Source organism: Thalia democratica, chromosome 1 (assembly GCF_965202585.1).
Source record: "Thalia democratica chromosome 1, ktThaDemo2.hap1.1, whole genome shotgun sequence".
NCBI lineage: Eukaryota > Metazoa > Chordata > Thaliacea > Salpida > Salpidae > Thalia > Thalia democratica.
This window is the reverse complement of record NC_139165.1, coordinates 5,869,821-6,013,999: the sequence shown is the minus strand read 5'-3', so window position 1 is coordinate 6,013,999 and position 144,179 is coordinate 5,869,821. Positions and strand designations below refer to the sequence as shown.

Sequence of the window (144,179 nt, the reverse complement as noted above, 5' to 3'; positions counted from 1 at the left end):
ACTAACCTGAAACAGAGTTGAAAACTTACACAACCTCTGCCTAAAGAGTATTTACGTTAAAAAAATCTAATTATTTTGGCATAATTTTGTTAAAAATAATTGTGTTGTGTTTGATATAAAAATCATGTGACCTTGTAGTTTCATTTATTTATTTAATAACTTGTCAAGAAAAGTTTTCGAAACCTTATTTTTTGTGTAACTTACAACTTTTGTTACCAAACAAGTTATGTTACTAAACAAGTAGGTTACTAGTATGCGATTGAAATAATTTTTTTTTACAAGCAATGGTGCTTTCAAAATTTAATAAGTTAAATTTTTGCACTTGAACTTAAACAAGCTGTGCCGAAAACAGCTTCAAATAGTTTATTGTTTTCTTTTTGTTTTGATGAAAATTATTTATCAAATGTATGCTATTATGTTATACAGCTGAAACATTTTAAATGAGTTTCAAACATGTTACGTCAACACAAACTTTACAATGCAGTAATGATTTTGTTTTCTAAAAATAAAATTTGAGTATTGTATTTAAGCTGTTTTGCTTAGAAAGTTTTATGTGTACAAGATCACTTTGCAAAACTGATTATTTATAACCTTAAAATTGTCAAACTTGCTTAAAACATTGTGATATATAAATTGTGAGAATTGTGATGCCTTAAATTATAACGTATTTTTAGTTTAAAAACACTATAGCACAAGAAAAGTATTACTAGTTTTCTAAGTATAAGTAAACTTATGCTACAATTTATCTCGCATTCATTTATTTACTATATGTTAACAAACTATCTGTTTTTCCTTTCCGTTTATTTTTCATCAAAATATGCTCATATAATGTTTTGCTAAAAGTGTTTGTTTTACAATTAAAACAATAATATATCTGTTTTTATTAAAAAAGATAAAACTTTAAGTTTAATTATTTGCATTGAAAAACAAAAACATTTTTTGTAAAACTACTATTTTATGTTGCATTATACGTTTATATTGCAATAGTATTCTGATGGTTATAAAAAAGTCATGTTCAATATTTTACAAACCAGCTGTGTTAGCAACAGCTTACAAATTTAAGATTTTTATGAGTAATATTATGCAATGATTTGTTGTTATTTAAATAGAGCAATAAGTAGTTATGCAATATATTAATATGTTGCCTCACTAAACGAATATAAGTACAAATTTTAATGCTACTTCTATAAACAAAAAACTTAAAATAAAACTGTCTAAACATTTTAACGCTACTCGGTATGGGTATTTTTATTTTTGTTTGTCTATCGTTTAGAGGGGTATGAGTCAAATATGCACGAATAAACACTTTTTCACGAATGATCACATTTAACGAAAGGACACTTTTGCACGAAATGTCACTATTGTACGAAAACGTTTTTGCACGAAGACGCTTTTGCACGAAAACATTTTTGCACGAAGACGTTTTTGCACGAAGAAACTTTTGCACGAGGGGTTACTTTTCACAAATATTTTTTAAGTTACTGATTAGTTCGAATTCTAATAAATAATTCTCAAAAATAGTTAAAACTAAACAACAAGAAAAAGTTGTGTTTGCAACAACCTACAAATAAATAGAAAGATTTGTAAAGGAACTGATATCATATATTAGCTGAATAAGTTAATTTGAATAAAATGTTTAAAATACTTTAACCAGAGTTTTAGTTGTTATGTCACTAACTACTTCAGAGTACAACAATGTTACAACGTAAGTAGTCAAATTGTTTTAATTTATAAAAGTTGTTTCTATGTGATTAATGTAATTTTTGTTGTACTATAATGTGAACTAATTAAGCTTATAATTGATTAAGTTTTAATTAAGTATAGCATTGTCTTTGTTAATGATTACATAGTTACATTAATATGTAAGGTATTTTTATAAACAAAAAAAAAATCAATACTTCAAAATAATGAAAGTTTATTCTTTTCAAAACTCTAAAAGTTAATTAAATTTATTTTAATTTATAATAATTATTAAAACTTTAAATTTCTTTTTGAACAATACAAAAAGGTAATTAGCATATCACACAAAGCAAAATAAAAATAAAACGCTGAAATAAATTTGATTACCTAAACATTCAAATATGTTTCAAATTAGTTAAGGGCTTAGTCTAAATTTGCTAAAAAATTAAAACATTTAAGTTTTAAAGTAATAGTTTAAAAATAGTTAAAAAGAAAAACATTTTTATTCTCGTTTTGTAAATAGTGACTAATTAAGCTTTAAGTAAAAGTTATAGTGAACTGGAATTGTTAACGTGAATAGGCAATTATAAACAAGCATTGAGTGTTTTTGACAAAAATTAATGTTTTTCTGTAAACCTTAAAAACTCACTTAGCTTTAAAAATGTCAACAACCTTTTTTCAATTATAAAGTGAAAGTTTTAAAAAAATTTGAAAAGTAATTTTTTTCTTTAAAGCTCCAATGTTTTAAAACTGAAGATGGTTCAAAAAATGTAAAATATTTGAAAGATAATTTGTTAGTTTAATCAATTGCAAAACATTAACTGATTTGAAATTTTAACAAAAACTTCTATAACTATAAAATAACTAATAATTCTAATTATATTAACCTACATAGCTGTTCTACACTTTATTTTATAGGAAATACGTACGTAGGTCCTATATATATCTACAACCCATTTTTATTTTGCAAAAAACAAAATACTTTTTGAAATATGATAAATAGAGTAAACATAGTTATTTTTGTTAGTTTTATAATACTTTCATTTGTGTGTTTTGTTTTTTGCTTTATTTTGAACTTGTTTTGAAGCTGATGAGTGCATAAGCACGAAACTCAAGTCCTTCAAGTTTTACACCTTGAAATAAACATTTTTTATGTATATACATATATATATATCTGAAAAATATTTTATATTTAAACTTTTACCTCTTATTTTTATTGAAACATTATTTTATAAATTTGATTTTAAACTAAGTAATAAAGTATTTTATAAATTTTTATAAATACAGAATGAGTCTTTTATAAGTTATTTTGTTTTTATTCTACTTCTTAACCATAGAAAAAAACCTTAAACTAAAAAAAAATACTAGTTGGTATAAACTAGTTGTGTTTTTTTAACAACTTATAAATATAATTTTAGAAATACTCATAAGACAATTGTTTTTCAAATAAACTATAATCTATGAAGCACTTTAAATTTCTTTCTAGCCCTAATATTTATTAGTTACCTCATTAGTTAATACAAAAAAAAAATTATTTTAATTCAACTTCTTTGAGCTGTAGTGATTTATTTATTTTTAGGGTATAATTATATGAATTTTTTTTTTACATAGATTTGTCTCATTTATAACTTAAACAATTGTACGTGACTATGCGTTATTAATATAAATTATTATCCTACTTAAAAAGTTTATTAAGCAACTAACAAACATATAATTAGCGATTTTTAAGCGATACATTTTGTCTTAAAACTACTCGTACATATGGATTAAAAATGAACACATGTAGGTAGTCTGTCTTTATTAGATTAGAATCAGATTAGAATACCTGTTGTGTAAACCAGTTGTGTTTACACCAACTTAAAAATTAGTTGACAAGCTATTCCAGACGAATTAGTACGTACTTGAGTATTTAAATAGTAACAATTTTATTTAATTAGTGTTTTTAGGTGCTACGTCACTGACTTGTTCACAGTTGATAAATTGTAAAAAAGTGTGAGTTGTTGTTAGTTTTAATTAAACAACCATAAATAGAATTTTTTTTATAAACTTCAAGTTATACTTTCAATTGTACGGTTAGTATAACGATATGTTAAAAACTAATATATAAATCGTAAAGCAACAGTTATTAACGAAAATTTTTAGCTAAAAATACTTCAAAATATCTAGACAATTTAAACTTTTTAAAGAACTTCTTTATATGACATGACACTAAACTATTTAAAGCTGATTAACAAAATTTGTTAACATTAATTAATTTAAAAAGCTCTAAGTGAATAATTACCAGTTGCATTTGCAATAAATTAAAATAGTTAAAAACATTTTAAATTCGACTACTACAGATTTATATACTTAAAACATTTTTTAACAAGCATTTTTTATATATTATGTTACTAATTTGTTAACAGTATATTAACAAAAATTGTAAACAAAAAAGGCTGGTAAGCTTAAAATAAAATACTATAACTAAGCATTTTATTTAAAAAAATTTTAAACTTTTTTTTCATGTAGTTATCTTGTCTCAATATTAAATTTTCAACTAACACATTTAAGAAGGTAAACGCTGTTTTATTTTTTACCCGTTCGGTTGGAAAAATGATATTCTAAAAACTATTGTTTAAAATATAGAAAAAATCATACACACAAATATTAAGTGAAGTTATAATTTTGCACAATTAAAAAACAAATTTCAATTTTATTAGTGCAGTACTATAAAAAAATATATTACTGCGGCCCGCGGGCCAATTGCGGCCCGCGAGCATGTTATTTTTTTGAATGGAATGCGGCCCGCGAAAGAAAATTTTGTGGCCGGCGAGCATGTAAATGTGGCCCGCTGAGCAAAATTATATTTCTAGTTAATTTTTTTCGGTAATTTGACTTAATTTGATTAGTTTAATTTTAAGTTTCCTATAACATTTTTCAATAATTTCAAGTAATTACTGCTTTAGTTTAAAAATGTGAAAAAGACAGATTAGCGTTCTAACAGGATATGTTTCTCAGTTTCATAATTACTTCTTTTTTACAACAGTAAGTAATTATCTGGAAAAAGAGTGTCAAGAGTGCTTGGATTTAATAAGTTGGTTATATAATACCTACTTATTTAATAAACTAAATGCAAATATTTTCCATTTCGTACAAAATTAATGCACAGTAACTAACTAAAGTGTCATTTCTTTATAGCTTAGATATTCTTTTTCAATATTTTTTATACATCAGTTTCTTTTATATTTTTTTTGTTTGTAAATGTTATATTTTAGTGTGATTACATTTAAAATAACATAGTAATAAGAAATAAGGTTCATTTGATTTTTGTTTTGACACATTTTAATTTTTTACAAGTTTTCTATGCACACCAACTTAAAAAAATGCTTATATTTTAAACCACTTTTTATTTTATACTTTAGTTAGTTTAAGTTAAGTTTAGTTTATTTATACATGTCATATCTAAATTTGTACAGACACATTTAAAACAATATATATGACATAAGTTAATATAGTTTTTGTTTTGTATACATTCCATTTTTCAAACATTGTTTATTTCAAGCTAAGTTAATTTTTATGCATTGCATATCAATACACACAATTGCTGTTTTTTCGAGCTACCTATTTATTAAAAACTAGATATATGGATGTTAAATTTATAAAGTTTGTACATTGTTAATCAAAATAGTTAAATTCAAGCAAATAAACAACTAAACATTGCCACACACTCAGACTATCGCTATTTGAAGACTTCAAATCTCAGGCCAACTAAGCCATTTTTTTAGTTTTTGGCTAGAATTTCTTTTTGTATACAAAAATATCAGGAATGTTTTTGTTGACTCAGGCTGGCTTTTTTGCTTGAAAGAGTGGCAAATTAAACTTATGATGTATGTTTTGCTGAATCCACAGTGTTAGCTTGAGTTTTAACATATGTTAAATTTTAAGTCTTGCAGCTGATATGATTCAAAATATTATTTATATTATTGTGTACATTAAAGAACGAACAATCAGTGTTGCCAAAAAAGTTGAATCCCGGAAAAGCTTTAAATTTGTGAATTTACGGTTAAAAATTCTAGAAAAAAACTTGAATTTGAGAATTTTTTAAAAAACCTGGAATTTCAAACAATTTTTACATTTAAAGTAATGAAATTTCGATTTGACTCAAAAAAAATTACCAAATAAATGTTTTTTTATTAAAAAATATATTATAACAGTATTTTTTAATATCGATAAATGTTTTAAGACATTTTTTTAAACTTTAATTAAACTTTATACTAAAAATAAAAGAAGGAATTGTACTTCCAAAAACTCTGTATTGGTACATTGCACCTTTACTTGAAAAATTTCACCGATTGTTGTGCTTCGCGTTGGAACTAAACCAAGAAATACTACTAATATGTCAAAGTTAGTAAAAACATCTCTCATAAAAATTCTCAAATGAGCAATAGTATTTCTATCAGTGCTCTCATGTTAACAGTTTGATTAAAGTTCTTATTTGATTGATGCGACTTTATAACCTTAATGCATTTCCTAAACACGACTTCATGTTGTCATTTAAAAAAAAAACAAAAGTTTTTCATTACCGCCAACATCAATTCTTTATAAAAGTTTTCAATTATAAACGATAGCTCATTTTAGGTAATAAATTTTGCTACTTTATTACTTGCCTCAACAATTTTTTCTGATTATTCTGTAGTTACTGAAAATAATAATGTGCTTTGTCGGAAATGACTTTGGTGATTTTTTTTTATTGTTTCACGCAATAACTCCTAACTAACGCTTTTTTTATTCTTGTAGCTCGTCTTATATTTTACAATTAATATTTTTAAATGCAATATTCTTATTGCAAATAAAGAACTGCTATCATGCTTAATAAAAAAAATTCTACTTAGCTAATGACTTAATAAAATTTTATACTTTTGTTAAACTTGTTTACGAAAATCAATTGTCCATTCCAGCTGACTTATATATTTTTGGCATGTAATTTATTTACTGTTAATAACCTTTGTTATTTCTTTATGTAGTGAACTTTATATTAATTGGATAGCTTCACAAACAGGCTATTTTAAAAGCTTGAAAACTCAGGCGTGTGTGAAGCTTTTATTTCAAACACTTTAAAGAAATCTTCCAATTCTCAGAATAGTTTTTATGACTGTTGTGTAGTTTACTAGCTGTATTTTTTCACCTTTCTTACACTTTTTGTACTTTTTGATAATGTTGATTTTTTAACTAGGTATTTAAGCTTGATTAACAACTATTTATAAGCTTTTACAAATTTTAATAAATTTAAGCTGGTTTGATACATCTCAGACTTTTTTGCTTTTTAGTGGCAACCATTTTAAAGTCTAATTACTAATAAAATATTTTATTAAAGTATTTGAAAATTAATTATGTTAAATCATTTTTTTAGCTTTTTGAAATACAAACAGGTATTAATTTTATTATGTTAACTAATTACTAAATTTCTTAATGAGTGTAAATTATTTAACTCGCAAAAACTTTTTTCGAAGTAAATATTCTTAGAAATATGAAAAAGTGTTGATGATATAACAAATGTATAAAAGTAACCAATAAATTTTCTTTCAAGTTATGTTTTTATAGAGAGTTAGGTTGTAAGTAAAATTAAAAAAGTATTAAGTTTAACTTATTAAGTGCTTATAAAAGTACATATTTTATTAACAATATTATTACGTAATTATTAAAGTATATTAGTCAATGTAAATCATAATCTAATGAATTTTAATCTGAATAGGCATTCTATGTATAGCTAAATGTCATTTTAAATAATAAGGTGAATAAAAGTAAAAATTTTCTCTAGTGTGACTAAAACTAGAACCATAAGATTATTCAAATGTCACTAAAACTAAAACTGCGGCCCGCGAAGACTTTGGAAACTAGAAATTTGGCCCGCGACGACCAACTGCCTGCCGACACCTGATATAGATACACTGATTTAGTGTAAACTAATTTAGTCTTATTTTTAATTAATTTTTGATGGATTTGTCAATGTCTTTGTAAAAGAAGTGATTACTAACGTCGTTATGTTTAAAAACATGTTGTATAGTATTTAACTTTAGTACGGATTAAAATGTAAAAATGTTTTATTTTTCAAACAGTTGTGTAAAAAGCAAGATTTATTAATTCAATTTTATTTAAATAACAGTATTAAAATTAGGATGATTTAAAAAAACCTTTGTTTATTACAATTTGAAACAAGCTAACTACAATGCATACTAATTTCGCACAGTTTAGAAATACTTTGAAAAATTAACTTAGGTAAATTAAATAAAAAACTAGTTTTTATTTTAACGTAAATAAAAGTGTCATATTATTTTTATTGCTAATATAAGAAATTGTTTTAAATCATTTTAATGTACTTATAGAAAGCAAAATAATTTAATTTCTCAAACTAATTACATTCTTACTTTAGAAATGTTATAACTGCCAATATAATTTTATATATAAAAATAGTGGCTGACTATACAACTATTTTAAAGATTTTAAATGAAAAATTAGTATTTGTTTAAAACAAAAAGCTAAATTTGTTGTTTATTGTTACTATCTGATGTAGTCCAGAAAAGCCTGTGGTAGAAACTACCTTTAATTGGGGAAAGTTCCCTTTTTGTGCTAAACGTTTTGATGCTCTTAAGGCTTTTGAAGAACTTACCTTACTCATTAGGTTTAACTTATTAGTTAATAAGTATTTAATAAACGTTATATATACAATATCTTTAATGAAGTGAAGTTAATGTGAAAACAAGAAAGTAGAAATGATGAAGCAGCAAATATATCAATAGAATAAAACTGCGAAAATAAACACAACAAGTAAACATAAAGTTCTACAAATTGAAAAATTCTTAATAATGATCTTAAAGTGTCTAAATGTCTCAATTTTAAATACAAAAATAGGTCTTCTTAAAAATACAGAATCTTAAATTGTGATGTGCTTCTTGCACGGTCTTATGGCTAACTGAGTAAAATGCAATACAATAACACAAAAAACACAATTATCTTATAAAACGTAAATCATAAAAAAGTTTTTAAATTAAACTAATGTCTTAAAGTTTTTAAAATTTATGTGCATTCCGCACCGTCTTATGTTTAACTAAGCGTAAAAACAAAGCAAAAACAAAGAACAACATATTTGAGCTGCGCGATTTTGAGCTAAAGGCTAAAGACGATTTTTTAGTGTTTTTTTTAAATAAGTACACATTTTCGGCTAACTAATAAAACAACAGAATCGAGAATCGACTTCGTTACACTGACTACAAAATAGCAAAATCATTTTTTGTACAAAGCTAAAAAGCTTGTGTTTAATTTATCTACTAATTATGTTAATAAACTACTAATATTCTAGCAGACAAAAAAAGTTTTCATGACATGTTTTAAACTATTAAGTTAAATATGTTTAACATTTAATTAACGTTTATTTTAAACTTGCAAAATATTTATTTTAAAAACGTTAAAGTACTTTTAAAAACTATTTAAAAACCCAAAAGTGTTAAAAAATTAACATAAAGTTAATAAATAGTCAAAAATTTACATTGTTGTTAAATTAATTTTATATATATAAACGAATAAACCGGTATAAAAAAAAAAGCATACATACTTAACTAAATTAATTTTGAGTAATTTTTTTAAGCATTTAATTTTAAAGTATAGAAATTACTTAAATTTTTTTTGAGACTACATTTGTACTTTTCTTTATCTGCTGTAATACCAACACCTTCAGAGTAGTATGAATAAAAATGTTTAATAATTTAAGCTATTTATAATAATATTTTGACTAATATTATTGCTTAGCTTAATATTTTATCAGGTTTTTACATGTTGAGCTACTTATCACTTTATCACGCAAATTTTATGTAAGTTAGAGTAAATTTGAAGTGTAAGTATTGATTTCTTCATTTTATATATTACTTCTAGGTTTGATAAATTTATAACTTTTTTAGTAGTTGTTTTGTGGCTGTAACAATATGTTTATTCTTATCTAACGAGCAAGTTTATTAGTTATGTGTCAACTAGACAAATGAAAACATAAAAACTAAAAATGATCAAGACATTAATTACTGAACACAAACTTTAAAAATAACTATAGTTTTCTCTACGTTTGTTTTATTAATAAGTATGATGTAAACTTTCTATACTATTGTTATAATTTAGCATTTATTTTCTACATCTTATTATTAAATGAAAGATTATAACCATTAGTTAAGTTGCACTTACAACAACTTTAAAAGTTAACATCAGATTATCTTTTAAAGAAAAGTAATAATATAGCCATATAAAGTTTTATATAATATAAGCTATAACAACTATAACGAGCATTTCATATAATATGTAACAAATCTCGTTACAAAGCTTTATCGATAATAAATTGCGATTTTGCCTCTCATTCTTTTAAAAGACAGTTTTTCTCTTTTATTACTAATATGTATTAAATTTAAACTCTCGTTAAGTTAGTTAATTATTAACAAGGATCGTACAAGTGAAAGCTCTAACTAAACACTATTTTATATGAAACTACCTTCGTTTAATCTGTTTAAATCAAGATAAACTTCTAGAAGCAGTTTTAAAAAGTTTTTAATTTATTTAAATGCATTCTTTGTTTACTAAAGGTAGTATGTAGAGTAAAAAAATAAATGTATGCAATAAAATAATTTTCTAATCTTAAACCTCAGCTTTAAAAAACATATTTAATTCTAACTAGTGATGGTCATTACACCAGTAATGAAAGATCTAACTAGAAAAATGAATCTATTTTATTTATATATTGAATTATGAAATTCAAAAATGTATAAGAATTGTGTTAAAACTAATGTTAAATGAATATATATATATATTATTGTTTACTTTTTAGTTAATGCTAAGCTATGGTACATTAGTATATATTGAAAAAACTGGTTAAAAATCGTAAACAAATTTCATTTATATATTAGGACAACAACTTTTTACTTTGCTATAAAATTTAAAAAAAATTGCTGGCTTTTGTTTGAATATGAGTTTTTTTTTCCAAATATATTAGATTTTTTCAATATTTATACTAAATGTATATTCGAAAGAACTTAAATATTATTTATAGAGCTTAAGTGTTTAGTATAAAAATAGATTTTAACTTCAAAGGTAGTTTCTTCAGAATTTTTAAGGTAAGTATAAAATTATAGTAAAAAGTTGACTAACTACTTAAAACATTTTTTCTAATCTAGAGCAAAAAGTAAAACATGCAAACGTGAACAAAAATTACAACCTATCTCATGTATATACATATTAAAATACAATACCTTACCAGTTATCAATAAACTATATATATGATAACAAACAATAATTATTTAAGGGAGAACTAAACGACTTCATAAAAGTCTTAATATTAGAAAAGTAAATAAAACAAATATAGAAAATAATTTCGTAAACTTCAAAAAAAATAGTTACTGTCTATGTTTACTACCTTAACACTTACTAATTTGTTTAAAAAAGGGAAAATTATATCATTTAGTCTTATTTTGGTTAATTGTTTTAAACATTTTAAGTTTAAGATGAATATAAAAATACTGTATTTTTTAGTTTTTACTTATTTTAAGTTAGTAACTTTTTTGATACTTATATTGATTAAACATATAACGAACTACGTAATAAAAGTAGTAAAATTAAAGTCTTATTAAACATTCATGCTAAATGTGAATAAAAATAAAGGACAGACGTAATTAAATAAAAAATGTAGATTTTACTGAAGTTTCTATATGAATTTATTTTGTAAATAATACTTTTACTTATTAAAAGTTAAATGTTGTACGTGTACAATACGTAAAACATACAAAGTAAACAAGTTCAAATTTTTACATTTAAACAGATACTAGAGATGTAAAGAAAGAGCTTAATCTGGTTAAAAACAAATTACAATAGTTAAGTTGTATTTGCAACAACTTTAAGAATTTTTATTGAGTCTCTAAGTTTTGATGTGACTATTTTGAAATATATAACTTGATTATATTAGCCCTTTAATCGTTTTAACAAGCAATTCATATATTACTTCACTATGTTACTTAGTTTACAGTGCATTATCAAGAACTTAAAATGTGTGTAAGTATTTTTTCTCTCTCTTTTTTAGTAAATAATCCTTATATTTATTTTGTAATTTTTATATTGTGGTGTTTTAATAACTGTTTTAATAAATTTCAGTTTGTATTATATTGTTATATCAATTACTTTTATTTTACTAAAGATAATAAAAAGAACTAAAGAAAACTACAGGCAAGAAAAGGATGCAAAACATTGTTATGTAAAAAGCATACATAGCTATAAAGTCAAAAACTTCAACCTCAATTTATAACAAGCAAACAAGTAGTTTATTTTTTTACAAAAAATAAATTTCAAGTTGGAGCTAAACTTAAACTATAGCTAGTACATTTTGCTTTAATAGTTATTTTATCAAAAACAAAATTCGAAAGATTTCGCAAAGTTCTTAAAAAATAACTGTGTTGTATTTAAATTAATAACACATGATTGATTTTTTTGTTCATTTAATTTCATTCTTCAATCGAATTACTACAGAGAATCATGTTCATTCAAAAACTAAACATCTTACTACTTTTGGTGCATATTTCTAAAAGGCAAAACTAATTTTATTAGTTTGTTTTTTAAGTAATTTCCGCTGATGCAGTACAACTTGTTTTAAGTTATTTGTAATAAGCTGTGTTTGCAACAGCCTTTAAAAAATAAAAAAAATATATAGAACAAATTGTCAATGTTGCTCATAAAATATATTTTCACTTTAACAAAAAAAAGGTTTGAAAGAATATTTTATTTGTTATGGTACTAAACTCTTGTTACAAGTAAGTAACAGTAACTTTCAATATACTTCTTATTACATTTTGTCAACGTACATATAAAGATTTAAATATTTTTTGGAGTATTAATAATAAAGATTAAGGAGAAGTAGTTATCTACCAACAAACTTTGAACTCAAACGTTTAAAACTTAAACACCTTTGTATAAAAAATTTTAGTCGAATTATAAAAACATTTAAAATATTTTTAGTTTTCAACTTGTAGAAAAAAAATTGTAATTAAGCTAACTAGTTTTTGGTCGTAAATACCTGATAAACTAATTTTCCTAAACTTTTCTATTTGTTTTAAAACGCAATCTTTCAAATCAAACTTTAGAAACTTAAAATCACTAAATATTTTATAAACATAGCATTTGAAACAAATTATCATTAGACTTATATAAATTATAAACCAAATATTTTCTTTTTACTAGTCTGCAGTAACTCGAATTGAACTACAGTTCAGTTTTACAAAAATTAAATATTTTCAACAGAGATTTTAGTTGATATTTAGATCGTAATATTAGTTGTCACGATATTTTGTTTGAGTAATTGTCGATAGTGCATTATAGTATATTAATTTATTGAAGTTATACCTATTTTAAAACAAGAAATGCTAGTAACAGATTATAAACAATGATATGAATTATCAACCATCTCTAAAAAAGTCTTTGCAATGCCAAGAGTGTATTTTTATTAAAGTACTTTAAGTATTTTAACAATAGTTTCACATGTTACGTCACTAAACAATTTACATTTAAATTTTCATAAAGGCTTACAACATATTGTTCGTACCATTAAATTAAAAATAGTCAATTAGTTAGTTTTAATTTTTACTTTTTTTAAAGCTTTCTATGTTTTTTTTTCTATGTTTACTTTTTGTTAAAAGTACTTTGGTGACAAAAAACTGTTTTCAAATTAAATAGTTAATTTTTATAACAACTTTGATTATTTATTTTATTAACATTCGTATTTTTCAAAAAGACTTCTTAAATAAAAAATAATAATAAGACGAGCTGCTTACAAATAAACACTAAATTGTAATAAACTAAAATATTAAAACTGTAACATTTAAACTAAGTATGGTTTGTTTACAAAGGATATTTCATATATTACGTCACTAATTACTTTACTGTGCGTCGTTTTACAGCAACTAATTGTATATATGAGTAAGTTTCTGAAACGCTTAAAAGGTTTAAGAAAATTCATTATTAGTAATAAGTTCACTTAAGACACTATTGTTAAATAGTGTGACAGTTATTTTACATCATTAATCATGTCATTAAAAACTTAAACCTTTTTATTGAAATTTTAAATTCCTAAATTTTATTAAGTTTACATATATTTAAATTATGTTGAGTAAAAATTTGAACTACTTAAAGCTTGCACTAAAACACATTTACTTTTAGAGCTATTACTTTACCATTTTACATTATTTAACTATTTTATAATTTATTTTATACATCATTAAAAATCGAATGTATAAAGAGGTATACACTTAATTGTATTTAATTAAAAGTACATAATCTCTTTCAACATAACTTAAAAAGTTTGTAATGTAAGTCAGTTGTTCTTCCAACAACTTAAAAATAAGTTAAAAACGTTAGCTAAAACATTAAACAATATAACAAACTTAAATACTTTAAACCAGGGTTTCCCAAAGTGGGCGATATCGCCCCCCTGGGGGCGATTTTAGTAAGTTGGGGGGCCATAATTAGTAAGGGGGCGAAAGAGTGGGCGATAACTTGTAAGGGAGCGAATTTGATCTTTTTATTATTTGATCTTTTAAAATACTTCTTATTTAACCTGGTTTTTATTGTATTTAAGTAGTCTTTTTATAATAAAATTTCATTAAGTTATTTATTCTACAACAGGTTTGCATAATGCCTAATAAATACTAATTACGGTAGACTTTCCCTTGAATTCGCACTGTCGCTATCTCGTAGAGATTCTACTTATATACTATTTTTGGCCTGGTTTAATACGCAACGTGCGCTCTAACTTATATAAAGTAGAAATCCCCAAGATAACGCTTATTTTATAATTGCTTAAATAAACTAAAATGACTTACTTAATATTTACTAAAGGTTTAACAAAACAGTTACTTATACTGAGTTCGAATCTGTGATAATGATTTTATTTACAATGAATTTGCGAAACGAAAAGATGATAAAACACTGCACAACATTACACTAATAAACCAAATTATCAATTCTTTTAAAAGACGACAATCTTGAATAAAAGAAACTAAACACTAAATGTTTAAACCAAAATCAAAAAGTATTCTAAAATCGAACTCAATTTGACAACAAGATTGAAACCATTAAAACTTAAGTGCCGCGAAACGCGGCACTGAGTTCAGTCCGCGCAATGAAGTAGAAACTAAAAAGCTGAACCAGAAACTAAACGAACTGAACTCTAAATTACTCGAGACCGTTCAATTTATATCGCTTAAGAAAAAAGAAGAAAGTAAAAAAGAGACAATTACCGCTCACGCGGTACAGCTTCAAGAAGTAAACAAGTCAGAAAAAACCCCTAATTAGAAACAACTCTAAACCGCTACCAAGCGGTTACAGCACGTTTTACCCAAAAAAAATTGCAAATTTATATTTTCTAAAATTTAACTGAAATAAAGTCTAATACTAACTAATTATTAATAAAACAAAAAATAAATAATATTTAATAGCTTATATAGATCTTTTTTTTTTAATAAATGTTTGTATTATGTTTTAGTGGATTTCATGTTTATGCATAACGTTATTGCATATAACATATTTAAATTTATCACTTTGTAAAAAATTAGCAGTTTGCACTCATTGATTTTGTTCAAAAAACAAACTCAAGCGGTAGTCTACTGTATTTATTAAATGATTTTTGTTTTAAATCTGATAATAGTTTTATTTTGACCTGGTTACTTTTGTAGTATACATTTGTCGTTTTACATTACACTAAAAGTTTATATAGCTTAGTGATTAAAGAATTTGTTTGAAAGAAATTTATTTGACATAATTTTGTTATTACTTGTTTAATCTGTATAAATAAAAAAACCTTGATAACCATTAAAGTTTCTATTTCAATTTTTTTTTTGGTTTTAAAAGAGTATAGATTTGTGGTTTCTGTTTGAAATGACTTTAAACTTTTCATTTAAAAGATTCTTAAACTCAGTTTTATTTTATAACTTGATTTATTATTGTTAAAAAATCTATATATTAAGAAATTTTAAACTATTAATACAAATGTTTTTCGTTTTATCTTATTTTTTAATACATTAGCAATTAGATTGTGTTGTTTATTTTAATAGTTCAACACTAGCTTTTAGTTTTTCACTATTTTCTTCTGGTAAATTATTATAGACTAATAACTAGAGAAAAAATAAATTTAAACAGTATTAAATAAGCCATCAAAAAGACTGCTACATTTACAAAAATAAATTTAACCTATTTAAAAGAATTTTTTAATCGATTATTTTCTGTTCACAGAATTAGCTGTAAAAACTTTGATTTTATATTTTAGATTTAAATTAAGAAAAAAGAAATTGTTAAAATTAAAATTTAGTTTCCTAAAGGTTATTCCAAGTCAAATACTATTTTATGGTATTCTACTACAAAAAATATAGTAAAAAAGTTTAAAATTAAGTTTCTAAACTTTATAACTAACTTGCTTATGATATATCTTGGTATTGAAGTTAATAATTTTACTTGATTAACTGAAGCTGTTGATGAAACCAATTTTCATGTGAGATAATCAACCAGTCGGTCAAACTTCCTCAAACTAGATCAAAAATTATGTTTTAGTATTGATTTTATTATATGTAAAATAAACTGTTCATTCTTTTATAGTTTTTTAATCTCTGGTATAATAGTTTTAAAATACGCCTATCTATAAAATATTTTAAGTAATTTGTGCGGCTTAAATAAGTAACTTAGTATTAACTTCTAAATGTCCGAAATTCGTTATATGAGAGATTATTATAATGTCAGGTTTAAGTTAATATTTCAGATGGGTAACGTACGGTAAAGATTCAGTAAAATTTCGACCGGCTAAGTAACTTGAAAACTACTTGTGTAAAATAAACAAAATTTAGTCTTTTGATACTTAATATTTTGAAATACACTTTCAATTTGGTTTTCAGTTCACAATAGTATTTCCTAGATCACAATAATACTAAATAATTTTATTACAATTTTGCTCAAGCTTTTTAATTTTCATATATGTTATTTTTTTAAATTATGCAGCCCGCAATTACTTTTTTTTAATGAGTTGAAACTAAAAATAAGTTTTTTAGTAAAATGAATTGCTGACTACAAAAGTTGTCCACCATTACCCTAAAAGTTTCATTAGTTTCAAAACAATTCATATCTAAACAGGATTGATTACAGAATTCACAAGCTTTTTAATAATTAAGTATTTTATTATACTTAACTTGGCTTATAAGAAAACAAATGTAACTTATTTTCTCAAGCCCTGTAAACTACTTTGAACACAGCCCAAAAGTGGGTGCATAAAGTACCAGACTAAAATACATTTCGAACACAACTTTTTCGGCTCAAAAGTTTGTACTCAAGAAAAAAACTATTTTGTAAAATCGTGGAGGGCGATTTTTTTTTTAATTTCTGAAAAGGGGGCGATTTAGAAAATGAGTTTGGGAAACCCTGCTTTAAACGATTGATTATTTTCAACGAGCTTTTTTTTTGTATGTTACGTCACTAATTTGTTCATACTGCGTAAAAAACGTTTAAGTAGAAAGAGCTGATTAGCTTAAAAAACAATTACAAGTGTTACTACAAATGAGCGTAAAATTTTATTATTTTTTTAAAATTATTTTGTCTTCTAGAAATAATTTTACAGCTATAATGTTTACGCTTGTGAAAGCATGTTTATATTTATTTTTATATTTACGACATGTGAATGTTTTGAAAACTGTTTTTTAACCAAAAGTATAACATTACTAACCACAAATTTCTTATTTACTTCATATATTACTTGCAAACGCTCTTTTAATGTGCAACTTTTAATTAATTTATTTTAAGAACCTCAACTTGATTTTTTATCTGATTGTGAATGTTGAATGATAAAATTTAATAATCAGCTTTCAATTGTCACGGTAACATAAGCTAATAACAATTTAGTGTGAAAAAGTTCAAACTTTGAGAGTAAAAATTTGTAAAATATAATCTATTTATGTTTTTTAAAAAGTTGTTTTTTGTTAAGTGCCGCTGAAAACACAAGACGGCAATTTGTTATAAGTGACAATTTTTCTCTAAAACTGACCGGTGGACTGTACAAAAATGTATTTTATTGACCATAGTTCTTTAGAATTCTCGTGAGAAAAAAATTAATCAAAACTGTCAAACAATTCTAGATAACAAAATGTCGAGTTTAGTTATAAGATATTAGAATAAGAGCCTTATTGTAAATATGAATCTTAAAAAAAAAAACAATTTTTTTTAAACTGCATAATGAGCTGAAAATTTTTGCTTTGAGGGCTTTTGCAATCTCTATATATAAAGCAAGTGACTTTAGTTTCTATAATATTATATTTTGCAAACTTTTCTAGCTTACAACAAATATTATCTGATTTATAATGTTGTAAATTTTTAAGAAGTAGTTGCTAATACAAAATATTCAAATATAAATTGAAATGTGCAAAAATATAAATGAGACAGCTATTTTGTAAATATCTTAATTTTACTCGGTTCAAATTATTTTCTGATTTATTTTATTAAATCAGTGTCAGTTTTTTTTTTGCCTTTTTCAATTTAATATTCAAAATTTAATGCTATATTTTTTTAAACAGAAATATGTCAGTTATTACTTCAAACCATTTACAATACTTCAACTTAAATCGAATAAAGTATAAGGTAGTTTTTATTTTAATCTAAAAATATTTTTATCACATAACCACACTGCTTTATTTTTGTTGGAAAAGCTGTTTGTGTTTTTGTTAAAAATAAAATTTTATTTTACTTTAGTAGATTTAAATTTGGTTTTTGATTTGAAGTTAATGAATAATAACGTTGTCTTGTCTTGATTTTTTTAGTTATTTATAATATAGTTCTTTCAAAATTGATATAATTTCTATTTGATTTGTACTTAGTTTTTTTAATAAAAAAAGTTAAATTATTTTGACTAAACCAAACATGTATAACTTCAACAATTTTTAATAATTTAATCAACCAATCGAGATTTAATCAGTTAAAATTTTTAACTTTAAGATCTCAATTTAGTTTTTTTTTTTTTTTGGATTATCCAAGTTACACATGGTTGGTTTAGTCAAATAATAAAATGTTAAAAAACAAAAAAATCAAAAAAAAAATTTTGTTATTGCTATTGATGTTTTAGAATATGAATTAAAACAGGTTGTTATAAAACTTAGAAAAATTATTAGTTTCATAAAAAAAAATTAAGTTGACTTTTGTTACAATCAATTTAACATAATCTTTTTAAAGTGTTAAACATAGCTTAAGATATTCGAGCTTTGTGCTTTTAAACAAATTTTTAATATTATTTCTCAAAATATGAATTGTTATACAATTTAAATTATATTCTTTTCATTTTGATTTAAAACTTTTCAAAAATTAAAACTTTTGTAAAATTTACTTTCAATTGAATAGCTTTTTTCAAAATTTTAGTTTCTAAACTTTGGTGCTTGTTAAGATTTGTCTGTATCTAATTTAAATATTAAAAACAGCAAATTAGTTGTTGTTTATTTTTCTATTAATTTGTTTTATAACTTATATTAAGTAACAACTATTTTTCAAATAGTTGTTTTTTTTTTAAGTTTCTCCAAATAATCAAATATTTTTAAGTAAGGTTTTAAAACTGTTTTGTAAATAAGAAAACTTCTTTTAACAATTAAGTACAAATATTACAACTAGTACAATAAACAACTAATAAACTAAGTTATGTTTTATTTTCAAAAAAATGTTCGCATTTTGAATCAAGGTAAAATTAGAAAAGCTTAATTTTTTTTTTTTTTTTTTACTAAGTTTTGTATTTTTATCCTTAAACTAAATATTTGATATTCTTTATATATACTTTTTTTTAGAAAGTTTAAATATTCTTATAAAATAATTTCATTTGTATAAAACCATAACTATCATAAAATTTACAAATTAAACTCATAAACCTATAATAAAAATCATAAAACACTTAATTGTGATAATTATTGTCAAAATTACTTCAAACTAAAAAATATCTGTCTTAATTTCGTAATTTAAAACACTTCAAAATAGAAAAACAATGAAAGTTTTTAATTTACATAACATAAATTTCAGCTCATATTTTTTTGTACAAATATTTACTCAGTGCACTGTAAAGCTTTTTGTGACATCATGTGTTTATTTTTCGTAAATTTTTGTGAAATTATTTGTACTTTCTCACATATTTTCTTGAAGTATGGTTGACTGAAGTAAATCTGCTTGTATCCACTGATACGTGCCTAACTTTAAAAGCAGCTAAAAAGTTGTTAATATTAATAACTCATTATTGAATTTAACTTTATTGTAACATTGATTCTCACGAATAAACAAAAAGAATTTTAAACTATTTTTAATTTCTTATTGGTCGTTTAGCTTTATAAATTTTAATATTGCCAAAAAAAATCTATTTCAGTTTTCAAAGCATTATAAAGCAATTACTGTATCAGTACTAAAAATTCACTAAATTTTATTTTTCTAAACAAATAATATAAGGTGAATATGATTGTATTATGTAAATATCGTTTTTATTGTATATCAATATGTTTTAAATTTTGAAGCAACATCTAGTTGTAAAAACTTACTTTTTATAATTAAATTTCGCTATTTGAACTAATGTTCATGTTGAACAAATTATTTTACTAAATAGTTGAATATAGTTATGTTTCTATCCAAAAGTTGTTTAACTAAAAATAAGCTTTATTTATTCAAAGCTATAATTTAAAATTTTATAACAAATAATGTTTGTTTACAATATTGCATTGTTAAGTGTTTAGTGACGCAAAAAGTAAATTTTTCATCAAATTTCTTTCAAAATACAATTTAAAATAATTTTGTTCGTTACATTTACAGTTCTTTCCAGATGTTTCCATCATTTGTCTATATTATTTTAATCAACATATCGTAAATGTTGCATATTTGTTTATATAAGGGGTGTACTACTGAGTTAACTTGTGTTTAAAAGCTTATTAGTTTTGGCCAGCTACTTTTTTAGGTTATAATGTTTAAACACACTAGTCTTGTTAATTTTGTACTTTTCTTAATTATTAGCTGGCATATTTTTACGTCAGATCAAATTTTTTTAATCTAACAAGCATTCAGATAAATTAGGTAAAAATTTTTTGATTTAAAAACCAAGTTGATAATTAAATTATGTAAGTCAAACATTTTACTACCAATTTCTTTTTATTCTTAGTTTTATAATTAAGTACAGTTTTTCAAATAAGCATTTGTTTTATTGAAAATTAACCTTCAGTTCGAGTTTTAACAAGTTATAAGACTGATTTAGTTTTTTAATACTTTAAGTTTTTCTACTTTAATATTAAATTTTATTTACCAGAAATTAACAAGAAATATTCCAAAAGCTTTTCTTTTATTAATGCTGCTGATAAATTATAAGATAATACTCAAAATTTGAAAATATATATAGCGTTTAATTAATAGTTAGAAAATGTGAATTTGTTTTAGTAATTTTACACCCATTTTTTATTTTATCAGTCATAATTATGTTTGTTCTTCGATTGCTTAAATTATTTTGTTATTCATTAGTACTATTTATACTAATATTAAATTATATATATTTATTATATGTATTTATTTTATATTATTAATATTTATTGGTAAATTGTGTGTTACCATTGTTTGTTTAATATGATTTACTGTAAAATACTATCAACCTTATTTAAAAAATCACAAGTTTTATGAAGAATGAGTGTTAATGTATGCAATAGAGTTTTAATTTTTACACATATAATAAAAAACTAAACTTAAGTTTTTATAAAATACTTAATTCATTTAATTTATTACTAATTAGAAGTGTTCTGTTTTAATCTTAGAAATTAATTCAGTCATTTATTGCAATGTGTAACTTTTTAAGCATTACAAAGACTCATCACACAATATATGTAAAACTAAAAATATTATGAAAAAAAAATTATGTTTGATACACTATTACTAGAACACTTTTATGAAAATCATTGAAGTACTGTACATAACAATAGTTGTACTTATTTTTGAATAAATTTTAATAATAAATACACTTTAATTTTATAAGTTTGGTACAAGTGTAAAATAAAAGTACTGATAAAGCGTAAAGTTAAGAAAATGTTTTTCGCAGCTGCGTTCTAAACTACTTATCGACGTCATTAGTAAAATTTTTTTTAATTTTACTTGGTGGTTAAAAATACAAGTTGATAGAAATTATTGTTAATTAAATTGCTCCACAGTTTTGTTTTTCAAGCAAGTATTTTTAGCACATTTAATTGGTGCCCAAATAATTTATATATAAAAAATATCAGTCTTGATTTGAGTTAAAGTTTATTTCTTAACATTGTATTGTACACACTGAATAAAATTATTGAATTTTTGTTTTAAAGTTGTTTTATTGTATAAAAAAAATAAATTACTCAATTTATTTTTAATTTGTTTTTGTTTTTAAGACTAAGTTTGTATTAACTTCTCAATTTTATTGCAAACGTTTAGTTTTTAAACTTCTTCTGTAGTACTTGAGTTTTAAACTGAAATGATTTATTAGTTTTCACCTTGATATTTGAATAATAATTTATTACAATCCGCTATCATTAATGTTATCAGTTATTTTGCTGAACTATTAAACAACTTATGTTTATAAATATACAATTAAATATACCTTTAACCAAAGTTGTTGAAAACATTGAATTTTGAACACTGGAACAAATCGAATAATTTTTTGTAAGAAACATTAAAAAATTAATACTTTTATTTATTGATTATCATACATGTATTACTAAAATCAAAAATAAATATTTAAATTATTTACAGCTGCACTCAGACGTAATTAATGACGTCACAATTGAAAATTTCATCGAACTATTCTTCTGGAAGAAATAAATTGCAAGTTAGTAAAACTAAGTTGTAGTTAAACTTACTCTGAAAGAAGAATATAAACGATCAATTTTAAGTTAGTTTTAATTGGTCAAAATATAATTTTAATAAACTTTATTCATTATTTGTTCGTTATTTCATCTTTTAACATGGTTGATTTTTTTAAAGTGTTAATTTAATGACTTGAGATTATAAAAGTTTTTAACTTAAATTAGACTCTTATTATTTTAAAAACATATTATACAATTTTTTATTTTAGTTTTTTTTTTGCTTTTGACAACAAACAACTACTTTTTTAACAATAATTGGTCAAAAAATGCGTTTTAGTACTTTTTTATAAAATTTATAATTTGGATAATAACAGAACTTTTTGTTTTTTTACACTTTTTTTGTTTTACCACAGTCTTTATACACTGGGAGTACTTTTATAATATCATTTTTGTGACATATTAACAATAAAATTTTTACTGTTTTTAACATGTGCTTTCAATTAGTTTGTAACTTAAAAGGGTATCCATAATTTAGCACCTTTTACAAGCAACTTTTAATTTTTGCATTTATTATATACATTCTGAATATTTCAAGCAACTTTGATTGTTGCATTTATTTTTGTATTCTGAATTATTTCAAGCAACTTATAATTGTTGCATTTATTATATACACTCTGAATTTTTACAAGCAACTTTTAATTTTTGCATTTATTTTATACATTCTAAATATTTCAAGCAAATTATAATTGTTTCATTATTATTTACACTTCTGAATTATTTCAAGCAACTTACAAATATTGTATTTATTATTTACACTTCTGAATTATTTCAAGCAACTTACAAATATTGTATTTATTATTTATATATGATTTACTTCAAGCAATTTATAATTGTTGCATTTTTAATTTAAACTCATCTTATTTAAAGATTTGTTGTTTGCATTCTGATTTATTTCAATCTACTTTTAATTGTTGCATTTATTGTTACAGTACCACTTATAAGACAAAACATGTTTAACTTAAAACTAGCTTTATTTATTGAAAATTATAATTTTCTACTTTACACAAATAATGTTTGTTTACAATAGTGCATTGTTAAGTGGTTAGTGACGCAACAAGTAAATTTTTCATCAATTTTCTTTCAAAATACAATTTAAAATAATTTTGTACATATCAACTACAGTTTTTTCTAAAAGTGTTCGTCGTTAGTCTAAGTTAGTTTGATCAACATATTTCAAATGTTGTGTTTTTTATATAATTCGTATATCATTGTATAACTTGTAGTACTAATATTGTTTTATATCAGAGGAACATAACTGTTTCAATTTAAGTGTTTAAGTTTATTAGTTTTGACCTTTTTTAAGTTAAGTTGTTAGTATTTTAAGTTGTTAATGTAATGTTTTAAAACTTTAGGTTGTTAATTTTAGATTTTTTAAATTATTAATTAAAATTCTTTAATGTCATCATAAATTTATCTAATCCAACAATTATTCAGATAAGTTAGGTCTAAATTTATTGATCTAAAAATAAAGTTAATAATTAAGTTATACAAGTTATGTCTGTCAAACTTGTATTATAAACTTTTTTTCATTACTTTTTAAACAAGTATAATTATTTAAATAAACGTTTTTTTTAGAAATAAATAACTTTTAGTTCAGTTTTTCAAAATTTATCAGACTAATCTAATTTTAAAATACATAAGTTTTTCACACAAGTATTAGATTTTATAAAACAGAAATTAACAAGAAATCTTTCAAAGTAATCAAAAATTGCGGCTGATAATTTGTGATGTAATACTTTAATTCGTAAAATATATATAATGTTTAATTAGTACTAAAGAAATGTGAATTCAGTTTTAATGCATGTTTTAGTAATTTTATACCTATTTTTTGTTATATCAGTTTATATCAGTTAAAATGAGTTGATATTTGTTGATGTTTAAATTTGATCGAAAACTATATTTGAATAAGATTTTATTCAACTGATAATCTCATTTGATTTAATTCAAACGAGTGAAACAATGTTTTGTTGATAATATTTAGAAATTTAAACTGTTTGTACAACTTTTTTTTTCTAATCATTTACAATTTACTAAAATTTTTTTGTGGACATGTTGTTAAATTTTTTAATTAATTAGTAATCTAAAATCTTTGTTGTTTATTTTGTATATTTAAGCGTTCATCTGTTACAATGTGAAATTATTTTAGTTTAAGATTAATTTATATTATATTAATTTAAATCAAAAAAGGTTCTAAATCTGATAAGTTATAATCAAAATGATTTTTTTAACAATAGATCATCTTTATTGCAAAAATTTAAACTATGTACACTACGATAGTTAAAATTATAAACAAGCATTAGTATAAAAATAACAATAAATATAAAAGTTGTGCGCAGATGTGAAACAAAGCGCTATTAAAAAAATTTATCTATTATCTGTAACAGCTGAGTTCTAAACTGCTCAACTACGTAATCAGTAAAAATTTTATCAAATATTGCTTGGCGGGTGAAAATAAAATTTATTAAATTTATATTATATAATTTCATCAATGTAAGCTGGTATTGAGCATTTATTTTAAGCACATACAATTGGTGCCCTATTAATTAAATAAAACCGAAATGAAGTTAATTTTTGTTACAATTGTTTACATATTAAAGAAAACTGTTAAAAAATATTTGTGTTTTGCAAACAATTGTATTATTGTATTAAAAAAGTAATGAATAAGATTTTATACCCATATTATTTATGGATTTAAAAAAATTATGTTTGTTACGATTTTCCTATTTAATTTTAAACGTTTAATTTGTTAATTTGTTGTGTAATGTTTGTATTTGATATTGATTAAATTTAAAAGTTTTAATCTCATATTTTTGAACAGTCACTTATTACGATAAGCTGCTGTTAAAGTTTTTTATTATTTCACAAAATTATTGAACACTTTGTGACCGAAAATATACAATCAATAATACATTTAAGCAGAGTAGTGGTAAGCATTGCATTTAATGAAATAAAATAAGTTTAGTAATTATTTGTTATAAATGTTAAAATAACTAATACTTTTGTTTATTAAGTATAGTATATGTATAAATAAAAGAAGAAACTAATGATAAATTATTTACAGCTGCACTCAGAAGCAATTAGTGATGTCATAATTGAAAATTCCATCGAATTAATTTTCTGGAAGAAATAAAGTGCACTATTGTAAAATTGTGTTACAAGATAATTTACTCTGATAGATAAATATAAATCTGTTTTAGGCCATTATGTGAAGAAAATTTCATGATAATTAACTTTGGTTTATATCTGTTCATTATGTTTAAGATCTGCCAAGTTATTAGTAATTTTTTATGTATTTTTTAATGCATATAATTTGTGATTACAATAGTTACAGACTGAAAACTGAAACTAGATTTGCATTATTATTGAACAGTAGTTACAAGTTTGTTACATTTAGTTTATTTATAACTTGAAAAAAATAATTTATTTACTACATTAAATACTTTTTTGCTCTTTTCTGAAATCTATTTATAAAATGTATATATATTTGGGTACACATTTTGGTTATAATTGCTAAATTTTTATATTCTTTGTACAACTTCTAATTTATTTTACTGGCATTAAACGCAAATTAAAAGTGAATTTTGTAAAAATGAGCAAGCGCGTTTCACAGCTTTTTTTACTTATTTGGTTTAAAGTGTTTCATTTTACATATAAATGTTTAATTTACTTTACTTTTTACGTACTAAATATTCATCATTTTACATTTTGTAAAAATAATTATTTTGTACTTAATAACAATATAATAAAACGTTTTATTTTATAGGTCAAACTATAGTTTTACTGTTATATAAGTATTCAAAATACTTACTTAGGTTAAAAATACTGTTTTTTATTAATATTTAACCAAAATAAGTATGTGAAACAACCTATATACAGTTTATTTATTTCTTTATTTATTTGTAATAATTAAATTTACAATACATCTTCACGGATGCTTTACATATACTTTACGCAGTTTGTAAAAATTTTTCAAAGCAAGATAGTTCAAATCTTAAAACTGCAGCTCATGTGAGTTGTATGTTAAAAATAAATTATATTTTTCACTTTTCTATCATGTTTAAACAGTTTTTTTTGAGTATGCGATTGGTTTGTTTTTTTGCTGAGTAATTGTATTTATGTTTCTTATTACTTGTAATTTTTTTTTTAAGTTCAAATAAGTTAACAACTCTAGTTTATTCACGAAAAGTTCCTAAGACATTTTGTTTCGTTTTCTGCTGAAAATGTTTCTTTAACTTTATATTTTTTATAATTCAAATGAAATTTTGCCAAGTTTTATTTCGTTTTATCAGGTTTTAAACTTGTATTTTATATCAAATGATTTATTTTTGTTTAAGTATTTTTTTGATTATTTTATATATGACAAAACAATGCTAGAAATAGCTTACAAACAATAAACTTGTTGAAAACTAAAACCACTAAGATGTTTTAGACTTGTAACTTTCATTAAAATAAAATCTATAATTTGAACAATTTTTTATCATTTATAATAAACTTGGGTATAAAACCCGGTTTAATGATATTAATTTTGAATAAAATCAGAAACTAACTTTATGAAATTTTCATCGAAATTAAAAACTTAAATAGTAGCATTTTGCAACATGATAAATTAAACATTACATTATTTTAGTTTACTGGTTTGAAAAAGTCTGTTACATTAACAATTTAAAATATATTTTGAACATACAATTTTCGTGACTAATTTTAACATATACTAAAACATTTATAAGGAACTGAAACATTCTCATTAAACTATTTTGCAACATTTTTTTAATTAAAAGTTAAGTGTTTCAAAATAGAAACTTACGAAGTTTCATTTTCAAAAAATAAACTGGTAATTTTGTTTTTATGTTAACTCAACAAAAATAGTTACAAACAAGTTATAGTACAATTTCACTAGAGCTAAAACTGTTTGTAACTTTTTATTTTGTAGAAGTAAATGCGATTTCAACAAAAATATGATTATTCGCTATGTTAAGAGAAAACTGCATTAAAATATTTTTGTGACGTAATAATTAATACTTCGCTGAATTTACATTTAACAAATACATTTATTTAAGTAAAATATCACACTTGCATTACACATACTGCAAAATGACACGTACCAGATATTTGTAGCAAAATTGGTGCTTTTAATTAAACTTTATAATTTTAAATTTCTACATTTCCTGATAAAAATTACTTGTATTGTTTTTCTTTTTAGATATTTTTATATTACAGATTGTACCTAGAATTTAAATAAGTTCAGTACATGTTTTATTTATTTTCAAATGTTACATTTTGATTTTAACCAATAAAATAAAGTTGTGTTTAATTACCGTTTCTACAATTAGTTTGTTTCTACATTTCACTTAATCTTTATTTGTTAATACTCACAGTTTAAATTTTGAATTCACAACAAAAAAGCATTATGAAAGATCACAGGCAAAACTCATTTGTTGGTTTCAATGTTTTTACTTTTTAGAATCTTAGATAGATAAATAAAAATATTTGACCTAATTTTGATTAAGCTTGCTTTTTTGAAGTTTATTTTATACATTTATCACCTAATGAGAAAATACCTCACTACTTAGTTATCCAAGTAAAGATTAGTTGTTAAAGTAGCTTTTTATACAATTAATTGTAGCAAAAAAACTCAAATATTAAAACTTTTTTAGCAAACTACCAAAAACATTTTTAAGATATTATTTATGTATTTTCGTTACAACGATTAAGAAGTTTTAGTAGTTTTGACTATTATACACTAAAGTTTTATTAGATATTTTTACTTATTTATAATTTAGTTTAATACTACTACTCTTGTAGTTTTAAACTTCTTTCTCTGTTTATGTTTATATTTTTTCTGAAACATAAGTCATTAACATTAAACTTGGCATAAAAATTTTGCAAAAAGCAAATTTTATAAACTAAACTCATTGAAATTTTTGAATTTGTTTATTATACTATACTGTTAAATTACTTTATTTACACTAAAATATGTTGTTTTGCAGGAAAAGGTGAATATAACTTGAAAATCTACAGTTTAAATAACATTACGATAAAATATAATATGTATCTTTTTTATAATTGTTTACAAAGTATTAAAATTTAAAATTAAAACTCTAATTATATGCACAATCAATCAAATTGATAACTAAACAAGGTTGTAACCTTATATTAAAGACTACATACTCAATTTATTTTTTGTTTAAACCCAAAATGTTAGTAAACTAGATTTAATAAATAAAAATGTATCTTCACTAGCTAAAAATGTTTGCAATATTTTATTTTTTATGATACTAAACATGATTGTTTCGTGATAAACCTCTTTTTTACAAACCAATTGCGTTTTGAAGCTTTTTATGACTAAACAGTAAAAGTTTTCAGAAATTTTAATTACAAGAATTCAATTTATTCAAAAATTTACATAAATTCGGAGGCAACTTACAAAAGCACAATGATTTATCTGATTGTAGTACAATTTGTGCTTTAGTAAAATGAAATAAGAACTTTTATATTTTTTCGAAATGTTAGTTAGTTCAAAACATTCGCATTTTGCTTTAACTTGTAATTATATTTGTAATTATATAAATGTACTTATAATTATGCTTACAACTATTCTGTAAACTGTAGACAGTTTAATGTTTTAAATTTGAAAACTAATTTTAGGAGTATAATTTGTTTAAAGTTAACAAAATTTGTGATAAGAATAAATCTGTTTTTACTGTGAATAAGAAATAACTCACCTGGTGTAACTACTTAAACATATACCAATGTAAAAAAAAACCTTTCTGGTCTATTATCTGCTAACTGTTTTTTTAGAGAGTTGTTGTACTATGTACATTATTTATAACTATCAGAGTAAATAAAAAATATAGTTTCAAAAGTAGGAGAACTGAATCGACCAGTTTTTGAACCACTAAACTTGCTTCTTCTAAATTGCCCATAAAAGGCGATATCGCCCTTTTGGAAACTCCTACTTTAAAATAACTGAAAAACAACAATAATTCTGGTAAAATTAAAAATAAATTTAGTACCAATTTTCACAAAACATACTTACTTTGTTCATACTTTATGAACAGCAAAACTTCTCAAGTCAATAAAGTACTTGCGTACAAAAACGATTGATTTGGTTTTCTATTAGCTCTGCTTATTTAAATTCCTAGTTTTTATTTCTAATAAAACTCTTACTTCATATATTTACTTTAGTATTAATTAAAGTTTTAAACCTATTTATCATTTTATTGAAAAGAATAAGTACATAACTAATAAACAGGACCTAGCATTTGCAAAGTATAATAGTGAGTTATTAAAATTATAAATTAAAGTTAAATTATAATGTAATAATATGACAATGATAGTAAGATATATTTTTTATATATAAAATACTAGCTTTGTAATTGTTTTAAATCATGGATTACACACTAATGTTATAATTTTTTTTTATAATTATTTTTATAGTCGTATTCTAACAAATCTATTTATTTCTAACTAAATGGATTTTATTATTATGATGTGTTAAAGCAATTTAACAACTAAATAGCAGTTAAGATTATCAAAATTTAAAAAACTAATAATTACTTCTAACTTGGGAAAATATTAAACTTATTTGTTTTATGTTAAATTTGCTTTTGAAACACTAGTTAATCAAACTTTTTTTATATTTCGCTTAATTTTTTTTTAATTTAAAGTGGAAGTTAAGGCTAGTAAAAAAAATTTAAAAGATTTTTATGTTTTCTTTTTATAAATAAGTATTGAAGAAAATTAATTATAAATACTTTAATTTTATAAACAACAGTATAAACTATCATGTTACTTAAACTTAATGTGTTAGTAAAAATAATTTACCTTTTAATTAAAACACCATAGTATTTAAATTGCTAATCATTGTTTTATTACATCAAAAAAAAACGATAACAATAAAATAAAATCATAATTAAATTTTGGAAAAAATCTTATAATTGCAAAACTAAAGCTTAATAATTATTTTTGATAGTAGAAAACAGTATTATAATTAAAAACTAATAGTTAAACAGATAACAACAAAAACATACAATATAATAAAAAAAAACGTACTTAATTTCGAATTTTGTAACTATAAAATGAAAAGCTATCTTTTATTTGTTTGTTTATCAACCACTAATCAAACAAAACTGTTTGAGATATTGTACACAAAAAACTTATTGAATAAAAACTAAAAAAAAGTTAAAATATTTTTAAAGCCAAAATGAAACAAGCATTATTAAGTTTCCATAAACTTTGAATTTTCAAATAATAAAAATATACATATATTAAACAAAACAGACCAAAACATAAGTTTGAGACTTTCAATTTTCATAAAATGTTAAGTTTCACGTTTAAACTCATTTTGTATAAGAAGCAAAAAAATTTTTTTCTTATGTTTTTCTAAATAAGTTGGAACTTTTTTAATCTATTAAAAAAACTATATTTAATTGTTGATAAAGTGCTTTATAGTTGAGAAAAACAACAAAAACATGTGTTAATTCAAAATATTTTAATTAAACTGTTATCGAAAAAAGTTTTTAATTTTATATGTAATCAAGTTTGTTGAATAAACAGTTGTTATTTCTTGCACTATATATTTTTGAAAATATTAAGTTGAATATTTTACCAAAAACAAGTAAATAATTTTGTTACAAAACTTATCTAAATAATATCGTTGCAGTAAAAGTATGCTAAACAGTTGTATAATATACTTTATTCTTGTTAAAAGTTAAATGCATTAAACACTAACTAAAACAAAAGAAAAAATTAAGTAAATTTCATTTAATAATACAACTAAAAAAAACAACCAAATTTAGTTGTTTATACCAAAACTTCAATTAGATGTTTCAATTAAGAATAAATTTTAGAACTATTGCAATTTTTTAACTCGATAGTTTAATTAAGATATTTCGAAATGGATTGTAACTTTATTTAATCTTGTTCAGTTTATTTGTATTGAAAATTTACGTTAAAAACTAAACTTGGTGTGTTTTCTACTTGAAGGTTTGAAAAAGCATATATAACAGTAATTTATAAAGTATATTATATAATTTGTTTTTAAAATAAACGAATAACTTAACAATTGATTAAATGAACATGTAACTAGGTATTTTGTTGTTTTTTGCGAATCTCTATCCATCCTGCACTTTCTTCTAATAATGTTCCGTCCTCATCGTAAAGTATACAACTTAGTGGTGTAATAACACCAACCTGTAAGAATGTTAAACTTAGTAAAACAGTTTAAGGTTGTAAAAACATGTTAATCTGTTTATATTTAATTAGCAAACAACGAATAATAATGCGGAAAGAATAAACCGTTGAACAGATTGTGCGAATTTTAAATATTTGTTAAAAATACTGTTTATTTCAGAACACTTGTACTGGTTACTATTTAGTTTAAATATAGAGAAAACTTACCTCTAAAGCTTTTGATGTTTTCACATTATTTTTAAACTCGGATGACTTTAAGTAAGACAATTGATTTTCACTTATATATTTGTTGCATTGAAAATGTAAATAAACTTCAGAATTAAACTGCTTGATAACTCTTTGTATATCACCATATCTCATATATACAACAAAAACGATGTTTACCTAAAAAGTATAAGAAAAATATTGCTTGATCTAGCTGTATATTATAGAGGATCAGCTTAATATGTTTGTTAAACTAGTAATTATTTAACGTTAGTTTGAAAGCTATTTGTTTTAATTGCTAAATAATTTTTAAAGGACTTTTTGATATTTTAATTAGTTTTTATACTTTTTAATAGAAAAAATATTAACACAATGTAAATGCTTAAAACAAGTAAAATTGACTATAAAACGATGATTACAAGCTAGATTTACATTTTAATAAGCTTTAAATAAACATATTATTCAATAACAATGTCTAAAATTGTTAAAATATTTACAACAAAAAACTAACTTTAAAATGCGGTAGCTTGATAATTTGTAAAAACAATTTCATAAGTTCATCATACTCGTTCTCATCAACTAAATATAGATGTAAGCGAAATAAACTTGTTTCCAGTTTGCATAATGTAAAAAACCATTTTAAACTTTCTAAACTATAGACTTCAATTTTAGTTTTTACACCAGCTTGAGTCATTCTAGTTATTTCATTAGCAGATTTAGTTAAAGCGTCTTCAGAACAGTTTTCAAGTACGTAATACAAGTACGTATTTTCAGGACCTATCAAATAACATAAACCATTTTTCTTGCTTTTTAAAGCACACGCATACAAAGTTTTAAGAAACTTAGGTTAAACGAATAAAATAAACTTGATGTATAAATCTTTGGTGTGAACGAAAACAATATAGTTTTTACCTTTTTGTGTATAGCTGATAAGCTTAGTTCTATTTTCTTTTTTACCGTAAAATTTAGGATTTGTAGCGAAACTTCTTTTGCCATTGTGTTGAATAATTACAAGTTTTACCTGTGAAGTTTATCAAGTCAACTTTTATAATAAGTAAAGAAGGTTTTTATTATAATTGATCTGTATAGTTTAATTTTCAGCTCTTTAAGTAAAAAAATGTTTTTTTTTTAATATGTGTCAACAATTACCTTATTTAGTATTTTTGAATTAAACTTTTAAATAATAATCGCGTATTAATCAAGCTTACTGAATTAAAATCATTTTCTAGTTCATAAGTAGTGTTTGTAACAAATTTTTCTTTTTCTGATTTATTGAAGTTTTTAGGAAGCCAAATTTCACATGTTTCGACAGCAATTTTCAAAAGATGTTTTATTTCATTGAACAAATTGCAATCAAGAAAAGTATGACGTAGATTGATATACATGCAGTTGATGTGACTGATCTGTTTAGGAATAAAATATTAAAGAAACAGACTTCAAAAAAATTAACAATAATGACATATATCTTTTTAATATAATTAAACATAATTAAATGTACATCGGTTGCTTTTTTATTTAAAAGTTTCTAAAAACTTAAGACAATTTTGTACAAAATGAACCAAAATAAACATCTACGTGTCTTTAACAATAAATAAAATAAAACTTTGTTGAAACTAAAAAGTAAAATAAAATTAGATATTGATTTTTCATTTAGCAGTTTTTGTTTTGTATAAAATTTTGATGGGTAGGTATACACAATTATTACCAAAAGGTAAACTATAAACAAGTTCTGCCTGCTTAAAAATTAAAGCGTGACTAGTATCAATTTTATTGGGTTAAAATTAACGTTTGTGTTGAAGTGTATAAAAGTAAGCAACAAAATTAGTTTCCAATAAAGATTCTTATTTAAGTAAGTAAGATTATAGTTACTTTATAAAACAATAATTTATCAACAAAATAAATCAGTTTAATTCATTAATACATTTTTTTAATTAAGTTTTTTATATAGCTAAATTAAACAGTGAATATTCAGAATGTTGTACCTTGTCTAAAAAATCTATAAACAGATTTTTAAATTATTTTTCACTATGTATAAAACTAAGCTTGTAATCGCAACAAATTTTTGGCATAAATATCACTCAGTAAAACAGAGTTTAAATACCATAAACATTTCGTTGTACATTATTACAATATAAAACAAAAAATTAGCAGTTTACATTACATAGAATTATTGTATTGAACAGTTTATAGTTTAAAAGATAATTTATAATATATAAAAAATCTTTGGTCTAAAACAAAAAGGGTTCGTTCTTTTTGTTTCATTAAAAAAAAGTAGTTCGTTTAGATTATTGTGAAAAAGTAATACCTTTGAATATCTAAGCATGTTGAATACTTCAAAAACAGCATTTCCGTCATCAATAACAATATCAAGGACGTCGATTTCGGTAAAGCATTTTTTAATAATCCAACAGTAGTTTTTGACACAATTAAAACCGAACTGATCAACAATTTCCACATGTTTGTAAGGATTATTTATACTCAAATCAACAACACTTTTATTGTAAGCGTCATGTACGTAAAAGTATTCGTAAGCGTCATGTACAAATTGCATTATATGTAAAAATTCTGAAAAAAAAACGATTCAGTAAAATAATGCTAGAACACTTTTTGTATATATCTAACCAAATTGTTTGTTTAGAACTTTAAATCAATATTATAAACTAAAAGTTAGATGATCATTATCTTAAATATATTTATACATGTTACTATATTTTGATTTCTGCAAAATGATACAATTTTTTCTTGATAACTCAGAACATAAAAGATAAATAAGTGAAGTTTTGAACTTAACATGTTTTTAAGTTTTAAATACGTTTAAACGGTTTTTAGAGTATAATTTTTTATAAAGAAATACTCATTTAAAAAAGTATGGTTTTGATATAACAGTATTTTAAATAATTTCTCTTAGAAAAATATGAAGTTTATTTAACATTGTTTAATAAATGCTTTACAATGTTAAATTAATTGAAAAAAAAAATTCACAACTTATGGACTGTTTTTTTTTAATTCTCCTATAAATCTAGCCTTATAAGGTTTAGTTTTTATAAAGCTAAATTCAAAAAAATAATTTTCATTTTACTAAACATCAAACAATAGTTACCATTTTTGAGTTTATTCCTAAAGTATTACTTGTATCCTAATAATATTGTTTTTTAGTTTTTTTATTTATTTAATAATAATTTAATATTAGTATCATTTAAAATTTAATCAAGTAATAGACTTTAATCCGTAAAACTTTCAGAATTTTTATGTTCTTTGTTTTTCTATGCTTTTGCTTTATTTGTTATTTTTGATTAACAACATATTACATTTATAAGTTTAAACTATTTATCTACCGGATCTAAGAATTACGAACTGATCCGGATCTAGCCAGACAACGTCTTTTAGGATCTGGATTCAATTTCGGCCTAATCTCAATTTGAAAAAAACATCCGGACCCGGTTGATCACTAGCTAAAACTGCATATTAAAGTAACTAGTTTTAACATTTACAAAAAAACCTTTTGTGTTATGTTTGACAATAACGTATCGTATGTTTCTTACGGTGTTCAAAACATTTTAAAGCCTATAAAAGCCAAAGTAAAAATATGATGTTAATGACTAATGAATCTACATTTGGCAAATATGCGTTATTAATTCTAACAATGATTCGACTAAGGTTTTATGTTTAATGGGAATTTTTTTACTAGATATAAGAATTTTTTGCGAATATTAGTTTTTAGTTCAACCAAGAAAAAAGTGAATTGTTACCTTTTTTTTCATATTTTAGTATAGTACAACTTGTTTGTTTGCAAATATTGCCACATACCGAAATCTGCCTGCAAGCCTATGTTGTCTACCGTTATTCTATAATAAAGTTGTTTGAATAGAAAATTTAAAAACCTCATTAGTTTTCAACATTGAAAATAAGTTTTACTTTAGTTTTTAAATTTAGTTTTCAGATCTTTGCAGAATAATTTAGTTTCATAAAGCCAGCAGTTTAGCAGTTTTCAACGAATGTTTTAAAGTTATTTGTAAAAATAGTTCTAAGAAGCAAAAATTACTCGCTTATAAAATTGTGTTATCGAAGTTAGCATGTCACATTTGAACCAATCTTAAACTTAGCTGTACATACACTGAATGGGAGTCATCGACTCAAAAATGTAAGGAGACCTCTTTTTATTTATTCTTTTCGTATATACAAACTAAAATTTAAAAATGACATTTTCAGAAGACTTAAGTTTTAGAAACATAAATACTTTTTAAAGTTTTTGTAAGAAAAATTTACGTTTGTTAAAAAGCAACTTTAAAAATTGATAAAAATTCTAAAGTTTATGTTTTTCAAACAACTATCTAATTTTTCGACCACAAGCTTATTTAGCCTTATACATACAAGCTCTGGGTAGTCTCAGTCTACTGTGACTTGTTGTTTGATAGTCAAGATATGATCAAAACTTTATGTTAACTTGAGCTTGAATCATAGCAAATGAAAGTTCAAGCTCTGGCACTGACTACTTTTTCCCATGCTTTCTTTGATTTAATGTTTTAAGTTTATGAGTGTTTTTTATTTTTAGTTAGTTTTAATTTTACGTTTTTAATAATTTAAACTAAGAGAGTTGATAAACAACTATAACACATTAAAAAACTAAGTGAAAGACTGTTTTTAAAAGATAAAAAAATACTTTACTAAATGCATAAAGTTAGTAATTTCATATAATTTTTTAAACAAAAAAGATTGATTAGTACCTAAACAAGTCGTTTGTATAAAATTAATCATTTTAAACAATTGGGTTTTTTTAATTTTAGATTATGTATCCGGGTCTAGCCGGATGTCAATTTGAAAATGTCCAGATCTAGCAAGATGTTAATTTGACAAATAAGATCTGGATCTGGTGGATTACTAATTTAAAGTCTTTTTTAAATTTATTTAATAACTGAAGATCTCTTATATATTACTAGAAAAGTGATACAGTGTATTAATTTTAAAACTCAGTAAATTAAAATAAACAACTTTACAATAGGTTCTTTCAAAGTTTTATCGGTTTCATAGAAGATATAATTTTATTTAGCTTAGTTAAGAAAACTAAATAAATCTCAGTTTTAATAAACTAGTTGTTTTTACCTAACTAGAGCTTATCAGCTAAAGCTTTATTAAAGCGGTTTAAAACATTTGATTGATCTTCTCTAACTCAAAATCATAATGTTTTTTGGCAAATTTTAACTTTGGTTATTGAAGTCAATGCAAATGTTAATTACATTATGTTTTATTACTTTTTTTATATACCTTTAACTTTTTTTTAAACTCACTAGGACGTTTTGTTTTCATCTCAGTCAAAACAGAACCTTTTATTTTTCCAAATTCTTTTAACTCCACCTCCAATCTTTCGGATAATGAATCAAGCAAAAACTTCTTCTTTTCTTGAAAACCTGTTTAGTTGAATTTCTTCACTAAATTTTGAACTATTCTTTTAACTAAGAGCGATTTCAACAAATTTTCTGTTTTAATAAAGCTTAGATAATACTTTTGTTTATATAATAAGTAAAGTACATTTTATTTGTTTTGTCATTTCTAACTAACCATAAAAAACAAACCCCTTTAAAATTATTGTTAAAACAAGATATTTTTTTTTGTATATTTAGTTTAGTTACATGTAAGTAAAACCAAAATGCTTAGTTATTTAATTAAAATGTTAAAATAAACAAATATGTTAATAACTTAGGTAAAGAATTTCGTTCACTGGGTTTAAGGTCTGGACTTGTATTTTAAACTGAGATCCGGCCGGATCCTGATCAAATTAATTTAGTATTTTCTAAAGTTTTAGTGTTAAATCACATTTAATTTTTTTTTGTCGTTACTTTTACCTACAATACGGATGGAAAAAGGTTTTAGTCAATAGATCATATTTATCCGAAAAACCCTTTGAGGCCCGGACATATAACAAAATAAATATAGGCGAGCGGCGTGACTCTAGAATCTTTTTTAATCAATTTTTTAAGTATTTCTATGCATGTTTTATTTAATAATTCTTTTACTACTGTATACGTATATTTAAATATATAGCTAATTTGTAACGAAAAATGCAGTTTTAATTATTTTTCATACTGGTATTTGAGCTAAAACGTAGGTTTAGCATTTTATTTTAATATTTAATGATATTCTTTTCTTTTTTAGTCTGTTTTGTTGTAAAAAATTTTATACCAATTTTTATTTAAACTTTTCTTAAACACGTTTTTTTACTTACTGTGTGTTATTAGCTTACTATATACTTTAAAGTCTAAGATAGGTAATAAACGTTTTAAAAAATTAAACATCAGAATTATTTTTAATTTTACTATATAAATAAATTTCTTAAAATCTTACTTTTCCAATATATTTTATTAATTTTCGTTAGGGAAAGTACAGTTAAAACAATAAACTAAGATAAATCACAAACAACATTTGTCACAAAAATAAATTAGTTGATTAATTAACTATGCATGATGTTTTCTATGCTTGATAATATAATGCTTGTGTTTTTGTGGTCAAGCTTCGTTATTAATTTAGTTTGATTGTTTCTTTAATTATGGATCACTTTAAATAAAATAATTACTTTATTCGAACAATTCGATCCGTTTCCGGATCTTCGCTAGGACCCGATCAGTACTGAATATATTTTTGAAACTAAGATCCTGATCCATTTAAAAAAAAATCCATCCGGATCATAGAAATAGCATCTTTTATATGCTGTTTTATTCTTTAAATGTAGAATCTTAAAAGTTTTATTTCAAGATTATCTTTCGATAACCAAAAGGTTCGTTGTGCACCAGGTCCTAAGACTAAATATTTTGAGCGTCTAATATGAATAGCTGATGCAACAAAAAGAATGTTACTGTTAAGACAAAATTTAAAGCCTAATGTAACTTTTCATAGGCTAAGTACAGCTATACGTATATACTGTTTATTTGAGCAAGAAATTATCCTGCAGAAAGTGCTAAAAAACATGCAGTTTCAGAAAAAGACATTCTTATTGTTTTGTTGCTTTATGTAATTTTTTTAAACAACAATATTTATTTCTTATATAAGAGATTTATTCCAGTTAGTTATTAGTTTTCTAAACTTAATTTGTGCATTCTTAAAGTATATTTCTCAATTATTGAACTCATATGTTATTCTATTTTAAAAACACTTTAAAGTAAATTTTTTATATTGTTATGTTGTACTTAGTTCTTTATATTTGTAGTTGTGTATCATTTTATGTTCTTTGAAAATAACCAAACCACTTATTTATTGTGCTTAGTTTTTTAAAAGAAGCGAAAAAAAGTAGCTTTAATTAGAATTAAGTAAGATTAATATTTTTATTTAATTTTGTTATATCTTTATTATGGTTTGTAAGTATATCATAACTATATAAGTTTATTGTTTTAGTAACCCACATTCTATATAGGTTATATAATATCTAAATAAAAAAAAGGATCGGAATTTCAAAACCGGTAAACTATGAATAAAAGTAATAAATCATTTAAAATAACTTTCTTAAATAAAACAGTAAATAAACAACAAACTTCTATCATTCATAGTACGAGCTAATTTTCTTTTGTACCCATTGGTGTAGTTCGTTTTATTTTTTGAATAAAGACATAGAAAATGATACAAGTACCTGCGGACTTCAGCAAAATAACTGACAGTTTCATCTACTTGTGAAAATAGATCTTCCTTTAAACATATTTTGAATTCTGGGTAAGGCATTTGGTATAAAATATATCTCGATGTTAACAACTCCTGAAAATTTTTAAAAAAATATTAAGTTAAAGTAGGACTACTTATAAAAGCATAACATTTCATAAAAACTAATGATTTGTTAGACAACTGTTTACTTTATTGCCAATTTTTTATTATTCAGTATTAATATTAAACGACCTGTAAAAAAATGGAACTAAGGTATAGAGTTTTTGACAGGTATAATTATTAAAAAAATATAAAAAACACTTAGTTACAAATTGTATCAATTGGTATAAGTTTTTAATATTTTAAAAAATAACTTTAAGTTTAAATGCTACATAAATGTTTAAAAAACACAAATAAAATTTCTAAACTAGTAAAACACAAAAATTGCTTACCTGACCCAGTTGATGACTAATTTGTATAGATTTTTCTCGATCCTCAGATCTGTAACCTTTGTTTTTATTCTTTGCTTTAATGGGAACAAGGTTTTCTAAGTTGTCAAATGTTAAGTTATCAATTAAATCGTCTTCTTCAATAACAAACTTTCTTTGACAAGTTAATTCAAAGCACATCTTTTCAAGCTTCATCATTATTTCTTCAGTCGGTTCTTTATGACTGTACGATTGAGTTCGAAGAACATCATTAAATATTTTGTTATACAGTGAAGCTGCTGTAATGTCTTCAGATTCGAAATCTAATTCGGATTTAAATAACTGAAACAGCAAAAACACATTGTTTGGATTAGTGGATAGTTGTACAAGATTTTTTTGCTTAATTGCTTTAAAACATCTTTTTGCCTTATCCTTGTCTTCATCTCTCTCAACGTAAAAATTGAGGGCTTTCTGTGCATCTTCTTCAGCGAATCCTTGTAAAGTGTAACTGTATTGTGTTACAAACTCACCGTCAAGCGAACATAAAGCAAAGGGTCTAGAAGTTAAAATAACTTTAGAGTTAGTTAAAACTTTACGTGCTAAAGTATTACTAATCCATTGTCTTGAAGTCAAAATTCTGTCAAGAGACGATTTTACACTTTTTGGTAATTTTGATCTGTCTATTCTATCCAAACCATCTAAAACGACAATTGTTTTGTTTCCGTTTTCGCGAAGCCATTTTGTAAATCCTCTTTTCATTTTACTATTTTCAAGGTCAAGATTGCTGCAACCATTTTCTAACAAGAAACAAGAAAAATTACATTCTGCATCAAGTCGGACTGCACTTAAATCTATTAAAAAACACAGAAAGTCTTTTTTGAAGTATGTTTTTGCTAAAATCCTTGTAATAAAACTTTTTCCAGAGCCTCCATCACCGGAAAGAGTTATATATTTGTTGTTAACACATGAATTTGTCTCATCAATACTAAAAATTATAAAGTGTTTAATGTTTTCATTTTATTATTAATTAAGTAAAGTTTCTAACCCTAACACTTCTTTTGGACTGACAAATTTGTCATTACTGTCTTTGATTCTAGGAATAACGTCATAGTCTGACTCAAAAACTCTCCAATTTCCTCCGAATGGTAACTTGAATAATGAAATATTGTCTTTAGCAGCTTTCACAACTTCCTTAATGTCGAACTCTTCCGTTTCTAATAACTTATGTATGTTATCAACTTTCTTGAAAGTTGAAGTAAAGTATTTTATGTTGTTTTTTGTACAAGACTAACCTTTGTTGCTACCACCATGATTGTTTGAAACGTTTATTTGACCAACTGTTGCATTATCACTTACGAAAACTGACCCAACATTATAATCTCTACCAACAGATATACTCCTAAAATATTAGTATTGATGAAACAACTTATGTAAAAGTTTTAACTTTGCGTATATGTTATAAAAAACTTTCAAAAGAACTATACGTTGTATTCGTTGTATTAATACCCAAATAAAAAATCTTATATGACTTTTAGTTTCTTTTATTTTTTTTTTAGTTGTAATAGTATAACTGAGACATTTTAAACAACAACAAAACAAATTTGAGTAATTCATTGACTTAAAAATTTCAAAACACAAGTACTTCTTTTTTCATAAAGCATATTTATAGATATTTTGATAGCTAAATGATAGGGCTAAAATAGAATATGTTTTTTTAAGTTTTGTTTTATACGGTTGCTTTATTGGGTTTTGCTAGAGTTTAAGTGGAATCTTTTTTAATACACGGACCATTCTCAAAAAATACATATTTTTTTTACTTATACTTTTAAATATATTTAAGTTAATCATACTATTGGTCAGTGTCTTGGTTTAATATTTTTGAGATAAAGGCCATTTTAAGTTTTGGTCTTTAATTGTGGTATTCCTGCTTAAACAAAATAAAAATTTTATTAATAAAATATTAATTTACTGACTAATAAAGACATTTTTGTCAAACACTAAAAAAAAATATAAATATTATTTTAATTTTTTAAAAACTTAATTTTTATTTTCTAAAAATATTTTTATTTTCTAAAAACAAAATAAAAATAGTTAAAGACCCTTTTTGGTTTCTTATTTTTGTAGTAGATTTAATTAGACTTACCTTGAACCTGGTCCATTTGTTAAGTTTGAACTTTCAGGGTTTGCTATTGCTGGTAAGTTGTTTTGAATGGCGTTGTAAACCAAGGTTATGGCGTACCGGACTTGCAAAAAAAAAAATTGGTTATTTCACACTACTAGGTTAAAACTTTAGTTGAAAATTAAATTTTTAACATTTTATTTCTACAGGGAGAACATTAGAGCTTTAAGTTCGTCATAAGAATAAAGATAAATTTTTTGCTACAAATCTTTGTAAAAAAATACTATTTAATTAAATGTAATATAAATATCGGTTTTCAGGAAAGTAATTTTTGACGAAGTTTATTTAATTAAACAAGCTTTAGTTTATAAACCAGAACCCATCTGTAATACAGTTATGACAGTTATATCATAATTAAATGCGATAATATTGGTTGTTTAAAGTTTCAACATATAGTGTTTAGAAACTAATATTTTACTAATCAATTTAAATGACCAGAAAAATCTTAATTCGATTTTCAACTTAGTTGCAATCAGTCGTAAAGGGTGGTTTATTTGTTAAGGAGTGCAAAAAATTTACATGTATCTAAACCGTTTAACTTGATGTCTTTTGAAAATAGTTTAGTAGGACGCTTAGAAAAAAAAACAGTTTGAAATGTTTCATTAATTTTTTAGGTTGAGCATCTGTTTCATTGCTACACCATAAAATTAAATCAATCACGTAATAAACAAATAAATCACTAAACTAATAATAAACTAATGATAAATTAAAATAGTAATAATACTTGTGTAATCATATATTGTATTGAAGTCTGAAAAGTTTTTTTTATAGTTTTGAATATGTTTAGTAAATTGAAACACTTTGTAAACAAAATTTTTTTTCAACGCTATAAAGTTATACTAGGCAAAAACTTTTAAATAAGTTAGCTTTTTTAAAACTGACAATTTAATTCAATTACTTAAGGTTTTAAGCTTAAAATAGAAATATTTAACAAACAGTACACATTTCGCCGTGTTGATAACATAAAAAACTTATTTTTTATTTTGAGCTAGATCCACTCAGAACTAATGTAAATATCTTAAGAATTAAAAAGCTTATACAAACGTAAAATGAAACAAATACTTTTAATGACCACAATCTAATATTTTGGAGAATAGTAACATAGTTTAAAGAACACAATGAAAACAAAATTGTTAAAATCTATTGCAATAACAACTTAACTATAAAAGATTATATGAATACATATACATATAATATATATTACAATTTAATGTTTAAAACTAACTAGCAGTATACAGCAAAGCAATCAATGTAAAAATAAATTTAAACATTGGTTTGACTTCTTCTCAAGATAAAATGGTTAATTTTTTTTAAATAAATAACCTAAAAGTTTATTTTTGTTGAATCAGAAATAATTTTTTTATGTTTTTTGATTCCTAATAAAGTTGTTTACAAAAAAAAATTCTCAGTAATAACTGATTATCACGCTATTTAAAACTTTTGTCTTACTATAAACACAAATTTATTAAACAGCATAATTGCAAAAAAAAAACTTTTATAATTATAATTTTCCAATTAATTGCACTGATTATTTGATGTAGTTGTTTACAGATAACATACAAAAAGTATATGAGTATTGAATCCCTAAATGTCTACAAAAACTCGACAAATAAAACATCTTTCATTTTTAAGTACTTAAAATTCGACATATGTATGACTAGAAGTTTTGTTTGATGAAGATTGGTAATAAAACAAATACTAGCTCAAGTGATAGCAGCTAGTGAAATGTTTATTTAATTTATTTCAGCTTCTTTTTTTATTAAAAACGAATGTTTGTCCTTCACTATTGTTTTTTTTTAACCTTTTTTTAAATATATGGCTGTTCGAAAATCATTTATAAAACGACTATATATATTTAACTGTCATAAATTCATTTAGCTAAACCACTATCAATTTTTGATATTATTGATAAAGTACCATACTTTGTTGTGCTTTTCCAATCTAAGACAGTTTTTAACTAATTTTACTTTATTTTCTTAAATTAAAAACTTAAAACATACTACTTTACTCTTTAATAGTACAATAAGTTGCTTTTTCTCGATGATTAACAAAACTTCAAGTACTTTTAACATACTTTTAAAAAAAAGTAAAAATTAGTTTTGTTTAGTAGAAAGGATTTATTGAAGCAGTAATATATAATTATACTTAACAAACTCTCTAAAAACTTTTTTTTCTGTTGTTTTTGTACCACATTAGCTAGGCTTAATATTAATACTTTAATTTAATTAAGCTCATTTCGTTATTACTTGCTTATGTTTATAAAACCTTTTAAGTGCAATACTATCTGCTATTTTTTACAAAAACATTTATAAACAAAAACAAAATCAAGCTTAAAATATCAAAAGTTAATTTTTGAAGTTAATTATTATAAACTAAACTTTAATTTTCAACTCAAACTAAATTTAAAGCTATCTAAAACAGATTTGAAAAAAACATTTTACAACTTTTTCATTTAGTACGTGTTTTGATCATTCAAGCGATAACAAAGCGTTTATCTTACGACTAAACAAATATTTAAACTCTCAAACTTCCTCGTAAACAGTGACACCTAACGGTTAAATAAATAAAGTTAGTTCAACTTTGTTTATGCTTTTATAGTTGACTATAGGTTTTCACTTTTATTTAGTTTGAAAATTATAAGTATAAATGCTTTGGGTAGACTATTTTGAGTAAATATAAAATATTTTATGGTAACTTCTTATTCTTTAACTAACACTAATTTGATAATTTAACAGTTTAAAAGCGCTTTTTGACGAGCGAACTTGAAGTACATTAAAAAATTGATAAAAAAGAAAATCTATTAATAAAACTACAAAGTTAACATGAAAAAATATTACAAAAGTGTTGTGCTATCAATTATTGGCTTTTTCTTTGTTTCTATACTTCCTTGAATTTAAACTAGTCTATTCATACTATTGTCATTATCTTAAGAAAAAAAAGCTCAAACAAACGTAAAACTAAACAAATAAACTTTAAAATATTAGAAAGAAAGAAAAAAAATGTGAACGCTCACAACTATGGTCAATGGATTGGTGTGAAAAAAGACCTTTCAGTCATTGAACCTAACACAATATACTTTATAACTTTTTTGAGCAGTTTTAATTAAAACAATAAAAAAGAAACTTAAGATCAATGAAAAATCAATATTATTATTAACTAAAAGATTTTTTTTTCTTTTTTAAAGTATTATTATTTAAACTATATCAAAACAAATTTATTTTCTTTAAGAAAAAATGATGTGTACTCTTTCCAATATTGTCTATGGAAACCATAGTCAACCATGGGCACCACACCGTCTCCTCCACTAGATTTCAATTTCGACGATCATGTACGTTCGCATTTTTTTTGTTGCTCTTTTTATAAGAACAACCAAGTAAAGTGCAATATAACATTCCACATAAAAAGGGAGAAGTGGTAAAAATGCTGTGAAATATTAAACATATATCTAATCTTTAAATATATAAATAAGAATAAATATGAGAATAAAACAAAAACTGTATATCATACTATACTTTAATAAAATTTTTGAATTTTCTTTGCGTGTGCTTAAATGTATTACAAAAAAATAATTATTTAGTACTTCAAATATATGTTATAAGTCAATTATGATTGCTATTTCTCATAACTTTTATTTTTATAAAAACTTAAGGCAATGTATGTATCTACGTGAAAAGAAATCATACTTTTTAATGAACAAACAGACTTAGTATGTTATTTTTTCATAACTTTTATTTTTATAAAAACTTAAGGCAATGTATGTATCTACGTGAAAAGAAATCACACTTTTTAATGTACAAACAGACTTAGTATGTTAAGAAAACACATAATGAAGAAAAAACTTTTTGAAAAACATAAGAACAACAATTTAAGTTTAAACTTTAACTTTAACTTGTTTAAGAAGAACTAAATTTATTGGGAACGGGTTAAACATGCACAAAAACAAAGTTGCACGAGGAGACAAAATTGCACGAAGACAAAGTTGCACGAGGAGACAAAATTGCACGAAGACAAAGTTGCACGAAGAGACAAAATTGCACGAAGACATAGTTGCACTAGGGGTCAATTTTGCACGAGTTATTTTGCACGAGAGTAAAAAATCAGAAAATATATTTATACAAAAAAAAATAAACTTAAAGATAAACTAATAAAAAAAAACAAAAAGTTACTGATCGAGGGTAAGGGTTAGGGGTGACAGTGATAGTAAAAAAAAACTTAATTAAAAAAAAAATTCCATCTGTGCAAAATTGTCCTCGTGTCATTCCATCGTCGTGCAATTTTGCACGCGCGTGCAATTTTGACAGCTGATCAAATTTATTATGTTCTATTTTAAATGTAAATAACTTTGTTTACAAAAGGAAAAATTACTAAATAATAATTGATTATCACGCTATTGAAAACTTTTTATCTTACTATAAACACAAATTTATTAAACAGTATAATTGCAAAAAAATAACTTCTATAATAATAATTTTGCAATTAATTGCACTTATTGTTTGATGTAGCTGTTTACAGATAACATACAAAAATTATATGAGTATTAAATCCCTAAAAGTCTACAACAACTCGAAAAATAATAAATTTTTCATTTTTAAGTACTTAAAATACGACATACGTTAACTAGAAGTTTTGTTTGATGAAGATTGGTAATAAAACAAATACTAGTTCAGGTGATTGCAGCTAGTGAAATGTTTATTTAAATTACTTCAGCTTTTTTTTTTTAAATGAATGTTTGTCCTTCACTATTGATTTTTTTTAAATCTTTTTTTCTAATATATGGCTGTTCAAAAATCTTTTATAAAACGACTATATATATTTAACTGTCATAAAGTCATTTAGCTAAACCACTATCAATGTTTTATATTATTTATAAAGTACCATAATTTATAGTGCTTTTCCAATATAAAACAGTTTTAACTATTTTTACTACTTTATTTTGTTTTTAAAGTAAAAACTTAAAATGTAGTACTTTATACTTTAATGATACAATAAATTACTTTTTTTCGATGATTAACAAAACGTAAACAAACTTTTAACATGCTTTAAAAGAAAGTATAAATTAATTATTTTAAGTAGAAAAAAGTTTTTGAAGCAGTAATATTTATATAAAATCTTATTTATCAAATTTTCTAAAACTTTTTTTTTATTGGTTTTGAACCACATTAGCTAGGCTTAAAATTAATACTCATTTAATTAAGCTCATTTAGTTAATACTTGTTTATGTTTAGTAAAACCTTTTAATTGCAATACTCTCTGCTATTTTTTACAAAAAAGTATGTATAAACAAAAACAAAATCAAGCTTAAAATATCAAAAAAAAATTTCAAAGTGAAATAGTATAAATTAAACTTTAATTTTCAACTCAAACAAAATTTAAAGCTATCTAAAACAGATTTAAATAAAAACATTTTACAATTTTTTCATTTAGTACGTGTTTTGATCATTCCAGTGATAACAAAGCGTTTATCTTACGACTAAACAAATATTTAAACTCTGAAACTTCCTCGTAAACAGTGACACCTAACGGTTAAATAAATAAAGTTAGTTCAACTTTGTTTATGCTTTTATAGTTGACTATAAATTTTCACTTTTATTTTGTTTGAAAATTGTAAATATAAATACTTTGGGTAGACTATTTTAAGTAATTTTAAAATATTTTATGGTAACTTCTTATTTTTTAACTAACACTAATCTAATAATTTAGCAGTTTAAAAGCGCTTGTCGACGAAACGAACTTGAAGTACATTAAAAATTTGATAAAAAACAATTTTTAATAAAACTACAAAGTTAACATTAAAAAATATTACAAAAGTATTGTGATATCAATTATTGGCTTTTTCTTTGTTTCTATACTTCTGTGAATTTAAACTAAAGTATTCATACTGACTAATATGTCTTTGTTTTTATCAATCAGGATATATTTAAAAACTTCATTATTTGGTATTTAATACTAAAACATTTGAGTAATAAACATCAAACTAACTATTTATGTTAATTATTATAACAAAGTGAGTTTCAATGCACTATCATTTAACGTTTATACTTATTACTGGTATAGTACTTATTTAAAAATCAGAAGCTAATTTAAAAATAACTAGAACTTGGAAACTCGTTTGTAATTTATATGTGTTTTCCTTTAAAATAGCTTATTAAATGAAAAAAAAGCTCAAAAAAAATTGGAAAAGTACTATGGTCTTTTCAACTTGGAATTGATACGAAGCATGTTTTATCTTAAATTTAAAAATTTTTATAACCAAAAAATTTACTTATTTATCAGGCTACTGTAGTTTATTAAAACATAAAAGTTTAAACAAATTAGTTTAATTATAATTTTTTTTCCACAGTTTTTAAAGAAGTGTTTTAAAATCAGTTTTAAGTTGTAATAAGTATACAGAAACATGTTATAAAGCTCTATATCTTTACTTTTCTCAGTCTTAGAAAAGGCGTTAAGAGGTATCTTTGGTGTGCGACTTGATAACTGAAAGGTTCTTCGTGCACCAGGTCGTAGAACAAAATATTTTGAGCGTTTTTTTGTTGATCAATTAACTAGGTTTAAACTAATTTGAAATTGAAATCTGGTATATGAACTATTTGGGGACAGGTCACGAAGACGTTTCTGCTCGAAGGGACATTTTTGCACAACTGGACACTTTTGCACGAGTGACATCTTTAAAGGAGAGTAGAAATAATTAAAATGTTTAATAAACACAATTAAAATAAACTACTAACCAAGTGTAAGGGGTAGGAGTAATAGTGATAGTAAAAAAAAATATAAGATAATAAAATTAACAAATTATAAATAAATAAAAAATAAAACATCGATTAAGGGTTAGGGGAAACAGTGATAGTAAAAAAGTAATAAAATAACAAAGTTACTAACCAAGTGTAAGGGGTATTAGTGATAACAAGAACATAAAATAATAAATTGAATCCGTGCAAAAAAGTCTTCATGAAAAAGTGTCTTCGTGCAAAAAAGTCTTCATGAAAAAGTGTCTTCGTGCAAAAATGACCCTTCGTGCAAAAACGTCTTCATGAAAAAGTGTCTTCGTGCAAAAATGACCCTTCGTGCAAAAAAGTCTTCATGAAAAAGTGTCTTCGTGAAAAAATGACCCTTCGTGCAAAATGTCTTCATGAAAAAGTGTCTTCGTGCAGAAAGTGAAAGTTTGACTGTATTATTTAGATTTTAAATATTTTTTAAATTAACTTAAAAACTCAACCAAAGACAAAATCTTCTAAACTATATTTCCAATACTATAAGTTTCAAGTTTTATTTTGTAAAGAACCTTTTTAAACCTTACGTTTTTCTAAACGTAAAATTTTTTGGTATTCAACATACACAGAAATTTTTTTATTTTGCTTTTTCTATATATTAAAAGTTTTAATTACACAACTTCGTAATTTTGCTTTAAAATCCAAATTTTATTATTGCATAAAATACTGCAATATTTTCTTTTTATTTTTTGCATGCATCATTTAGTATGAGCTATTTTTTAAATTCTAGCAAGTTCATATTACATCAAATTTTCTTCGCAAATATTTTACATAACTGGTTCTATAGTTGAAAAATGTAAATGTAAAGTTTTATTAAGAGTTTTTATTTTAAATTAAAGCATCAAACTTTAATAAATTTAGTCAAGAAAATTTTACAAATAAATATAGTATAATTAGGTTCATCAATATTGAATTTGTATAAACCAAGTATGAATTATGTAGTGAGTTCTAGTAAGTTCGTAAAATTTTCACTACAAAAATCTTTTAGACTTTAGTTTTATGTTGAAACATATTTTCGTGAATAGAAATTTAAAATACTTTAATTCAAAAAATGTTTAAATTTAATCTAATACGGTTTTGAAAATGCAAAAATTTGGTCAGATTAGTATAAATTAAATTTCTTTAAATTTTAAAGTTTAAGATGATCAGACCTTTTAAGAACTTGAGTTCAATTTTAAATATCATAACTAGATTAGAAGTGTATAAGTTCTCAAATACAGAAGCAGGCCATATTTTTTATAAAGCTTAAAAAGAGTTTTAAGAAACCTTAATTCTTAACAAACTAATTTATACATGTTTATGTAAAACTTATATTTATATAATTCCTTAAAGGTTTTATATAATGATAACATTTGGACTACTTATAAATAATAAAAAAAACAGTTTTCAATTAAATTTATTACAATGCAAATGTTGAAGTTACGAAACATAGGCTAAAGTTAAAAATTCGAAAAAATTAAATAACAAAAAGAAAATGTCAGTAATAAAGATACGTCTTAGTTAATAAATATTTACAAAATAGTTCATTAATATAAATATATACAATAAATACATATGATAAAAAATAAGTTCTTTTAATTGCACGTTAATAAAGTGTACAAAAAATTAATTTTAAAATAGGTTTTTATAATCTTTCAAATTTTATCTTGGAATTTGTTTAACTTTTTTAAACTAATTTTAGTCATATAATATACTTTATACAACTAAAAAACACAAGTTTAAGTTAGGAGTATTTGACACAAAAATGTACAATCATTTTTTTAGTGGAATCAAAAGCAAAAGGTTTTCAAAATTGTGTTGAATAAAAATATATTTCACCAAAATTTTTCTATTAATACAAAAAAAACACCAAGTTTTGTTTTAAATTTTTGTACAAATAATATACTGTAAGTATTTTGGGCAGCTTTTATTTTCGTATAAAAATAAGACCACCATTTTCAAACTAAATTGCCTAGTAAATTTTTAATATTTTGAAAACCTTGGGTAAATTTTAAGTACTTTATAAAACCAGTGTTAATGTTTGATAAACTTTTGTGTGTATATATTAGTTTAGTAGCGTTAAAATGCAAATTAAATGCTTATATACAAAGTCTATGTACAAAATATAACCCTGAACCAAAAAAAAAACAAAAAATTAAACGAAATTGATATAAAATTATGTTGCTTTCAAAGTATAACTTGAAAAAATTAGCAACAGAATGTAAGTATAAAGAAAACTTTAGGACTCTTTTAGGCTTTAGAAGAGACTTTTAGGCTTAAAAAAGCTCGTTTAAATTTTCAAATTTACAAAAAGAATTATTATTTTAGGTTAAGTTGTGATAGAATTGTTAACAATATTAAACTTTTGTCCATTAAAATTAGAAAAATATATACATTGCTATGTACAAAAAATCCCTTAACCCAATAAATAAGCTAAAACATAAAAATAGTTTTACAATTCGTATTTTATTGTGTTAATTTAAAAACAATAGTAACTTTGTCAAGTTCAAATTAGCAACAACATAATGGAAAAGCACTGTAATTGTGCTGTACACTAAATATGATACATTCTTTTAAACTAAGTTAGCTTTGAAAACAGATTTGAAAAGTGGTGTTGTTATGAAAACGCTCGAAAACAGAAAAACGCAAAAATCCATTGAAACTTGTGTCCGCTAAGAAATGTTCAGTGCAAATATGAAAACGTACGACTCTGGTGTCAAAACGGAAATTTTCGAAAAAAGCCATAATGGTCGCTTTTCGCACGTGTTACTCTTCCTTGTCCTTGCCGCGCTTGAGCTTGGGCAGGCTGACCTGCGGCATGCTCGGCATGTTGGGCAGCGGGACGCTCGGAAGCTTGGACGTCACCGCCCCCACTGTCCCCGAAACCGCCCCGTAACTTTTGGTTGCCACGGCGACGGTGGCGTTCTTGCCAACTTCTGCGGTCTGTAATTGGTTAGTTTGCTTAAAATGATGCAAATACAGTGTTTTGATTAGTTTATCCAATATAAATACAAGTATAACTTATGATGGTAGTGTAGGTTTGGCAAAAGTCTGAAATAGTTACTTATCTATTTTGAATATTTTAAGTTTCTTATAAGACACATATCAAAATATATTCTCATGTTCACATAAAAATCAAATGATAAATTTTTGAAAAGTAAATACTTGGAATCTTCCTTTGGTCATAAAAAGTATTAGTGTGCACAAAAGTTGTCACAATTTTGAATAAAAAAAGCGACATATTTACATAGATTATTTGAAAACGAACATCTATATGGGCATTAACCAACTTCAATAGTTTAATGACTTTTTATAATTTGTTAGAGACTGGTATTTTACATGAAAGTAAAATTCAAGCAACTTATTAATTTCTATATGAAATAAAGATTTTTACTGTGATAAATGACTATTAAACAATTTTAAAAGTAAATTTATCATGATACCACAAACAACAACTAAAAATATTGATACACCATAAATCATAATAAAAAGGTAAGATAACAAAGAAACTAAAACGATAATAAAAACTCAAGCGGATATCACAGTTTATTTTAATATTTTCTAGACGTTTTGTTTAATGCAAACTATTCTCTTGACGATAAGCGTTATTGTTACTTAATAGTCTATTAAAGTTGAACTTTAACTTATTTTTACACAATATCCGGCTATTTTTTTATATATAAGCATTAATTGCTTATTTAAAACAAACTTAAATCAGTCGTATCATAAAACAACATTTTTGATTATCATATATCAACATACTATGTAAACATAGTATCTGTCTATATAAGTATATATGTTTATGTTTAAAAACTATATATTAACAATAATATTCTTATAATTTACCTTTGTATTATGCACTACGAAAACTTTTGAACAAATAAAAAAGTTTTAATCTAGTTCTATTATTTTATCAAATAATTTGTTACAGACTGAAATTGCATGTAAATTAAAAATCAAAATATGAAACAAATCATTCAAATAACCACTATAATATTATATTTAAGTTGCTTAATCTAAATAAGTAATAAAATTTGATATGTTTTTTGATACTTTTGATATAAATATAAGTAATAAATCATCAATATCTTTAACAAAAGGTCTAATATAAAGTTTAATTTATGTCAACTTTAACAAAAGAAGCCATTAATATTATTTTGTATTTTCGATTTTTTGCTAAGAAATAAGTTTAAAAGCTTATTGAACTTAAATAACATAATTTAAGCAGTACCTTTAATTATCAATTACCTTAGACCTACTAGTAATTTTTCTAAATGTATAGAAACTAGTTAAACTAAAGAGCAATGTTTTATTTTTAAAATTAAAATCAACTTTAATAAATTAAGCTTTACTTTAAATGCATTTGTAAAAAAAGTGGTTAAAATTAATTTGTTAACTCAAGTTATCAACAACATGGTATTTTTATTTTTATGTTTGCTGGTTTTAAACTAACAATTAATTTTTTCTAAACATTTTCTATTACTAAAAATATTTTAATAAACGTTTTAGTATTTAAATTTTATAAAACACAACTTTTAACTGATTCTAAAGGTATTTGTACCAAAAATAAATGTCTTAATATAATTTAAAACAAACGTGCTTTTTAATCACATGAATTTTCAAAGCTCACACGACATAATTTATTTGAATAAAATATTTATCATATTATTATATTTACACAAACTTTTATATATTTCACCTTAACCTTTATTATTTACTGATTTTTCTTTTTTTTGGGAACTTGATTAGCACCAGTTATTAAACAATACATTTTACTTACCTTTAAACGCTTCTAGGCAGCTTTATTCTATGGAAGAAATATTTTATAGAAGTAAACAACACAAGTATTAGTTACAGTATATTCCAATTTTTGTAAAATTATACAAAATAAACTTCAAAAAGTTTCAACAACATACTTTAAATACGTTTATATTTAAGTGTTAGACAGATTTAGGTTTTCTTTAGTAATATAATTACAATCATGTGGTTTTTAATACTAATTAATACACCCGTACTCAAGTATTTAATTATTTTCAATCCCGTTCAATTTAATTAGTACGCAGACTAACAGTAAACAAATGCAAATTTTGACTCTTAAAAATTTATTAAACATAATTAGATTGTTTAAATTTTGTAACAAGAATTTTTGTTTTATAACAACTGTCAGTTTTACAGATTTGAATTTTAGTAAGTGAATTAAGTTTGATGTTTAAAAATGCAAAAAAATCTAAAGATAAATTTTCAGCTTTGAAACAAATAACTTAAATTTAACATAAATAGATCATAAATAAATAAACAAAACTAGTTAAAACAATTAGCAAAATTATTTGAAAATAAGCTATATTTAAATTAAACAACGTAATTAAACTTAAAATAGAATTAGCTAATTTATTTTTTTAAATAAACATTTAAATTTTATTATACTTATATATTTTAAAATGAGTCAAAAAGTTAAGAAAAATATATATAAACATATATATTTGTAGACCTTACAAAATTAACCAATATATTTACGCAGTATATGAAAATTTTCGGTCTAAAATAATCAATATTGTTAAATTTAGTCGAAAACAATTAGTAAAATTATTTGAAAATAAGCTATATTTAAATGAAACAACGTACTAAAATTCAAAATAGAACTAGCTGTATTTAAATTTTATTTTTTGAACTAAAAATTTTAATTTTATAATATGTATGTAAGTATTTTTAATAAGTCAAAAATTAAGAAAAATATATATAAGCATATATATTTATAGACTGTACAAAATTTATTAATTTATTTAAATGCAGTGTATGAAAATTTTTGGTTAAAAATAATCAATATTGTTTAATTTATTCAATAATAATTAGTGAGATTATTTGACGCTAAGCCTGAAAAGTGCACTGATGTATATTCAAGTTCATATTAAACATTTATGCTCGAGCTTAACTGAACAGCTTTAAAAAAATTACTTGTGTCTTTTTTTCTATTAAAACAGATGTTAAACATTTTAACAGTTTCAAACCATCTTAAAATTTTTAAGTTATAACAACTTGTAATTTTTCTCCTGTTATTTTTATTATATGTAACTCACTTATATCTAGTTTGAAATTAGATAAAAATTTAACTAATAATAAAAAACAATACACATTGTAGATATAACCTTGGGCTGTGTATAAACTTAATTCTATCAGCTTTAAGTATTAAATAATATTTTATTAAAGTATTAATTAAATGTTAATGTACTCAACTACAAAGAATTTGACTTTATTAATCGAATGTCGTGAACTTTAAAAGTTTGAACTTTGAAATGAAACTAGAAAATTCACTTTTGATTTTAACTTCTAAGCTTTAACAAATTTGAGCCAAATTTTAATTTGAAAATGTCAACTGTGTTTTCAATATATTTAACTGTGTTATATAAACAATTGAACACAATAAAACATTAAGAAACAGACGTACTAAACTTCATATTAGTACATAATCAGAACTAAATATTATTAATAAACTATAAATTTCAAACTTCAATTGTTATTACATAAATAAAATTAACTTTACTTTTTTGATAATTTCTTAGATTATAATTACTAAAACATAATGAATAAAAACTAACTTCATACTTTAGAGTGTAACTAAATAGAAATAACCTTTTACCTTAATAACCGGTAAATTAAACTTAGTAGTTTATTTTTAACTAGTTCAAATTACACTAACAACATAGTTTGGTTTATGTTTTAAAATCTAATAAAATATTAGTTTTATTTAAACTTTTTAACATACAGTATAAAATTAATATTTTAAAAATGTATAACGTATGAATACGTAATAAGAACTCAACAATCAAAGCTACATTTATTATTTATTACATCAGATTTTTTTTAATTTATTACATCAGGAATTGTATTTTTTTTTTATTACATCAGATATTGTTTTTTTTTTTATTTATTACATCAGATATTATTTGTTTTATTATTTATTACATCAGGTATCATTCGTTTTATTATTTATTACATCAGATATTATTTGTTTTATTATTTATTACATCAGATATTATTTGTTTTATTATTTATTACATCAGGTATCATTCGTTTTATTATTTATTACATCAGACATTATTCGTTTTATTATTTATTACACCAGATACTATTTGTTTTATTATTTAAAACATTAGATATCATTCGTTTTATTATTTATTACATCAGATATTATTTGTTTTGATCTTGACAGAGATGCAATACATGTCATGAAAATAAACTGAAGTGCACTTCAAATAAGTCGACAACAATTTAACGTTTGGCAATTACAACTGAAAAATTATTGATGAGTTTAAAAAAAAAAGAATCATTAAACAAATTTTCTTAGAAACTTTTTTGAATAAACTTTTTTTTTTGTAAATTAAAACTTGTATTCAAAACTGAAAACAAACCAAAGTAGTTTTCAACTTTTTTATTTTTGTCCACTTAAGAAGCTAAAGCATTTGTCTTAAAAGTTTCATGTTATAAAGAAGCTTATTTTGTAAACTAAAACTGAAAAACAAACTAAAGAGTTCTTGAGCTGTTTTTTTTTCCACTCAAGTAGCAAAAATAGGTTTAAAAAGTTTTAAACTTAAACAATGTATTGTCAACTGAGTATAGATTAGTTTGAGTGTTTTGTTCAAAACTCAAGTTTTACGATTCAATTGTTGCACACATGTATGTTTAAAGAACAACTTGTTAGTTTTATCTTACTTTGATTGTATTTTTAAAAGTTTTTTTTTAGTTTTTGCTCAGAAACTAAAGTCTTACTATTAGTATATTTAAGTTCTTTTCTATAAAAACTTATTTTTCAAATAAATGAAAAATCTGATTAACAATTTCAAGTTTGTTGCATTGCCAACAAATTTATATATTTTCGTTTATGTTTTGAAATAAATAAAACAAGCAATAATTTAGATGTACTAATTTTTTTTATCTTATATATACAAACAAATTGTTCATAGTTGTTATTTAGTTTTATTATTGTGTTTGTTTTAATTGAAATCTTTATTAAAAGCTAAAATTTTATTTTATTTACTTATTTGTAGAAACTTAAACTGTTTATAAAAATTTTAAGATTTAATTATATAGATATATATTTATAACGTTACTTTTAACAGTAATAAAAAAAGGGAAACTATGTATAAGAAAAATTAAACCCAAATTTGATTGGATTACATATGAAAAATATTAACTAATAATATTACTCCATTTAAAACAGACACGTATTCAAAAATCACATAAATTTTTGCGGTGATTTTCTTATAAGAAACAAATGTGTATTTATCCATACAGTCCGAATAATCTTTTTTTAACCGTAAAATTACATAAAATAGCCACAAATAAATATATCATGAAATATAAATGAAATTGCGTGATCAAATTTAACGGTTTGAAAAAATTGTGTGTATTTAGTAAAACCGAATGATTTATATTAATTTTTTCAAAGAATTGTAGCAATATCAAACCCTTTATAACATAATATTGTTTATAAGACAATATGAAATCATTAAAAAACATTAATATACATACAAAGTATTCTGTTTCAAATAAAATAAAGAACTACATATACCAAGTTAATTAACACATAAACTATAAGATAAATAGATACATTTCATAAAAGAGATGTATTATGACAATTTTTCATAACTTTTAAAAATGAAAATATATAAAATCTTATCTACTTTAAAATTAGATTTTACCGAACTTAATAAAACTTCTCTAAACTAAATTAAAAACTAATATGTAAACTTTTTATAAATAAAAACTTAAAGTCAGTGTTTTTCTGAGGCGCTATTTTTTATATTTGAATATTTTCCAAATACTGATCGATATTGAGAAAAATTTTATAGAAAACAAACAAAATTCATGTAAATTAAGGAAAAACAGTGTGTCCTGCATATTATAAGTTCCAAAAATAATTTTTACTTTCACACTGTTACTACATGTTCCAATTTTATAAAATTAATATTCTGTTAAATCATTTTGAAATTCAGTTATCTTAAGTGTGTAAAATTAGCTTTGTAAAAAGTAAACATCATAATTTTTCAATTAAACTGTATTTAAAAACTTGTACTTTTTTGTGTTTTTTTGATTAAAAAACAGTCAAGAGCATTTGTCAATCTATAACATAAATAAATATTGAGCTATCATTTTGTGACCATTAAAAAATTTGAACAATATATGTTAAAAGATTTTAATATTTTTCAATTTGTCACGAAAATTTTATTTTGTTTTATGTACGCACTAAAGTGCAAATGTTTCATGTAGAATAAATTAATTTATTAAGCTGCGGTTTAGTTTGCCATATGCCTGCTCATTAAACAATATTCAATAAAAAAAAATTCCGAGCAATACTGTTTTCTTTTAACGTAAAACTTTATTTTGTTGCAAAACTAAATAAAATTTAGTTTTAGGATCATTCAATTAAAGGGCTAATATTTTTCTATTGAATTTACTGTTTACTGAAACTTAAAAAAAAATCACAAATTTTATTTTTGCTTATAAAAAATTTAGAAAACTATTGCATGTTTATGTTATATAACATTTTTAAAGTTTTTAATAAAAAACAAAATAGAGCTAAAAGCATTAAATTATATTCATAAGAATTCGTATCATTAAACTATCTTCTTCGTGAAAATTTTGTACAAGAGGTAAAAATAATAAACAGTTCTTGCCTTATACCACTACTTTTTAAAGACTTCAATATTTATTTTAATTTACAATTGTTTTAAAACTTTATCATTTATTATACAAACTTATAAACAAACAATTTTATTATGTTTTCATTAAACATACACAACTTTCAATAACAACAACATACAATAGTTTGGTATCAAAGTATGGTAAAAAACCCATATACTTATTAGTTTGAAACATTGCAGAAATATACAAAAAAAAAGCTGAACACATTACATATTTGATTGGGTACAAAATAGTTTTGTAAAACAAAATTTGAGAAAATTCATATTTGTAAACTTAATTTTTCAGCTTGAAAAAATTTTTATAAGCTGAAATAAACAAATTTTTTTATGTGTTTTTTTTTTTCATCTTTAAATTTCTGTTTAAACAATGTTCTTAAGTTTTAAGTATGAAAAACTTAAATTCAAGTGGTCTGATTTACATGTTTCAATATTTCACAAACCTTAATGACATTTTAAAAACTCATTAATATCACTTATAATAAACAAATTTTATTTTGATATAATATCATGAATATAATCATAAAAGTTTGTGGTTGTAATCAATTATTAATAACATGTTGGTAATCAAAAACAAATAAACAGTGTTACTTCGAAAAATATGCATTTTGCTAAAAAACACAAAACTTTTAATAAACATCTTTCAAAATTTTTAGAAAAATAAATAGTGGAAACAATAATTATTAAGAAATAAAGTTATTTATTTTTTGAAACTTTGTCATATCAATGTGTTACAATGCTTATTCATACAGTATTAGTTAGAAATTGAAGTTCTTTATTATTCTCATAGTAAAAGTAAACAAGTGTAATTATATTTTTAAGTTTAAATACAAGATGTTTTATGGTCCTTAACATGTTTAACTTTTATAAAATACTTTCAAAACTCAAGTTTGTATTACAAACAGATAAAACTTGTACACATGTTTTACAAAAATAAGTGTTATCTGATAAATTTACACTTGAACTTCATTATACCAGCACAATAATTACAACTAATTCAACAACTTGCAATAAAATAAAAACTTGTTCTTTAAAATGTTCTTGCAGTTTTATAACTCTATAAGCAGATTACAACTAGTCACTGCAATAGGTATAAATAGGTATATAGGTACTTTATTATTTTAATTTATAAGTAAAACTTTCTAAAATCTACATAGCAACAACAAATTACCTTAGCAACGACTGCGTACGACGTGTTGCCAACCAACTTGACCGCCCCCACACCCAGTCCGATTGTTCCCCCGACCGCCCCCTTGGTCAGGTTGACCGCCCCACTCCCCATTCGCCACATCCACCCCCCCTGGTTTGCTGGGGGCTGCTCGGTTGCTATGGAAAGAATATATGGTTGCTATGGTGATAATTACATGAGTAAATATGTAAGTTTGTTTTGGTAACCAAAAACAAGATTTGTAAAAAAAAATATTCCTTTTCTCAAAGTTGAACAGCTTTAATTTCATGAGTTTGTATAAATAATTTGGTTGAATTATAAAAATCTAATGCATTTGAATTATTTTTGAATCCAAAATTTCAAACTAATCGTTTGAAAGTGATGTAATAAGGGGTATATAATAACAAACTTTCACAGTACTCTTTTTATTTTAAACTAAAATATGTTTCTGTGTATCCAGCGAGTTAACGCACTTCAAAGGAGTTCTATAAAAACAACTACTATGTATTTCAAAAATAACTAATATGTATGCGATGTTGCTATAGAAAGTTTATGGGTCAGTTTTTCTTAAATTTAATTTTCGTGATAAGATGTTGCAGAAGGTATTTAAATTAAGTATAAAACAATAAATAAATCATTAAGTATAAATTAAGTAAAATTAGGTAAAACATTATTAAGGTTAAACACTATCAAAATTATATGGGTATAGGGGGACAACGGTGATTTTTACTAGTTGATCTTACTTTGTAGAGTTTAATCTGAGTTTAAAGTAACTTATATTATTATTATATAAGCGATCAAATTCAGTGACCTCAATAGGGAAGGCGCAAAAAAAAAATTCAATAAAATTTATCTTTGCCATCATTTTTCAATCACTGTTTTTCAAATTTTTACAGTAAGTCCATAAATAATATTTAAACCAGTTTAATTCTGGATGTTTTTTTTTTTAATTTTTTGTTATTTTTTAATTTATAATATCGCAACATATAAGGCCATAGAGGGGTTTACCATGTTTTTTACAAGTTCATCTTATTTTATAGAGTTTTTTCTAAGCTTCAAGATGCTTTTTATCATTTTAAAAATTCGAATTATTTTTTGAGATATGACCAGTCATAGTTAGGCCGCAAAGTAGGTTCCCTATGGGAAGGAAAAACTAAAACAGCAAAAAAAGACTTTTATTTGAAATCTATCTCCTCCTACATTTTTTAAGCAATCTTCTTCAAACTTTCACAGTCTAATCATTATACAATAACAAAAAAATGCTACTTCGGAATTTAAAATATTTTGTAAAATGTTTTTTTTTGAAAATATTTTAAAAATATTTAATTTTTGTGATCAATTTTTTTTTAAATTATTAAAATTTGTAAGTAATGTTTTTTCCTTTTAATATAAGGAACATTTTCTGAAAATTTGAAGAAGATTGCTTGAAAAATGAAGGAGGAGATAGATTTCCAAAAAAATTGTGGTCCATGCACTTGCATCAGAAACTTTTTACAAAAAATTAATATCTCAAAAATTAAATGATATTTTTGAATTCTATAAAAACTGGCTTGTAGTTTGTATTCAAAGCTTTCATATAACAACCAAAGTTAATTTTGTAAAAAAAAAGTGTGTTATCCCCCCTATGGCCTTAAATTCATGTAAACTATATAAATTTCTGTTTCTGTATAAAAAGCTGCTGTTTCTAAAAGAACTTCTGAAATTTTAAGGTCTTTAGGTTGGAAAATGGAGGAGAAGATAAATTTTTAGTGATTTTTTAAAATTGAAAAAGAAAAAATTGTGGTCCATATATTTGTATTGCAAACTTGTGACAAAAATGTCTATATCTAAAAAACTAACTAATTTTCTTGGCTTGTAGTTTATACTTTAACCTTTCATATAAATATAAATGTTATTTTTTGTAGAAAAAATATTAGACCTCCCCCTCCATATGCCCTTAAACTCAATTGTTTGATTAAAACTATATCCTTAAATTATCCAAAAGTTATGATTTCAACTTTTTGTTTAAAAAAGGCTAATAGAGAACAATAAATTAAGTTTAATGAATAACAATTTATTTATATATAAACTGTAAGCACAAACGTTTACAAAATGACAGAAATTACAAATGAATTTTTGTAAAAAGTAAACTTGATAACAGACCAATAAAACTATTTATACGTAATTTAACACCATTGTTGTTGTCAAAACATTCTTAGTAGGAGAACTTCTTCAAAAGTCAAAACATCGTGGTTTGAGATTAATTACATTGTCATGATATGTTTTACTTAATCTCGTAAAACTAATTTGAAACCAATCAGTTTGAACTTTATCTTAAATTATTGTTTGATGTCTTAAAATTACTAAAATAAAACCAGGAAATTAATTTTTGAAACACATTTTTAAGTGTTAGTTTTAAAAGTGTTCTCTTATCTTTTTACTTGCAAACTACAACCTTAGCTAATAAACACATTTTACTTTTAATAATTTTACTCTTATAAAGTTTTTAATAACAAAACAACTATAGGTTATATATAACATACACAAACTAGACTAAATAGATTTAATAACAACCCATAAGATTTTGATAATATTTTAACTCTTCACTGATACTTTACATGTAACTCCTTATCTTTACTAAAAACTTTATAGTAATAAAAGTAATTGCTAAACCTGTGCCATGTTTTATATATTATCATAAAGAATTTTAAATTAATTATTTACATTGGCGTATTCAAAATATACTCAAAATTACGAATCTGTGAAAAAGCATCAGGAAAATTCTAAGCTCTCTCAAGCAAGTTTTGCAAAAAAAAACAAAAATAACACCTGTTTTCCATTAGTAACTATACAATATTTAACAATTGTTAGTTTATATGTATTTTAAACAAACTTATTTAAAGTTTTTTAACCTTTAATACTATTTAAAGTTTTGTGTTACTAACAACGTCAATAAGAATTTAAAATACTCTACTTTCAATCAATTCATTCCTTTAAATGCCCTTAAGTATGAAAAAAAAGAATTAATAATTTATATGCATTATCTAGAAAACATTAAAAATATTTCAAACAAATAAGGCCCTTTTTTGAGAATTATTGTAAAACATGTAGCAAATATTAAAAAAATTTATAAATTTAAAACAAACCAGATTATTTAACAATACTATTTAAAAATTATCTAAAAAAGGAGGAGTTGGGAAATGAGTATGGAAAACCTTTGTAAACAAAATGTAGCAAAATATTTATAACAAACCTTTTTATTGATCTACTGATATAAGATGTAACAAGTATTAATAAATTTTAAAATTTTAAAACAAACCAGGTTCTTCTTTTTGCTTTTGTTCCTCATCAGCGGTTGTTTTGTACTGGTCTGAAGAAACTGCATTTGTGAGGTACGAATTTTCAGTCATCTTCTATTGTGCTTTATACTGATGATTTTATAAAAAAAATTCTGCAAAAGTTTGCTGTCTTTACCATATCAAATTTATTGTGAAATGTTTATTGAAATAGGAAGTTTAACAAAAACGTTTATCATCAAAACTGTTAAATATATTATTACAGAATATAACCTGAACAGGTAAACTTATAAACTTTTTTTTTTAAATTTTGCAATGCTTTTACCTACAAGCACCAAAATAAATTAGTTTAAAGCTTTTAAGCTTAGACGTTTAGCTTTATTAAACTATTTTAAGAAATGAAAAACATATGAAAACAACTATTTCTTAATTTAAAACGTTTTATTAGTTTCAAATAAACATAGCTGATGTTTAGTTTGTCTATGAAAATATTTAAAAATACTTTTTAAATAAAAAACAACAAGTACAAAATACATAGTTAGTCTATAAGTACAGAACCATTTTAAGCCTTTTTTTTTGTGTTATTATATTTTTGTGGTAAAACATATTTACTTTTCATATTTGTGCTAAAAAGTTTTATCAATTACTTAAGTTATGTATTAATTTATAACTTTAAACAATTTGTTTAGTTTCTAAAAATCTTTCTTAAGCCCAATTACTATTAAATTCATATTTGTTAAAAAATGCATATTATAAAGGTTTATTTTCATTTAGTAATTAACATTAGTTAGTTTTTGCAACTTTTAACAGATAAGAAATATAAGATTTTAATTTATAATTAAAATTTATAATTGTTTATAAACACTTCAATTGTATACAACAAATAATTATGGAAAATTTTGTTGTTCAACACTAATTTTTATATTAATTTATATTGTATCTTTATTTTGTTAGTACTATTTCCTAAACATTTTTATGACTATTTATTTTTGGATTCAGATAAATAAAAGGTGGTAGGGTAAATTTGTTCTACTAAGGGTAAAGAACCTTTTCATATTGTTCTTTTTAAAATTTATCAACTTAGCTAACAATTGCTTTTTAACTTTTAAAAAGATTTAAATTAGTCTTATTCAGATATAACGGGGCAAATTCAAAGTGTTCAATAGGAAAAGGCCATAAGGGGGTAAAACACTTTTTTTTACAAGAATTAACTTTGGTGTTTATATAAAAGCTTAAAGTACAAATTACAAGCCAGTTTTTATAGAATTCAAAAACATCATTTAACATTTGATATATTTTATTTTTTGTAAAAAGTTTGTATACAAACATATGGACAACAATTTTTTTTTTAATTACTAAAATCTATCTCCTCCTTCATTTTTCAAGCAATCTTCTTCGAGTTTTCAGGAAATGTTCCTTATATTAAAAGAAAAAAATGTAACTTATAAATTTTAATGGATCAAAAAAAAAAAAAAATTATGTAAAATTTTTTTTTTTAAGTCTTTTTTTTTCAAAAAACTTTTATAGTCCAAAGAAACGTTTTTTGTTATTGTATAAATGTTAGACTGTAAAAGTTCAAAGAAGATTGCTTGAAAAATTTAGGAGGAGATAGATTTTAAATAAAAGCCTTTTTTTGCTGTTTTAGTTTTCCCTTAGGGAGCATATTATGCTGCCCGACTTTGACTGATCATATCTCAAAAAATAATTCAATTTTTTTTAAATGATAAAAAGCATCCCAGAAACAACTCTATAAAATAATATCAACTTGTAAAAAACATGGCTTACCCCATATGGCCCTGGCCCCAACTATGGAAGGGTCAAGTTAAAAAGTAGAAACAAAACTTTTACATTAAAAATATATCTTCCCCTACCGTTTATAAATGAAATGTTATGTTTCAAAGATTTATGTAATAAAACAATGTTTTACTTTATCAAATGTATTTTAATAAATTTTTAATTAATTTTTTATTCATTTAGAATTTTTCTTCAGTTTATAAAAAAAACTGTTCTTAACTGTTTTCAGTGTAATTTCAAACTAACAAAATATGCTAAAAATTTAGAGCTAGATTTTTCTTTTAGATTAAAAAAGTAAAACCTAATATATTTTTGCTTATTCAGTCATAATTTTTTTTTTTCAAATTTTTCCAAAAAAATTTGTAACAATACAAGGAACATTTCCTGAAAAACTTAGATCTATTGTACAAAAAAAGAAAGACAAAGTAGACTTTTTGTAACATTTTCAAGTTGCATGAAAATCTAAAATTAAAGAATTGATGTAATATTTTTTTATAAGAACTACTATACCTCAAAACTCAAATAATTTTTTTGTATACTATGAAAACTAATATATATATATATATATATAAAGTAAATTATAGTATATTCATAGTAGACAAAAGTTTTATTTGAATTTTTTTTTTTGAAAACTTTTACTTTCAGTAAGAACTAGTGGTAGTTTTTATAAAAAACTCTTACCCCATCAGTTGAACATTTAACATGTATAATCTTAAAATGGTCATTTTTTGACTGAGCCAAGCAACAAAACAATAACTATTTATTTCTTATAGACTACAATTACAAACTGTAATAGGGTATTGATAAAAAATTGATTCTTTTTGTCTTTTTATTTTAAACCCTTTTTTTTAAATCAAAATATTAAAACTAAAAAAAATTATTTTAAGATTTAGCTCAATGGCATTTTTTTTTAATGCTAATAAGAATAACATTTGACAAATTTAACCTTAGCATGAGCTATTGTGAATTAAAATGTTAAAATATTTACTTCAATTTGGTACAGACATTAACAAGGTGCAAACTAGGGTGAATCTGGTATCCCTTGAATATAAAAATTTTACAGTAGAATCATATAAAAATGTACTACAAAAAACTAGCTTACTAGTTCTTAGCAAATTTAAGCTTGTGAAGTTTCAAACTTTTTAATATTTTTATTGTTATAAGGCAAAAGTAGGAATCATAATTTTGGTTTTTACAGGTAATATTATTTTAAAACTTTATCCAAGCTAGAAGCTGCTTTTTCAGTTATTTTAATATAAGCTTATTTTATAGGATACAAACAATCAAACAAAGTTCAAAAGTTCAATAGGCTTCTTATGGATGAAGCAAACTAGAAGAGTAAAAAGAGACTATTTTATTAAAAATTACCTTCTTAAATTTTCAAGCACTAGTTTATAGAATTTAATATGTTAGTATATATTTAAAATTTTAGAGTTTTTCGTCAGAAATTTGAAAATGTTAATAAATTTAAAATAGAATTAAGACAATCTTGTTATAATATCAGGTAGAAGAGATATTTTATTTTTGTAATTTTAAATAGACAGAAATATTTTTAAACTGCTTGTAAACTTTTTTTAAAGTAAAAACAGTTTCATAAATTGTTTACGAAACAAAAGCTTTGAAAATTTTTGCTGTGCACAATATTAATCAAGAATGTTAACATGTTTCTAATGGTTAAAAAATATCAGACTAAACTATTCCAACTTTTAAAAATTTTTGAGCAAATTAGTTATTTTTTTTAAAGGTAGAAGAGTTTTTTAGAAATGTTTTTTTTGAAAGAACATCTATTTAGAATTATAACAGTTTTTTATTTTATTGCGTTTTATGAATACTTATTTTTATTTGCTTTTCAAGTTAAATTCACCTGTAACAATGAGAGTGAACTTTGTGCCTTGAAATTTTGTTAAGTCTGCAATGGTAAGCAATTTTGCATTCTATTGCCACATAATAACACAAAAGGACTAAAATGGATTTTGTTTAGGGGTTTCGCAACTCAGATAGCCAAAACATTTTGCAACAATTTTCCTATTGCATTTGCTTTAAGACATTTTTACAATAAGATTTAAGAAAGTTAGCCATTAAAATCAATCTATTTTTTTTATTATTTTGATCTTAGTATATACTTTGCTTTAAAATCCAATATGTTAATATTTTGTAAACTGTAGAAGTGTGCAAGTTCTAGTTAATAGTAATAAGTAACTAAAATACATACACTTTTGTTAGTTGCACAAAAACTTTTATAAAGACTATGAATAAAAAAATTCAAAACATAAAACATAAGTATTTTCTGAAGTTTTAGATAAAATGTTAAACTGTGTAAATTAAAGTTTGGAAAAACTAGTTATAATGAAGCTAATATTTCGTATAATATTACTTTAATAAACCACTGGGTGCGATCTGGGAACTTCAATAATTTTCAAAGTTATAAAGATCCTATGTACAAGTTACACATAAAAAATTCGGATACACGACAAATATTTTTTTTTTGCTTAAATAACATTTTAAACGTATTTAAATAAATTGACCTTCAATAAGCTCGATTTATAGTTGATATTTTTCAGAGGCTTATTAAAAACCCTACTTTGTAAGTACTTTGTAAAACTAGACTTAGATGGTAACGTAAAATATTTGCTTTAGGTATAAATTTAAACATAAACAGCTAATCAATCTTAAGTTGTTTAAATTTTAACTTTAATGAATTTATAATTTTAAACCTTTTTTTTAAGTAAAATCAAATTAAACATAATTCATAGCCTACAAATATTTAAATTTAATTCCTTTGTTTGATTTTATAATTTAATAAAAAATAAATAAAGTTGGTTAAAAAAGTTATTAAAAGTATTACAAACTAAACTCTTAAAAATACAGTTTTAAATTTTTGATAATTTTAAACAATTTTCTATTTTAAAATAAATATAATTACTGTGAACATAATTAAGTCTGATTAAAATAAATCCAATTTAAATGTTTAGCTTACTATTGTACTAACATTTTTCTTGCAGAAAGTTTTAAATTTTAGAAAAAAATGTAAAAGTCAAAGCCTATATATAAAATTAAACTTTGTAACTTGACTATAAGTTTGATAAAATATTAGTTAGCCAATTATAGTACGACTCGATAACCGAAAGGTTCCTTTGTATACCAGACCAGGTCCTTAGACACCAAACGTTTTGAGCGCTTTTTTATCGTTCAATAGACAATATACTATATGACCATTGTAAAATTTCAATAAACAGTATCAAAAGCACAAAAAGTTTGACTTGGAAATAAATATTATCTGTTTAGTAACTACTATCATGGTGAAAAAAGTATTGTTGTGTAAAAATAAAATTACTTTTTAAGAAGTAGTTAAACATTGACTGTGGTGTACGACTTGATAACCGAAAGGTTTCTTTGTACACCAGGTCCAAACTTTTTGAGAGCTTTTTTTATCGTTCAATAAACAATAGTAATTGACAATCTGAACAAAGAAAGTAATGGTGAACGGAAATAAACAAACATTTTGCAAGTGAAATTCATTTCTATGAAAATTTTAACCAATCTAATTTCGACAGTTCAGATTTTAATGATTTTAAGCTTTCTTTTGGTGAACATTAAAAAATATCTTTATTCTACTTAAATCTTTTTAGTTACTGACAAGAGCATATTTTATTTATGAAAAATTTAGAAAAGTTTCTGAAATAAGGCTTTAAAGTATGATCGTTTAAAGTATTTATTTTTAATATTTATATTTTTATATATTTTATATTATTATAATCTTATCGTTTAGACCTATATAAAAACATTTATTTTTTAAAAATATATAATTTTTTGAGATGTGGCCGTTTAAACTTTTTTTTAAAGAGATTAAGTTATTGGAATCTGAATTTTCATTTAACCATTAAAAATTAAAAAAATTTTGTGTCAAATAAAATTTTCTAATAAAACATTTAATAAAAAGAAATGTATGTAGTTTGAAGACACATTTACAAAAATTATATGAAGAAAAGCTTAAATTTAGTCTTTGTGAACAACTTGATATCCTATAAAATACATTATAAGCTAGAAATTTTTGCTCGTGCAGGATAGTGTCGGTCGTAATTTACAGACTCATTGAATCTGAGGAGCTAACAAAGCTAGCGAAATATTAAATGTCAACTTCATAAGACTTTAAAAGAAAATTTAATTAAGCATTTTAAGAACAAAATTAACCTATTTTTGCTATTTTACGCTCTAAAGAGTTAGTTAGTGATTTTGTTTAAAGTAGTTCCAACTACCCAAGAAGTAAAAGTCTTATTTAATACAAATAAGTTTTTAATACCTTTGATTTTGTACTTTAAAAAGACAATACTTATTTCAAAACAGGTCCGTGATATATAAAAGTATCTTTAATGCAGCGATGTTTAAAAATCAAGTTTTTTCACCTTGATGATCTTTGTTTGCAAAAACTGTATTAGGCTTACGACATTCAGTAGGGTTGATATTATTTCATTCCTAACAAATCAGGAAAATTACAACAGCTTAGGAGCTGAAATCTTGGTTGTCATTTAAGAATTCTCAAAGAAAAAAAATGATGCTTTCGTTACTCATGAGGTTCTCAAACTTTTAGTTACACTTTTGTACAAAAAATACAAACCAAATATCAACAGTTTTACAAACCATGACATCCACAAAACACAAAAAAGAAGCCATCACTAGAAGTGTTGATTTCCGCACGATAAACCAATTTCATTTTGTATGATTTGCAGTACAATCTTTAGTTAAAGCATAAAAACAAAATAAATAAGAGATCAACTAAATCCAGACATCCTAACAAATATACTTATATACAAAAGATATTTATTTATTTTTTGCAAAATGTTTATAGTTGAAAACTACCACACTATTATACTTGTTGCGAAAAGTTCTCCTTAAATACATAAGTAAACGAAAAAACACAAATTAACTAACAATACAATATACTTCTCTAATTGTAATTAACTTGTACTGTAGGTTCACATCCAGTTTGTACTTTAATGACATATAATTACGTAATCGGATCTACATAGCATATTAAATAACTTAATCAGAAAAATTAAGCTGTCTTTTTTTCACAACATACAATTAGAATTAGAACTTTATTTGTTTAATAATAAGATTAAAACTCTTTCACTCAACTACTGATTAACCTTTTTATACTTTTTCAAGTTTTTTCAATGAAATTAGGTAAAATCATAGCTTTTAGCCTTTTGTACATATTTAAATTTAATCTAAATAGATTCTCGCGGGCTAAACGTTTTTAAAACTGAAAAAATAAAGTTTTTAATTTTTTAAGCAACAATCTAGTCTAGACTCAAAAAAATAATACCACATGTATTAAAAATAAAATTTATATCATACATATAATTTATTATTCAAACTTAATCTCGACATTTCAGTTCAAGACATTTTTTTTTTCATAGCAAGGATTCTCCTCGCAGGCAGTAAACTGTTTACAGTAAGCTGTAATTAAAAAATGTTTAACTTTTATTAACCAGAAACTTTTTATCGAGTAAAATTTCATTTTTAGCTATAATTGTAGGTCAGACATAAGCAACGTACGGTATTTTACAAATAAATCTTTTATAAACCGCTTTAATTTATCAGCACAACAACTTTTTGTGCTTTTTATATGAAAAGTTTTAAAACGGTTGATGAACTTAACTATAATACACATAAGTAGCATTTGAGCTTTTGATAAGTTAAACTATAACTAAAGTAGTGGTTGTTAACCGAATAGTTCGATGATTTTTTTAAAGACTTAAATAGACGAACTATATGAAGAAATAAATAATGTCAAAAAGTTTATACTTAAAAAAATTTACTACTTACTATTTATTAGCAACAGTTTTATACTAGTACTTGAAATTTTTATTTTTATTCAAACTTTCAATAAAAATTCAGTTGATAAATTAATATGTAAAAGCAAAAAGTTTTTGACCTGTTTTAGTTTTACTAAGAGGTTTGTTGAAAAAAATAAACTGTTATACATCGAAACTTTTTTACAAACAAAAATTATAGCTAGCTTAAAAAATTAAATGGACAAAGAAAAAATTTTGAATTTTTCATAACAAGCACATTTCATAGAACACTTGATTAAAGTTTGTTACTAAAAGAAAAAAAAATTATCCTTCAGCTCGGTTATATTTATTTTTTGATAAAATAAAAATTTCTAAACTGAATTAGGATAAACTTAATACTTTTTTTGTACCACAGATGTTTTTGTGTTAAAACTTTATTCCGATTAACGGTTAGTCGGAATAAAGTTTTAACACAAAAATCTGTGGTATATATTCTAATACGCTTAGCTTATCAGGATCTTTAGGATTTAACGCCTTTTAATGTTACATCTTATACTTTTTTTGTATTAAACAAACTTTGTTTTTAAGTACTATTTTTGTTTGGTTATTCTTTTATATCAGATGAAACTATCTGATATTTATTTCAGCGTTTCCCGGTTAACATACAAAGCTACCGTTCGGTTTTCAGATTATTGAAATTTTAACATTTCAGTGCCTTAATTTTAATTTAATGAAAATTAGAATTAATGCCAAGTCAAAGTTAAAAACCTAACTATTTCCCGGTTAAACTACAAAATAGACATTTTAGTCACTGGGTTGTACATGACGTTTTGTTGTGTAGAGACATTGAAAGCTTTGCAACTAAATATAGAATAAATATTTATGTTGCAGATTGTTGGTTGCAATTAGACTTTTATGTAATGTAAATAAAGTTAGTATAATCCTATGCTGAAAATGAAAATTTGATTTAGTATAATCTTAAGTTAATATGTCTGTAACTATTTGTTCTTTTAAAACATTGACTCTGTTTAACAAAAAAAAAAAATCAAAATTACATATCTCAAAGTAAAATTTCTTTACAGAAATATTTTTAGAAGTCAAATGTTTGAATTGGCGTTTGGTTTTTTAGTGGTGTGTAGCTTGATTGGTAATTACCTAGAATGATGTTGCACCAATATCAAGCTGAAATTATATTATAATTTATGTCTATTTTAACCATAATTTTTGGCTAAAAGTTTAAATTTAATAAATACATAAATGAAATTAAACTTTTTCAACATAAACTAATAGAACTTAAATATTGAATCTGTTTTATTCTACAATAAAAAGCAGTTATATCTATAGAATATTTTGTCTTAACTACAATATTTTAAAATAAAATCATTTAAATTTAGTTAATAATAAATAAACTAAAATTACTATGTATTTAATTAGCTTGCTTAAAACAGAGTATATTTTTAGATTAAACATACTTGGCTTAAAACATTGAATTTTAGCTTAAAATTGTGGTTAAAAATGACATCAATTACAATATAAATTCAGCTTGATATTGTTGCAAAGAATTGTGGTTAAAAATGACATCAATTACAATATAAATTCAGCTTGATATTGGTGCAACATCAGCCTTGGTAACATGGTTGCCACTTTACCTGGAAACCTGGAAAAACCTTGAAAAACCTTGAATTTGAGACAATTTAGACAAAAATAACCTGGAAAAACCTGGAATTTTTAATAGTTTTAACATTTTCAGTTGTAAAAATTCGATTTGACACCAAAAATCTATCATATAAATAAGATTTTTATGTCATCATCAAAAAATTTTTTATTAAAAATCACAGTCAAAGTAACTTTACAGTATCTTTTCAATGTTGTTATGTTGTATAACACAGTTTCTCATTTAGAAATTAACTTAAAACTAAAAATAGACCCAAAAATGTGTACTTTTGAAAACCTGGAAGAAATTTGGAAAACCTGGAAAACTTTTTGAAAAAACAAAAGGCAACCCTGAGGTAATTACTGCTTGATTGTACATTAAAAATCATTACACTAGTATCATTGATCATAAGAGTCCAGTTTTAGTGTTCAATAAATTTGTTTTCTATTTTTTAGTGGTACAAAAAAACCAGTCTCAAACTCTACCTTTTGCAAAAATAAATATTTTCTGGGCAAGGCCATTGTGTTACATCATATGTAATTTTAGCTGCCCTTTTAATATTTAACTTTTAATTAACCCATTAACTATCTTAAAAACAAAACCCTTATGACATGCCACACTCACAAGGCTTAAGTCTTTTCAAAAAATTCAAAGCGTTTAAAAATCATTAAGCTTAAGTTATGGCCATAAGGGATTTTTATTTTTTACAAAAAATAACTTTGGGTTTTATTTGAAAGCTTTAAGTACAAACTACAAGCCAATTTTTATAGAACTCAAAAATATCAATTAATTTCTGAGATTATGTAAAAATTATTTTTATGTAAAAAGTTTCTGAAACAAACGTATGGACCACAAGTTTTTTTGGGTCAATTTTTTTGGAAGTTTAAAAAATCACTAAATATCTATCTCCTCTTTCAATTTTCAAGCAATCTTCTTCAAGTTTCCAGGAAATGTTCCTTACATTCTAAGAAAAAAATGTTACTTATGAATTTTATTAAATAATAAAAAAAGAGTCTTTCAAAAAAAGTTAATTTTAATCTAAATTTTTTTAAGTCCAAAGTAATGTTTTTTGTTATTGTAGAAAGGTTAGACTGTGAAAGTTTGAAGAATATTGCTTGAAAAATGTAGGAGGAGATAGATTTAAAATAAAAGTCTTTTTTTGCTGTCTTAGTTTTCCCTTCCCATAGGGAACCTATTATGCGGCCCAACTTTGACTGGTCATATCTTAAAAAATAATTTGAATTTTTAAAATGATAAAAAGCATCTTAAAGCTTAGAAAAAACTCTATAAAAGAAAATGAACTTGTAAAAAACATGGCTTACTCCCCTATGGCCTTATCAAGTAAATAACTTACTTGGTGTTCACATACTTTAGATCTTAAGCTTCTTTATTTTCTTACTCTTTTTGGAGTTTATAGTTGATATTTTATTCTTTTGATTGTTATTCAAATGGTGTGCCACCAAGGCTTTTAAGTTAAAGTAAAAATTAGTCTATATTTTTTTTGTAAAATTAGTAATTGATAAAGTGGTTTACATTAGGAGGCAAGTCAAAAAGAAACAAATTTGCTAAACATAACCAATTTTTTACCATTTTATGTGAACAAATAAAAAGACCTTAAGTTATCTTTTTAACATAAAAAACATTTTTAGAAAATTATATTAAACAAGTTGAAATAAAATTTTGAATGTGGTTGGCAACCCATAGCTTAGAGGTAACCACAATTTTTTCATTATTTTTTCTCAAATGTTATGGTTTATAATTAGTTTACTTTAATATTTTCAAACCCCATTTAGAAAAAAATATTTTTGCTAGCATCACTGTAATATCACTATTAGGATGAAAAAAAAAACAGATTTTTTGTTGCAAGTTTTTATCTTTAAAACAAGTACAAATAGATTTAAGTTTGTCAATGTTCAAATTATTTTGTTTGGAACAAAATTAAACTTTATTACTGCTGATGTCCATATATGATTTCAGCTCCGTGAAATTGTCAATTGCAGGGCTCCAAATACTCAGACTGCTCAAGGTAACTTAAGCAAATTTTAATTCAAACTCTAAAATATAGTTTAATATTTTTTGCAAAATTCAAGTTAGCTTGGATATCTTTTTTAAAACTCAGCCTAGTTTTGATGACTTAAAAAAACTGTTTTATTTTATTCATTTGTTGAAATTTTAGTATCTTTAGGTATTTAAGCTTGATGATTATAGTATAGTTTCAGCTTTTGGCCCACATTATTATTTTTTTAAACATTTTCATAAACTCAGGCCAACTCATGCTAACTTGAGTTCAATTCAAGCTAGTTTTTGGGTCACTCAGACTTTTTTACCTTAAAAAGTGGTACCCATGTAGTTAAGCAATATTACATAGGTTTTACTTATCAAAAAAATTTTAAAAGATGCAAGAGTAATTTAAGGTTGCTTACTGATTAAAGTATTTGCTATCTTTTGTTTTAGTTATACCAACATAGTGATAATTAACAAGAATTAATTTTAAGTAACTAAAAAACTTTTGCTTAGTTAAACACTAGTTTAAGTCAACTTTCCTTGTTTTGATTTAGCAAATTATATAAACAGTTTATTGTATAAACTTCCATAGTACGCAGTTATTTAATTAGTTTTGATAATCTTAGAATAAAAAATAGCTGAATAAGTCTAAAATACTACTATAACCCAGGCTAAGTTAATCTTATTAGTAACTTTATATATTTAATTTATTAATTATATATATACTTAATGCCTATTGTTACTTGATGTTTTATGATTATTTAAATTTGCTTGTTTTAAGTATACAAGTGTTGGATATTAAAAACTACCAAAAACAACAAAGCTTCAAAAAGTCTATTTAATGCATTTGAGTCTAAAAAATTTTTCATAGCTAAATATAGGTTTTATATAGATTACAAGCTACAAGGCCATAGGGGGGGAGTCCAACATTTTTTTTTTTTTAAATTAACTTTGGCTTTTATATGAAAGCTTTAAGTACAAGCTACAAGCCAGTTTTTAAAGAATTCAAAAATATTATTTAACTTTGAGATACTTAATTTTTTGTATAAATTTTCTGATATAAACGTGTGGACTGCAATTTTTTGGGGTTAATTTTCTTGTAAATTTTAAAATTCACAAAAAATCTATCTCCTCCTTCATTTTTCAAGCAATCTTCTTCAAATTTTCAGGAAACATTCCTTATAATAAAAGGAAAAATCGTTACTTTAGAATTTTAGTAATTTAAAAGAATAAAAATTTTATTACAAACAAAAAAAAAGGTGATATTTTTTCAAAAAAACAATTTATCAATTTTTTTTGTAATTCCTAAGTAACGTATTTATGTTATTGTATAAAGATTAGACTATGAAAGTTTGAAGAAGATTGCTTAAAAAATTTTGCTGTTTTAGTTTTCCCTTCCCATAGGGAATCTATTATGCAGCCCGACTTTGAATGGTAATAACTCAAAAAATTATTTTAATTTTTTAAAACAATAAAATGCATATTTAAGCTTAGAAAAAACTGTATAAAATAAGGTGAACTTGTAAAAAACATGGTTAACCCCCTATGGCCTTAAAAGTTTATATGAATTATAAAACCTTTGTTAAAGAAACACATACTTCTATAAAATTTTGAGCTTAAAAGTACATTGCAGTTAATTTTCATCTAAAAACAATACTACTTGTTTAAAAAAAGGTAAAATTTGTTTGTTTTCACAAAAAAGTTACTTTTTATAGATTTAAAAAAAAAACATTATAAATTATTATGCAGGTTGTTAAGTTTTAATTTATTAAGTGCCAAAAGTGCAACAATAAACAGATAATTCTTTTCTCGTTTACTTAAATATATTCATTTTTTTTTGTTACAAAAAAAATATCAATAAACACAACTAAGTAGTTTTGACTTTTATTGGTACCCATATTGTTTTTATTTTCTAAAAACTATTTCAGAACAGACTTTGTCAAAGTATTTCGAATGTATATACCATAAATTATACCATATATATATATATATATATTTCACAACAGACCAGTGTTTCTAAAAAAGAACACCTGTTCAAACTTTAAATGAGTGTGCACAGTAAGTTTTTGGACTATAGACAAACGAATATGCAATTAATTTAGTCAACCAAAATCTTGAACAACCATTATTTTTCAGAAATTTTCCCAATAAAATTTAAATAACCTTCTATTTAAAACCATAAAACTCACACCTAATACAAGCAAATGAGTTATGATTCGAGCGATGGCAAGCACACTGACTCGATCCCATCCGATGAGGTAGCGCAGAACATATCCGTAGAAGATGCCTTGTTCCCCTACAACAGACAGTCAAGTTTTGTCTTCAATGAAAGTGATTACAATGACATTAGCAACGATGATGTGCTGAATGTATCACACTCCAGCCATTTAACTGAAGTTAGTTTTACTGCTTTGTTACATTTATAGTTGAAAATTTCATCCTGTTAAATAGTTACATTATAATTTTTAATTCAACCATTATTGTAAGTCAAAGTTGTGTTACATAAACATGATCTAAAACCAATTGGCATGTCACAATCATGTTATGGTAATTTTTGGAGTCCATTATTGGTTTTTAATGAATAGTAAAAGTATAAGTTATAAGTGCTTTTTAATAGAATATAAAGCATTAAGTAAATTGTTTTTGGTCAATTTTATTGCAAACTTACAAATTCACTAAATATATATATTTTCCTTTTACTTTTTTATTGTTTTAGCCAGATGCACTTTTTCAGTGTTTTTACAATAGACTTTTGCTTCATTTGTGATAGAATTTTTTTAAAAAAGTTTTTTATACAAACTTATGAACTACAATTTTTCTGTGAAATAACAACATTCACTAAAAATATATTACACTTTTAATTTTCAGCTGAAATTCCACATCATATTTTAAATGATTTTTAGTATAAGAACTGAAATAAATAAATGAAAAAACAAATAAAACATTACCTAACTGTTATTTTCAAAACTCAAATATGATGTTAAAAAAAGATTGAAAAAACTCACCAGTATTTTCATTTAAACAAAAACTATCAAATACTTTTTTCACAAAATTTTTGATTATAATACTATGTACTTAAACAGACTGATGTACAAATAAAGCTTGAGAAGAGAGAAAAGGATCTCCATCTAGCAGCTCAACTGGGTAAAACTCTTCTTGAGAAAAATGAGGAACTTGCAAATGAAAAAGCTCAACTCATTGAAGATTTCACCAGTAGAATTGATGTAAATAACTTAAACTACTCTACTTTTTTTTGTAGGAAAATATTAGAAAAAATTGATAGAAACTTTGAATAAAGTAATTAATTAATCGGCATCGTAATGTTTTAAAACTTTTTTTAAATAATATAACCAACTTTTTTTTCTTAGGAATTAGAGCAAGAAAAGCATACAATGAATAGAAAACTTGATGTTAAAACAAAAGAAACAAAAGCAATTCAGTCCCAACATGAACAAGACATTAGTAATTTACAAGTAATTTTTTTACTATAAAACATTATACACCAATTTCTTTAGACTTTTCTTATGATAAATATTTGATGACTCAACAAGAAGTTAATTATGAAATTGGAACTAACTTAACCTAATAGCTATTTAACAAAATCGTTTTTTGGTCTAAAACATCCAATTTGTTGATAATTTTGGCAGCTTAGAGCAGAGGTTGACAGGCTTTCATAACAAATAAATTAAGAAAAAAAAAAATAAATTGTTTTTATTTTTAAACATTTTTTTGAAGCATCACACTAGTTGACAAAAAGTTTTTTTGAATTTTTCAAACTTTTATCTTTTTTGTTCTTTTTTTTCATTGTGTACCACATTTAATGAGTATACTTGATAATAAGTTTTGTTTGAAATTTATAGGAAGAACTGGACAACACAAAGTCTATACTGAAATCTGTTGAAAAAGAAAGAAATAGAATTGCCATTGACCTTAACGACCAAAACCATAAACTAAGAATACAACTGCAAAAGGTATGCATATTTTTTAAGATTTAAATTCAGCTGAAAACATTCTTTAGCTTGTGTTACTATCTTGAGTGAAGTTTCTGTAGCTAAAATATACGGAAAAAAGCTGAGTATATAAAGTATAAAAAGCTTAGTGATACAGTTTTCAAACATTTTTAAGTTTTAATAATACTTTATATTTTAAGTATTTAAAATAAGTAGAGTTTATAAAAATTATTTTAAATGACCAGTTTTTTCTTCAATAAAAAGATCTCTTAAGCTTAAAGACAAGAATGTGAGAATGAAATTTATCATTTTATGACACCTATTTAAAATTAAAACATCAAAATTCATATTTTACAGGCATCAGACGCAGAACAGCAGTTGGCAGTTCAAGTAAAACAACTGACCAAACAATACATGGAGAAGTTCAGGAATGATAAAACTAAAATTGAACAGTTAGAATTAAAAGAAGAACAGGTAACTTTTTTTATTTTATTTTTAAACGAATAGGGTTTTTAATAATGTTATCAACATAAATAAATTTTATTTCATAAATTGTTAAGTTTTTAGAGGGATTGAAAGTTGAATAGTTGATTTTGTTGTGTTTTTATTGCTTAAATGAGACTTTAATTTTTTTTTAGTTTTTTATTATTAGAATACTTTTATTTAAGTGTTAAAGTAAAAAAAGTTAAAAATCCAACATATTTAAGTTATTCAATACTTGATTTTTCGACAATTGCTCAATTTATAAATTTTTGTGGCTTTATGCTTTATGCCACTGAATGAAATTCTGTTCTATAGCTTTATAAGTATTTATAAATAAATTTATTGATAATGAATGTTTCAAACATAGTATAAATGACTAAGTGTTTGTGAAAAAAAAAGTTGTTTAGTAGTTTTGTAAATACTACATAGTATTTTAAATCTTTTTCAGTGTAAAGTAGTTTTGTTTTATGCTTAGAATAAAAGTTTTGTGCTTAATCAGTAATTTTTCTTGCTTTATGTAATGTATTTACCAATAAATTAAGTTTTATCTAGTATTTAAAAGGCTTAAGTAAAAATTTAATTAAAAAACCTAGTTAAGCATAAATCCTTTATAAACATTTTTGTTTTAAAATACTTTAAGTTTTACTTCATTTTCTTGTACTAACAATAGAAATTAAGTTTTATCAGAATTTTTTTTTTTAAATAATTTTTATTATTAAAAAGGTTAGCAATAAACTAAAATTAAATTTTAATTCAAAATAGTAAAACCGTCTTTATTTTATTTTTCCTGTAATTTTATTTAAAATTGCTTTTCGTTTTGTATTTCTCATATTTGTTTTTCTTTCAAGCTCTCTAAAAATTATACAATCTTGAACTAAATTGTTTATAAATTAATTATAAAGAACAAAAAATTAGATAAAGCTTAATTGAATGCATAAGTTAAAATGACATTTTATCAACTCAAGTATTACTGCAAAAATTTTACCTTTACAGTTTGCTGATTTTTTTTAAGGTTACTTTGTTTGTTTGTTTGTTTATATTTATACTACAGTATTAAAACTTTTTTTAACTTAAGTAATATAAACAAAATAAATTTATGTAACGTAAATAAGATAGTTTACAATCAAACCATTAATAAAGTCAGTTAGAGTTGTTTAACAATTTTAATTCAAAGTAGTATGTATTTCAATAACTATTTTCTGATTATTTTTATAATATAATTCTAATACAAACCTTTTTATTTTTGTTTCTGTTGAAAATCTAATTTTCATAATAAAATGCTTAATCAGCTTTTCCACTAAGTCAGTTTTTCATTAACTTTAAACAAAAACTTTTGTGTTGTGTTGAAATATTGGTTTTCCATGTATTTATAAGCAAATCTACTTGTTGTTAACAATCAAACTAATCAAATCTATATGTAAATTTATGTCCATATCAATCAAATAAAATCAGTTTGTAAACTTATATTCATATCAAACAAATAATCAAATCAGTTTGTAAATTTATATTCATGTTAACCAAATAAAATCAGTTTGTAAATTTATATTCATATTAATCAAATAAAATCAGTTTGTAAATTTATATTCATGTTAACTAAATAAAATCAGTTTGTAAATATATATCCATATCAATCAAATAAAATCAGTTTGTAAATTTATATTCATGTTAATCAAATAACAAATCATACATGCACAGCTACTTAGGAAGGTAAGAACTTAATTTGCACATAGAATAGTAAAAACTCATGCCACTTAATTTGCTAGATTATTATTGTAGCTAGATATGTTGTTGTAGAATGCAAATTAAGTTTGTAGCTCGGTTGTTGTTACTTATACTATCAGGGTTGCTAAAAAACCTGGAATTTCAGAAGCTTTGAAAATAACTTGAAATTTTGAATAAAAATTAATCAAAAACCATGGATAAGTCTAATTTTAAACAATTTTACAAGTAAAATGATGGAGTTTTGATACAGTACAAAAGTTTTGTCAAATGAAACTTCCTTTTTAAATCATTTACTATAACACATTTAAAGTAGCATTACAGTTTACTTACAAAATTTTTATACTTTTTTACCTTAATCAAATTTTGTACTAAAAATGAACAAAATAACTTGTATTTCCAAAAACCTGGAAAAAAAAACTTTTGGCAAATCTGTACTATGGTGTATTTATTTGTTATTTATAAAGTCGTGTGTTTTTGTTGTAATTTAAACAAAAAAAAAAACAGTGTTTGTTAACTTTATTAGTTATAACTTGTAAAATATTTTAAATGCTAATACCTACAAAAGTATAAACAATACATAAAGAAGATTATAAAACTACAAAAAAGTATAATTAAATAAAATAGTTTATATATATGCATAAGTATGTAGTATTGGTGAAAATTCTTTTTAGAAGCAAAATTTTTTTTTCTTTTTAGAGCAAAACTTTTTTGTATTTTTTACAAAAAAACAGTTTTATTCACAGTGTGTTTAGCCTATAAAAGTTATTCAACTTTAAGTTGTGTGAGAAAAATTTAAAATAGCTTTTAATAATGGATTCAAAACTAAATATTTAAATTAAAAAAAAACTTTAAAACAGAAATATTTATAGATTTACAAACAGTAACTTTAATTTAAAAATTCTAAAATACAAAACTTATGCTTAGTAGTCATAACAGTATACTGATTTTTATTTTTATAGTCGTTAATAGTAATACAAAATTACTGTTACAAATTTAATGCTTTTGTAGATCAATAACAAACTAAAAAAATTAAATATGATTTATAATTAACTTACATTGAGGTAGTTCATATATAAAATAGTTATCGTATTTGTGGTATTTAGTTAACATATTTTACCAAAATATATTAATTTTATATTTTAAAAATACTACTTTAACACTTGTAACCAATAAATAAAGAACAAGTTTCCAGTTAAACGAGTATTTGTCCTAAAAAAGTTTAGGATTTTATTATTTACGTATTTTCCATTCAAAAAAAAAAAACTACACAACTTGACAGGGCCTTTTTAGCTGTCCAAACAAAAGTTCATTGAAAACAGATTATCCATATAAACATCTGATAAAGTCAGAAACAATTTTTCAGTTTTTTTTAATCATACTAAATAATACAAGGATGAAAACAAGGCTATTTAGTACTAATGAAAGTTTTAAATGTTTTCAAAAAATAAAATAGTTCCTATCCACTCAAAAAATCCTTGACCAACAAAACAAAATATATTCACATACATTTGAACATCTAAACAAAAGTACTGACATATTCATCATAATAAATAACTTTTATGTTCAGATATCAAAAACAAATCTACATAATTTTTTTTACAAAAAATCCTTCATTCAGAACAAATAACTTTTATGTTCAAATATCATAAACAAAACTACATAATTTTTTTTTACAAAAAATCCTTACATCATAGCAAATAACTTTTATGTTCAGACATCATAAACAAAACTACATAATTATTTTTCACAAAAAATCCTTCAATCAGAATAAAAAAACTTTTATGTTCAAATATAATAAACAAAACTATGTTTATTCTTGCAAAAAATCCTTCATTCATAACAAATAACTTTTATGTTCAAATATCATAAACAAAACTACATAATTTTTTTTTTCACAAAAAATCAGATATCGGACAACGACAAGGAATCGAAATCACTGAAACGGGAATGCAAACAGCTGAGAAATTTGAATTCGAATCTTCAGTTTGAACTCACAAGCGCTCAGGAGAGGTTGCAAGATGTAGAACATCAGCTTGAACAAAAGAACGAAAAAGTTTGGTTTTATAAGCATATATATTTGTATAAATCAAATAGATTTATCAATATTTTATTTTATTTTAGTTAGCACAGCGTATTGCAGAGAATTAAAAACACTCTTTAATAAATATAAAATCATTAAAAAACACATAAATATTAATGTTAATATTTTACTTTCAGTTAGCCCAAAGAATAGGAGAAAATGAAGAGCATCAATTGATAATTTCCCAACTTCACAACAAAATTGAAAATTTGGAGGAAGAAGTTTTGAGTGTTCAATATTCAAATAATTCCCGTTTGTTTATTTCATAACGCATATATACTGTTAATTATTCTAACAATTCTTGTTTTTTGGTTTGTTTATGTACTTTGTCTGTCCTGGCAGTTTTGTACTTGAAAGATAAGTTTATGCAAAAGATAGCTGTCTCAAACTTTGAACATTTCAAAATATTAACTAGTATAAAACTGTAATTTATACTATTACTATTAACATTGTTATTATAATTTAGTGGGAAATAGTATGAACTCCACAAATAATCTGATGTCTTCAATTAACTCCTCATCTTTGTTCAACGAATTAGAAGAAAGCTTTCGTCACAACAATCAAGACGAGGTTATTATTACGTCATAAAGATATAATTTTATTAAACTTGCTTGCTTAGACCAATGTAGTAATGCTTTGTTGTACAAATCAAATGTTGTTCAGTTTGTAATTAAAATTTTTAGCTGGTGTAGGTGTTTTGTCTTTTAATTAAGCGACTAATCTTACAACTTTAGAGTAAAAATTAAAAGATTTATATCTATATTACTTTCTTCTCAGTTCAAATTATTTTTTAGCATAAAATTTTAAAATAATTTAGTTTTGTTAGGTGATTATAAAATGTACAATAATTTCAGCTTATATTACTTTTACTTCTTATTTTTTATACTTTTACAGTTTTGTAAAATGATTTCAGTAACTGATGATTTAAAAATCGGTCAGTAAATTATCAGAATGATTTATTTTAATTTAAATATATAGAGTAGAACCACCTCAGCGTAATTATTCAGTTTTGTTGTAATTATCAGTGTTTGTTTTGTTATTGTTACGTAGCAGCTTGTAGTCGTTGTTATTGTGACGTATTGCAGCGTTCTGACGACATCGATGACATCACACCAGACGATAGTGACGTCACAATAGACAGACGTCAGGGCAGGGAAGACAAGATAACCATGCTCGAAGTATTTCACAAACTCAACTCTTCAGTTTCTAGTTGTTACTTGCAGATATCCCAGGTTTCTTGTTTTATTGAGTAATATTTTTATCTTCTAAGTTTTATTGGTAAAACTGTGTGGGCACAAATAAAAGCTATAAAAGCTCGTTACTTAGTACCTTTTCAAGTATTTTTTTGAGGAATCTAATACTTCAAACAATTTATTACAGTTCAATTTTTTTAACCTTAAAATAATTCTTTAAATATTATTTTTTTAAATAGTTAAAACAATAAAAGATTTAAAGATACATATAAGATTCTTTTTTGTTATACTGATAAAGATTATAACAATATTAAAAAATTGTCAGTTTTTTTTCATATTCTTTATTTAAATTATGAATGATAAATAAAAAAAATTTAAATATAAAAAATATCAGTTTTTTTCATAGCTTTTTATTTAAAATTATGAATGATAGATAAAAAATAAATTTAATATAAAAAATATCATTAATATAAACTTTAAAGAGACGTCTTAAATACAAAAGTTTTTATTCATATGCTTTAAAATCAAAACAATTTAACATAACAACATTTTAACTCAAATACAAGCTTATGAAAACTGTTCTTACTTAAACTGAAGAATTTTTAAGTCTATTAAAAGGCACACCTATTCATTAAAATTTATGAAAGTTGTTTTGATTTGAGAAGCCTTTGAAAAACAAACTTTGTTTTATTTTTAACTTAAGCTTTAATTTTGTGTTATCACAGATGTTAAACAAACTAAAATTTTTCAACTACCCACTTTGTTTTCAACTAAAAGTTTAATTTCATTATTTTATAGATGTTAAGCTTAGTGTATTATTTTAAAAGTTTTAAACTTCATTTAAAATTGTTTTAAGTTTTTGTTTGAGGTTGTTTAAAACTTTTTATTTTTATAAAAAAAAAATAGCAAAAACTAATTATCTTTAAAATTTAAAAGCTGTTGTGAACCTTAACTTTTAATATATTTCAAAGTATTTTGGGCATCAGGTAAAATAATTATTAACTAATTATTCTAAAACATAATAATATCTGTACAAAAAACAATTAAAGTTTACAACCATTGTTAGTAAAAATGTAACAAAATAAATTATTGTCAAAATTAAGGAGTCAAAACAGAAATTAATTATCTTAACTGTAATTTTTTTTATTAAAATGAAGATAGTTAATGCATTAACTTTAAGAAGTATTTGTTTTTCTTCTAGTAGTAATAAAGTAGTATAGAAATGCTAATTAGTTATGGCAAAATTTCAAATATAATTAGTTTTTTCCAGATATGCTTTGTAGCTTTAATAGTTTTATTTAAAAAAACTAGCTGTGTTATTTGTAGTTAGTGCTATTACTTTAGTTCTTTTGAATTAAATAAATAAAAATGTGAAAATCATTATACTTTTATTGTATTTTTTATGATAATTTGTTTATTGTATATGTAAAATATAGTACTATTATTGTAGTATTTAAGTGTTTGTAAATACAATTTGTATTACTGTTGTTAATTTTTATTGTAAAATTGGTGTTTTTAAATAATTTTTAGTATTCAAAAAATAAACTAACATTTTTATATGTGATAATTTAGAATTTTATAAAATATACATTCTTTCCTTTATAAAATTTTAGATTTATGTAATTCACTACTTTTTTAAGGTATTAATTTTCATAAAAACACTAACAGCCTTAAATATTTACTTAAAAAGCCTATTTAAATTAACTTCAAAAGTTAAAATTATAAACACATATCTTTTTAAAATAAGCAAAAATAAATTTTAATTTTTATTATGTATGATTTTGTAAACAATTATTCCAATACCTTTAAGGTTTTAAACTATAACCACAAACTACAAATTTTATCTTCATTTGTTAAATGTTTAATTTTTGGTAAACAATATTTGTTGATTAAAAATTAAATTTTCTTTCGGCCTTGAAGGAAGCTGGTATACAAAAAAAAAAAAGAGTTTTAATGCAATGATTTTGAGATTAAGTGAAAAAAAAAAAACATTCAAGAAGTTTAGAAAAGTATTATATAGCTCCTGGTTTTAAGTACTGTTTTATGACTATTGTGTAACAAAATGATAAAAAAAATTCAAGTTAATGTTAGCTTAAACAAATTAGTTAACATTAAAATACTTGAAACTTTGTTAATTAAAAAATGTTTAAAAAAATCATAGACAGTTATAAAAACTATTACAATTACCTGTATAAAAGTTATACAAAGTAAAACATACATTAAGTTGTTTTGAAAAATACAGTTTTTTTTGTTTTAATATTAATATTAACGACTGTGGTTGCGTTTAAACTTTTTCAACAAGTTAAAAAAACATGTATCCATATTTAAAACAACAGTAATTGATGTTAGGTTATTAAAAAATCAATAAAAACACTTGATTTATAACCACTTGAATAATAATACAATGTCAAGTACATTTGAAGCACTATTATTAATACTTGTTTTTATTTACTGTTGAAACAATGTATTTATTTGTTCAGTAGTCTGTTAACAACAAAAACTTTTTTTTATAAAAGTGCTTATTATATAAAAGTTATTATTTTGTCTAGCTGTTTAAATTTAAATTAATACTATATAAAACACAAAAGTTAGTTAAACATAAAAAAAACAAAAACACTTATTTAGCTTCTATCATTATCGTTTTAAATAGAAATAGGATTATCATAGTGTTTGAAAAAACATAAAAATAAAATAAGCGTTATAAAAACATGAACAAATTTTATACAAAAGTTTGAGCCATATTTATTTTCTGTGGTAAATGAACGAAAGTAAAAAATTTCATTTTAAGTAATTTGAAAAGTGCAGAATGATTTAAAACTATAAAATACAGTTCAATAAAAAAATATCTTTAAAGAAGAATTTTGGCGGTAAAACTTTATAACACATTATTATTCAAAAACGTATAATTTCTTTATTATAAATAGATAGGGAAGTTCATTCAAACAGAGCATAGTGACACAATAAACCGCGAAACTGTTCATTGTGACGTAATATTTAAATTAAATCATATGAAATTAGAACGTGGTTTCCATATGTAACATGATTGTTATTATTATTTTTTAATTATTTGAATATTCGATTGTTTAATTTTCATAAATTCCATGAAATAAAAAAAATATACTAAGAAAACTAAACAATATTTTTCAATACTGTTAAACCTTATTATTTTTAGTCTTTACTGTAAAGAATATGTTCTTATACCATATATTTGCAAACTTAAAAATATAACAAAAAAATATATTAAATTGTAGCTCTAGGATATACAAATATAATTAAAAATCAAAATAACTAAAAAGCAAAAATTAAATAGTTATACTTTCTATAACAACTCAAACAAGAAATTTTCGAATCGTATCAGAAAATAAAAAAACTATTATATAGTTTATTAATAAATTTTATTAAACTATAGCTCCAAAAGTGAAAAAAATAAAATGAAAACCAAAAAACAAAAAAATGAAAATTTATTTTCTCAACAGTTCAAACAAGAGATGTTCGATTCGTACCAGAAAATCCAAACAATCAACACGAAGTTACGAAGTCACCTCGCAATAAACACCACTGATGACGTCATAATACGTAGTGATGACGTCACAAACGAAAGTGGGGAAAACCCTAACCTGCCGCTCGCAATCAGCAAGCTTTCGTCGCTCGTCAATGACGTCATCAATGTCAAGGTATTTAAATTATTAAAAAAAATACATACTGTATAGTTAAAAGGTTTACTTGTTTTAAGTTAGTCTTAATCACCTATAATAATTTCTTTGGGTTTCGCATGTTACTTACAAAAAACTTAATTCAAGTTTTGGTGTGTTAGTGAAAATTGTTATTTGTTCCAAAGTATAACAATGCCTTACCCTTAAACTACTGTATTGGGTATTTATAACAGTAAAAAAACTTTTTTTTAATTAGATTGGTTTAGATTATATTAGTTTCAAAGTTTATTTTTTATACAAAAAAAAAGGTTTAATTTAGTCTCTTGAAATATGTTCCGCGTAAACAAGATTTAAATATTTCTGTTTTCTAGTAAGTTATGTCATTACTATACAGATTTTTTGTTCAGTTTTCTTTAATCACCTATATATTTTTACATTACCACAGATGTTCTTGTGCTAAAACTTTATTTCAACTAACGGCGTTTCACTGCTCTCAAATAAATTTAAGAACAGATCTACGGAGTCTCAAAAAGCTCTAAGAATCAGACTAAGAATTTTTGAGACTCCGTAGATCTGTTCTTAAATTTATTTGAGAGCAGTGAAACGCCGTTAGTTGAAATAAAGTTTTAGCACAAGAACATCTGTGGTATTCATTCCGATAAGCTTAGTTTATCAGGATCTCCAGGATTTAACGCATTATAACGTTACATCTTATACTTTTACATTATGTTGTTATGGTTATAATAAATTATTACGTAAAGTTAATTAAATTATTAAATAAATACGTCAAGTTTGACTATATATATTTGACACTGTGTAATTACTGATTTCAAACAAACACAAATATTTATAACTTGTTTCCTCATAACAGCTTGAAAACAGGTTTAAGTTATATCTGTTTGACAAATACTTTAACCTTATTTCACAGGTTATTATAGTTTTTACAGTAAGTTAGGTGTAAAAATGATTATTTTAAAACTCTTAAGCACGAGCATAAATGTATTAGTAGTTACTTCATTTTAAAAAAGTTATGATTAAAATTTGTATTCTAAAAAGATAGTTTGTGCAAAAAAACAAACTATTAACGATAAGCTATGTATAAGTACTTTAAAATTAATTAGAACAAGCAAAAAGTCTTTAATGGTACTCTTCTATTTAAAAAAATGTACAGAATTTATGAAAAAATTTTACGATAATAAATGATTTATGACTTCTGTTATGAAACAAATATAAGATACTTCTAAAGATCTATATATAGTTATTCATAAATTTTATTCATACTAACTTTAAATTTAAAGAGTGAGAGTATATTTGATATATAAGTTGAAGTAACTGTAATTAAATTGTTAATGTTTATACTACTGTTTCTTATTTTACTTGTATGTTATTATTATTGTTATATAATTTTTCTTAATTTTTTGTTGTATTTATACAGGAATGGAAAGAGACATCGAAGGAAATCGTCAGAAAAATGCGGGAAAAACAAAATCAGTTGGTAATTGAGAGGGATGAAGCCATAAATGAACACAACAAAATGCAAGTAAGTAAAAACAAAACAAAATTAAATTAGTAATAGAAAGAGATGAAGCTATTAATGAACATGATAAAATGCAAGTAAGTATATAAATTATAATAAAAAAAAAATTAATAATAGAAAGAGAAGCAATAAATGAACATGATAAAATCCAAGTTAATAAATAAATAATAATAAACAAAATAAGTTATTAATAGAAGCAATTAATGAACACAATAAAAAGCAAGTTAATAATTAAATAATAGAATAAACAAATATTAAGTAAAAACAAAACCAAATAGTAATTGAAAGAGATAAGTTTATTAATGAACATAATAAAATGCAGGTATGATAAATAATAAGTAAAAAAAAACTTATAATAGAAAGAGGTAAAGTCATTAATACGCATAATAAAATGCACTTGAAGTAGTTGTTAAAAGTTTGAAATTTAAAAAAAGTGTTAAATTAGAAATTAGATTTGAAAGGGACATAGATCTTGTAGCAAATATATAACTGTAATTTTAAAAAATACATATAACTACAACTTCTTTTTAAAGAATTTTTTTATTGAAACATATAAACAAGTAACTAATAATTTTCTTTAACAACTTACTTTTTATTTTTTTGTTAGATACATTCAGAGAATTAATTTGTTCTATATAAAATAAACACATGTTTGTAGATAAAAATATTTTTAAGATTAAATTTGTTTACTTTAACCACAACAAAACAATAAAAGTTTGTTAAAATAAAAGTAAACTTTTGATAAAACTAAATTCATTTTGTTTACAAACTTAAAATAAATAGTATTATACATTAAGGTTTCAGATTAAATTGCTCTTTAAGCTTTCAGAAGGGGAGGATTTTGCATTATTAATTCATTTTATAAATAAATAATTTAAATGAAATACGGAAACATGAAAAAGTCAAGGTTTTTAATGTTTTTTTTATTCTATTTTTCTTTGTACTTTCAAAAAATTAAATGTTTGGATGCAAAAAAATGAAGTACAAATTTATTTCTATATTTACGATAACTCTTTGGTATGTTTTAAAGTTGGGTGTAAAATTTAAGCTTTTTCTTATTAGTTTTTAAACAATTAAAAATTTTTTTTTTTTTTTAAAGTTTAATTTGTTTAAAATAAAAAATGTTATTAAATAAACTTTGAGCCTAATTAACTTTCGAACTAAATTTACTTTTTTCAAGTTTTGAAAACGTTTATGGTCAATTAGATAGCAGTTTATATTTGATGTTTAGTAATTATGAAGTCCATAGAATTGTACTCTTCAGTTGTTTTAGGTATTTTTTTGATAGTTTCTAGGTTTAAGATAATAGAAAAGTTATAGTTTGAAAATGTTTTGATATATTTTTATTTAGGTTAGGATTAATTGTTTTAAACTTTCAACTTTTTTAATAATAAAATTAAGAAATAAACTGTTATATAAAGTTGTTTAGGTTTTACTCATGAAACTGAAAATTTTGAAGCTAGATTTAGTAGAAACAAATAAAACTTATGTTGAAACAAAATTACGTCAAACATATTGTTTTCACGTTTTAATACAAATTCTACTTAAACTTAATGTTTATATGTAATAATTATACAAGCATAACAATTACATACAATTAAGATTTTTGGAATAATGTTTTTCTTTTAATAATGCAGTTGTAAATAAAAATGTAAAAATGTTGTTTATGCCGTTTTATATAGCTCACCAAGGTACAAATGTTTTATTGTTAACAAATTTAAGTTCAAGTGAAAGTATTGTTAAGTTAAGCGGACTTTGATCTATAAATAAAAAATTTTTCACCAATAAAATTTTTAGTGGCCTAAAAAAGCTCAAATGAATAAAAATGTCTTTTGAATGAAGTTTTTGTTGTTAAAATTTGCAAAGGGTGTAGCTTAAAAAAATTAAGTATGTTTACTCCATTCTTAACTTATTATTAATAAATGTTTAAACATTTTAGTTGCCTATGTTTGTTTAACTAGCGGTTTTCAAGATAATCATATTACAATGTTAGATTAAATAACTAAAATATTGCTCTAAAATCGAAACGTTATTTACATATGCTTACAAATAATTTAATCTATGTTTAATAAAATCTACAAATTAACTTAAATTATTTTTTTTCCTTCAGGCTGTAACAATTTAATATCAACAAAATTTTTTAAATACTAGGAAAGCAAACCATTTCGTTATCAAAAAATTAAAATAAATTTTTTGAAACGTGTTTTTAGTTTTAAAGAAAAACTATCTTTTAACTTAATTGATTAATATTATATATTTTTACAAAGTTAAACTGTTGTATTTTCTTAATATTCTCCAGTGATACTAAAACAAATTTTACTTTCATTTGTATAATATGTTTAGTGTGTTTGGACATAAATAAATCCAACTAGGTGGAATTAGATCAAGCAAAAGATATAAAAAAGTAAAAGATAAATTTAAAATAACATTTTTTTATTTTTGTTCTAAGGTGAAGTTAGCTCAAGAAAAGACTGATTTAATGTTTGCAAGTTTTTAGTTGTTTATAATTATTTAATGTAATCTGTAAGATTTATAATAAATTTATTTTTTTAAGATAAAATTTGCACAAGCAAAGACAGATCTATTGTCTCAATTATTTTAATGTTAATTGTTATATGTAATTAGTTTAATACTTATTATTAATTTATTTATTTTAAGTTAAATCTTGCACAAGCGAAAACAGACTTTATGTCATCAAATTCTCAATTATTATAATGTTAATTATTATATGTTATTAGTTAAATATTTTTTATTAATTTTTATTTAAAGGTAAAACTTGCACAAGCGAAGACAGACTTTATGTCAGCGAATTCTCAATTGTTAGAAGCGATTCAACAAAAAGTCACTCAACAAGAAGAATTAGAAGCTTGGCAGGTGAGAAAATTTATTTTTATTTATAAACATGCATATCATAAATCGTACTACTTTCTACTAAATTAAGCTGAGAATATTTTTAATACCTTTTTGTATTTTTATTTGTACATATCTGTTTCAGGCTAAATTGTGATCATGTTGTAAATTATGTTTGTAATAATAAAAATTAACCAGCATACCAAACAAAAAAAGAATAAATATTTTCTACTTAAATTAATTAACTTAATTATGTTTGTGTTTTTATGTTAATTTTAAACTTAAACTAGTTAAACTCAGTTTTTTTTTCATTTTTAATGTACAATTTTGGTTTATTTTTGTCTTTTTGTTGTATGTCTTTCTGTATAAGTGGCCTAGGTTTTGATGCCTGGCTCCTTCGTATGACAATTAACTTACAATAATAATAATAATAATAAATGTGCTTAGTCATGTTAAGAAAATTCAGACCAATCATAATATGGTTACTGAACATTAAAAAAAACATTTTTGAACAAAGAGTTTTCACAGAACTTTTTCGAACAAAGAGTTTGCACAGGAATTTTTTGAATAAATACTGTTTTCACAGGACTTTTTTGAACAAATACTATTTTCACAGGACGATATGGAGCAACTGATACAACAGACAGTTGAACGGGGGAAAGTCCCTAACAAGAGAATAATAAAGCAGGGGCAGGAAAATGCTTCGAGTGGGTTGATGAGCTACTTCAGGAGAAGTTCTACAAACAACACCCCTGGTTTGTATTTGTTTTGATTGGATTGTGCTAAATTTGCTCGAAGGTATTAACTTGTTAAAAACCTTCTGTAGATGTGCTTTTATGTAAATTATGCAGATAATTATCGTCTGTTATTTGAAGGTTCATTACTCCAGAACAGGGTTTCCAAAAGGGGGCGATAATGCTCGTTTAAAGCCATTTTAGTAAGTCAATAGTAAGGCAGTGAATGGTAATAGGGGATGGTTTTAAAGTTTGGGCAGTCATAGAAGTTTTAGCTTGCTATTTTACTGATTTTAGCTTATTTTATGAAGTAATATTTTTACTACGTTTCTAAATTAGGCGATTTTAGAAGCTAGTAAAAGAGGCGAACAAGTAAATGTGTAGTTCGTTAATGAAGGGGTTGCTTTTACTTCAATGCCAAAGCGACAATTATGAAATAGTTTAGGAGAATCTACCCTACAAAAACGCTGCAATTTATGAAAATAGTAGAAAGTCTTAAGAACTTTTTTATAAAGTAATGTTTTGTTACACGATTAAAATAATAATAATTCATTGAATAATTTTCTCAATTAAACTTTTATGACGTCACAGTGAAGAAAAGCCCTCCTCAATCGGACGTGACGTCTCTGACGAGCAAATCGTCGAACGATGACGTCACAAACGAAAACGCGTCACAATCAGGATTCTCGTCATGGTTCAGAAGGTCGACCAGGAGAAAACCTCAAAACACTCCGAACAAAGATGACGTCAGTAAGAGCTGATTACGTCATAAATACGTCATAATTGATTAGAAAAGTTTGAAATTTGTACTGAGGTCGAGAGTTTTGGATTTTTTTCGGATTTGGTATGTTTTTTTTTTAAATAAATTCTTTTTTAAGTTCTTAACTGGATTAATTTGGATTATTGTTTTTTTTTGACTCGAAGTTCCTTTTTTTTATTTCAGCATTTTTAAAGACTTCTCGATGAGATGAATGTTAATATAACTTTTATAGTAGCTAGAGAAACTAAGTTTTAATTGTGTTCTAAAATTTAAAATATTTAAAAAAGTTTTCAATGATAACTTATGCTCATTTGAAAAAAAGTTGTTTTAGATTGTAAAACTTAAAATATGTCTGTTAAATTATGTTGATTGATTTTTTCAATTTTTTTTATCATCTAATTTGACACTAAAAACTGACTTGTAAAATAAAAACAGTTCAATGTTTTATAAATTTTATAATAGTTTATCAAGTGTTTGATTATTTGTTTGCAATTGTAATTATGTCCCTAATACTTTGCAATTTTTTTGACAATCCGAATTTTTATAGTTTTTTATTTTAGTGCCATCTATCATATCATGTTTTTATTTTCTACTTTTAGATTTTTTTTTATTAAAGTAATTTATTACACGGTATTAAGTTGAAATATTTCTGCTGCTTTGAATGCTTGCTATAAATTAGAAAATATTTGAAAAGTTTAAAACTTTTATTTGCCATGCTAAATAATATTATAAGCTTTATTACTAAATGTATAATTAAAAAAGTTTTTATACAAAATGTTTTGAAGCTTAAACCTTTAAAAAAAGTTAAATATTTTTTTGGTATAATACTAATTTAATTAAAGTATTTTATCAAAGTTCTTAAATTTTCTCTTTTGAACTTTTTATGGCCTTTTAGTTTGAATATCCTCAAAATTGTTATGGCTTATTTTGTTTTATTCCTGCCTTTTTATTTTAGTTTTTCATTTTGAATGAATTTTTCTAAGACCAAAGTAAACTGCTGAATAATATTTATTTGTATTTCGTTTGTAAATATATTTGAATGTTTTGTTCTTCTTATTAAAACCATAAGTGCTAAATAACTAAAAAAATTAACATTGTTACAAACTAAGTTTTAATTGTAAGCGTTTTAATTGATTAAATGTTTAAAGTTTGAGTCATAAATTACAACTAATGAATTTAACTATTTTAGTGTTGAATGAAAATTATAAGTTTTAGGACTTTTGAAATTCTTACATAGGTACAATTTTAAAAGATCTTGTTTAAAATGACAATTTATTGCAATAATTAATTAATCTGATTTTAACCATTTGAACAAGTCTAGCAAATTAAAATTTTAAAATGTAATAAAAGAGAAAAAGGAATTCTTGTTTTCTTATGTGCACAACTTAATGTTTGATTACAAAATAAAGGATATTGGTCTAATGATATGTAAAATTACTAAATTTAAAGTGTAACATATAGTATTTTACTCAAAACGGACAAATATTCATCTACTTTAAAATATTAGAATTTTTTAGTTTATTGATTTAATGTATACATTCAGTGACAAATATGATACAAATTTATTAAAACGACAAAAAAGAGTTGAATCAAAAAGATTCAACAATAAATTATAAAACTAATGATAAAACAACTAACAGTAACTAGTACATACAAAACAATGGTTTGATCATAACCTGGGCTGGTTCTAAAAATGGTCACAACTTGAAGCAATCTTATAATTAAACTACCCTGAATATTTTAACAACATCTAAAAATACAACTGTTAGTCCACTAAATTGGTAAAGATTTGATACTGTAAAAAATAAGTTGTTTGCATAGCATTAATAAAAAATAAGTTTGCATTTGAAATAAAGTAATAAATACTAGCTTCAGTTGCACTACCACTTTAGTTACTTCTTAAAATTACTGTTAGTGAGTTCTAAGATATTAAGTTTTATTTGAAAATGCTAAACTCAAGTACATTTAGAGGTTTACAAAGTTTTTGTAAAATACTTTTTTATAAAGTTTGTTGAAACTACTGACCAGATAAAAGAATTTAAATTACAGCTATGCTACTGTGAAGGATAGAAATGTTTTCATAAAAAGTAGTTTAAGTTGAAAATTATTTAAACAGAGGTAATAGAAAGCTTTTTATAAGTTCACCAAAAACTTACAACATTAAATTTTACAAATAAGTTTAGTCATGCTTACTGGTTATATGTTTTTATTGAGCTTAAAATGAGTGGCCGAAAAATGAAAAGTTCTAAAAACCATACTACCTGTAAAAAGAGTAAGTTAACTTTATTGTAATGACTTTATTATATCGAACAAACTATATTGTTTCAACAACAAAAAGTTTTTTTTATTTTATTAGCCTAATAGATTTAAATTTTTGTTTGCTTAGTAGTTCAGAATAGTTTGTTTCTTAAATTAAAACAAATACATTAAAAAGTGGTAAATTAAAATTAAAATTCATTAATTTAAGTACTAAGAAATACGCTTTCAAAGTTGTAGTAAAACTTATTCAGAAAAACTAAACAGTTTTTACTATCCGACTTTATGACTTGATAATTAAAACATCTTTTTGTACACCCAGGTCCTTGGATAAAAATATTTAAGCATGTTCATTTTTGTTCATAGAAATTACTCTGTACCTTTGAGGAAGCTACTTGAATCTTATTGAGCTTTACAAACTCAGTCGTAACAGATATCAAAAACTCTTACAATTGTTTTGCTTATTTTAAGCTAAGAGTCATAAACTTAAATAAAAGTTATATTAGCCTATTTTGAGTATTTTATCAGTTTTGAATACAGTACATACAGTGTAAAAAATTGGAAAAACGATGTATAAAAGTTGTATTTATGTTTATTACTACTTAAAATACAAACAAAGCACATATTAGTAAGAAATTATGATACTGTTCTATATGCTCATTTTTAGTAATTTCTTGCTTATAACAATTTTTTTATGATATTAAGATAATATGACTAAACATAAATTTAACAAATCAAATCTAATTTAGGTGTGTACAACTTTTTTTGAGAGACCTAATATATTTTTCATTTGTTTGTTTCAATAAGTTTTTAATGATTTTATTAATATATTTATTAATTTTTTATTAATTTAGTTTTTTTTATATAATTGAAACTAAATTATTGTGTTTGAAAACTAATTTAAGTTTAAAAATTTTTAATAAAAATTAAACCAGAATGTTATTTAAATAAAAATATCCCTTATTAAAGAATAAACATGTATTGATGTAAACTTAAATCAAATAAAGATTATACTAAACTTCAATATGAAATAAAACAAGATAACAAGATTAAAAATGAAAATAAGTAAATAGTTTTTACATTGGTAGGTGTTAAAATTGCACGAGCGTACAAAATTGCACGAGGGGACAAAATTGCACGAAAACACTTTTGCACAGAAAAAAACGAGCATGCAAAACAGTGTGACAATTAAATAAATTTAGAAAGGAGATATCCGTCTGTAGAAATTCTTATTGTGCATTGTACAGAAAGTTCTGTTTTGGCTGTATACTTCCATAAATTATACTTCTTTTTTTTTTATATATAAAAGTTTTAAACATAAATTATATATCATTATTTTCTATTTGTCTGAAATTTATCTTAGTTGCATCACTATTTGCACGCACTTTACTCTAAATAGCTATTAAGTTTCTCCTGCTCTGTTTTTTCTCTATATCTAACCCAGACTTGCGAAAAAGCACTGTCATAAGCAGTTTTCTTCTTACTTTTTTAGAAGAAAAGGAGATAAAAGATTTTGACTAATATGAAAGAAACAAAATAATATAACAGCTACAATTAGTTAACTTCTATTTTTAACAAAAAAAGTTTATTAATATAAACGAAACTAAGTTTGGTAATTTTATTTTAAAAACAATTAAAATTTTAATTTTTAATCTAGTTTTTATTTTCATTTATATAATTTTTTTTAATTGATTTTTGTCTATTATTTAATTTGTTCATTTTGACTTTTTTATTTATTTTTATTTAAAATCTATTTAAATATTTATTTCATTTATTTTGACTTTTTTTAATAATTTTATTAGTTTTTGTTTTGGACTTTTATATAATGTATTTATATTTAAATTATTAATTTTAAATTTTTATAAATCTTTATAATTTTTGATTTTTAAAAAATCTTTTTATTTTTTAGTTATTTGGTTTTCTAAGTTCTGACTTTCTTTATTATTTATTTTAATGTATTTAACATTTAATTTTTACTTTATACTTTAAAATAATTTATTTTTACTTTAAAATATTATATATGTATATATTATTTAGTTTTTATATTTTTATATTATTATTTGATTAGTTATTTCTTACTTAGTATTTATTTATTTTTTTTTGTAATCGACTTGTTTTTTTTTACTTAATTAAAAAAAATAAACTCAAATATTTAATTATTAAATTTTATAATTCAAATATTTTTAGTTTTTTTAATATTTTATCATTATATAGTATTTTTTCCTATATCATTATTTAGTTATCAAGTTTTTTAGTTCTGATTTTTTTAATTTTTTAGATATTATATTAACTTTACTCGTGCAAAAAAGTTTTCTCGTGCAATTTTGTCCCCTCGTGCAAAAATGTCTACGCGCAAATTAGACCCGTCCCTGGGAAGGAAACAAAACCCGTGCTAAATTGTCACTCGTGCAAAAATGACCCTTCGTGCAAAAGTGTATGCGTGAAAAATTGTCTGCTCGTGCAAAAATATACTCTCGTGCAAAAGTGTCTTCGTGCAAAAGTGAACCTTCGTGCAAATTTGTCTACGTGCAATTTTATCTTCGTGCAGTTTTGTGCTCTCGTGCAATTTAGTCTTCGTGCAAAAGTATCTTCGTGCAAATTTGTGTTTTCGTGCAATTTTGTCCCCTCGTGCAATTTTGTCTTCGTGCAATTTTGTACGCTCGCGCAATTTAGACAGATACCCGAATATCAAGTGAACGTTTCAAAAAATTTCTTTTGCCGGCCACATTTGCATGCTCGCGGGCCACAAATTATACATCTCATTTAAGATAAAAAATGATTGGGGGCCGCACTATTACTTTTTATGGGTCGTAGTTTACCGAATAAGCCGTTATCATAAGTAGTTACGTTTATTAAGTTTACATTTAAACGACCTCTGAAAAAAATCAATTCGTTCAATAGTTTTGTAATAAAAAACCCTATTTGTTTGAAATTCTGGTGAAATGGACACTCTAAAAATATCTCAACAAAGTGAAATTTAATCAATATAAGTATAGTACACCAAGTATAGTCAAATTTAATTCTTGTTTACAAAGCAAAACCGTTGAAGACGATGCTTCATTGTAGATTAGAAGGTTTGACTAATAATAATCAAGTGTAAAAATCCCAAACTTAACAACCATTTGATTAAAGAGTTATTATAACACTACCATGGACTATTCTAAATAAAACAAAAAAAAAAGAAGATTTTTGTTGCTTGCTACTAAAAAAGCAAAAAAAATAAACGTTAATTAAATTTGTTTGCGAGGAGAAATAAACATTTTCAAACATATTTTACTTAGTTCAAAAAAAAAAAATTTTAAATCTTTAAAAGTGAATTTGCTATATACAGTTTTTCGCATATAAACAACTGAAGATGTTGAGTTAAGTTTATTTATACAATGAAACCTCACCACATCTGAAAACTTTAAAACTTAACTGTTTTTCTAACAGTTTTAAACTTAATCTATTAATTTTCGTACGATGACCGAAAGTTTTTTTCCTTGGTCGTTGGACCAAGTATCTTATTGAGTTATAGTCGTTTTATAAGCTACTATAGAGAAAATAACTATAGATTACAAACAAGTTTATAAGTTTAAATTATTTAGCTTCTGATTTTTTAAATAAGTACTATTTCAGTAATAAGTTTAAACGTTAAATGATAGTGCATTGAAACTAATTTTGTTATAATAATTAACATAATTAGTTAGTTTGATGTTTATTACTCAAATGTTTTAGTATTAAATACCAAATAATAAAGTTTTTAAATATATCCTGATTGATAAAAACAAAGACATATTAGTCAGTATGAATACACTAGTTTTAATTCCAGAAGTATAGAAACAAAGAAAAAGCCAAGAATTGATAGCACAACACTTTTGTAATATTTTTTGATGTTAACTTTGTAGTTTATTAAACAATTTTCTTTTTTATCAATTTTTTAATGTACTTCAAGTTCGTTTCGTCGACGAGCGCTTTTAAACTGTTAAATTATTAAATTAGTGTTAGTTAAGAATAAGAAATTACCATCAAATCTTTTATAATTACTTAAAACAGTCTACCTAAAGTGTTTATATTTACAATTTTCAAACGAAATAAAAGTGAAAGTTTATAGTCAACTATAAAGGCATAAACAAAGTTGAACTAACTTTATTTATTTAACCGTTAGGTGTCACTGTTTACGAGGAAGTTTGAGAGTTTAAATATTTGTTTAGTCGTAAGATAAACGCTTTGTTATCACTGGAATGATCAAAACACGTACTAGTTGTAAAAGTTGTAAAATGTTTTTATTTAAATCAGTTTTAGATAGCTGAAGTTTTGTTTGAGTTGAAAATTAAAGTTTAATTTATTATACTTTACTTTGAAAATTAACTTTTGATGTTTTAAGCTAGATTTTGTTTTTGTTTATATATGTTTTTGTAAAAAACAACAGACAGTATTGCAATTAAAAGGTTTAACTAAACATAAACAAATATTAACTAAATGAGCTTAATTAAATGAGTGTTTATTTTAAGCCTAGCTAATGTGGTTCAAAACCAATGAAAAAAACGTTTTAGAAAGTTTGATAAATAAGATTATATATAAATATTACTGCTTCAAAAACTTCTTTATACTAAACAAATTTAATTTGTTATTTTTTTAAAAGTTTATTAAAAGTACTTTACGCTTTTTTAATTATGGAGAAAAAGTAATTTATTGTATTATTAAAGTATAAAGTACTATATTTTAAGTTTTTACTTTAAAAACATAATAAAGTAGTTAAAATAGTTGAAAACTGTTTTAGATTGGAAAGACACTACAAAATATGGTACTTTAAAAATAATATAAAACATTGAAAGTTGTTTAGCTAAATGACTTTATGATAGTTAAATATATATAGTCGTTTTATAAAAGATTTTCGAAAAGCCACATATTAGAAAAAATTAAAAAAAAAAACAATAGTGAAGGACAAACATTCATTAAAAAATAAAAAGCTGAAATAATTTAAATAAACATTTCACTAGCTGCAATCACCTGAACTAGTATTTGTTTTATTACCAATCTTCATCAAACAAAACTTCTAGTCATACGTTTGTCGAATTTTAAGTACTTAAAAATGAAAAAAGTATTATTTTTCGAGTTTTTGTAGACTTTTAAAGATTTAATACTCATATTCGTTTTGTATGTTATCTGTAAACAACTGCATCAAACAATCAGTGCAATTAATTGGAAAATTATAATTATAAAAGTTAATATTTTTGCAATTATACTGTTTAATAAACTTGTGTTTATAGTAAGATAAAAAGTTTTTAATAGCGTGATAATCAATTATTATTTAGTAATTTTCCTTTTTGTAAACAAAGTTATTTACATTAAAACAGAACATAATAAATTTGATCAGCTGTCAAATTTGCACGCGCGTACAAAATTGCACGACGATGGAATTACACGAGAACAATTTTGCACAGATGGAATTTTTTTTAAGTTTTTTTTTTACTATCACCGTCACCCCTAACCTTTACCCTCGATCAGTAACTTTTTTTTGTTTTTATTAGTTTATCTTTAAGTTTCTTTTTTTTTTTGTATAAATATATTTTATGTTTTTTTACTCCTCTCGTGCAAAATAACTCGTGCAAAATTGACCCTTAGTGCAGCTATGTCTTCGTGCAATTTTGTCTCCTCGTGCAACTATGTCTTCGTGCAATTTTGTCTCCTCGTGCAACTTTGTCTTCGTGCAATTTTGTCTCCTCGTGCAACTTTGTCTTCCTGCAATATTGTCTCCTCGTGCAACTTTGTCTTCGTGCAATTTTGTCTCCTCGTGCAACTTTGTCTTCGTGCAATTTTGTCTCCTCGTGCAACTTTGTCTTCGTGCAATTTTATTTTTGTGCATTTTGTCTCCTCGTGCAACTGTGTTTTTGTGCATTTTGTCTCTTCGTGCAACTTTGTCTTCCTGCAATTTTGTCTCCTCGTGCATCTTTGTTTTCGTGCAATTTTGTCTCCTCGTGCAACTTTGTTTTTGTGCATTTTGTCTTCTCGTGCAACTTTGTCTTCGTGCAATTTTGTCTCCTCGTGCAACTTTGTCTTCGTGCAATTTTATCTCCTCGTGCAACTTTGTCTTCATGCAATTTTGTCTCCTCGTGCAACTTTGTCTTCATGCAATTTTGTCTCCTCGTGCAACTATTTCCTCGTGAAATTTTGTCTCCTCGTGCAACTTTGTTTTTGTGCAATTTTGTCTCCTCGTGCAACTTTGTCTTCGTGCAATTTTGTCTCCTCGTGCAACTTTGTCTTCGTGCATTTTTATCTCCTCGTGCAACTTTGTCTTCGTGCAATTTTGTCTCCTCGTGCAACTTTGTCTTCGTGCAATTTTGTTTCCTCGTGCAACTTTGTCTTCGTGCAATTTTGTCTCCTCGTGCAACTTTGTCTTCGTGCAATTTTGTCTCCTCATGCAACTTTGTTTTCGTGCAATTTTGTCTCCTCGTGCAACTTTATCTTCGTGCAATTTTGTCTCCTCGTGCAACTTTGTTTTTGTGCAATTTTGTCTCCTCGTGCAACTTTGTCTTCGTGCAATTTTGTTTTTGTGCATTTTGTCTCCTCGTGCAACTTTGTCTTCGTGCAATTTTGTCTCCTCGTGCAACTTTGTCTTCGTGCAATTTTGTCTCCTCGTGCAACTTTGTCTTCGTGCAATTTTGTTTTTGTGCATTTTGTCTCCTCGTGCAACTTTGTCTTCGTGCAATTTTGTCTCCTCGTGCAACTTTGTCTTCGTGCAATTTTGTCTCCTCGTGCAACTTTGTCTTCGTGCAATTTTCTCTCCTCGTGCAACTTTGTCTTCCTGCAATTTTGTCTCCTCGTGCAACTTTGTCTTCCTGCAATTTTGTCTCCTCGTGCAACTTTGTCTTCGTGCGATTTTGTCTCCTCGTGCAACTTTGTTTTTGTGCATTTTAAACCCGTTCCCAATAAATTTAGTTCTGCTTAAACAAGTTAAAATTAAAGTTTAAACTAAAATTGTTATTCTAATGTTTTTCAAAAAGTTTTGTGTTCATTTTGTATTTTTTTTAACATACTAAGTCTGTTTGTACATTAAAAAGTATGATTTCTTTTCACGTAGATACATACATTGCCTTAAGTTTTTATAAAAATAAAAGGTATGAGAAATAGCAATCATAATTGACTTATAACATATATTAGAAGTACTAAATAATAATTTTTTTTGTAATACATTTAAGCAAATTTAAAGAAAATTCAAAGATTTTATTAAAGTATAGCATGATATACATTTTTCCTTTATACTCATATATTTTCTTATTTATATATCTAAAAATTAGATATATGTTTAATGTTTTACAGCATTTTTACCACTTCTACCTTTTTATGTGGAATTTTATATTGCATTTTACTTGGTTGTTCTTATAAAAAGAGCAACAAAAAAAATGCGAACGTACATGATCGTCAAAATTGAAATCTAGTGGGAGGAGACGGTGTGGTGCCCATGGTTGACTATGGTTTCCATAGACAATATTGGAAAAAATGGGTATAAAAAAGAGTACACACCATTTTTTAAAAAAAAAAATTTTTATTTTGATATAGTTGAATTAATAATACTTTAAAAATGAAAAGAAAAGAAAGAAAAAAATCTTTTAGTTAATAACAATGTTGATTTTTCATTGATCTTAAGTTTCTTTTTTCTTGTTATAATTAAAACTGCTCAAAAAAGTTATAAAGTATATAGTGTTAGGTTCAATGACTGAAAGGTCTTTTTTCACACCAATCCATTGACTATAGTTGTGAGCGTTCACATTTTTTTTCTTTCTTTCTAATATTTTAAAGTTTCTTTGTTTAGTTTTACGTTTGTTTGAGCTTTTTTTTTTCTTAAGATAATGACATTAGTTCTAAAAAAGGGTTCAGTTATGAATAATTATGTTTTTTCTTTTTAGTACAGCGAAATATGTACTACTGCTTATATGTTTCCCTATAAAGGATAAATAGATTAAAAACAATTAATAAAATAAATAACAAAATTATATTATCAAGTAAAATTATTTTACTAAATTTAACGTTCTATTTTTATTTGTTTATACATAATAACAACGTTTTTTGTTTAAAAATTTAAAGCATTAAATATTAATTAAACAAACTATTATACATAATTATAAAATATACCTATTATTGCTTCAGTATAGTATATGAGAACACAAACATTTTTATCATTTTTATCACATGATTGTTTTAACTTAGTTGCAACTAGGGGTGTAGCATTAAAGCTGCCTAAAAAACAAGTTTTTAAAATATAATTAATTTCTAAAACTATTACTGTACTAAAATATTAGTTTCAGAAGACATGAGGTTAATCGGTTTTGATACTTGTAAATTTTCTGCCTTCCTTAATAACAATACCACTCTTCACCACTGATTGCAACTGAGTTAAAAATCATGCTACGTTCTTTCTGTTTACTTTAAACTGACTAGTAAGAGCATCTGAACACTATAAGTTAAAATCAAGCATCCAAAACTTGTTATAGTCGCATTTAGTAATAGTACAACTATTAATAAGTTATTGTTGACGTCTCTTATAATTATATTTTTTAGTAAATTTGTCTTAATTATCTGGTTTTTTATTTTTGTATTAATTTATAGCTATATAGTTCTCTCTTGTAAAATTAAAGTTTTAAATTTTGATTTTTAACTTAAGTTTTAATTTGGTAAGGTAAAAAAATCAAAATTTGTTTTCATAAGTCCGGTACGTTATAACCTTGGTTTACAATGGAATTGAACAGCGCGACGACAGCAGTAACGAACCCTGAAAGTTCAAACTTAACAAATGGACCAGGTTCTAGGTAAGTTTATTTATTCTACTGCTGAAATGAGACACCACAAAAGAGTCTATAACTGTTTTTTAGTTCTCGCACTATGCTTTTAGAACATAAAAATAATGTTTTTAATAGATTAAAATAAGATATATTGTTATTTCATAATGTTTGACAAAAATATCTTTATTAGTCAGTGAGTTTATATTTTCTTAAAAAACTTTTTTTTTGACTAAGCAGGAAGACCACAATTAAAGACAAAAACTAAAAATGTTCTATATCTCAAAAATCATTAATTTTATAGAAAAAACAAAGACACTGACCAATAAAGTTAATTAACTAAGAAATATTAAAAAGCATAAATAAAAAATTAAGTATTTTTGAGATATGGTCCGTGGATTAAAAAAAAAACAATGTTTTCTTTTTTACTCTAATGCCAACCCGATAAAGCCAAACTCAAAAAAAAATGTTTTATTTTAACTTTGTTATTTAGCTGTTAATTTTTGTAAAAAATTTACTTTAAGAACAAAGAAGTTGTTGTGTTTTGAAACTTTTAAGTCAAGAAAAATGACTCAAATCTGTTTTTTCTTTGTTAAAAATGTCTCAGTTATACTACTACACTTTAAAAAAAAAGAAAATAAACCAAAAATCACTTAAGATTTTTTATTTTGGTATTAATACAACATACAGTCTGTCGTAAATGTTTTTCTAAAATATACGCAGAGTTAAAATTTTTACATAAATTGTTACATCAATGGTAATACTTTAGGAGTACATCTGTTGGTAGAGATTATAATCGTGGGTCAGCTCTCGTAAGTAGTAATGCAACAGTTGGTCAATTAAATATTACAAACAATCATGGTGGTAGCAACAAAGGTTAGTCTTACACAAAAAACTTCATTATTTTAAAATTCATTTTAACTTTCAAGGAAGTTGATAACGTACAAAATTATTAGATACAGAAGAGTTCGACATTAAGGAAGTCGTGAAAGCTGCTAAAGACAATATCTCATTGTTCATGTTACCATTCGGAGGAAATTGGAGGGTTTTTGAGTCAGACTACAACATTGTTCCTAGAATAAAAGACGGTAATGACAAATTTGTCAGTACAAAAGACGTGTTAGGGTTAGAAACTTTACTTAACTAATAATAAAATGAAAACATTAAACACTTTATAACTTTTAGTATTGATGAAAAAAATTCGTGTGTTGACAACAAGTATATAACTCTTTCCGGTGATGGAGGCTCTGGAAAAAGCTTTATTACAAGGATTTTAGCAAAAACATACTTCAAAAAAAACTTATTGTGTTTTTTAATAGATTTAAGTGCAGTCCGACTTGATGCGGAATGTAATTTTTCTTGTTTTTTGTTAGAAAATGGGTGCAGCAATCTTGACCTTGAAAATAATAAAATGAAAAGAGGATTTACAAAATGGTTTCGCAAAAATGAAAACAAAACAATTGTCGTTTTAGATGGTTTGGACAGAATAGACAGATCAAAATTACCAAAAAGCGGAAAATCTTCTCTTGGTAGAATTTTGACTTCAAAACAATGGATTAGTAACATTTTAGCACGAAAAGATTTCACTAACTCTAAAGTTATTTTAACTTCTAGACCCTTTGCTTTATGTTCGCTTGACGGTGAGTTTATGACACAAAACAATTACACTTTACAAGGGTTTGCCGAAGAAGATGTACAGAAAGCCCTCAATCTTTACGTTGAGAGAGAGGAAGATAAGTATAAAGCAAAAAGATGTTTCAAAGCCATTAAACAAAAAAATCTTTTACAACTATCTACTAATCCAAACAATGTGTTTTTGCTGTTTCAGTTATTTAAATCCGAATTAGATTTTGAATCTGAAGACATTACAGCAACTTCACTATACAACAAAGTATTTAATAATGTTCTTCGAACTCAATCGTACAGTCATAAAGAACCGACTGAAGAAATAATGATGAAGCTTGAAAAGATGTGCTTTGAATTAACTTGTCAAAGAAAGTTTGTTATTGAAGAAGACGATTTAATTGATAACTTAACATTTGACGACTTAGAAAATCTTGTTCCCATTAAAGCAAAGAATAAAAACCAAGGTTACAGATCTGAGGATCGAGAAAAATCTATACAAATTAGTCATCAATTCGGTCAGGTAAGCATTTTTTGTGTTTTACTAGTTTAGGAATTGTATTTGTGTTTTTTAAACATTTATGTAATATTTAGTCATTTTATTTATTCATAAATATTTTAAAAATGTGAAAAACTTATACCAATTGCTATAATTTGTAACTAACTGTTTTTCAGATTTTTTTTTACTGACTTTACGTGTCAAAAAATCTCTACCTTAGTTATTTTATTTTACAGATCGTTTGATATTAATTCTGAATAATAAGAAATTGGCAATAAAGTAAACAGTTGTCTACTAAAACACTTGTTTTCTTGAAATGTTATGCTTTTATAAGTATTCCTACTTTAACTTTATATGTTTTTTTTAATTTTTCAGGAGTTGTTAACATCGAGATATATTTTATACCAAATGCCTAACCCAGAATTCAAAATATGTGTAAAGGAATATCTATTTTCACAAGTAGATGAAACTGTCAGTTATTTTGCTGAAGTCCGCAGGTATTTGTATCATTTTCTATGTCTTTATTCAAGCAATAAAACGAACTACACCAATGGGTACAAAAGAAAATTAGCTCGTACTATGAATGATACAAGTTTGTTGTTTATTTACTGTTTTAATTTAGAAACTTACTTTAAATGATTTATTAATTTCATTCATTTATTACCGTTTTTAGAACTACGATAATTTTTCTATTTAGATGTTGTATAACCTATATAGTTGTGGGTTACTTAAATAATAAACATTTCTGGTTATGGTATACTAACAAACCATAATAAAGATACAACAAAGTTAAATAAAAACATTAATCTTACTAAATTCAGATTAAAGCTACTTTTTTTTCGCTACTTTTGAAAAACTAAGCACAACAAATAAGTGGTTTGGTTATTTTTATAGAACATAACAAGGATACACAACTAACAATATAAAGAACCAAGCACAAAATAATAATATAAAAAATTACTTTAAAGTGTTTTTCAAATAGAATTACAAATGAGTTTAATATTAGAGAAATATACTTTAAGAATTCACAAATTAAGTTTAGAATTAACTAATAACTAACTGGAATAAATCTCTTATATAAGGAGTAAATAGTGTTATTTAAAAAATTTACATAAAGCAACAAAACAATAAGAATGTCTTTTTCTGAAACTGCATGTTTTTAGCACTTTCTGCAGGATAATTTCTTGCTCAAATAAACAGTATATTTGTATAGCTGTACTTAGCCCATGAAAAGTTACATTAGGCTGTAAATTTTCTCTTAACAGTAACATTCTTTTTGTTGCATCAGCTATTCATATTAGACGCTCAAAATATTTAGTCCTAGGACCTGGTGCACAACGAACCTTTTGGTTATCAAAAGATTATCTTGAAATAAAACTTTTAAGATTCTACATTCAAAGAATAAACAGCATATGAAAGATGCCATTTCTATGATCCGGATGGATTTTTTTTTTTAATAAAATCAGAATCTTAGTTTCAAAAATATATTCAGTACTGATCGGGTCCTAGCGAATATCCGGTAACGGATCGAATTTTTTGAATAAAGTAATACTTTTATTTTATTAAAAGTGATTTTAATTAAAGAAACAATCAAACTAAATTAATAACGAAACTTGACCACAAAAACACAAGCATTATATCATCAAGCATAGAAAACATCATGCATAGTTAATTGATGAACTAATTTATTTTTGTGACACATGTTGTTTGTGATTTATCTTAGTTTATTGTTTTAACTGTACTTTCCCTAACGAAAATTAATAAAATATATTGAAAAAGTAAGATTTTGAGTCATTTTATACATATATAGTAAGCTAATAATACACAGTAAGTAAAAAAGGTGTTTAAGAAAGTTAAAGTAAAAATTGGTTTTTTACAACAAAAGAAACTTAAAAAGAAAACGATATCATTAAGTTTTAAAATAAATTGCTAAACCTACATTTTAGCTCGAATACGAGTATGAAAAATAATTAAAACTGCGTTTTTCGTTACAAATTTGCTATATATTTAAATGTACGTATACAGTAGTAAATGAGTTTGTAAATAAAATATGCATAGAAATACTTAAAAATTGATTAAAAAAGATTCTAGAGTCACGCCGCTCGCCTATATTTATTTTGTTATATGTCCGGGCCGCAAGGGGTTATTCGGATAAATATGATCTATTGACTAAAACCTTTTTCCATCCGTATTGTAGGTAAAAGTAACGACCAAAAATAAATTTTAAATGTGATTTAACACTAAAACTTTAGAAAATACTAAATTAATTGGATCCGGATCTGGCCGGAGCTCAATTTAAAAAACAAGTACAGACCTTAAACCTAGTGAACGAAATTCTTCACCTAAGTTATTAGCATATTTGTTTATTTTAACATTTTAATTAAATAACTAAGCATTTTGTTTTTACTTACATGTAACTAAACTAAATATACAAAAAAAATTATCTTGTTTTAACAATAACTTTAAAGGGATTTGGTTTTCTATGGTTAGTTAGAAATGACAAAACAAATTAAATGTTCTTAACTTTATTATATAAACAAAAGTATTATGTAAGCTTTATTAAAACAAAAAACTTGTTGAAATCGCTTTTAGTTAAAAAAATAGTTCAAAATCTAGTGAAGATATTCAACTAAACAGGTTTTCAAGTAAAGACGAAGTTTTTGCTTTATTCATTATCCGAAAGGTTGGAGGTGGAGTTAAAAGAGTTTGGAAAAATAAAAAGTGGTGTTTTAACTGACATGAAAATAAAACGTCCTAGTGAGTTCAAAAAGTATTAAACGTATATACAAAAAGAAATAAAACTTGTAGTAATTAATATTTGTATAAAATTTAATTACCAAAGTTAAAAATGCCAAAAAACAGGATGATTTTGACTTAGAGAAGATTAATCAAACCTTTTTATGCGCTTAAGTAAAGCTTTAGCAGATAAGCTCTAGTTAGGTAAAAACAACTAGTTTATTAAACCTGAGATTTATTTAGTTTCCTTATTTAAGCTAAATAAAATTATATATTTTATGAAACCGGCAAAACTTTGAAAGAAACTATCATAAAGTTTTTATTTTAATTTTCTTAATTAAAAAAAATGTTAAAAATGTTTTACTTTTCTAGTAAAATATAAGAGATGTTCAGTTGTCTTATAAATCTGAAAAAGTCTTTAAAATTGTAATCTACCGGTTTCAGATATTTTTTCAAATTCAGATCTGACTGAATCTTGATATTTTTCTAAACTGACATCTGGCTAGAATCGGGTACTTGATTTAAAATTAAAAAAAAAACAGCTTAAGTAAAATGTATATTTTAACTCAAACGACTTGTTTAGGTTTTAACAAATTTTATTAAACTCTTTTTTAAAACTTTTAAAAATAGTCTTTCACTAAGTTTTTTAGTTTGTTATAGTTATTTATCAACTCTTTTAGTTTAAACTAATTAAAACGTAAAAAAAATAATCAAAAAATAAAATTTACATAAACTTAAAACATTAAATCAAAGAAAGCATGGAAAAAAGTAATCAGTGATAGAAAGCTTAGACTTTAACTTGCCATGAGGCAAGCTCAAGTTTTCACAAAGTTTCGACAATATCTTGACTATCAGACAACAAGTCTCGGTAGACTGAAACTACCGAGAGCTTGTATGTATAATGTTAAAAAAAGGTCGAAAAAGAAGATAGTTGTTTGAAAAATATAAACTTTAAATATTTTTATCAATTTCAAAGTTTATTTTATTGAACGTAAATTTTACTTAAATTTTTCTAACAAAAACTTTTAGAAGTATTTATGTTTCTAAAACTTAAGTCTTTTTAGAATATATTTTCTTTTATTTTGGTTTGTGTATACGTAAAGAATAAATAAAAATAGGTCTCCTTACATTTTTGAGTTAATGACTCCCATTGAACGTCTGTACAAGAGTACTAACTTTAAGATTGATTTAAATTGACATGCTAGCTTCGATAAAACAAATTTATAAGCAAAAAGTTACTTCGAACTATTTTTTACAAACAACTTTAAAACATTTGTCGTAAAGTGCTGTCGTTATGAAACTAAATTATTCTGCAAAGATACGAAAACAAATTAAAAAAATTATGTAAAACTAATTTTTAATGTTGAAAACTAAAGAGGTTTTTAAGTTTTTTATTCAAATAACCTTGTTATAGAATAACGGTAGACAACATAGGCTTGCAGGTAGAATTCGGTTTGTGGCAATATTTGCAAACAAACTAGTTGTACTATACAAAAATATAAAAAAAGGTAACAATTCACTTTTTTCTTGGTTATACTAAAAACTTATAACCACTGACCAATGGCTCGGTCGTAGTTAGGTTAGGTAATTGCTTATTCTGGCTCTTCGCCTTAGTTTGTGACCGCGTCATACGTTTTATGTCGTCCATCGATAAGCGTTTGGACGACATGAAACATTTGTTAATTTATACATATAAATAATATTATAAAATGTTCTAATGGAACGATCGTTAACTTTAATGTATTGAGCTTACTAAAAATCTAGTGTTTAGAAGACAACTTTAAGTGAATGGTGATTTTATATACATTTGAAAAAAAACACGACAATGTGATAAAACAACATGATGAAGTTCTACCACAACAGACTCGAGGTTTTCTTAAGCTTAGTGACTGTACGCTGGCTACAATTTACAAAACTCGAGCGATTCTTTTATCTTTTGCAGTACTTCTATTCCTTTTGCCCGATCCGTCAACAACACCCCGCACAACAACCCAAACATCCTTTTAACATACTAACAAAAACTTATTTATTTTTTTACTCTTTTCTCTACTTACTACGTCACGCGCAAAAGCCTTTCTGTAATTTTCAACTTAAAACTTATGTTGACGCCTTTGATGTAATTTTAACTTAAACTTATCTTTGACTCCTTCATTGTACCTCTAGAAACAAGTAGTAAACTACTACTTGTTATACTACCCTTCCTACCTTACTTAATTGTTTTGTTTTATTTCTGAGTGCTAAAATATTTGAAGTTTTTTTTCTTGTTCTAGCTTTTGAAACAAGTATAAGCTACTACTTATAAACTAATATTCGCGAAAAATTCTTAAATCTAGTAAAAAAAATTCCAATAAAGCATAAAACCTTAGTCGAATCATTGTTAGATTTAATAACGCATGTTTGCCAAATGTAGAGTCATTAGCATTAACATCATATTTTTACTTTGGCTTTTATAGGCTTTAAAATGTTTTGAACACTGTAAGAAACATACGATACGTTATTGTCAAACATTACACAAAAGGATTTTTTTGTAATTGTTAAAACTAGTTAATTTAATATGCAGTTTAAGCTAGTGATCAACCGGATCCGGATGTTTTTTTTTTAATTGAGATTGGGTCGGATCTGTATCAAGATCCTAAAAGACGTTGTCTGGCCGGATCCGGATCACTTCGTTATTCTTAGATCTGGTAGATCAATAGTTTAAACTTATAAATGGAAGATGTTGTTAATCAAAAATAACAAATAAAGCAAAAGCATAAAAAACAAAGATCATAAAAATTCTGAAAGTTTTACGGGTTAAAATCTAATACTTGATTAAATTTTAAATAATACTAATACTAAATTATTATTAAACAGTTTAAAAAAAATAATAGCATATAAATAAGACTTTAAGAGTAAACTCAAAAAGGTAACTATTGTTTGATAATTAGTATAAAATGAAAAAAATTTTTGCTGAATTTGGTTTTATAAAACCTAAACCTATGAAGCTAAATTTATAGGAGAATTAAAAAAAACATTCCATAAGTTAAGAAGTTTTTTTTCAATTTATTAAACAATGTAAAATATTAATTAAACAATATTGAATAAACTTCATATTTTTCTAAGTTAAATTATTTATATTTTATTTAAAATGCTGTAATATCAAAACCATACCTTTTTAATGAGTATTCCTTTATAAAAAACTTTACTTTAGAAACCGTTCAAACTTATTTAAAACTTAAAAACATTTTAAGTTCAAAAATTCACTTTTTTATTTTTTGTGGTAAGAATTGTTAACAAAAATTGTGTCATTTTGCAGAAATCAAAATATACTACTATGTATCAACTAACGGCGTTTCACTGCTCTAAATTAAATTTAAGAACAGATCTACGGAGTCTATAAAATGTTAACACACATTAGAAAAAAAGCAGAAATGTGTGTTAACATTTTATAGACTCCGTAGATCTGTTCTTAAATTTAATTTAGAGCAGTGAAACGCCGTTAGTTGAAATAAAGTTTTAGCACAAGAACATCTGTGATATACATTCCGATAAGCTTAGCTTATCAGGATCTCCAGGATTTAACGCCTTATAACGTTACATCTTATACTACTATGTATAAATATGGTTATACATACTTAAGATCAGCTAAGTTTTAGCTTATGATATTGATTAAAAATTCTAAACAAGCAATTTGGTTAGATATATACCAACAGTGTTCTAGCATTATTTTACTAAATCATTTGTTTTTCAGAGTTTTTACATTTAATGCAATTTGTACATGACGCTTACGAATTAAGTGCTCTAAAAATTGATTTGGGTATAAACAATCCTTACAAACGAGTGGAAATTGTTTATCAGCTCGGTTTTAATTGTGTCAAAAACTACTGTTGGATTATTAAAAAATGCTTTACCGAAATCGACGTCCTTTATATTATTATTGATGACGAAAATTCTTTTTTTGAAGTATTCAACATGCTTAGATATTCAAAGGTATTACTTTTTCACAATAATCTAAACAAACTACTATTTTTTAACGAAATAAAATAAAACAACCCTTTTTGTTTTAAACCAACGATCTTTTATATATAATTAATTTATCTTTAAAATTGTAAACTGTTCATTAAAATAATTTTGAATAATGTAGACTGCTAACTATTTGTTTAATGTGTAATAATGTACAACAAAATGTTTTTATGCTATTTAAACTCTGTGTTATTAAGTGGTATTTATGCCTAAAGTTTGTTGTGTTTACATGTTAAGTTTTATACATAGTGAAAAATAATCTAAAAAAATGTTCATAGATTTTTTAAACAAGGTACAACATTCTGAATACTCACTTTTTAATTTAGCTATATAAAAATATTAATTAAAAAAAATGCACTAATGAATTAAGTAATTTATTTTGTTAATAAATTATTGTTTTATACTATAATCTTACTTACTTAAATAAGAAACTTTTTTGGAAACTAATTTGGTTGCTTACTTTTATACACTTCACCTCTTGCAACACAAACGTTAATTTTAATCCAATAAAATTGATACTAGTCACGCTTTAATGCTTAATCAAGCAAAATTTGTTTATACTGTATCTTTTGGTAATGATTATATATACCTACCCATTAAGTTTTTATATAAAACAAAAACTGCTAAATAAAAAATCAATATCTAATTTAATTTACTTTTTAGTATCAACAAAGTCTCGTTTTATTTATTGTTAAAGAAACGTAGATAACTATCTTGGTTTATTTTGTACAAAATTGTCTTACGTTTTTAGAAACTTTTAAATAAAAAAGCAACCGATGTACATTTAATTATGTTTAATTATACTAAAAAGATATATGTTATTTTGTTAATTTTTTTGAAGTCTATTTCTTCAATATTTTATTCCTAAACAGATCAGTCACATCAACTACATGTATATAAATCTACGTGGTACTTGTATTGATTGCAGTTTGTTCAATGAAATAAAAAGTTTTTTGAAAGTTGCTGTCGAAACATTTGAAATTTGGCTTCCTAATAACTTCAAAAAATCAGAAAAAGAAAAATTTGTTACAAAAACTACTTATGAACTAGAAAACGATTTTAATTCAGTAAGCTTGATTAATACGAGATCATTATATAAAAAGTTTAATTAAAAACTACTAAATAAGCGAAATGTTGACACATATTAAAAGAAAAACATTTTTTCACTTAAAGAGCTGAAAATTTAACTATACAGATCTATTATAATAATAACCTTGTTAACCTATCATAAAAGTTGACTTGATAAACTTCACAGGTAAAATTAGTAGTAATTATACACAATGGCAAAAAAAGTTTCCCTACAAATCCTAAATTTTACAGTAAAAAAGAAAATAGAACTAAGCTTATCAGCTATACACGAAAAGGTAAGAACTATATTTTTTTCGTTTACACCAAAGATTTATACATCAAGTTTATTTTATTCGTTTAACTTAAGTTTCTTAAAACTTTGTATGCGTGTGCTTTAAAATGCAAGAAAAATATTTGATGTAATTTGACAGTTTTTGAAGATACGTACTTGTATTACGTAGTTGAAAATTGCACCGAAGACGCTTTAACTAAATCTGCTAATGAAATAACTAGACAGACTCAAGCTGGTGTAAAAACTGTAATTAAAGTTAATAATTTAGAAGATTTGAAAAGGTTTTTCACTTTATGTAAACTGGAAACAAGTTTACATAGCTTAAATTTAGTTTTACGTGATAACAACGAATATGATGAATTTATGAAATTGTTTTTACAAATTATCAAGCTACCGCACTTAAAAGTTTGTTTACAAATGTAAATATTTTAATAATTTTAGACATTATTATTGATTGAAATGTTTATTTTAAAGCTTATCAAAATGTAAATCTAGCTTGTAATCATCGTTTTATATTTATTTGTTTTAAGCAGTTATATTACGTTAATATTTCTTTCTATTAAAAAGTATAAAAATTGATTAAAATATTCAAAATTCCTTTAAAATTATTTAGCAATTAAAACAAAGAGCTTTGAAACTAACAGTAAAATATTACAAGGTTATTACTAGTTTAACAAACATATTAAGCTGATCCTCTATAATATACAGCTAGATTAAGCAATATTTTTCTTATACTATTTAGATAAAGGGCATTTTTGTTATGTATATAAGATATGGTGATATACAAAGAGTTGTCAAGCAGTTTAATTCTGAAGTTTATTTACATTTTCAATGCAACGAATATATAAGTGAAAATCAATTGTCTTACTTAAAGTCATGTGAATTTGAAAGCATTTTGAAAAATTCAAAAGCTTTAGGGGTAAGTTTTCTTTATATTTAAACTAAGTAGTAACCAGTACAAGTGTTCTGTGATTAACATTTTTTTGAACAATTATTTAAAATTCGCATAATGTGTTCAATAGTGTATTATTAACGAATTACTATTCATTGTTTGGTAAATATCTAAAAAAAGCATCTTTTTACAAGTTTAAACTATCTTACTGGGTTCAAAACTTTTATAGGTTTGTGTTTATACATCACTAAGTCGGATAGTTTACGATGAGAACGGGACATTATTAGAAGAAAGTGCAGGAATAATAGAGATTCGCAAAAAACAACAAAATACCTAGTTACATGTTTATTTAATTAATTGTTAAGTTTTTCGTTTATCTTAAAGACAAATTATATAACATACTTTTCAAATTTATATTTTATATAATTTTTCGAACTTTCAAATAGAAAACACACCAAGTTTAGTTTTTAACGTAAATTTTCAATAGAAATAAACTGAACAAGGTTAAATAAAGTTACAATCCATTTCGAAATATCTTAATTAAGCTATTGAGTTATAAAGTTGCAATAGTTCTAAAATTTATTCTTAATTGAAACTCCTAAATGAAGTTTTCGCATAAATAACTAAATTTGGTTGAATTTTGTAATTGTACAATTTCATGATATTTAGTCAATATCTCTCTTTTGTTTTAGTTAGTTTTTAATGCATTTAACTTATAAAAAGAATAATGTATATTATACAACTTTTTGACATACTTTTACTGTAAAGATTTTCTTTAGATAAGTTTTGTAATAAAATTATTTACTAGCTTTTGGTAAAATGATCAAATTAATACTTTCAAAAATATATAGTGCAAGAAATAAGAACTATTTATTTAACAAACTTGATTACATATAAAATTAAAAACTTTCTTCGATAACAGTTTTATTAAAATATTTTGAACTAACACATGTTTTTGTTGTTTTTCTCAACTACAAAGCACTTTATCAACTTTTATTAATAGTCTTTTTTGATAGAATAAAAAAAATCAACTTATTAAGAAAAGCATAGGAAAAAAAAAGAATTTGCTACTGATACAAAATGAGTTTAAACGTAAAACTTAACACTTTATGAAAATTGAAAGTCTCAAACTTATGTTTTGGTCTGTTTTGTTTAATATATGTATATTTTTCTTATTTGAAAACTTTTAGTTTATGGAAACTTAATAAAGCTTGTTTCATTTGGGCTTGAAAAACATTTTAACCTTTTTTTTAGTTTTTACTCAATAAGTTTTTTGTGTACAATATTTCAAACAGTTTTTGTTTGATTAGTTGTTGATAAACAAACAAATAAAAGCTGGCTTTTCATTTTATAGTTAAAAAATTCGAAATTAAATATGGTTTTTTTTATTATCTTGTTTGTTTTTGTTGTTATTTATTTAATCATTAGTTTTTAATTATAATATTGTTTTCTACTATCAAAAATAATTATTAAGCTTTAGTTTTGCGATTAAAAGAATTTTTTCAAAATTTTGTTATAATTTGTTTTTATTGTTATCGTTTTTTTTTTGGATGTAATAAAACAATGATAAGCGAGTTAAATACTATTGTGTTTTAATTAAAAGGTAAATTATTTTTACTAACACATTAAGTTTAAGTAACATGATAGTTTATACTTGTTGTTTATAAAATTAAAGTATTTACAATTAATTCACTTCAATACTTATTTATAAAAAGAAAACTTTAAAATCTTTTAAATTTCTTTTACTAGCCTTAACTTTCACTTTAAATAAATAGAAAATTAAGCGAAATATAAACAAAGTTTGATTAATTAGTGTTTTAAAAGCTAATTTAACATAAAATAAATAAGTTTAATATTTTCCCAAGTTAGAAGTAATTATTAGTTTTAAAAAGTTTGATAATCTAAACTGCTATTTAGTTGTTAAATTGCTTTAACACATCACAATAATAAAATCCATTTAGTTAGAAATAAATAGATTTCATAGAATACGACTACTATAAAAATAGTTAAAAAAAAGTTATAACATTAGTGTGTAATCCATGGTTTTAAACAATTACAAACTTAGTATTTTATATTTTAAAAATATATCTTACTAAATTTTTTTACATTATACTTTAACTTTTATTTATAAATTTAATAACTCACTATTATACTTTGCAAATGCTGGGTCCTCTTTATTAGTTATGTACTTACTCTTTTCAAAAAAATTATAAATGGGTTTAAAACTTTAGTTAATACTAAAGTAAACATATAATATGAGAATATTTTTAGAAATAAAAACTAGGAGTTTAAATAAGCAGAGCTAATAAAAAACCAAATCAATCATTTTTGTACGCAAGTACTTTATTGACTTAAGACGTTTTGCTGTTCATAAAGTACGAACAAAGTAAGTATGTTTTGTGCAAATTGGTACTAAATTTATTTTTAAATTGACCAGATTTATTACTGTTTATTAGCTATTTTAAACTTAGAGTTCCCAAAAGGGCGATATCGCCTTTTATAGACAATGACTAATAATTTAAAAGCAAGTTTAGTGGCTTCAAAAATGGTCGATATAGTCGTCCAACTTTTGAAAATATATTCTTTATTTACTCTGCTAGTTGTGAATAATGTACATAGTACAACATTGTTTATAAGAAACAAAAAATTAGAAAAAAAATCAGCTAGAAAAAGTTTAATCTTTTTTAAATTGGTATTTGTTTAAATAGTAACACCAAGTGAGTTATTTCTTGATCATAGCAAAAACAGATATATTTTAACCAAAATTTAGAATATTGAAAAAAAAAAATTGTAAATTGCCGAATTAAATAGCCGAATTAAAGTAAGTTGTTGTTAGTTCTGCTGTTAAAAATAAAAATCTACGAAAATTCAACATGTGACGTAACAAGTCGTTTGAGTTTTCATCTTTTTTAATTTGATGATATATTCATTTTCAACATTTTAAACTGGAACTTTCGCAACTGTTCAAATAAAAAATTGGATATTTAGATGATTAAAGCAGTATACTGCATTTTTTTAACATTTTTAAAGTTTTTTGATTTTTTTAACATACAAGGTATTCAAACAGAATAAGTTTTAAATAGGTTTAAGTTGAAAATTGTTGTTTTAGTTGTAAATGGTAAAAATCCTAAAATAAAGCAACCTAAAATACGCTTGTGAATTTATCTTAAAGTAATCAATTGTTCAATTAGATATACCATTGTTACACATTAAAAAATATCTATTATATTCATATAAACATGTTTATATTTTTAAACGTTAACAAGTTAATAGTGTTATACTTGTATAATCAAATAGCTGATTTAGAAGGAATATAAAATTTAAATTAAATTTAGAAAACGTATACACAACATAACTGAAAACTTTGAATATTGTTTTAATTATTTAAAAACTTTTTATAGTCCTATTTGTTGCTACTTTATAAATAAGTTAGTAAGTCTGAGTTTTTTTTTGTTAAACACTTAAGGCCATAGGGGGGGGGGTTAACTGTAACGCCTCTGGCTAAAAATTAAATTTAGCAAAAGAGTTTTCTCTAATTAGGGGTTTTTTATTAATTTGTTAACTTTGCCGCCTTTAGTTTTAAATGATTTTAGATTTGAAAAAGCTCAAGCTGAACTTCCTGGTGCTAAATTGTGAGTATTGTCATTAATCTATTATTTTCTAGTTCCGTCTCTTAAATTGAAATTTCTAAATTAGTTAAATTGAAGTTAATTTTACTGTGGTTTGCATAAATTTGAATAAACTCTGCTGTTGATAAAATAAAATTGTAGTTAATTGTACTTTTGATTTTGCATAAATTTAAATAACTAAACTTTGGTGTTAATAGATCATTATATTGAAATTATCTGTAAATTGGTTATACAAAATTGAATAAATAAGCTTTGTTGTGGATAATTAGTTAAGAAGCAAGCTGCTTTTTGGTGCTCTTAATAATCTCTGAAATTTACAAACCAAATTTGATATCTAAATATCTAGAATATCTAAAATATCTAAATATCTAAAATATCTAAATTTAATTAAATAACTAGTGGGCCATACCTAACTATTATATAGTATATAGTGGGTATAGCATAATGAGTAATAGAGCCAAGCCCACCAAAAAGGATAGTATGTTCTCTAAAGAGAACATACATCACACTCTAGGCAAGGTCAACAACCCCGAAACTCGCTGTAGCCAGCGAAACATTGACAGAGGAATCAACAAAAGGGGTGTTGACCCACACTCTTCGCGCCGTAGCCAACCTGGTCCATCAGACCAACCACAAGCAGCGTGCGAAAGATATGGTGACCACGACGTGAGTGAACACGCTTTAATTGATACACTTGGTATAGAAATCAGTGCCGAGATTGACATGAACATAGGGGGGAATCAGTCAAATAACCAAAAGGAGGAAGAACCCCAGGCAGCAATGGGCAGTTATCAACAACCTAGAGACCAGCCTAATCCAAGTGGTCTGCCAAGACAAAGCTACCCACCCCAACAAAATTCTACACCTAGCAACTATGGGCCTCCACCAAGGGTGACAGGACCACCTAGCAACAGCTCCATTCCTCCAGCAAGAACCTCACCCTTGCCACTCCAACCTAACAACTTAAACATGGACTATTCCCTCCAAAACAACAGGAGACCCCCTATTCAAGTGCCACCTCAAGAACTGGGTGCCGAGGAGTTAGTACAGGGGATCAAAGATTTGAAGGAACAAATTCGACGGGCTAAACTTCTAGAGGAATTTCGAAAATTACAAGAAGAATTACTTGAATTGAGAAGTCTAAATCCATCCACAAGGACAAATCACGACATCTCAACTCAGGTTAGACAGAATACATACATGGATCCTCAAATCCAGGTTCCCCACCAGGTTTCACACACCTCAAAGGCTCAAGACCTACCAAGGAGCCAGGTGATATCTCCGCCTCATGCAAAAAACGAGCTCCCAAACTCTCCGCAGTGAGAGGGAGAGTGATTGGGGCTACACTATCTCACACCCAAGCTGTCCAGTTTGTAAATAAAACCGCCCCTCGACAGCAACCCCCATCTCAACCGAGATCAACCAGAAATGCCTCAAACTGCACTATAAGTCATCCAGGAAATGAAGTGTCCACACCTTCAAACAAACCAAAGATGACTTTTCATATAAAGCAAACAGCCTCACGTAGTGCAGCAGAAACACCTGATGAGAACCAAAGTTCTGAGCAACCGCAGCCAGCATCAACAGGGCCAGCGTCAACGGTCAGCGCCACCTTAGCCAGCACCTCCACGACAAGCGCCAACGATCCGAGCTACCTTAGCCAGCACCACAACGGGCAGTCCCAACGGTCAGCGCAAACACAGCCAGCATCACCAGGGCCAGCGTCAACGGTCAGCGCCGCCGAAGCCAGCACCTCCACGACAAGCGCCAACGATCCGAGCTACCTTAGCCAGCACCACAACGGGCAGTCCCAACGGTCAGCGCAAACACAGCCAGCATCACCAGGGCCAGCGTCAACGGTCAGCGCCACCTTAGCCAGCACCTCCACGACAAGCGCCAACGATCCGAGCTACCTTAGCCAGCACCACAACGGGCAGTCCCAACGGTCTGCGCAAACACAGCCAGCATCACCAGGGCCAGCGTCAACGGTCAGCGCCGCCGAAGCCAGCACCTCCACGACAAGCGCCAACGATCCGAGCCACCTTAGCCAGCACCACAACGGGCAGTCCCAACGGTCAGCGCAACCGCAGCCAGAACCACAACAAAAATCTCTCGACACTACCAATCACAATAAAGATAAAAGTGTAGAAAAATGGACTTTCCAACTGAATAAATTCCCTGCACCCAAACCGAAGAACCTCCCTCAGGGTCTACTATTTTTAGCGGATTCAAACACAAATGTTATCTTTTTGGTTGACAGCGGATCCGAAATTTCAATCCTGCCGAAGGAATTGACTAACGGTATAGACAAATATTTTCCTAAACAAAGTAGAACCATCCAAGGGTTTGGTAACAAAACAACCCACCCTATTGGTAGCGCGGATGTCGAACTTCAATTGGGGAATTTAGAACCCATCAACCACTCATTCTGGGTTACTCAAGAATCACGCCACTTTGGCATTATTGGCATGGACCTGTTAAGAAAGAACGAACTAGCGATCCTGCCATCTACCTCTCAACTATGCAAGATGGGGTCAAACGAATCAGCTAGACTGTTCGCACCTGCTGAGTTGCCCACCCCTATAGTCGCTTCAGTCAACCACATCAACCTGGGTGGTAAGAATACGACTCCGTTAGAAAAATGCAAAAGACTATTAATGGACTTCCCTGAAATTACCAGGAAGCCAACCTACCACGCAAAGCCAAAACAGAACTACGAGCTCGAGATAATATTGGATAATTACAAGCCTGCCATGGTCAAAGCCAGGAGACCTGGTGTTTTTTTGTACAAGCATAGAAAGATATTTGGTACTTTTTAGATGAATACTACTTAAAGGCTTATTCAAATAAGCAACAGTTGATTTTCACTGATTATTTTGTACAACACCTAGAAGCTGCTTGCATTGTTTATATTACTGTTAAATGACTTAACTTTAAGAATTTTTTTAATTTTAAAATTAATGGGGTTTTTGATTTTATATTTATTTGTACAACCATTAAAAATTGGTATCTTATAGACATGTTTTTTTTGTAATTATCTTAGCTAAAATAGGTACTGTGTGATATTGTATATAACAATCTAAAATTTTCTATATTGCATTGAGTTTTGGTTGTCTCCTGTTTAGCACTGGGAAAGCTTGCCAAGCAAATTGTAAAAATCATGGCTCAGTAACTTTCACTCATTTAGTTTGGTGGGGTAAGTCGAACTGCCACACCCCAGAGACCTCAGAATGAACCATTCTAATAGGAACAGACTGCCACTACGTACAGCAGAATTGTAGTGACGATGTCGATTCTTATGGAAATGCATACATGGCAGCACACCTTCGAATGCCATGGGGGGCAATGCCAACCCGTCTGCTGATGATGTCAAGCAGACCCTCAAATCCGTTGGCGTTGATGACGATGGTGAACAACGCCAGGTCGCCAGCGATTAATTCGCGGAGAAGGACGTCAGTGGAGCCAAACTTCCCGCCAGAGTTCCGGGAGAACCGCTACAAGAAGAGCGGCCGCAGCTGGAGCAACCAGAGAAGAGGAGGAGAAGGCGAGTAAGAAGAGGCCGAGCCTCAACCTCCAGTGTAAGAGTAAGGAACCATCATCATGAACGGTAAACATTGACTTTTAAACAAACTTTTGACTCATGATTGTAATTAGGAATTTGTAAATTTATATTCAAAAAAAGTCTTTTCTTTACAATTTCTTTAGAATTTCTTTTTTATTTTGTAAAAAAAGCATTTTTACCACACTTAAAAAGTGTCTTAAGCATTTACTACATTTAAATACTTATAGTTTTAATTTTACTTTAAAAATAGCTAGTAGAGTGTTTAAATCCAGATTTTGAATTAGCTCAAAAATTTTGTTATATGCAAGTACGTTTTAGCACATAAAGTTGATGATCATAAGTATCTCTTAAAATATTATTTCTGTTTATTACATGTAAATTACAAAAAGAAAGTTATAAACTTATGTTGCATGCTTATATATCTCTAAGTTGAGTGCTTTAGTGTATAATGGTTTTCACCTGGACTATATTTAAAGTTTTTTTCAGTTTAACAAACGTTTAACACCTTAAAACTAATATTTATCTAAAAAAACCTAAGTTAAAATTCTAAAAATGTTTAATAAGAGGGGAAAATGTAACGCCTCTGGCTAAAAATTAAATTTAGCAAAAGAGTTTTCTCTAATTAGGGGTTTTTTATTAATTTGTTAACTTTGCCGCCTTTAGTTTTAAATGATTTTAGATTTGAAAAAGCTCAAGCTGAACTTCCTGGTGCTAAATTGTGAGTATTGTCATTAATCTATTATTTTCTAGTTCCGTCTCTTAAATTGAAATTTCTAAATTAGTTAAATTGAAGTTAATTTTACTGTGGTTTGCATAAATTTGAATAAACTCTGCTGTTGATAAAATAAAATTGTAGTTAATTGTACTTTTGATTTTGCATAAATTTAAATAACTAAACTTTGGTGTTAATAGATCATTATATTGAAATTATCTGTAAATTGGTTATACAAAATTGAATAAATAAGCTTTGTTGTGGATAATTAGTTAAGAAGCAAGCTGCTTTTTGGTGCTCTTAATAATCTCTGAAATTTACAAACCAAATTTGATATCTAAATATCTAGAATATCTAAAATATCTAAATATCTAAAATATCTAAATTTAATTAAATAACTAGTGGGCCATACCTAACTATTATATAGTATATAGTGGGTATAGCATAATGAGTAATAGAGCCAAGCCCACCAAAAAGGATAGTATGTTCTCTAAAGAGAACATACATCACACTCTAGGCAAGGTCAACAACCCCGAAACTCGCTGTAGCCAGCGAAACATTGACAGAGGAATCAACAAAAGGGGTGTTGACCCACACTCTTCGCGCCGTAGCCAACCTGGTCCATCAGACCAACCACAAGCAGCGTGCGAAAGATAAAACCATGTTTTTTACTAGTTGATCTTATTTTATAGAGTTTTTCTAAGCTTCAAGATGCTTTTTATTGTTTTAAAAAATTCTAATTATTTTTTGAAATATGACTAGTCAAACTCGGGCCGCATATTAGGTTTCCTATGGGAAGGGAAAACTAAAACAGCGATAAAAGACTATTTCATTTAAAATCTATATCCTCCTGCATTTTTTAAGCAATCTTCTTAAAACTTTCACAGTCTAATCTTGATAAAATAACAAAAAAAAAGTTACTTTGTAATCTAAAAAAAAATGTAAAAATACTTTAAAAAAAAAAACACTATTTTTTTAATTTTTGTGATAAAATTTTTATTTTTTTACATTATTAAAATTCTAAAGTAACATTTTTTCCTTTTAATATGAGGAACATTTCCTGAAAATTAGAATATTGCTTGAAAAATGAAGGAGGAGATAGATTTTTAGTGAATTTTTAAATTTCCAAGAAAATTGACCCCAAAAAATTTGCGGTATACGTTTGTATCGTAACTTTGTATTAAAGTTACAACATCTCAAAAGTCAAATGATATTTTCGAATTCTACAAAAACAAGCTTGTAGTTTGTATTTAAAGTTTCATATAAAAGCCAAAGTTAATTTTTGTAAAAAAAATGTTGGACCCCCCCTATTGCCTTAAACTTAAGCAGTAATATAAAAATAAGTTTTTAAACTTTATCAATTAGTATTGTATGTTTTTTATTAAATCACAGATTCATTAAATTAAAAAAAATTGTCATTGTTTTAAATGTAGTTTAAAAAACTTTTGATAGCAACCTTACATTATTTAAGAACATAAAAAATAAACTAAATTTTGAGTAATGAACAATAAAAATGTACTTAAGTTCAAAACGAAGTTATAAAATAATTAAAAATTTCGGGTAAATAATATATATGTTTTGAAAATAGTTATTTTGAGATGCATTTTTGATTTTACAACTAATTTAAATGTCAAAAATAATTATATGACACTATGTTTAATATTTTAAATTTAATTAAACAATATTACCTGTAGAGCTTAAACTAAAATGTTAAATAAATAAACCAAAACAAGTTATTTGTGTAGAAGAAAAACATATAGCAAACAGTATGTGATATTAACTTATTTTAAGCATTGAAGTAAATAAATGATAAATAATTAAGTACGAACAAGTTTTTATAAAACTGCTAAAGTAAGTTGTAAATTTTTGTTCTAGATTGTATTTTAATTAATAATTTGTAAGTTGTTATGTTACATCATTATGTATAAGAAAATTAATTTGTAGAACGAAGTTCTTTTAAACATTTCTAGTTGATATCTGTTTGAAATTTGAAAGTGTTACAAAATTTAAGTATTATAAATTAAACAAACTGATGAAATAATTAAATTTAATTCAAAAATTACAAATATGTTACATAGCCAGCTTAAGTAGGAATTTTAAATAAGTAAGTTGATTCAAAGTTTAGAATGTTACAAATATTTAATGCAACGCTTTACTATTTAAGTCTTACGTTTTTAGTACGATATGTTTTATTTTTTAACATTAAATGTAACAACTTGTTGTTGCTTTAAAATTTTTAAAACTATTAAAATATAATAATAACGGTGTTTGTTTCATGTATCAAAAATAACTTGAAGTTATTTATATCAATAAAATAAAACTTAGCGAAAACTTTGCTACTTACGTCAGTAATTGCTTTACTTACAATGCAAACAATTTATTTGTACTGTTAGGTTAGTGTGTGTTTAAGATGGCTTAAAATAGTGTTTGTTAATTTAAAATAATTCTAATTTTCAAGCATAATATATGTTATTTTGTAAATAACTTTCACACTTTTTGTTTTTTGATAATATTTATAGTTTTGTTCATATTTTAAACATTTTATGTTATCAAGTATAGTTTATCCAAAATGAAAACACACCTTGAACTTTTAATTACTGAACCTTTTAAGTATTGATAAATACTATTCATATATGAAAGGATTTTTTTAATCAAGTTTTTTTTATAGATGTAAATATACTATAAATTTCGAATTCACATTTTTGATAAAGTGAATATATATTTAAATATTTTGCTAAAATATTTACTAATCAAAACATAATTTATCATTAAATAATTATAATAACCATAATAAACATCAAAAAACAAATATATTTAGGTTGAATACAATTTTGACTATCTCAGGTTAAAAAATATTACATAAAAACACAGGCTTAAAAACTGTTTTGCTTTATTTTATAAACTTTAAAAGAGTTAATAAATAGTATTAAAAAAATGGTAAAACACTATATTGTGTAAAAATAAATGGAACACTTAAAGAGTACATATTCAAGGGGTAATTTAAAATTTAAAGCTTAGACTATTATACATAAATTAATTCCGCAATATTTCAACAAATGACGACACAATGCTTTTGAGAATGCAATTATTTTACAATTGATGCAAACTTTGTTTTTAATTGAATTAAAGTAAGATACTGAAACTGTTTAAACATTTCTTGAGTACTTTAATTTGTTTAAAGCATTTCAAAAAATTTAGTACTGTTTATTTTAACAAAATTGTTGAGTTGACTAAAACTAGTTATATTAAAAAATAAAAACTATATGAATTGAGGTTTTTATAAATTAATTATATCATAAATTTAGTTAGTTTTAAATATAATTAGAGGTGTATACTTTATAAAAGTACAGCTTTTTTGGTTTTAAAATTTATTTAATTTGAATTATTTGTATTTAAACTGACTAGTTCTTTGAGTGAAAGTTTGTAAAATTAATTGTTAATAATTTATTTCCATTGAGGTTTAAACTTTTTAGATGAAAATAACAGCACTTTAATTATGCTTTTTACAAAAAAAAAACCAACTACGAAAGTTATTACTAAAAATAAAACTTGAATAATTAAATATTTCAAGAGAGTGAAATGGATCGTTATCAAATTTATTTAAATAGTATTTATTTTATAATTAAGTGTTAATACTTTTTACAAAGCTTCTATTACATTTGAAAAACTACAAAAAACAGTTTGTAAAACATGTTTTTGGCAACGAAAACTAGCAATACAGTACACAAATAACAAAATTATATTTTTGGGTTTGTAATCTTTGCATAAAAAAAAATTATGCTTAATTTTTTTTATGGTTAAATTAAACTATAGTATTGCAAATAACTTAATTATAAAAGACAAAATACAAACAAACAAATTAAGCTTATAAAAATATAGTTTGCGCCATCAAAATGGGCTTAAAATTAATTGTTTATTTTCTTCTTTCTGAGTAAGTTAATTTAAAATTAAATTTCACTAACTTGCAATTGATTTCCGAAAAGAAATTCGATGAATTTTTTAATTGTGACGTCATTAATTACTTTTAAGTGCAGCTGTTAATGATTTTTTTAATTTACATATTTGATACATAAAAAAGTATTTGTTTTTAATAAACTATTGTTTTAAGTATACAAAACTTAATGTCTTTAATAACAGTAGCTTAGTAAACTAAATTGTTTAATTTTGTCATAATTTATAAATAAATATAAATAGTAAAATCATTTTAATTTGAACAAATAATAATTTTTTACATTTGGTTCACATCAAAATGTCTTTGATAAATAACTTATCAATTTTTTGTCCTACAGCAAAATAACTATATAAATTCAACATAGAAACAATATACCAAAATAAACATGTTACAAAACATTATAGTTTGACTTTAATGATTTAAAAAAAAATAATTTCAAAAATATAAGAAAGGTTAATAATAAATAAGCTAAGTGTATTATCAAACAGTTACAATCTCAAATGTAATAACATTAGCTAAATAGAATAATAACACAAACAAATTTTTGTAATATCTTAATTTAGCATAAAAATTTTATGGTAATATACAAAAATTTGATGAATAACAAAAAAAACTAAGGTATTTTTATATGTAATTATAACATATTGTTATCTACTAACCTTTAACAAAGACTTAATTAAAAAATTTTAGTAAAAAATTATGAAAACTTTAGAATAATAATAAACATTATGCTTATATCTTATACAAAACTTTAGTAGATGTATTATTAAAGATATAATTTATTTTATTGCAATTAAAAGTTTTAGAATAGTACTAATAATAACTTGAAACTAGTTAATATTAATAGCTTGATAGCTTTTTTACAAACTAAATAAATAAAGTATCATATTGATATCTATGTTTAGTATTACTACAAGTTTTACAATTTTTTCAGAATTTATAAAAGTTTACAAAATAAAAACTTAATTTTAGTGTTATTAACAACAGTTTAGTTCTTTTCAAAATTCTATCAATAGACACACTATGATTTGTAAGAATCAGTGTGTTTATTGATAGAATTTTATCTATAAAAACGATCTTGAAAAGTGAGCACAGTATCACAATATTTATTTGGTGTTATTAACAACTTTTAGCTGTTTTTAAAGTTAGGCACGTATCATTGGATTCAAGCAGATTTGCTATAATCAACCATACTAAAAAAAAACATGTGAAAAAGTAGAAATTATTTCACAAAAATTTTACAACAAAATAAACACATGACGTCACAAAAAGCTTTACAGAGCGCTGAGCAAATATTTTTTCAAAAAAGAGCAAACACAAAAATTTGACATTTTCGAGCATAATTTACGTGATTTAATAAAAATCCTCTATTGGTTATGTTTAATTTTCTACAACAAAAAGCTGAAAGGTGTTTAAGTGTTAATATTTAAGTTTGTTTATTTTTTATAATTAAATACAATGCAGTGTAAACAACTTATACAAGTTATAAATTTAATAATTATAAATTCCAATACTAACAAGTCACATTTTTTAACAAACACAATTACAACATTTTTATTTGAGAATTAAAAGCAATAGATGGCCAATTTATATATATTTTTTGTTTTGTAATTTCAGATTATATATTTGTTTATGCATATAACAAAAAACTACAAATACAAAATATCAGTTTTATACATACTTTATTTTAGTAAAGCTTCCTTCAAACTTACTAATATTTTTTAAACACAGATACTGTATAAAATAATACTTAGTTTTATTAAGTGACTAGTTTGAAACTTATAAACTTACTTATAATATTTTATCAGAACTTTACTTGTACTTTGTAATATATTTATTTAGTATTTGTAATATTTTAATTGGTATGGAAAATTTTTTATCTTTTAAAAAAATATATTAAATACTTAAGAAAATTAAGTATTAAAAAATGAGTACAGTGTTACTATAACTTTAAATTTATGATTAAAAAATGATTGAAATATATGATTTAAATATAACTTTAGCAAAACTTATTTAATTTTAAACTGATTTTAAGTACATCTGATTTTATAATGAATTTGAGTACATCAAAATTTGAATAAAAAGTTGTTAATTTATAGTAAATTAGTCGTTATCTCAGGAAAGTTTTTATTTTATACTAGAAAAAGTTAAAAAAAAAATCACAACTTAAATGTACCTAACTTCTTTTTAAATTTGTTTAACAAATAAACTTTTGAAAAGCATTTGTATTTTAATATAATTTTAAAAAATTTTAAATCGACTATTAACAGCTTAGTAGCTGATTTTAAAATTTGAATAACATTACCTAAAAATAGATTTGATACAATCTAATTATAATTAAATTCTTAAACAGCTAAATAGATACAAAATATTCTCGTAAATTTTACAAAAAAATAAACATATGATGTCACAAACATGTTTACAGCGGAATGAGTAAATATTTGAACAAAAATATAAACTGAAGTTTTAAAAAGCTAACACATAATTTTATAATTAGGATTTATATCAATGAAATGAATTTTATTATGTTTTGTAGAGTTTAAACAGTTTTGACATTAAGTTTAGAATTTTATTTGTTTTAATTTATGGATAGTTTTTAATAATGTTTAAGTTTTACACAAATATGCTTGGTGGTAATTATTCTGAATTGTTTGTTTACAAATACTTCATAGAACTTCAACTTGATACTAGGTATATAAAATTATCTAAAAATGTATCAAGTGTTTAAGCTTTTATAAATATTTGAATGCAATTATGACATTTAACCAAACTGTAGTAATTGTTCAAACTATAAAAAACACTTGCTTGTTATACATACCAAAAAATAAACAAAAGCAAATATATACCATATATTACTTAAAGACAGTAGTTTTTCAGAAAAAAAAAATGCAGAATTTTTACAAAATGCAACAATGTTTAACAAAAAACAAAACTTCTCATGTTAAAAAAAATCCAATGTAAGTGCTTTTATTTTGATAAGTGCTTTTTAAGATTGTAATTTTTACAATATGAAATATTTTACATTAGTTGCTTATCATAAGTTAAATATAAAAGTTTTTTTGTTTTTTTTTATAAAAACTACTCAAACAGGTTGCCACTCTTTGAGCAAAATTAACTGTCCTGAGTCATCCTGATTTTTTATTTTTACAAAGTTAATAAAAATTAAATTTTTAAACAAAATTGCTATAATATAAGAGAATATTGAAGCTAAATCTACTGGTTTAGTGTCAGATATGCACAAAGAAACTTTTGCTCAAGGGGTCACTTTTTCATGAAGACACTTTTGCACAGGTTGATTTTGTTTTTTTCTTATATATTTCACAATAAGTATTACCCCTAACCCTTACCCTGGATTGATAAATTATGATTTTTCAATAATTTATTATTTATTTATCTTTTTTATTTTTTTTAACAGTTTTTACTTTATTTTCAAATTTACAACCACTGTTATCCCTTACCCATACCCTCAAAACTTTTCTTTTTTCTAGTTTTTTATTAATTTCTTCTTATTTTTTATTTCATTTTATATATATATTTTTTTTACTCTCTGCAAAAATGTCTCCAATGCGTAATTGTCATGTCACCAAACCAACAATAACTCATTCACAATCTAGAAAAAACTGTCCTGATATTTTCAGAAATATTATAATTACCATGATTTTCTTATAAAAATATAATACTATCCTGAATCAGCTCAAGCTTAAAAAACAAATTAAAAATATCCTGCATTGTCCTGAGCCATCCTGAGATTTCCAAAAAAAAATAAATATCCTGAGTTATCTTAAGTGTGTTGCAACCCTGCTCATAGCTAGAAAATCTTAGTTAATTGAATGAGAGTATCTGAGTAAAGAATGTATACAAAATAGTTTGCAAATATTACAACTATAAACAGGTAATAAAAAATAAACAGTCTACATTACAACAAAAAATATGAACAAAATATAAAAACTTTAAAACTTGTACAACAAATGTAACAAACTTGAAAAGGTGAAAATACCAGTGGATAAATTCCAGCTTGATATTCAGCATCACAGACTCATCTTCAAATTCATATTGTTTCTTTCATTTGATAAACTTCTTTTGTCAATTTAACGTCATGTTTTATATGTTTTATCAAAATTTTGCCTAGACAAAATACTTTAGTTGATATTTTATTTTAACAACATTATAGTAAATCAAGTATACTTTCTTTTACAATTTCAGGTTTTTCCCAAAACTTTAGCAGTACATAAATTAATAAACTTTTACATATAGACGATATACAAAATTAAATACTAAACAACATAATTTGATTATGTTGGTCTGAACAAAATATTACATAAGAAAAAGCTAATTTTAAGTAATTTAAATATATTATCACAAACCTCTACTTTAACAATTTTTAAAACTGGTATTTCTAGTAAAAGGATATCAAAGAGTTACAAACTAAATATGTAACATTAGCTAAATAAAACAATAAGACTAACAATTTTTGTAACATATAAACTCTCACAAAAATTTGATGATATTAACAAAATTATAATGAACAATAAAAAAATGTAGTGTTTATTACATATGATTATAAAATATTGTTACGACAGACCTTTACCAAAGACTTACATAAATTTTTGATTATAAAAATTGTGAAATTTTTAGAATTAATTGTGAATAATAAGCATAATGCTTAGATCTTGTATAATACTTTTAAATATATGTATAAGTGAAGATACATTTTTTTAATACAATTAAAAGCTTATGCATGATACTAATAATAATTTAAAACTAGTAACATGAGTCTTATAACTGGTTTACAATTAAAATGAAAAATATTATATTTTTATTTAGTATCACCTTAAAACCAGTTTTAGAATTAAAAAACTGTACACCATTATAATTTATATTCAGTGTTATTAACAACTTTTTAGCTGTTTTTAAAGTTAGGCACGTATCAATGGATACAAGCAGATTTACTTTAGTCAACCATACTTAAAGAAAACATGTGAAAAAGTACAAATTGTTTCACAAAAACTTTACAAAAAATACACATGACGTCACAAAAAGCTTTACAGTGCACTGAGTAAATATTTGTAAAAAAAGAAGAGCAAACACAAAAGATTAGATATTTTCGAGCTTAATTTACATATTTTAATAATTAAAGTTTTATTGGTTGTGTTAAATTTTCTACATAAAAACAATCTGAAAATTATAAAAGTTTTAATTTTTAAGCTTGTTAATTTTTTATAACTAAATCCAATGCAATGTAAACAACTTAACGAGTTTATAAACTACTAATTATATTATACCAATACTAACAAACACAATTTTTTTTAGGAAACACAGTTACAAAATTCAATTTATATGTTTTATACATATTTCATAATAGTTTAACTTTCTTCAAACTTACTAATCTTTTAAAACACAGATAAAATAACACTTATTTTTATTGGGTGACCAGTTTTAAACTTATAACATTATTTAAAACAATTTATCAGAACTTAACTTGTACTTTGTAATGTGTTTATTTAGTTTTTGTGATATTTTGATTGAAATAGCAAAAATTTTATCTTTAAAAAAATTTGTTAATTACTATAAAATATAGAAATGAGTACAATCTTACTATAATTTAAAATTTAAGATTAAAAAGTTATTGAAATATATGATTTAAATATAATTTTAACAAAACTTGTCTAATTTTAAACTGATTTTAAGTACATCTGGTTTTATTATGAATTTGAGTACATCAAAATTTGAATAAAAAGTTGTTAATTTATTATAAATCAGTCATTATCTCAGAAAACTTTTTATGTTATACTTAAAAAAATTAAAAAACATCATAACTTAAAAGGTACCTAACTTCTTTTAAAATTTGTTTAACAAATAAACTTTTGAAAAGCATTTGTAGTTTAATATAATTTTAAAACATTTTAAATTGACTGTTTACAGCTTAGTGGCTGTTTTTAAAACTTGAATAACATTACATACAAATATATTAGATACAATCTATTTAAATTTCAATCCTCAAACAGTTAAAAAACAAATATTCAAGATAAAATTTACAAAAATAAACACGTGTCGTCACAAACATATTTACAGAGCAATGAGTAAATATTTGAACATAGTAAAAGCTGATGTTTTAAAAAGCTTACATATAGTTTTATAATTAGGATTTATATCAATGAATGAAAATTTATTATGTCTTGTAGAGTTTAAAAACTTTTGACATTTAGTTTAGAATTTTATTTGTTTTAATTTATGGATAGTTTTTAATACTGTTTAAGTTTTACACAAATATGCTTGGTGGTATTTATTTAGAATTGTTTGTTTACAAATACTTCATAGAACTTCAACTTAATACTAGGTATATAAAATTATCTAAAAATGTATTAAGTGTTTAAGCTTTTATAAATATTTGAATGCAATTATGACATTTAAAACTAAAATGTAGTATGAATTTTAAATATAAAAAGCACTTGCTTGTTATACACACCAAAATATATATATAAACAAGTATATACCATATATTACTTAAAGACAGTAATTTTTTAGAAATAATACAGCAGAATTTTAACAAAATACAACAATGTTTAACAAAACACAAAACTTCTCATGTTAAAGAAATCAAATGTAAGTGCTTTTATTTTGATAAGTGCTTTTAAGATTGTAATTTTTACAATATGAAATATTTTATACTACTTGCTTATCATAAATAAAGTAAAAAACATTTTCTTTTATAAAATTACTCAAACAGGGTTGCCACTCTTTGAGCAATCTGTCCTGAGTCATCCTGATTTTTTCTTTTTACAAGTTAATAAAAATTAAGTTTTTAAACAAAGTAGCTATAATATAACATAATGTTGAAGCTTAAGGCCATAGGGGGGATAGGCCATGTTTTTTACAAGTTGATCTTATTTTATAGAGTTTTTACTAAGCTTCAAGTTGCTTTTTACCGTTTTTAAAAATTCGAATTAGTTTTTGAGATATGACCGGCCAAAGTCGGGCCGCATAACAGGTTCCTTATGGGGAAGGAAAAACTAAAACAGCGAAAAAAGACTAATGCATTCAAAATCTATCTTCTCCTTCATTTTTTAAGCAATCTTCTTCAAACTTTCACAGTCTATTCTTTATAGAATAACAAAAAAATGTTATTTGTGACTTTAAAAAATTTCAAGTAAAAATACCTTTTTTTTGAAAAAAAAAAATTTTTTTGATAAAAAATCACTTTTTTTTTTGTCATAAAAATTTTATTTTAGACAATTATTAAAATTCACAAATAAGGTTTTTTTCTCATAATGTAAGGAACATTTCCTGAAAATTTGAAGAAGATTGCTTGAAAAATGAAGGAGAAGATAGATTTTAAAGCCCGTTTTTAAAATCTCGAGAAAAACGGCTTTAAAGTTACCCTTTATATACCCTTTATAAAGACAGCCCTTTATATAACCGGTCATAAAAAAAAGTTACTTAATATTTTAAAAATCTAAAAAAGCATCTGAAAGATTATGAAATTTACTATAATATAAGTCTATATGTTATTTTTGGTCAAAAAATGGCTTCTACCCCCACCCTATGGCCTTAATCATCTGGTAAAGTGTCAGACATGCACAAAGGTTCAATTTTGCACAAAGATATTTTTGCACAAGGGGTCACTTTTGCATGAAGACACTTTAGCACAGGTTGAATATTTTATTCTAATGTTTTTTTTTTTATAAAAATTTTTGTTAGTTTTTTTTTGTAATTTCACTATCACTATTACCCCTAACCCTTCCCCTCAGTTGCTAACTTTCTTATCTTCATTTTAGATTTTTGATTAATGTATACTTATTTTTGTTTTGTAGTTTTTTTTCAATAGTTTTTACCTGATTTTTTTTTTACTTTTGCTGTTACCCCTAACCCTTACCCTTGGTTAGTAACTTTTTTTCTTTTTTTTAGTTTTTTAATAATTTTTTTATTTGTTCCTGTTTTTTCAATTTATTATATATTATACTCTCTGCAAAAGTCTCTTTGTGCACATTTGACCCTTCATGCAAAAATGCCTCTAATGCATAATTGTCATGTCACCAAATCAACCATAACTCATTCACAATCTATAAAAGAACTGTCCTGATATTTTCAGATGTTATAACTACCCTGATTTTCTTATAAAAGTATAATATTATCCTGAATCAGCCCAAGCTCAAAAATCAAATTCAAAATAACCTACATTATCCTGAGATTTCCAAAAAACTTTAAATATCTTGAGTTATCCAGAGTGTGTGGCAACCCTGCTCAGCGCTGAAAATCTAACCTATATTAGTTTATTGAATGATTGTATCTGAGTTAAGACTTTTTACAAAATAATTTACAAATATTACAACTATAAACAGGTCAAAATTAACTAAACAGTTTACATAACAACATTCCAAAAAAAATAAAAAATAAAAGTTAAATATTTGTCCTACAAACTTTACAACGAAAATATAAAAAAACTTTAAAATTTGTACTACAAATAGAACAAACTTAAAAAGGTGAAAATACTAGTAGATCAATTCCAGCGGCTTGATATTGATATCCAGACTTATCTTTGAACTTACATTATTTTTTTTTATTTAATAAACTTTTTCTAATGAAAACTTCATCATCAAGCTTAAATGTTTTACAAATTTTATCAAAATTTAATCTAGAAAAATTACTTTAGTTGATATTTTACATCACATATAAACTTACTTTAAAATTTAACAAAAAGTTTATTAAATCAAGTTTAGTTTTATTTACTACCTCAGACTTTTTCATAACTTTAGTTATAGGTATTATTATATAGCATGGGTGTTCAAATAAATAAATATTTTACAAGTTTGTACACTTTTAATTTTGTTGTTATAACATACATTTTTACTTTTATCAATTATAATGTGAAAAAATTTTAAATTCAAGATGTTCTACTAACTAGAGCCAATTGAAAAAATTAAACTACTGTGACTGTTATTATTATACAAATTCTTTTATTAAATATTAAAAAATATGTTAGTAGAAGATTTACCAACAAAGTTTATAACCATAAGTTATAACTACTACAGTTTTTTTATTTTTGAAAAAAGTTGTTTTTTATGTAATTTATCAACTTTATGTTATTATTTTCATTACCAAATATTTAATGAACTGTTTTGTTGAAAATTGTGTTTTGATTATGTGCTATTATTCTAGTAAAAACCATAGTAATTTTTAAATCTGTAACAACCCATTGGTTGCAGTCCATACAGTTGAATCATTTGTTTATGTTATAAATTTAATTTTAAACTTTAATCATTGGTAAACAATAACTTGGGTACTAAATCTTCTAAACTTATATATATATATATTAATAGAACTTTGTAAGTTTACTAAAAAACGAGCCAGTAAGAAATTTAATCTTTAAATACTAGACTTTATTTCTTTATTCATTTTCGGACAGTTATAGTATTATTGCTAGACCTTTGTTGATTGTTTAATCTCTTTGAGTGAAAAAAATTAGTCCTGAATAACCAAAAAATGTGATCCTGAGTTGATTCAAATTCTTTAAAAAATTAATTTTTCAACATTAATAAAAATATAGTTCTTTAAAAAATTGATTAAAAATAATAAAATATTGAAACTAGATCAACTAACTCTCATTGAAAACCTAGAAAAATTATGTCCCGAGATTTTTTAACAATTTTTAAAAATATCCTAATTTTTGTAAATAAAATCACAAAATTATCCTGAGTCAGCCTTACTTTAAAAAAATTCAAAATACATGTTGGCCACAAGTTTTTTGGAAACTTCTTCAAGGTTTTCGACTTTTTTCCAGGCTTTTGAAAGTACATGCTTCTGGGTCTAATTTTAATTTAAAATTAAGTTTAAGGTAAAAAATGTGATAAACAGTATAACTATATTTAAAAAGATACTGTATAGCTACTTTAAATATGTTTTTAAATAAAAAATTGATGAAATTTTTTTGTGTATATATAATAGATTTTTTGTGTGAATTCAAAATTTTTATACTTAAAATGGGTTTTTAGTTCAGGGTTTTTAGTGACTTTTGTTAAAAATTCTAGGTTTTCCCAGATTTTTTTGCCTAAATTTCTCAAATTCCAGGTTTTTCCAGGACTCCAATTTAGAGGCCAGCCTATTTGTAAAATATTTGTTAAAGGAAAAGCAAGAACTGATGTTTTTTTTTTACTAGAAGAGCATACATTACAGTAAAAAGTAAACTTTAATGCATTACGTGTAAACAGGGTGGTCTTTGGTTTTTAAAAATTTCCTTATAGGTTTTTTTAAATAGTAAACTGTAAAATTAACTGTTTATTGTTAAATGAAAACAGTAGAATTACTAGTGTGTTTTTACTATAAGTACATAAAAAAAGTACACTAAAACTGTATAAACTTTTGAAATACTCTATTTAGAAATAAGGTTTAAAAACAAACTTCATTTTACTTAATTAAACATTATATGATCAAGATTTTAATCTAAAATATTGTTAAATTCATTAGGATTTAATGTGGTTAGGCCACTGGTTATTATAAAAAACTTCTCAGATGTTTAGAGGTTCTTTTTTAAGTTCTAAGGCTTTTGTAAAAAACTTAAAATTCAAGTTTTTCAGGAAACATGACTACCCTGTATCACTATTAATGTAAGTTAAAGACCAGTATGTTGATGAAACAGTTAAAACTAAAGGTTTTTACTGATTAAGAAACTTAATTGAGTTTTTTAATTTAGCTTGAACAACCAAAATTGCAAATAGTGTAAGTAAAAAATTTATAAAAAAAAAATTTAACTGTTTTAAAATACTAGACAAAACTATTAGTACTTTTCAAGAATGATTATATATTTCTAAGATAATAACTTGTTTTTCTACTTATTATATTTCAAAATTAAGATTTTTATTTTAGCATTTAGTTGGCATTTTGGGGATTCTTGAAACTTGCTTTAGTTTAAAATAAAATAAGCTCAGCTTTCAAAATTTTAGTTTTACTTGTACTAAAAGTGGTAATTTTTTTCATCGGGGGCATTATACGCTTTGCAGACAAGATATGAAAAGTAAAACGACGTTTAAATATAACGCTAAAATTAATAATTTCTTGATATTTTGATAAAAATAATTTCCTCAACAATACCCACTAAAATAGAATAAATATCTGTGCATATTAGTATGTATAGAAATTAACTTAGGATGCAAATAAAATATCAAAGAAAAATCAGTATTGTATTCTGAACCAAAAAAACTATTTACTTTATGTCATTTTCTCAATTTATTTGATTTGTTTCTGTACACACCTTAATAAAATAAAAGTGAAAAAACGATCATAATAGAGAACTAGTTACTTGACCTTACATTTAACCTAGTTAAGTGAATGTTAAAAACGTGAAATGAGTGTACAATAGTGTGCATAGACATTATTTTTAAGTGCATTGTAGATTTATAATCAAAAGTAAAATTGTGTTATGAACAACAACTATTGTATCTAGTGATACATATTCATTTTGTTTAAATTTGTTTATACGCACTTAAATATACCTAAAATGAGGAAAAATTCTTAGATTCTACTTAATTAAAGTTAGTAAAGAAATAAAAGTTTAAAAATTAAGCGTTTGTGTGTACTTCTGTGCGTAAGACTGAATTTAAAGTGCGCAGAAACTTTTTTTATTCAGAAAGTGTAAAAACTAAAAACTAAAGGCTATTATACAATATTCCTTGTTTTTATTTGATATTAATGTTGTTTTACACACTCAAATATGATATATAGTGATAAAACGCCTATAAGAAAACCTTAGGTACAAGTCACTGTTACACAAAATTACTAAATTATGCAAAAATAATGTATTAGTTTCTGATGTGCATTAATTTTTTACACAGTGAAATACTTTTGCACATAGTTAATGTGTTTAATAAGTATTTATTAGATAGCTACTTGTTCTAAGTTATTTAAAAAATTTAATTTTAATCACCAGTTGCTATGGTTAGACGGAAGTTAATATCTGATCACAGAAAATGTTTATAGAAAGTTTTTTATTTTAATTTTTAAACTTAAATAGTTAAAATACATATATGGTTTCGAATTATTATACAGGGAGGTAAAATTAAATTAATCTAGTTACAAAAAATATCCGAGAAAAATCAATTAAAATATGTTTTATGTCAGCGGGCTACATTTAAGTTAAGAGTTTAAAGACACATAACAGTTTTATTCTAGTTGCAAATATTTTATTAACCGTTAAAACCACAGTACTGAACTAAGTAAGAAAACTCTCAACAAAAACTTCTTTAAATATTTAAAAATAAGTAGTTTATAATCAAATTTTAACAATTTACTCACAGTTAACGTCTACTTAATATATTTATTAATATTAAGATATTGGTAAACATAAAAAGTTTATTAGAAAACTTTTTCAAAGAAAACAAATTTTAAACGTTAAGTACAAGCACAACAAAACAACTAAAACAAAAATGATAAATCTTTTATAGCTAATTGACCTTTCATTCTTTCCAAAACATTCAAACAGTGCTTCATCAATTTTACAATTCCTTTTCTTCCTAGATTTTTTAACTAAACATTGTTTTGAAGCAGCAAATCTAAAAAGAAACTTATTTCCTCCATTTTCCAAATACTTTTTACTTTCTTCACAACTTTTTATTTCGTCCCATATCGACAAAACAACTACTATTTTGTATTTTCCTCTTCTTAGATTTGCTCTTAACGATTTTCTATGAACAACTCGGACGCAGTTATCTTCTTCAAATTCACATAGTGAATGCTCTGCAACATTCATTCTTTCATTATCGGTTATTATTAAAATCGTTGGTTCTATATAATTTAGACTATGATTCACGCTTATATTCATTAAAATTTTTGTGTCATCTTCTTTAATCACCAAATTGTAATAAACAAATTGAAAATTTTCAGTACTTTTTAATATTGGCCATTTACCAGTAAAACTTACTTTAGTTTTGATTTCCGGTATTTCAAAAATCTTGTTATCAAAATAAAATATTTTTAAGTTGTTGAGTTTACTGTCAATAAAACAACTTTTCGGGATAGATAAAATTTCTCCGTAAGGATCGTAAAGTTTTACAAAACCTTCATTATTTTTTTCTACTTCAAGTAAATTATAGTAATGATAGGATACTTGATTGTACTTTGATACTGACTCTTTAAAACTTACAACCATTTGGGTTTTAGTTTTCGAACAATGATTTAAAATTTCTTCTAATTTGGAGTATTTTTCGTTAGGCGAAAAATGTAAATCTTCAAAAAAGCTATTTGCAAAACTTTGCATAACAAGAGTTGGACAAACACCTTCTGATAATTCATAGTTTCCATCAAAATGCAGTTGAACAAGAGCTTTCTCTAGAAATGGTCCTACTAAATTTTCATTTGAACTACGGCTATATATCAATTCATTTTCTTCAGTAGGTAGCATTTTATCAACCTTAACTTGGTAAAGTTTTCCCAGTTTATAAAGATTAAACACGACTTTAGATGAATTCTTACTGAAAAAGTTCTGACCTCTGGGCACGACTCTGTTATATAGACCTTTGTTGATTGCCAATGTTGACATTGAAGATATCATACCACAATTTCCTAATTTACCTTGTTTGAAGTTGTATACATCGATATTTTCCATACACTTTTCGTTGCCTTCATATATATTTAAGTTACTTTTCTTAATATTCATAACTCTATCCATTTTTGAGGAGTGATAGCTTTTTTTTTAATTATAGTATTTTTTTAAGATGCTAAAATAAATAAAACATTCTTAGATTTAGTTATTATATTTTTTTTTTCAAAACAACTCTTTAAACGTTTTTTTAAACAAAACAAAAGGTTTAAATAAAACTTTTATAGGAGTATAATTTTACCTTATTTATCATGAAAAAGAAAAACCTATTACTTAAAAGATTATTAAAAATAATATATATTTTCTTTTATATCATATGAGATATATTTCATAACAAAATATCGACACTTTGAATAAAACATTATGCCCTATTGATCTAAAAAAAATTTCTTTAAAAAATTTTAAAATAAAGTTTTAAAACATAGTGGATAAATTTAGTAACTTAAAATTTAGCCTGAGCTCCCGTTAGTGTCTGTTTATGTTAAAAATAAACATAAGTATAAACAATACTTAATTATAGGGTTACATTTAAACTGATTTAAATTGATTAAAGATTTACTGTTTTTCTAGCGTTTCAATTCCCTCCACATTTTTATAAATTTAAACCAAAGTCATAAATTTCTTTCAATAAGTCTTGTTGAAACGTTGTGGTGTTTCCCCTAATGTTTGCTGACCCGGCAAAAAAAGCTGGTTTCACGGCTTATTCTGTTTAGTAATTAAAAATTCAATTTTTGATAACTTTTAAACTTTTGGGTAAAGTGGTTTAGAGATAAGTGAATAAATAGAAAACATAATGTTTAAAAAAATGCTGATTCAGCAAATATTAGGAGAAACACCTTAACGTTTAAATGGAACTTCTGTTAAAAATATATCATTTTAGCCCTTTTAACTTCAGAAACTTTCTTCTAAATAATAAGGGTCCTTTTGAAATTTAATCAAAACTGTTTTAGAAGCCCTAATTATAAGTAATATATTTTAGTTAATTCATAAAAGGCAAAAAATTCAAATGTATAACTTGCAAATTTAAACTATATAATAAGGGTTCAAACAATTCAAATTTAGACGTTTAAAATATTAGTTATTGCAGCAATGAATAATATTTATATTCTTTAAGGAAAAAAGCCAAAAATTGTATAATATAAAAAAAATACAAAATATTGTAATTACAGTAAAATATTAAAAATGTGGTAAAATATAAAAAAATGTGTCATATTTGCCTAATATGACAAGTTTTAGTGAACATTTACAAAATTTTTTAATAAAATATATCAAATTCTTATAACATCATCATTTATTTATATTTAATTTTAATACTCTGGGTTTTTAATTTCTTTTATTAATTATTTATGCCTTAAAAAACTAATTTAGTCCTAAGTAAACTGAGTTTTTGTCCCTATTAAGATAGTTTAAATTTACTAATTATATTTGGTGATTTTTAAATTAGCTGCAATATGGATAAAAAAAGATCAAAACTTTAACATAACAGTTTGATCAATAAGCTTTATAATTACAACTTTTTGAAAATTCCTGAATATCTAAATCTATAACTCATATTTTAAGAAAAAATAAAGTTTTGCTTACGAAATTTTTAATTAACCTAAAAAATTTCAACTAGTTTAAATTAGACTTGGTTTCATTAGGACATCCATTTTTTTAGAGTTGGTTAAGTTATTTTTGTTAATTATAAAACTTTTTTAGCTTATAGTTTACATGTTATAAATATAGCTGAAATAGCTCTACATATTATTTTAACAAGAAGTTTTAGACTAGATTAAGTTAGTCTGATTTTTATTAATACGGTATAACAATTTCTAATATTTCATCAAAAAACAATTTGACTTATAAATAACCTCAAACAAACTGAAAAAAATGAAACTATATTACATTGGACTAAGTTTCACTAAAATAATTGTCTTAAATTAGCCAGTTTTTTACTTTAACAGTGGATAAAAAATTTAGTATGCTATTATCTTAAAAGTAGAAAATAGAGGCTAAATAACTATATATTATTATTCATAAAAGATTTATAACTAGAACACTTTTTACTAAAATAGTAACAAGTTACCAGCTATTTAAAGGAGAAATACATTTTAGCTTACAAATATCCTTAAATAATCTAAATATTTCATCAAAACTATACTCGCCTGAGTTTTATTAAAGTCTTTAAGTATCATGAGCAGGCTTGGTTTTAACTATAATTTTAAAAATATATCAAAAAAAATTATCTACAAATACTTACTGTGATTAAAGCTTAAATACAGAATAAAATGTTAACTTTAAGCTGTGACTGTTAGAGAAAAGTTAAAAAATGTTAGTAAATTAAATACATTAGGAAAAATAAAAATTCAGTATAAAATAAGTTTGATTCAAAACAAAAGTTATTAAAAAATTAATATCTAATTTAATTTTCATTTAATATTATCAAAATAAAACAACCATAAAACATTTTCAACATGGTTGCTGATTTTTTTAGCCAATAATATAGCCTGAGCAACAGCTAAAGTCAGTTAACATTAAAAATATTCATAAATTGTAGATTTAACCCATAAAAAGTTGTAGGTATGGGTATAGTGTACTTTAACCCTAGTTTTTTTTTAACATCAATAAACAAATAATAATATTAACTCAAGTAAATCTGATATCAAATAAAATTCAGGTATATTATACATAACACTAGACATGAAATAAATGAACATATTATATTAAAGAATAATGCAAACAATAATTATATTATCAATACTTATCTTTGAATTTTTTTTTTAAATGGACTTATAACCTTTAAACACAATAAAATTAAAACATATATACTTCAATAAACCTATGAATAATATTACATATAAAAACTTCAAATAAAATCAAAATAATGTTTATAAGAAAAACATGTTAAAAAAACAACTTTAAAATAAACAACAAATTATACAAATGTGTATTTGAACTCCATGTTAGCAGCAGCAAAGGTGGTCTAGAATGAGTCCCCTCTCTAACTAATGAGTACTTATATCTGACTGTATAATGCAAAGCAAACTTGCATCAGTGAAACACGTGACCTTGCGAGCTTTCTCTTAAACGCTTGGATGAACAAAAACTTTAACTCAAAACTTCTCTTTAAATTTAAACAATTTTTCAATAGATTTTGATATCTTGTTCAATGTGTTGTTACATAGCTAGAAAATTGCTTAAATATAATCTTGAGTATTTAAAATATTGTAAAAGTATTAAAAGATTTAAATGCTATATACTCAAATTTTAAGGAAAAAAAAAGTTTCACATACAAGCATCTCAAATGACAAATTAC

The 144,179-nt window shown here is 24.1% G+C and overlaps 3 protein-coding genes across 3 annotated transcripts; 1 reads left to right on the top strand and 2 right to left on the bottom strand.

The window, feature by feature from the left end:
• Positions 1–31,553: 31,553 nt before the first annotated feature.
• LOC145842997 (uncharacterized) lies at positions 31,554–43,538 on the bottom strand. The gene is made up of 13 exons (XM_082950470.1): positions 43,444–43,538; positions 42,183–42,282; positions 41,332–41,438; positions 41,085–41,253; positions 40,064–41,024; positions 39,509–39,725; positions 37,274–37,393; positions 34,294–34,553; positions 33,197–33,391; positions 32,901–33,009; positions 32,500–32,765; positions 31,992–32,168; positions 31,554–31,784 (listed from the first exon to the last, which is right to left on the bottom strand). Exons 1-13 carry the CDS (start codon positions 43,487–43,489, stop codon positions 31,677–31,679), a joined length of 2,835 nt encoding a protein of 944 aa, XP_082806596.1. The 5' UTR covers positions 43,490–43,538; the 3' UTR covers positions 31,554–31,676.
• Positions 43,539–50,497: 6,959 nt separating this feature from the next.
• Positions 50,498–63,259, bottom strand: LOC145832925 (uncharacterized). The gene is made up of 3 exons (XM_082940129.1): positions 63,126–63,259; positions 59,831–59,985; positions 50,498–51,907 (listed from the first exon to the last, which is right to left on the bottom strand). The coding sequence occupies exons 1-3, from the start codon at positions 63,214–63,216 to the stop codon at positions 51,731–51,733; spliced, it is 423 nt and encodes a 140-aa protein (XP_082796255.1). The 5' UTR covers positions 63,217–63,259; the 3' UTR covers positions 50,498–51,730.
• Positions 63,260–76,556: 13,297 nt separating this feature from the next.
• On the top strand, positions 76,557–93,860 carry LOC145841893 (BICD family-like cargo adapter 1). Its single transcript, XM_082949192.1, has 15 exons — positions 76,557–76,748; positions 77,436–77,576; positions 77,721–77,825; positions 78,213–78,323; positions 78,660–78,776; positions 80,481–80,492; positions 82,414–82,560; positions 82,725–82,839; positions 83,054–83,157; positions 83,673–83,819; positions 87,257–87,454; positions 88,869–88,973; positions 91,740–91,844; positions 92,437–92,575; positions 93,146–93,860. The coding sequence occupies exons 1-15, from the start codon at positions 76,557–76,559 to the stop codon at positions 93,313–93,315; spliced, it is 1,908 nt and encodes a 635-aa protein (XP_082805318.1). The 3' UTR covers positions 93,316–93,860.
• The last annotated feature ends 50,319 nt before the right edge of the window (positions 93,861–144,179 follow it).

Coding starts and splice junctions, on each gene's coding strand:
- LOC145832925 (XM_082940129.1), bottom strand. CDS start 63,216: ATGACTGAAAATTCGTACCTCACAAATGCAGTTTCTTCAGACCAGTAC. Junction 59,986..63,125: donor AAAGCAAAAAGAAGAACCTG/GTTTGTTTTAAA, acceptor TTCTTTCCATAG/CAACCGAGCAGCCCCCAGCA. Junction 51,908..59,830: donor CGTACGCAGTCGTTGCTAAG/GTAATTTGTTGT, acceptor AACCAATTACAG/ACCGCAGAAGTTGGCAAGAA.
- LOC145841893 (XM_082949192.1), top strand. CDS start 76,557: ATGAGTTATGATTCGAGCGATGGCAAGCACACTGACTCGATCCCATCC. Junction 76,749..77,435: donor ACTCCAGCCATTTAACTGAA/GTTAGTTTTACT, acceptor GTACTTAAACAG/ACTGATGTACAAATAAAGCT. Junction 91,845..92,436: donor AAGAATTAGAAGCTTGGCAG/GTGAGAAAATTT, acceptor CTATTTTCACAG/GACGATATGGAGCAACTGAT.
- LOC145842997 (XM_082950470.1), bottom strand. CDS start 43,489: ATGTTTAAATTTATTTTTACATTGATTGCTTTGCTGTATACTGCTA. Junction 37,394..39,508: donor TCGTACTATGAATGATAGAA/GTTTGTTGTTTA, acceptor TCAACTAAACAG/GTTTTCAAGAAAAGAAGAAG. Junction 33,392..34,293: donor ACATGCTTAGATATTCAAAG/GTATTACTTTTT, acceptor ATTCCTAAACAG/ATCAGTCACATCAACTGCAT.